Below are 144,179 nucleotides of genomic sequence, written 5' to 3'. Positions count from 1 at the left end.
AACGCTATCTGCACTCGTCTCGGAAGATCAAGGATTTGTTCCAGGAATTCGTCCAGAAGCTTACCACAAGTCCTGCTCCATCAGATTATCACCTCTTCTCCTCAAAGTGCACCTCGGCGGTAGTCACCGATTCGCATGTGATGATGAAACGCAAAACGAATACCTCGCTGCGTAAACCGGTACCGAAAAAATGGTATCACGGTACCAAAATGTTCGGGGAAAAAAGTAACTCTAATCCGTAAAAAATATCAATGTTATGCTAGGGTTCTTCTTTTTTTTTTCAAAGCAGGGAAACTTATTTGTTGGATAGCCATCATACATGACGGCGTTTTTTTTATTCTCTTGCTTTTCATCACACGCATGTGAAGCAGCGAATATAATATCTATGCAAATGACCATGCTGAGGTAACAGCAACAACTTTATTTTGAAGATGAGGAATGGTGAGTTTCATTGCCAGATGTGATACCCTACTCCATCGCTGGTTTTGATGTGGGGAATGAAACAACGAGCCCCTTCACAATAAGGATCGAAGCCCTATTGTGTCCAAAAATGTCAAAAGAGCTTTGAGGGCAGATATTTGGTGGGATGGATCAATGGAAAGCGCAATATTGATAGAGAGAGAGGGCTGAGGTATTGAAACTGAGCCCAATAAAAACTTTCAAAAATTATGCACGAATGCATCACATTGACCTCGTCCCATTACATTCTCACCACATGAATAACATGTAGTTTTTGAACAGTTGCATGCCCGTAATGTTCTACAAAAGGGGGGTTACGCTGATATCTTGAAAAATAAATCTCTTACAAATCGAAATTCTAAAATAAACTTTCAAAAATAGATCGTATATATGTATAGCGTCAAAAAAAAATCGGGAAAATACACTTTGCGAGATCAATCCTTTGAAATAAATCGTTCGAAATCCACGCTCTGTGAGTGATGGACAGCGGAAACGTTAGCGTCGGAAAATAGTGCGCTCTTTAAATGTTAGTACAGAGCTTTCATGTGGGAACGATGATTTCGCTATACCGGAAGTAGGTTGCTTGCACATCCTACATGACTGTGCTACATACATTTGTTTTTGTTTCTCTTTTCTTTTGTTTTTCTTTTTTGCACGGAATTACATTGTGTGGTGGCGTCGTCCGGTTCATGGTTATGCTTGTTCAATAATGTCTGTCGACTTCGTGCCTCGGTAAAATTCAACATGCTGCGTCTTTCTTCATGATGGAGCGTGTGTGCGTGCGTTTCGGTTACATGAACGGTTTATCCGCATGCGCTGTGACTCTGCAGATCTCTTGACCGCGTACATTCGTATATATGGGTTTTTCTTTGGCACAAAATCGCTGCAGCACTGAGTGAAAGGCACAATAACAAATCGTAGCGCAACCCATAAAACAAACGGATAGATGAGAACATACGATAGGCATAGCAAATATTGTTAGAAAGTCATAAATAATGGTGTGTAATGTATAAAGAGTTTAATCTAATGAAGTTCATTCACTCAATCGATATTTACGCTCAACACATCCCGAAACCTTTACTTTAAAAAGACGATGCCGTGTCAAAAAAAAAATTTAATTGCGAATCCATAGATAATAAGCTTGTTTTGACTTCACGTATAGATGTTAGGTTTAATAGATCTGTAGGAATGGCATTGAAGGTATAAGAAACGTAGTACTCTCGTTAGCCTCTCCCGTGGTTAGTGTAAATGCATGGTAATGCGTAGCATTACATTATTGCAGGGGGCAAATTCTGAGCTTCTTGAAGTTTTGGGACCAGTAATGTTTCAAAATTACAGTACGAAAGAAAAGTGAATGGAGCGGGATGGTTGGCAAATTATTTACATGGAAATTACAAACATCAATAATCGCTACATGGCCATCAGACAAGCTGCAGAGCATTTTTTAGAACACTATTGATTCTTTCCTTCCACTTGGACGCACACTTAAAAAACACAGTTTCACCATACCTCAAAACAGAATAACCTAAAGATTGCAACATAATTTTACGAATGGGATAAGGAGTGGATGTTCAGTTATTGTAAAGAAGACGGGCAACATTCCGAAACTTCTTATACAAACAGAGATATCTCATGGAGGACACATATTACAAAGAACTGCAATTGCAGCTAGAACTTTGAGAGGTATGCAGGTAAGACGGAAGATTACAAATAACATGCATTAGAGGACTCCGGAAACACAGTAATTTCGATTTTTTTCGGATTCACAGAAATGCAATTTTTACTAAACCAATCCACCATCAGACAGGTCACAGACACCATCATCCACGCTCATCTGCAAAGGCATTAGTGTGCCGTCTGCATACTGAAATATTTGTGCATCATTGATTGCTTTTCCAGGGTCATTGCCATCTATATTATAAGTAAGAGAGGAGTGAGACAGGAACCCTGAGGAACTTGAGCACAAACTGGCAGGGAATTACTGAGCGCGTCACCTGAGTTGAGTTGAGTTGATTAGAAAAGAAAAAAAATGGAGAAATCGGCACTCATTACGAGATCCGGCTACTCCAGATCACTTAGGAAAACACGAATGGCTATTTACAATAAAACAAATGAGTGACAAAGACTCTCAGTCAGTCACTCACACACACACTATCCACACACGCTGTCCACACACTCTGTCCACACACACTGTCAGTCACACCGTGTCCACCAACTTGAAGTCTGCGGAAAATCGCATAAACGCTTGCATGACGTGAACTGATGGTCCGGTGTCCAGGAGCCCAGAACCTTAACGACATCAAATGGTCTGCAATCCAGCCGAGCTAAGGAAGCTTGTAGAGATTTGTCTGTGCTACTGATACCGTGGACAGGATAATAAGATATGTTCAGTGTCCTCAACAGTCCCACAGGTGCCACAGTTGGGTGAATCCGCCTTTCCAAGCTTGTGAAGAAGACGTCGGCTGTAGGGCACGTTGAGGCGTAGCCGGTGGTAAAGTGACGCAAACGGCCTAGGGAACAATGTCGGGAAAGCAGAGGCAAGCTCCGGGTCAACGCGGTGTAGCAGCGAGGCGCGAGCCCCGCCAGAGAGGCACTGTGCCTCAGCCAGTTGGCTACACAAAGCAGTCAACATAGCCCTAGCGTCGGACTTGGTGAAATATATGAGTCGTGACCAGTCGTTTATTCAGAATCCCAAGCATGGATGGGAGTTGGAAGAAATGGAGGGGGGTCGTTACATTATTGCACCTTAACATATCATTACCGACTTGTGTCCAAAGCTGAAATGGCAAGGGCACCCCCTGTAGGGTGCACTCAGGTGAAAAAGTAAGAAGGGTGTCATCGAACATTTGAGGGGTTGTTAGGGGGTGTAGAGGGCCTGGATAAATCACTAGTCGTGACGCACTCTTTTGATGTGCTCTGCGTGCCGCAGCATCAGCCAGCGCGTCGCCTATTTTTACCATTTGTGATGTACTGTTCAGATATGAGTAAAACCATGTATGAAACGGACCTCTGAAACCCATAGCAGACAGGTTTTCCAGCAATAACAATAATAATAATTTTATACAATAATACCTTTATTACTGTGCCCGAGAACAGCCAATAATAATTGAGTATTCAGTTTTTATTGCAGCATATAGAAGTTTTACATAACACAGGCCCGCCTAAACCGATAGGTTTGTGGGCAGAGCCCCGCGGTCAAGTGACAAAACTCAAACTGAATAAAATACCAGACAAACAAAGTAGTTAAATGATCTAGACAGTAAAATTATCAGCTCAATTCAAAACATCATTATACATCAAAGAAGGTAGTGTTCGTTTAACATCTGTGATCGTTTTAAAGTTTAAAGCATCTTGAGGTAACAAGTTGAATATGGCCGGCACATAGTACCGACGGGAACCCTTTCCATAATTTGAGTAGATTCTAGGAACATAATATAAATCGGAACATCTAGTGGCGTAGCAACTTGAGCGATAATTCCTAAATTCCTGTGACCAATGACGCTTTAGTATAACTCTTCTGGCAAAAAGTTCCTTCAAATTTGGCATGCCATGTAGCTTGAAGAGGTCGACTGTTTCTAAACATGACCCGAGTAACCGTCCGTAAGGCAAACCTCTAAGCGATGCACGGAGAATACGGTCAATTCTGTCACTCCAAGATCTAGAACAGTTAAAATACAAGGTGATACCGTAACGTAGATGAATGATATTAATAGTAATAGTTAAAATAATAATAATGGTTTTATTTTTGTTTGTTTTTTTATTTATTTAGTACCCAAGAACGGCCCAGGGTCTTTGTGTTGGCGCATGTAATTCGTGTACAATCAAAGCAGCCTCAGCTCGCACACTATTTCTACATATGCCTTATCTCTGCACGATAACGTTTTCTATAGAGAACAGGATAGTAACCCGAGCGACCGTGTGCATTGTGCCAGTAATCGCGGGAAAAACCAGCCGGGACACTTTATATGGGTGGAACGTAAAAGCTTTGTTCTTTTTTATAGCTTCTGCCTTATTGCTGCTCAACCATACGGCGTATCCCCCAGTGCAAGAAATTACGGACATTTGCTTCTCACAGACTCAACAATAACCATGCTGCAAGTGCATTACACACTGACGGTCGCACTTGTCATAGTGTGTCACACTTCAGTAGCGAAGGAGTCTGCTGGCGCTGCTCACGTAAGTCACTCAACAGCTATTGGTCACAGCGCGGCAGGTGGGTGGAAAGGATACCACGTGTGTACCACTTCTCTGTAGACATACTTGAAATGTATAATTTACTCAGCTAAGAGATTGTGTGTTATGTGCTGCTGTAGTATGCCAGGCTGTCAACACGCCTCTCTGCCCCATGCAATATTTCCCGCATAACAAAACGCTAATACTATATCCGTTAAAAATGTCAATAACCACATGCTCCATTTGCGTAGACTATATTATGAACCAACATGAAATTATCCTAGGTTTTATTTCATCGCCTATGCTTTTTTGTTGTTTGGTTGGCGTTTAGGTGGCGTCTTATTAGTGAACGGCCTACCAGTCCAAATGGCGGCATGTCGTTCAGGAAGAACGCGGAGTCCCGGGCCCAATGAGGGAAATGCACCAACGTTAGCCTTACATTTTACCTTATTTACCTTGCAACCATTAAAATAGAGTGCTGCCGTTGCTGTGCACTAACGAGAGAATATTTCTTTCAGCCGCGGGCACGCTCCTCTCTCTTTTTGGGCCCCACTATAGTGAGCTAAGGTTCGGAATTCGGAGCCCTTTTTACAACCCCGGGATTTCGGGATTTTGAAATGTGGATCCCAGGACGGGATCGGGATTTTTACGCAACTATACCCAGAATGTCGTATAGGACTGTATTCACTTGCACAACCACGCTATCACAAATTGCGATGTAGTGCGCGTCTCCCGTCATCCCCCCCGAAAATTCCAGTGGGGAAAAAGCGAGAAACAAAATACTCACGGGCAAAACCCGCGTATTATATTGAGCATTTGCACCGATCCGGAATATCGACTTTGCAATGAAGTGCGTCTCTTCTTGTCGTCTGCAACGGAATAACTTCTGGCTGGGCCCCAGCACGAGAAGATAAATACTTATGACGTACAGCTCTTGTAGTTACGCTGCCGCTTGATTCAATGACATCTTCCTCATCATCCGCTGAAATATTCTGTGTGAATGTCACTTGTGTGAATAGTGAAATAATGGTGCATTTTGCTCTTCTTGTCTTTTATTCATCCACAGTGACTGTTGTGTTCTAGTCTGCAGCAGCCGAGACTATAGTTTTCTGAAAAGGCTGTCTTCATTTTCCCTTTTTACTTTCAAATATACGTGTATACAGATATTTAGACTACAAGTAATGAAGAGAGTTGGGAAGCCGTATAAGGAGTAAGGATAAGGGGCCGACGTTTCGGCAGTCAGTGCTGCCTTTAATTTTGGATCCTCACGAATACGTATATTAGAAACGTCAGTATATAAATTGACGTTTCAAATATATGTATTCGTGAGGATCAAAAGAAGAAAAAGCGATATTCTGCGGGGAGAGAGATGTTCTGCAATATTTCTTGTTGTAGGATTGGAAGACTCCTTCTGATTTCATGGGAGTTTTATGCTACTTGAGTGTTGTTCTCCGCTATGGCTTGCGTAGTTCACAAGAGTCAGCAGCTAACATCGTTGTAATGTGTCGTGGACGACTAGGTTGGTTCGGTTTCGGATTGCAAATTATATTTATCGGGGAGAGACGACTGAAACAGAAACTCTGTTGAACACCGTCCCTTCCCTTTCACTCCTACCATTGAATATTTGTTGTCAAAAAAGCCAAAATTTATAATCCCGAAATCCCGGGGTTTCGGGACATGAAATTATGCTGAAGTACCGGTATTTCGGGATCTCTGGATCCCGGGCTCTCCACCCTAATAGTGACGCCACATGCCCACAAAATAATGAATAGCTAAATGTTTGTATTACGTGTTGGTCAAAATTGGATGGCACTTCCTGCGTTGTGCATATGTGTAATCGCACTAGGTAGACAACCATATTCACCTCACGTCGAAATGTAAAAAAAGCGCACGTATCGACCAGGTTCATTACGTGGAACCATGTCCAGAAACAGACAGCTTTGAACTTGTAGTTCGCGCTAATAAAGGTAGCGGTGTGAGGTGCTCTTTCAAACGCTACGCCAGTGACCGATACAGACATGTTTCTGTCGTTGCGATAATTGTATCCAAACTAGAAATAACGTTTCGTTACACTTCCAGGTTCGTGCGGACACACTAAAGACTGAGGAAACAGGAGGCCTTCAGCACATCAACGTTAACGTCGTAAGTTCCGACGCACAAACCATGACATCGAAGCAGATGCAAAATATCGTGGCAGAAAAGCAGCCAGTATTGGACGCTAATCAAGCAGCTAGTGACAGTTCTTTGCCTGTCCAGCGTACGGGAACGGTTTCCGCTGATATGCTGGCCCAGGTAGTACTCGACCTTACGAACACCGTTAAAGTGTTGTCGCAAAGCATACAACGCCTGTCGGACGACGTCAAAGAACAGAGGACAGAAATTTTACAACGCATCGATACGTTTAAGACAGAGAACATGCGAGGTTTAAGCAAGATCGAGTCGGTTCCTGGGCATCTTCAAGATCTTTCGTTGCGCCTTATTAGATTGGAAAAGGAATCCACGGATAAACTAGTCGCAATAAAAGCAGCCGTAACAGCTCCCAGTAAACTGTTCAGGCAAGACATTCAGAATAGTGACCCCAGTTTGAAAATGTATGGTCGAGACCACAACCAAAGGAAAGCCAAACTGAGAGCAGAGCTGCAGCACTACACAGATTCTTCATTCCATATGAAGACGTCACAAAATATGTCGACCGAGGTAGCGAATAGCGTTTCTAGAGCGGTTGCTGGCTCACTTGAAGATCTTAGCCGAAAGCTTGAGCTGTCCGAAAAGCAAAACATTGGCAGGTTCACCAGAATGGAGGCAGTTGCTGAGCAGCTTCGTGATGACTCAAAGTTCATCAGGCATTCCAGCAACTTCGTAACTGAAACGTGTAAGAAAATAGAACCATTGGTGCACGAGCAAAGGGCACACATTGCAGAACTGAGAAGAGAAATGAATGGGACTCTGGAACACCTGCAAAGATCCAATTTAAATGAGACGTGCGCATCGTTTTCATCGTTTTCGTCTTCAGCGTTTTCACATATTCAAGAAAGTGTGTACCCGCTGGTCTTTTCGGCCATGGCCACTCTGACGAAAATTCAAAGCGAAATTCCAGAAGAAATTCGAAACCTGAAACGTGATATCGGTGCTGTTTCAACTACCATCAAGAACATTGCTGGGAACGCCTTAACTAGGCTGGAACAAGTAGAATCTCTCGTTGGGAAGGTAAAGACTACAATAGAAGGACCTACCGAGAGGCTGAGCACAGTGAGATCAGCCTACCCCACTGTGTTTTTCCACGTACAAAATATCACAGAACACATTGCGAAGTCAAAAGCGTCTAGAAAAGATTCGGGTCTGGATAGTAGCATCTGGAGCGAAAAGTTTGTCATCGGTGGTTACACAGCTGCACTCGAGCTCGGTGTCTCCGTTCGTAAACACAATGTATGGATAGGTGCTTACTTACATCTTTGCTCTGGCTCAAGGGACTCGCTTCTGCACTGGCCATTCAGATCTAATTATACCGTCTCCGTTATCCATTCGAGGGACCCAACGAAAGACATACACAGAGTAGTGTCAAGGAATAAGCTTAATCGGTGTCCGAACGCCGTGAAGAGGCCGGACGAAGAGTGCAACAAGGGTTGTGGCTACAACAGGATCGTCACGCACGAAGCTGCTAATACGGACGGCCATCTCTTTAACGACGCCATCACAATTGGAGTAACTCTTCACCCTGAAGCTACAGCAACTGCAAAAGCCGAGTCATAAACATTTTAGCGAAAATTTGGCCTGAAATTTTCCCGTTTATTTTACGATCTCCAGTCTTCACATACATTTAATTGAATAAAGTCGTTACATAATGGCGTACTCTTTCCTTAGTGTGACTTATAGCGTTTCACGGTTGCAGGTAGAGTTCGAGCTGTAGGTTAGCAGTTTTTTCCCTCTGTTTTTCTTTCGTTATATTGGGGATAGGCTTATTGTAAAGGAGCAAGGGAAAAGTTAGGAGCCGCCTTGATATAATCCTTAAAGAAAGGGTCTCATACGCAATCATAATTTACATAATTTACGCTGTTCTCTCACTGATTGGTAGCAGCTTGGAATGTGGGCTCCTGGATAACGTCATTGTGAGCACGCAAAAAGGAGAAGAAAAAAAAAAACAAGGCTACGAAGAGCTACAGGTAACTCTATCTGTAGAGTGGTCCTAGAGTTCCAGTGAATAATCAGTGTTGTATAGTTGGATGGTACTGAACTTCTCATAGGAGTTATGAGGAATGATTTCATGTGTTCGTGCAAAAAAATAGAGTCTATGGCTGTGCAGACTATCATAAAAAGCATAATTTATGTGAACAGCTATGAACAGGAACGGAAAGTGCCAAGACGTGAACATTGCCTGTGTAGTGATATGCAACAACCCCTTTCCAGTTGGTCGAAATACCACACAGGGTGAACACCAGGCACTGCGATGTAACTGCCCCGAATTGTTCCGCTGGAACAGGCAGGGCAGTGTACCCACCGGAACAGAAGTCGTAATTTGATTGGACACCTTGTTTTCTAGCAGGCTCAATACGTTATCGCGAATCCCATGAGACATGAGATGCTTACTATCCTCCTGTGCCATCTGCGTTCGCCAATTGCGTCGCCTGTGCATCTGAGGTCTGTGGGCTCTGCTTCTAACAAGCCGGGAAAGCTCGATTAGTAGTGCCTGGTGTTGTCCCGAATGGCACCTCAATGAGTGTTTTCCCATACGTTATTGCAGAGTCTCACTTCGCACAGTTCGGCGTTGGTTCCAGCCGCCGCCAGTTCACAGCACTGCCAGCAATGAGTATTTTTCTTTAACTCCACCGAATGTCGTTTAACTTCACCTAACCTCGTGTACACACGAGGATTTCACAAGAAATATGCCTTGGTGAAATCAACGAGATTTCTTAAGGATACGACATTCTCTCGTAAAGAGTTCCAATTCCGTATTCCTGCCCGCATTGAAAATAATCAGTCGTGCCAAAAGTAGTAGCTTAAAAGCATGATCTTGGCTTGGCTTGGTTTGGGGAAAGGTGAGCAGGTTGAATGCAAGTTGAACCTAGAGATGCGAAGCCCCGTAAAAACAACGGAAATTTTGGGGAAAAAACAGTTTCTTTCGGTTTTTTTCCTCGTCTCCGGAAAAACTGCCCAAAATTTCCAGGCGACAAAATTCAAAAATGTTAATTTTCGTGCCTTCGATGCGTTCCAACGTTCCAACCCGCCAACCGTGCCTTTAGGTGCCTCTAATCCGCCAACAACCACCAACTTAGAGCTCCGTCTGGCTGCTCCAAGCGATCGCCATCGCGTTCACATAATGTCGGATTTCTGGTCGGCTGGTCGGAGTGGTGTGACACAAACCCGCCATTGTTGTAACTACCCTCAAGCGGGTGCTTTTGGCAAAACTGCCATCTTGTCCTGGTCGTACGTCACAGAAAACGTCATTTTGAGGTCATGTGACTGTGTCTACGTGTCGTTTTACCGCTTACCGACATTTTTTCACCGTCATAACACCAAGAGATGACCATATTTTGCCAGCGTAGACTATGCGGTGCTTCTTCCGCAACATGGTAGCTCATGTCACCTCGGTTTACGTACATCGCATCGGCTCGGTAAGTCTTAACGCGCGGTCGTCATCACATCTTTGGAAGCTGTCAACAATACGAGGCTTTATGTGTAAAACTGCGCGTTTTACTGCGGGATTATCGGATAAAAATAATTACTGTGATTGAAAAACATCCAAAACGTCGTCCAGAAACAACAACCGCATTGTTTACAAACGGTTTGGCCGCCGATCACGGGCGCCGCCATCTTTAAGGTCACGTGTGCCTTGACGTTTGCTGTGACGTGCGACCAGGACCTGTCCAGGATGCATTGCGTTTGCCCAGCACGCTTTCGTCTACGGAGCACATTGGATGCCACCCCGGTGGGACCACTGGACCACTGATCTCGATTGTAAAAGGCTGGCGCTGGATCGCGGATAGGGAGCGCGAGCGTGAAGAAACCGGCCGCCATCTTACTGTACCCACAACAGTCGCTGCAGCGATCATGGCAACTTCTTGCAATTACGGTCGTACCAACCGTACTGGCAAGGTTACAGGGCCTAAATTTATACAGGTGAGTCACTCTTTATCGAGGAATAAATAGGCGTCCATTCTGTATATTTAGTTGACCATTATGAAGTGTGTTTTTTTTTTTTTTTTTTGCCCAAAACGAGCACTGGATGCAGGTTGCTTGATCGCTCTTCCGACGTTCAATCGAGCACACTTGCATTTTACCCGGCGTTACTCACTTGCATTTTACAATACAGTTTGAGTGCATAATATGCTTGAAAGAACACGTTACACTACACAGGTAGTGTTGTCATCAATATATGTGCGAGCACTCGAGCGCTTTTTTGCATGCATTGCTAGCATGGTACACGGTGTTCTCTGCGCAAGCAAGTGCCACATTCATTTCTTTGAATTACCTTCACGCACAAGTTCGGTATTACGTCATAATGAGACCACGATTGTCACCTTTTTTCATGTATTGGTATTGTTTTGTTCCTTGGTTTGATTTGTGACGAAGAATCCTACGTAACGGTGGTGTGGCGCGACTTGAATAACGCCTTTGTGTCTGAGCTGTATCGTCAGCTTGTTACGATAGTAATAATTTGTAGCGTGTCGTGCTATTTGAAGCAGTTTTTAAGGCAAAAGTGGTCTCTCAATACAGGTTTCGTCATGAGGGCTACCCAGTGAATAATCTGTGCAGTGTGATACGGCTGGGTGTACAGGTAAGTATCACATTCCTCATCCACTGGTTTCTACTTTACAGGAAGGAACAACCTCAGTGCACGCACTGTGGTTAGCCTCTCTCAGTTTTGCATATTTTCTTACATGTTCACATCAGAAACACACCTTACACTTTAGGCTCCTTCACCCAGCAATATAATAATTAGATATTATAATTCTTTTTAGAAGAGTTCCCCATATTCTTTTTAGAATAGTTTTTAATCTTTTTAATTTTTAGAAGATACAGGGATTGTAAACCATGTTTTAAACTGATGTTTTAACATTTGTCCAATGCATTTATTAAACAACATATTCATTTTTAACTGGTTGCACCCAAACCAATGTTCTGATGTATTATTTCCTTTGTTGTCGATGCAGCATAAAAATTGGAATAATCATCATCAATGCAGGTTACTTCACAGCTGCCTCGACATACTCAAGAAATGGGTGCAGAACCTGCGTAATGCCCACAAACTTTGACCACCACAGCACCTCTAGAAAGTAAAGGCATATGTGTCACATGGGATTTTTAAAGGCATTCACAGAATATAATACCTTGTATGAACTGTTGTAGATCTAAGCAGCCTCTACAGTACACTCTCAGAAATTAAAACTTGTCATGGAACAGTGATAATTGTTTCAGTTAAGAGGGGATATCACCGAGGAGCCATCTCCGATTCACGACTTTGTCGCATGTAGATGGCGCCACAGAAACATCCGGGTCTCATCAAGGTGAAAGCTCTAATGAATACCCCTGTTACGAGTTTCTCCTCCGCGGGATTGTGTAGTTCCATAAACACGTGTGACCTCCTTGACTATTGAGGTGCAGGGATCTCCCGTCTTGTGTGGGTTGCCAAGGTCAACTGAGCTGAAGGAAAAAAGGCAGATCCGACCAAGGCGAATTCTTCTTCATTGTCTCTTTGTGGACAGCATCTCCTGACTTGTGGGGTTGATGTTATCTTAGCTTTCCTAAGCTTTCCATGTCTGAGTTCTTCGACACCAGCACGCAAAGTCGAAGTGTTACGTTTCGTTCGCCGCGCTTATTTCTTTAAAATTATATTGACCTGCTGATGTTTCTTTGGCTGGGAGTTGCAAAACATTTCGCAGATAGAAGCTAGGCTTTCGTAAAGCCAAGTGCTGTGTATTCACAGAAAAAAATGTGGTGCATTGATTGATTGATTGATTACATTACCATATAGAATTTCTCCAATCTGCAAAACACACACGCAAGCGAACCTATGCTTGATTAACGATGAAAGGAGAAAGTCACTGAAAAGGTTAGCCAGCTGTAGGACTCGAACCCACATCTTAGTTCTTTCATGTCTATGCTTGATGTTTACGAGTCTCGGGATCCAGACAAAACGTCCCCGGACGAAATGGTCCCCGGACGAAATGTCCCCAGATGCCGTCCGGTTGCACAGCCGTTGGTACCTCAAATGTGACCAATGTTTTTCATGCTACCATGTGCAGGGTTGATTGATTTAAATCACCGATTTTAATCGCGATTTAAGTCATGAATATTAATCAAGATTTAAATCACCTCCCTTATGTTATGTTTGAATTCGAATAGTAACATAAAACTGGAGACGCTGGGGTAGATGAGACTGAGCCTGGAAATGAACCACAGCCTGAAATATATTATACTTCAGTGACTTTTAGCACAAACAGCGTCACGTGACCCCTTCAGTGGCTCTCTGGCACACTGGCAATCAATTTGGTTACACATGGCGGGTGGTCATTCTACGAGCGTAGAACTTTTCCAGTTATTTCTTTTTCCTATTACTATTCGGTGTAATTCATAATATATAGTTTTCAAATAGATCTCCATTTGCATTAGCTAGTAACTGTTAGCCGCACTGTTAGAAGTCTAGACGCCCTTCTTTGTATGTGCTCAAAAAGTGATTTCGCTACTACGAGGTGGCACACGGAAGCCATGAGGTGAAGCTCTGTCTTAGAAGACAAAAATCAACTCAGTGATTTAATCAATATTCATCATATTTAAATGAAAAAAATCTGAATAATTTGATTTTTTAATCCGCCGAACAAGAATGCAGTTGAGGACTGGCAGACGGCTGAGTGACGGCAGCTGGGGACATTTTGTCCAGGGACGTTTCGTCCGGGGACATTTCGTCCGGGGACATTTTGTCCGGGGACATTTGAACCCACAGAAGAAAAAGAAAAGGCCATGGCAGTAAAAGAGTCGCAGTCGGTAAATATGTGAGCGATATCGTTGGGTGAGCTCTTGTCCGATGAGCGATTGTCGGCGCCCTGGTGAACTTCATTCCGATAGAAGTTAATTCGCAGGGGCACTACATGCGAAACGAATTGTAAATAGCTGTATTCGAAACGAATATGCGAAATTTTTCTTCTTTTTTTGTTTGTTTGTTTGGTTTTTCAGCTGAAGAGGGGAGACCACTGGTTATTTTCATATCTTTGTCATTCACGAACAGCACAGCGGAATAGAACAGTGCGGAACAATCACGCATACCAGTAGGACACATATTGAAAAAAAAAAAAAAAAGACCCCAAGCTGGGAGCAACCTCTACATTTTCTGGGCACCTTTTTCATTGGTAGGGAAAGATCTGAAATGGGATAGCGATATGTGCGCGTAAGCTACCCGAAATCTGCGGGTGCTACGAAGATAATTTCGCCATGGTACAACGAAAAATAATGACTTTTTCGATTTTCGGTTTCGGTGAATCTGCGTTTGATGAAACGTTCATTCGACGTTCATTCAGCCTTAGTTGGGCCGTTCTTCTTTTTTAGTGACTCTAGTTCTACTAGCAAGCGGAGGTCATTGTAATAACGTTCTGGAATCTCAGGGTCGCTCTCCCAAATCCCTTCCTACACCAGAGGTGTGGTACATGAAGCTTTTGGGGTTTAGTGAGTCATGGGGAAGTTCCACGCAATGTTCTCCCACAATCGGGTCAATGGCTTCCGGGGCCATAAATACAGTAGCCGTACAGATCTACCTCTTCCACGCGTTTGCGTTTTTTGCTGTTCTTCAGCTGTTCCGCTGTTCAACAGCTTTTTCTTTTCTTTCTTTTCTTCTTTTTCTTTTTTTTTCTTGAGGCACACAAGGACGGGTATAATTTGCTTGAATGTAGAGTAACGACCGGAGTAACGCATTACTTTTCTACTCGTTACTCAATCACATTTGGAGTCGAGTAATTGGTAACGGTAATCAATTAGCTTTTGCGTAGAAGTAACGGTAACGGTAATCAATTACTTTTGTCGAGTAACGGGCACAAGACTGCTTGAGGGGCCATTTTTTGTCGACCATTTTTTTCTACACCCGTACGCATGGTATCCACCACATGCGAAATCATTATTCAGCATGAAACGGACGTAATCTTTAAATTTCCTTATCAACTTAGCTTATCTTGCTACAATTTACCTAGACGTTTCGTGTCCTCCGTTGCTTTCCATGCTGGAGCAGCGCTCACATTATTTTATGCCCTCTAGTCTAACGTGTGCAGCTTCGACATTATTGAAATGTTTCTCCCTGGTTTTCTTTTAAATAATCAATCAATCAATTATTGAAATGTGTTTGGAAGAAACATCGATGCGATTAGGAATTCGAACGTTGAATTGCATGTTTGATTCGGAATTCAAACAGAATATACGACTACTCGCTTCGGTTGACCTTTCCTTTTTTCCCTTTTATTTTAATTCATCTTCATATCCCCCCCCCCCCGTGTTTATTCACACTGTAGCAAAAAGCCGACGTCCAAAGTGAACAATCCCAGGCGCATCAATATTGGATGTCCCTCAGGGGACATTTTTTGTGTGCACATTTCTTCCAGCTGATAATTTTTTCAGTGGCATTTTGATTATTTGGGGGGTGGGGGCATTTTTTCCTAAAACCCTGCACCGGAGCAACTAATAACAAAAGCAGTGCCGATTTTCATACTCAGTGCAATTAAAAACCTGTATGCTTTCAAAGACAGCACCATATAAAAGTAGGATACATGGTCCTTTCACCGAAAAATTGGCGGCCACTGTGCACAGAAAACAAACAAGGGTGATCGACATAGCTGCAGACTTGCCTGCCGGAAAACTTGCATTGCCATACCGATCAGGTCGGAAAAACCCTAGGCAGGGAACAGACTGGGAGATTGCGACACACATACTATCTCCAACAATCCCAAACAGCAGACGCTTTTGTCATTCCCTTACCTAATCTCCCATAAAGAGCTGTTTCAAAGACTTCATAAGAGGGAATGGAACCTTTCAGGAAAGGGAATCTAGGATAGGGTGTTGGATTTACGCTGCTGTGTGGCGGAGGGATTCTTTGTACCCCTTTAGCCCGCGATATGGCGCCACAGGAAGGCACAAAATGCAGCGCGTTACCAACCTTCACATTTTATCATATATCGAGAGAACAGATAATCGGATGTGGATGATCCCCGTGTTAAAATGCTCTAGAAAGATTTTTGCTTTGCCGCTCCAGGAAAATTTCCGCATAGGTCTCTTAGTTTTTTTATCAGAGCGTGTCAAAGCTTGTGTATCCAATTTTGGTAATTTTTTGTACTTCAATAACGCGTTTAGAAAAATGTCTTGAGAAAAGCAATATTTTTTCCTGAAGTGACAAAGCACATTTCCGAATACTATCAAACAAGACCAGTCTCGTGAAAATCGGTTCAATATTTACCGAAAGATACTGCAAAGTTTGTCCCATAGAAAATACATGGGGCCGCCGGAGGTGGTATCCCCTCTTAATGGGCATGCACTTCTCTGGCTACTCATGTTGTTTACATCTACTGTTGATCACATTCATTTATCACATATTATATTCTTATATATTATTATTATATTATCACATATTCGATCACATTAAATTTAAAATTTAGCATATATGAGAAAATATCAGTGGGGAAGTTGCTATTCATTGCTCATTCCAACCTAAAATTGAGTGCTACAAATTTAGAGAGCGTACCTGACCATTGTCATTCCTAAAATATATATTGCCATTGTAGCAAGGTCACAAAACAATAAATGTAGCCTTTTGCGACCTCCCTGCACGTTCATTGTATCCTGAAACGCATAAGTGCAAGAAATAAATCTTGAACTTGAATAAACTTGATGTTGTATAAACTTGACATAAAATGTTGAATAATATAATGAGTGATATAAAATATTGAACAAACTTGAACTCGTATATTCTCTTTACTCATCATCAGTGATCTTCATTACAAAAGCATATCGTGTTAGACTTTTTTGTTTCCGTTTCACAGACTGGGTACACGAGGGCCAAAATGACAAAATCACAACTGTTTCAACCTCCAAATAGTCCTGTTGCAATTTGAAGACCATACGTGGAGCTGCATTGTTTGGAACATGCTCCACATAACAAGCATGACAAAGTCAGCACTGGATAGCAGGACCCCGTCCCCAAGCAGCTTTTCTCACGCTGCAGTTATATTCAACAAAAGCATGTGAGTGCTGGAGAAGGACATTCAGTTTCGCACAACCGCGCCTGCAAATAATCAGAACAAATAAAGGAAGAAGCAAACAAACATAGAAGGGCTGTACATCAAAAAGAGATAAGTCCTGTGTCTCAAGGAGGTGTTACCACTTTCTAAGTAACTTAATTGATTAAGCTTACATCACTACCTGATTAACTGTCCTAACGAGTGTGATCTAATTGCGTGAAGTAATTATTTGGGCTGCTTCGGTGTGTCCATATTTGCGAGGCAAAGCACCGCTGTCGTTTACTAAAAGACTTTCTAAGGCGATGCTTGATATAAATCATACTAAACGCATACACGGCTAAAACAACGGCTGTGATTCTACAGAATGGTCTCTTTCTGCCATGCGAGTATATCTTTTACCGGACCGTTCTTTGTGGAACAATTTTTCTCCAGAACACAGTACGGGATATTATATACATGGTTGTTGTTAACCTCACATCGTTTCTTATTGAAATACTGGCTGCGAAACGTGCTGTAATACAATCCCCAGCGCTGCACTGCAGTGACGGTCTAGTTTCGGAATGCAAAACATAACATAATTAAGAATCGAACGGCAGGACACCTGTGAAACACTGTTAGGATACATCAGTATGCTAGCACCTTACAAAACTGTGTGATGACAAACAACGATCAATGCTTGCAGCGCAATAAATACTCACAATCTCTGTTGCCTCCCATTGTTTTCTATGGGCACACACAGCACTTTAGGGCCCACCAACATGGCGGCCGGAATGCACGCCTCTCCCCCACGAGCCCCTCTCCCATGCGCGATCCAGCCTTTATACATAGAGATCAGTGGAGTGGGCGGGTTGTTCCAATTACCTGTCGCTGAGTAGACAGCAGTCTCATGGGATGCTCTTGCTCTGCTCTGCATTTATGCCTAGAGGGTGAACACTACTAAAGTTTCTAGCTCATTGAATGTGGCTTGGCTGGCAATGCTTCGACTCAGCGGTAACCGCGTTTGTTTCCATTTCTTTCCAATTTTTCTGAAAAAAATTCAAAAAGGGTTTTTTTCGAGTGATCCAAAATTTCCGGAAATTTTGCATCTCTAGTTGAACGACCATGAAAGATTGCATGCATATGCACAAAGCTATGAACTTTTCTTCGATATTCTAGACCTGGAATTTTTATCTTTTAAACTGTGAAGGTCACAGTAATTATAAATAAAGCGAACAGATTTATTTTGTGCAGCTTCGAATCGTTCGAATTATTTTGTGCAGCTTCGAATCATTCGAATTATTTTGTGCAGCTCAAGATCGCGAGTTCGATCCCGGTCGAGGGCGGTGGCAATGTTGGGAAGGTAAACATTGCTTCCAGCACCGTGGGCCGGAGATTTCCTTCGCACGTCAGAACAACGCCAGGCGGTCGAAATTATCCGCAGTCCTACACTGCGGCACGTGCAACATGTCGCCATACTGCGCAGACAAACCTTACGTGTAACATAACGGTACCATTATTATTCGAATTGATTAATAAGGCATTTCTGCGAAGGGTTCCATATGGTAGCCGCAAATTCCAATTTACTACGGACAATAGCATTATAAGCAAGTAATCTAACGTCAGCCGGCTTAGCTCACGCTTTGCAGTTACCTTCGTGGATGGAGGGTCCGGCCACCTGCTCGTGGTTGCTGCGCGAGCATTACCGACGTAATGAAATAGAGCTATGGGAACACTGAGACAAAAGCGAAGCGGAAGCTGCATTTAGCAGTGACCTTGAATTTTCTTCTTCGGTAAGACAGCTCAGCTAGCTGTCATTGGTGGAAAGCATAATGGGCAGATCTTTGTCATAACAAGGGAACAAGAGTATATAGTTGTCCTTCCAGCGGTTGTCCTTCCGTGGCTCAGTGGTTAGCGCGCTGGCGATGTCACTTCGAGGCTGGGAGATACCCGGGTTCGAATCCCGGTGCCGGCTCTGCTTCCTGGAGTTTTTCCTGGGTTTTCCTCACACTGGGGCTCTCAGACATATGTCGGCACAGTTCCCATAGAAGTCGGCCCAGGACGCACGTTCCCACCACAGCGTTAGTCGTGACGTTGATTACCTTTGTGAGGCCCACAACGGCGAGCCCTTTCAGCACCACTAGCACTATAGTGGTCCTTCCACATTGGTGTCGACACAGGGTCCTCTACGCGCGCAGCACTCTATACTCTCAATACATTTCGCGAAAACAAGAAGAACGATGAAGCTTTGTGTTTGTCATTTCTCATTACCTGTTATTTTTCTTGATTTTGTCTCTCTTTTTTTTTCGTCCAGCATGATATCTAGCATTTAGTATGTAGAATCGTGACTCGTTTTTCCTATATTATGTGCCCTAGTGCGTATGTATACAGGTTTCAGAGCACGTTATTTATTGAACAACGAGGCACAAGAAAAATTAGAAACTCGATGGAAAGGTATTTCACTGCTCCTTTAAGCGAAGGAACTAGCGCGCATTACGATCGCTTTCTGACTTTCGTGCTGAAATCGTGTTACCGGCAAACATTGCTTCGTAGGCCTGCGCGAAAATGTGGGACGAGCGAGGGCATCATTGATTTTCTTATCCGCTATGCAAAGTGATACCAAGGGACCGTGGTAATACGTTCGCCACTTCCTCAGGCATGGCTTCCTCCCTTGATTGCTTTGAAGTTGTTCTTTGAACTGGAGTATTCGCTCTGTCATTCTCGTAATCTCGTTCTCATTGTTTCTAAGTCTACGAATGAGTATGTAAATGCAGCCGTTCATAATGGCGAGGTCGCTTTGCCAACTTCTTTCTGGTGGGTATGGTTACTTTAGAAACAACCAATTGACATTAATGCATTGTACCATCGCGCGTCAGCAATCTTCTCGAAGCTGCGTCCTTACGAACAAAGGGTAAGGGCAGTATTGGCTCCGAAGTTTGGGAGTCGCCCACCGTTGTTCACCGAATGAACCATGTCGTGGGGATATTCCCGGGCAGTATTCGTACCTTACATTGCGTATCGAGGCATTGCACGTGTAAGAGGCTGTCCTGCGTTGATCTTTCCTCACAATGCATGACGAAAACGACACATGTTTTCCAATTAAGTCGTATTTTCATTCCAATATGACACTTTTTACTGTAGGTAAAAGAAACAAAACCGAAACTGGGAACCCCACCAAGAAGCGGCACAGTGGCGCCCCTAGTGAGGGTCTCGTCTCCAATAGTTCAGGAGAATTTTATTATTCGGTGCATATTCCAACTGATCATATTTCTTGATCGGATGATAAAGTTCATGGTGGGGATAATGCAGTAGCAACAGATACCTACCAACTGATGATAAAGCATCCGCTCTTCACTGATTCGCAAGGCTCCAACGAACTGTCGCACTCCTGATAGATGACAACGTGACAAAAATGGCATCGCCGAAAGAACGAGACTCGGCTTTATGAAGCCTCTACCTTATTTCCTCCGGGTGCATGGCAAGACGTGATGTGTCCATTCGTCTTCCGTGCTGTTGACGTGTGACTTTCAACTCCCCCGAAGCTAGAGCACCTCCGACAGCGTGATGAATATACCCTCGGATTATGTGCAAGTCCACGCTATGACTGCGAGCAGTCTCGTATCGGCAGGACGCGTCGAGCAAGCTACTGTTTCGCGACAGCCAACTTTGTCGATCAGTCTTTGCGTGTGCGCTGCTAGCACGCATGGCCTTAAAGGAGCACTCAGGTGAACCCGTCTTTCTTTTCTTCTTTTTTTTTTTGTTGTTGTTGTTGTGGCGTGCTCTGCAACGGACCAAAGGCTCTCCCGCGAAGGAGCGTGGGAGAGCGAAGGAGGTGACCTACAGAGCGACCGCGAGGCCTTTGTTCCGCACACCTTTCAAAAAATCCTCCACTCGTGAAAAACGCGTATGGGAAAACGAGGGAGCGTCGTGACGTAAAGTGGTCCCCTGAACGGGACTCGTGACGTACAGCGGCACAACTCAAGTGGCGCATGAGCTGAAAAGAAAGAAACAAAGAAAAAATTGGAGGACGATTAATGTAATTCATGAGGCGGAAATGCGTTAGCATTCAGTCGACCCGCACGCTTCCACTGTCCACCCCTAACTATCGCTGTCTGTTACTAACTACACAGCCACAAAACCGGCTGTGTAGAAACCGGCTGTGTCTTCCTCCGTCTCGTTCACTCGCTTTCAGCGCCGAGCAGCGGCATCCGCTGCCTGCTACGTTACCTGCGTTCTTCCTTGGTTTCGTCAGCTCGCTGCCTTCGCTCTAAATCCGTCTGCTTTTGTGGCCTGCTTTGGCTGCCATACGTACTCGGTTCACATTACTCGAATTCAGCGCATACGCGCCTGGCGCGCTGCCAAGACCATTTCTCTTCGCTTTTCCTTCCCTTTCCACGTCTTGACCACGGATCGACACCGACACTTTTGGCAAGTAATGTGTAGGGAACTTCGGGGACTTGTCCCCGGGAATCGCCGTCGCGGCATGTACGTGTGCCGGGACTGGAAGTGAATATCGTCTGATCCGCAAGCCTTCTGCGAATAAACCAGACTGTGCCGATCTGGAGCTCAGCAAGAATGTGTCCCTTTGACACCCAGCCTTTTGACTGGGTGTCACGCTGTCGTTATAACTCCCGGGCGACTCAATAAGAAAAGACGGATAAATGAAAACAGCGGGTAAATTTTGGACATTGGTACGATGGAAAGCGAGGAGCCACCAATCAGGTTAACAGTTAGAATATTCTACTATGACGGGTGAAGATATACACAATATATATGAGACAACAAACAAGCTGCGATACATATCTCTTTCCAGAGGTGTTGCCTTCTCCGATGTCTATGGCATTTAGTAATCCTGTAACGATGCTGCAGTCGAGGACTTGGTGGCGCTCCCTCGACGTTGCCACTGCCGACACATGAACACAACACCGGTGCGACTTTTAGTCTCAGTTCATCGCACTTGTACAGGTCTTACACGCCAGCTCGAAGGGGGTACCCTGTCCACAACCGACTGAAATCTGTGGCTGCGCCTCGCAAGCTGCCGTTATAACAACCCTCTGTCTTCAACCGGGCGGTTTCTTCGTATCCTGATTTCCCCCAGATGTCTGGTGTCTTGCGTTTTTTGCGATTCCCGTTTGCGCCTCTGTCCCCCACACCCCACCCCGTGAATTGAGTCTGGGAATGCTCGCACCCCCGTTACACACTTTCTGACTGATTTATTGCACTTCGTACCACAAACCTTGCCATGGTCAACTATAGAACTCTGTGAACCTGACACCATTGGCATGTAGCTCTTCTCAAACGGTCTCCGCACACAGTGACAGTGGTAGGATCTCTGTTTATTGTTCTCTAAATTTATGGCCGCCGAAAGAACACATGCACGCACAGGCCACTCCGTTAGACCGTAGAAGATTACGACGCTGGGCTGACACTGGGGGAGCCGTGCTCCCCCATTCGTAAATGAGGGGGAGCCGTCGCTCCCCCTGCTCCCCCTGTTCCGGCGCCCCTGATGCGCAGCTACCCAGAGCTGACGAGCCGCAAACACGGCGAAACACGTGTCCTCTGGTGCTGTCGTATCGTTCCATGAGTATCTCTTTCTCTACGTGCAGCCATAGAAGCCATCTTAATCTGTAAGTTCGAATTTCAAACACGCTTTAATGGCTTTTTCCCCTCTTTATATGTATGTGTGTGTGTGTGCAAAAAACAGTTTTGACCCAAGGCGTTCCTCAAGGAAGTGTATTAAGCCCCATCCTCTTCAATTTGGTTATGGCGGATATCAAGCGTTGCGTTCATCGCAAAGTTCAGCTCTCTGTATACGCAGACGATGTGTGCGTTTGGACCACAGGTAAATCAAGGCCAGCGATTCAACGCCGCCTTCAACACTCGTTGGATGCTGTTCAGCATTACTTCACCAAGACTGGCATGGACATCTCGGCTGAGAAGACAGTTGTGCTCCCGTTCACGCGGAAACGCATGCGCGCCTTCCCTCTTTCGCTAGGCAATAACACACTCAGCCAAGTGAAGTGCCACAAATTCCTGGGTGTTATCTTGGATGCCAATCTCTCGTGGAGCGCCCATATCAGGTACCTGGAAGCGAAAGTTCAACGCTGGACCAATGTCATTTCTCACTTCGCTGGCGCTGCATGGGGGATTGATCAGGAAGCGCTCATATCGATTCATGGGGCATTGGTTCGGGGAACCATTCTCTACAGCCTCCCGGTCTTACATGGCATCTCAAGAACATCTGAACAGAGACTTCGGTGTATGTTGGCCAGAAGCTTGAGGATCTGCCTCGGTGTACCCCGCGCCGCTGAAACGCGCATGGTGGTGGCAGAGGCCCGCGAGCTGCCAGTAGAGGTCTTACCTCTCAGAGAAACTGTGCGCCATTATCTACGTCTCGTCGCGGAACACCGTCGTCACCCCTTGGTTTCGAAGCTCAACAGACGGAGGCAGAGCAACATTTCTCACTGCATCGCTGCTGTAAAGCCCTTGCTACCGGCTTTTGTTGGAAGCGCAGTCGTCCCCAGGTCCCCTCCGTGGGTCTTTTCGATACCTTCGATCTCCATTACCATTCCTGGGCTCAAGAGCAAGAGGGATCACGTTGCAGCACCCGTGTTGAAACAACTTGCGGTAGACATGATGCAGTGCCGTTATCCTTCGCACACTGCAGTATTCACAGATGGGTCGACCAACTTACACGGCTCCACTGCTGCCTTTACAATCCCGACTATGTCGTCGTGCCACGCATACCGTCTCTCGCACCGCACCTCATCTACGTCTGCAGAGTTGCATGCCATTTTGTTCTTCCTCAAGCACATTGCATCAGCCGCTATCAGCAGCTGGGTGATATACTGCGACTCCAAGGCAGCTCTCCAGTGTATAGCGAACATGGGTATTCGTGGATCACTTGCGCCTGTGGTGGTGGACATACTGGAGGAACTAAGCCGTCTTGAGATCAGCGGACACTCTATCTACTTCCAGTGGGTTCCTGCCCACTCCGGCATCCGCGGCAATGAAGAGGCTGACGAGGCTGCAGCAGCTGCGTATCATTCCCGATCAAGCGTGCGGATTACCCTCCCCAAAGGCGACAGGCGAACCTTCCTAAATGATGTGGTGAGGCCTCTCGCACATGCGCAATGGTCTCGAGATGTTCCATCAAGAGTTCTGATGCGTGAAGTGGACCCTGACTTTGGCTTCACCATGCCTTCTCGTGTGCCTCGCCATTTTGCGTCGCTGATACATAGGCTTCGTCTTGGGGTTGCATTCACCCCCCATTTCAAGCATCTGATCGGCCGCTCTGACTCGATGCTCTGCTCTCGTTGTGCTGTTTTGGCGGACACCAAGCATGTACTCCTCGACTGCCATCTATACACCTCCCAAAGAGCAGCTTTACAGTGTCGCCTGCAGTCGATCACGGCCGCACCACTCACATTGGCAACCATTCTCGGCCCTGGGTCTAACCAGACTGACCATCGTCAAGTTCTTGAGTATTTCAAGATTTTTCTCCGGGACACTGGTCTCCTCTCTACCCTATGATCTGCCTGCGTACCTGTGTGCTGTGTGTGTATTTTTGTGTGCTGTGGTTTTGCCTACCGTTCTGATGTCATACTGACTCCACTGACTATTCCTATTTAGCATCGTTCATCACCTCATCATCAGGACACATCACATCCTGCCCCATTGTGCCTTGGGGTAGTGGGCCGCACCTTAAGTGGCGAATTTCCCCATTCATTATCATTAACTTATTTGTTGTTGTTGTTGTGTGTGTGTGTGTGAAATCAAACTATATATATAGTTTGATTGCATAGCTAAGGTACACCGCAGAGCGAAAATATTTTGCAAAGTGACTACAGCTGCAGCGATGGGAGTAGGGGAGACGAGAGGGGAGCCGCCCCGGGCGCACTCGCCAGGAAGGGCGCCCAACGGCAGGCCCTGGCAGGTTGATTAGACAGTACAAAGCGGGAATGAAGATAATTTGCATTTACGATCTCGGCTGTGCAACTAAGTGTTTTCTTTGTTTATAGAGCATCTGACGGCAGTGAAAGAGGGCTTCACGTTTACCCTTCCCTGGGCGCAAACTCGCCTCACGACGGCTCTGATGGTGACTCCTGATGGACAGCTTGACCAATGAGGCAGGGTTTAGAGTCACGTTAAATGTCACCTCATTGCTCCTTCAACGCATTGTCTCGAAAGGGCTGGGGCAATGGATGCACGTGGTAACCTGTCTTGACTCCGAGGGCCGAAATGGGTAACTTTGGAACCTGATGAATTGGCAAGGAAATTTATACGAAGTTCAGTGACAATTTGCAGCGTTTGGGAGCAAATCTCAGGGTCACGAAAATAAAATGGGGAATCATTCCCGATTTTGGAATGGGGTCGTTACTAGAGCCTGGAATTACCCCCAGACCTTTTTCACTTTTTTTTTTTTGTGCAAACATATATCTATTTACTTGATAATACTGTTTTGTCCCTGATGGAACTGGAGCAAGGGTGGGCGCAGAACATAAATTGTACGTATACATATTTAACAACGGAACTACAGTAGTCCCTATGGGGTGAGGAGACTACCCAGCTTGAGCAGGGGACTACACAGGGTGTCTTTTTTTAGGCGATACAGATTTTTCATCAAAAAACTATAAAGACTATAGACATGCCGTTTTCACTTCTATCATCTCTGGGCCGGCGAACGTTCTTAGCCATATGTTGCTCAACCGTCAAATCACTAATTACCTAAATGTCGTTAATTAACTTTTTAATTATAAAAGCTACGAAGTTGTCCCAATGAGAACATCTGTTCCTTTCGGTGACCTGATATCGGAGCCGTTTTCAGAACAAAAATCCGTTCGGTAGATCGTCCGCAAAAATTCGTGAAGGAGCACCCTTTCTTTTTTCTTTTTTTTTTCTTCATTGCGCATCTTCAGAAACGCGTCTTTCCTTCACCCCAAATGTGCGATGGTGAAGGAGCCTCATCCGTCAAAGATGCTGCCACAGTGCCGCCTCGTGCGTCGAAGATGAGCTTTAACTTGCGGAAACAAAACAAAAACACATGTATCTGGCGACGCTATCGGAACTGCCCTTATCTTGGGCTGCATTTTCTGTTAATCTTTTTGGAGGACGCAAGGGGCGACAGTGTGCTCTTTCCCTCTCTCACATTGGAGGTGAAGGAGAGACAGGTCTCCAAAGATGCGCAATAAACAAAATTAAACAAAAACAAAATTAACAATAACAAAACAGAAGCATTTGAGGTGCCAATGAAGGGGGGAAGCATGTTACTGAAGCATGTAAGAGTAACGTATTTTGTGAGAAATTGGATTTTGCCGAAATTGGAGGGAAGCTGGTTTGGGAGGGAGTTAGCAGTTGGAATCGGGCTCATCCTGAAAGAGGCGAACATTTTTTTGTTGTACTGTGTTGCACATCTGCCAACCTTCCACATTCAAAATGCGGGAGACCCTGGAACTAAGGAAGGCATGTACAGGCTTTGAAATCCAAGGTTGGGATAGTGTCTGTTCTGGCCATTGTCTTCCCAACACTGCGGGAGATTTGGCAGGTGTACAAATGCCCACAAGATATGATGCTAAACAAAAAGAAATGTCATGTGGAGTTGTCTTTTCCAGCTGCCTGAGGTTCACGGCATACTCGTCATTCACAAGATGGCCTGGATGCGTTGTCCAAGCAATCATAAGGGAGTTCCCGTCTACGTCTTATCAAGGCTATCAGCGTTAGGACCATCGAAACAAGGGTGTCTTGACAAGAGAGACAAGCTGGTGCATACTGAGGGCTGGAACTGGAGATATGTAGTGGCAAGATGAAAATTTTGCTGACATAGGCATATTTTGTGGAAGTGAGCCCTTGGTCATCCCCCTTGCCTCAAATCAGAGGTTTTCGAGAATACTATAGGTGTGTGGTGTTCTCGAAAACCTCTGATGGGAGGCAAGGGGGATGACCAAGGGCTCACTTGCACGAAGTGTGCCTATGTCAGCAAAATTTTCGTCTTGCAGCAATTTTCGTCTTTTCGTCATTGCAGTGTGGGGGATGTTTTGTCTTGTCACTCTGTATCTCTGGTTGCTGTCAACAGACTGTCTACCCGTCTGTACAGCAAAAACTACTACACGTGGCGGTATTAGCTCTGGCATCAAATCCAGACCGCACTGCACTAAGTTAGTGCCGACGTGTGAATATTTCGAACTCTGTGCAGATTGTCAGTGCGGTGTAGTGACGGGAATAAAGAATGACCCTATAATTGTATCAATTTATTGTACAGTGGAGTATGACGGAGTGGGAATAACAAAATAGCTTAGGTTTATTTGCATCCCATTATGTATGGCAGGCAAATAAACCTAAGCTATTTTATTATGTTGTGCTGTGATTCTAAATTAATGTGGTGTGAAGCCTAGATGGTTACAGGTATGCTGCCACAGGGATGTTAGGAGGGTTCATGTTGGCAGATCCATATCTGGGGTACTAATACGCTATGCAAGTGTGTGTCCTTTGTTTTCATCTTCCTGGAATCAGGGGATAACACAGGGGTGACATCCAATGTATTGCTCCGTAGACGAAAGCGTGCTGGGCGAACGCAATGCATCCTGGACAGGTCCTGGTCGCACGTCACAGCAAACGTCAAGGCACACGTGACCTTAAAGATGGCGGCGCCCGTGATCGGCGGCCAAACCGTTTGTAAACAATGCGGTTGTTGTTTCTGGGCGACGTTTTGGATGTTTTTCGATCACGGTAATTATTTTTATCCGATAATCTCGCAGTAAAACGCGCAGTTTTACACATAAAGCTTCGCATTGTTGACAACTTCCAAAGATGCGATGACGACCGCGCGTTAAGACTTACCGAGCCGATGCGATGTACTTAAACTGAGGTGAAATGGGCTACCATGTTGCGGAAGAAGCACTGCATAGTTTACGCTGGCAAAATACGGTCATCTCTTGGTGTTATGACGGTGAAAATATGTCGGTAAGCGGCAAAACGTCATGTACACAAAGTCACATGACCTCAAAATGGCGTTTTCTATGATGTGCGACCAGGACAAGATGGCAGTTTTGCCAAAAGCACACGCTTGAGGGTAGTTACAACAATGGCGGGTTTGTGTCACCCCTGTGGGGTATAACAACCCCCTTGTGAGGCGCCGTGAAGTGGGTCCCCAGCACTTGCTTCAGCCATGACCTCCGCATCTGAAATATGACCTTGAGTGTTAACACTGAAAAGAATACGTTGAGGGCCTAGCGGGTACAATAACAAACATAAAAATGACTATGCAAATAAATCTTCCCCTTTGCGGTCCCTGTTTCACTGGCACGGTAATTTTCCTGTCGACATTACGTTATAAACGCTGGCAGCCACATCACACAAGATTCCTTTCACAGGATTCGACAATTTTCAGGGCTCGTACATGTCCATTATGTTGTGGGACATGCAAAAAAAAATTGCAATACTTTCGTGGCTTGACAAAACATACCAAATCCAGTTGATTCCGTTGACGTGCTTGCTGCCGCCTGAAATAGGGCCAGAAATTAGCAACAAGGCTGCAGTAGAATACTGATGCAACGTGAAGTGTCTCGGACGTAGCCAAACACAGATTGTGATGTTCCCACATCCCTGAATTCTGCCATCAGGCTAACACTATGCACTGTAGAAACATCCACTAGCTACAGTAACATTAGAATAACGCTGTCATGTGGGAGTGTTACGTTACTCCTGCATAATACATGCGACAATTAGCACTGCAACAATACACCAATCTTTTTTCTCGAGAGTACGCGTACTATTGCGTCAGGATGCTGCAATCATTGTAATAATTTGTGTACATTAGTAGGCGGTGTGACTGTGACGTTACAATCGGCGGCGAGGCCAGGTGTCCGCGATGATGTTTACTCTGACAACTGATAGTTTTCATCGCAGCGTAGCTGTGACCACGCAGGATTGTCACTTACCTCCGTTACTGGTTCCTGCCCTTGTTCATGATCGAATATGGTAGGCACGGCGTCAATCTTCAGCAGGTTCCGTTTCTGCCGTAGCCCGAGCCGAACTTGCAATACATCTTCATCAAAATAGGCGTCGTCGGCGAAATGACAGGAACAGACGCGTGAAACATTCAATCCTTGGGCCACACCACAGTAGTGGCTGGCGATCGCTGCCTCTCACTTTCGTTTCGTCTCGCCATTGCGAGGTTGGTGAAATGTAAGCTCGGGATTCGCGTTATAAGTATTTGTGCACCCGGGCACGTAGCACCGGTTTCCTGGCTCTGAAATCGCACGTCAACTTCTTCGTCTTCACTCGGCTTTAAAACCTATCATGCGACTCCAACACTCGTCACTCGAGTTGAAAACCCGTCACGCGACATCGAAACCCGTCGCTCGACTTCAAAACCCATTACGACACCCGTCTCTCTGGGATTCCACTTCAGGCTGTTATACAAGCTCCTTGAACAGGCCCAAAACTTCCTATCCATCCTGGAAAAATGACTCCTCAAGAAACTCCGCAACCGGTTGTCAGAATGAGTCTGTGCACCGTCGCGCTGATAATGCAGGCAGTTGTCGAGCGGTAGGTCTTCTATGAAGGGAAGTACAGTTTGTTCAATTTTCCGGCTGGCGTAATTACTGGATGTCAAGCTTTGATTACAAATAAATTGCACCGGCATTATTCAATTGAAGATCCCTGCAAAAATATGTTCAGTGACTACTGGTACTGATTCTTCCCGGTCGTAAGTTAGCCCTCCGCGCACACCTCAGCTGTTCCCCTTCCCCTCGTGCGCGTAGAACCGTCTCATTGGATCGCTCTCGAATAAGGTACCACCAGGTGAGGCCCACGTTGCTTTATCTTTTTCACCATAAGATCTCTTCGATTTGGCTCCACTCGCTGCACTAGTTCTGAGAACGGGGCAAAGCAAAACAACAAAAATACAAGCCATAAAATATATTCATAAACACCGTTCGTATGGTAAACACGGAATAGAAATAGAGACATGTATACCTATGTGCCAACAGGCCAAACTCCACACCATTCTCGGCTGTATATCTTCGGTAGTTGTTTGCATGGCCTAACACTAACACCACTTTGATCAGTTTTTCACCGTCGAAATAAATTTTCTGAATTGATCTCTAATATTTGTTAATAATATAACGGTTGCCGTAAGTCACTTCCATGAAGAGGCTCATTATTTCATCCCTTATATCACGACCGGTAATGGGGTGGAACGTCGCCCCCTGCGATGAAATTCCCCATTCATCATCTTGAAATAAAGTTGTTGTTGTTGTTGTTTTTGACAGTACGCGAAAGCACGCCGAATGGATTTAGCCCGTTCCATCACAAACTCCTTCCGACTACTACAATGGCAAAGACTGAAAAAAATTGCAAAACTATCGTTTCGAGACACGCATAATGTTGACCGCGCTTAGTTCTCCGCAAAACTAATGCAAGACGATAGAGGAAAAGGGTGACCCTGCCCCCATTTCTTTCTGTACCTTGAAATAAGTGGGGCGTTCGAGCCTTCCTGTCGTTAGCAGCAGCAGCATGGAACATGCAGCATAACTGAAGTAGCCGGTCATCGTTTTATTCCGCAGCTTCTTTCATCAACTGTACGGAGAACTGAGCACAGTGGACAGTTTGGGCATCTCAAAACTGGAGTTTATCCAGGAACCACTGAGTAGTGAATAGATTAACTCTACAGCCAGGAAATGACGTCATCAAGGACGTATGACGTCACTCCAGGCCGCAGCCGCTCCGCCCTCATATCAGTGAGGTCAGTGGATAAGATAGTTAATCAGTGACGTCACATAGTTAATCTTAGTGATATGATATCAATGATAAGATTAAGTAACAATAATAACGTCAAGGTGAAACACACTAGGAATCGAACTTCGGTCCTTTAGGTTGTCAGACGAGCGTCTTAAGCCACTGGGCCACGGGCTCTACATGTTTACTTGCGTCGCTAATCAGGATAGAATTGTGTGGGGTGGAGAGGTTGTTTGATTTCTTTTACGCCAGGTCGCGTCATGGGGAGTTGAGTTCGTTCATCTAGAGATGGCAGCACTTCCAGCAAATTTACCGCCGTTCAACAGATGGCGCTACCTGCGCCCCCAAATTTTAAATTTCGCGCCCATTTGACTTCGCTCTTGGTTTAAAAGAACTCCTCACGATCATGTTGTTTTCATTTTAGAAAAAGAAAAACAATGGCGAGCCAGTTCTATGTCAACTTACTGTCAAACGCCTCGAGTGATGTATTTCCTAGTAACACAATGAGCAATTTCGTTCAAAAAAAAATTACGAAGCACTTCTACGTCAGTTTCCTGTCAAACGGCTCGAGTGATGTATTTCTACTAAACTAGCTCAGCCAGTGCAATTAGATGGAAAGTGGGAGGTTGCTCTGGCGGAGGTGAATATCCCATTTGCAATTAATAATGTCACAGATATCGTTAATGGTATATCGGAGACTAGCCTCTTCGGTGGCGTAACCACGACAGAGCAAGTTAAGTTTCTTGCGGGAGAAAACATTATTGTACCTTTTCGTCAACTTCTAACGAAACACTTCAAAAACCAAGCCAAAATAATACGAGTCAGTGGTCATTATGAAATACAACTTCCACTAAATACTGGTCTGGAATTAAGTTCAACTCTCTCTGCTAAGCTTGGCCTTCCTGAAAAGATTATCGGTTCTTCGGAATTGGATGAAGGCCAGCCAGTAAAAGTATTGAAATATCAGGTGGACACTGAAGAGAAAGTCACCCTAATCACGTATCGTTCACGTACAACCAAATACGAAGTTCCAGAAGGGTATTATGAGTCAGGGAAGGACCTCGCCGATGCGATAAATCACGCATATCGAGAAAACTTACACCTACCAGAAGATGCTCGTCTCATATTTTACAATCCCTATAATGGAGTTTGTCAACTGGAACGTCGCAATGACGGTTACGTTACATTTCACCCATATTTAGCTCTGATGCTTGGATTTGGAAAACGAACAACCTTCTCCAGTTTCACAGTTGCTCAGCGTGATGTCTGCCTCTTCCCAGCGCAAAATTACATTTTCGTTTACAGTGATATCATCGAAAGTGAAGCTGTAGGTGATATAACCGCACCCCTTCTTCGACTTCTCCCATTTAGACTGCAGAGTCGGAATGAGGTTATGTCCTACTCTTTCACAAATCTTTACTATAAATATGTGACTGTCAAGGAGCTGACTAGCATTCAAATCGAACTGGCAAACGAGATAGGTGATTTCATTCCCTTCATTGCTGGTTCTGGTCGTGTGGGAGTAACATTACATTTTCGAAAATGCATATAACTCAGACACCCTGTTGTATATCGCATTTCGGCAGCGGTAAACGAGATCAACCATTGCCACATTACTCAGCTCCTCTTTATCAAGTTGGATCTGGCTTTTTTTCTGAGTTGGTGCAGCGGTTTATACCTATACTGACTAAACAAGTAGCGCCCTATGTAGGTCGGAAACTTCTTGACACAGGACGTCACATAGCGGAGGAAGTGAAACAGGGAACAACGTTTGGAGAGGCACTAAGGAAAGGGGTTGGTCGCACCATCCATTCAACTCGTGACGAGTTGCTGCATAGACTCAGAGGGAAGGGTAGGAAACGTAATAAAAGCAAGGGCAACAGAATTGATCGATGAGTAAAACCAACGAAGAACGGTTGACTTTTTCACCTGAGGAAAAAAAAGATGTCTACCATCGCCTTAGTACATAAAAATTCTTGCTTCTGCACAACGAATCAGTTGGACCTGTTTTCTGTTCCACCGACAAACTTTTCTCTGGAGAAGTCAGAATATGTGGAGTTTTTCCCCATTTCTGCACCTACCTCGAGCGGTGTGATTGAATATAATGTTCCAGGTCTCGGTGGCGGCTTCTTTGATCTCCAGTCGAGTTTCTTACACATTCAATGTAGAGTTGTGCGTAAAAATGGAGACGCAGCATTGACTACAACTGGCAGTACAGTGACAAATGACAACGTTATTCCTGTACAAGCATTTGCATCCTCTCTCTTTCATCATGTCCACATTTATCTTAATTCGACTCTGGTATCTAATTTCGAACATTATGCCTATCGTTCTTACTTGGACATTGTTACAAATGCAAACAATGTTACTCAAACTCACACCTTGTCTGCAATGCTTTACGAACCAGATCCAGTGGGAGAATCTGAAAATTTTGCTATCCCCAACGAAGCAAAAGGACTTTTCGCACGCTATAAACGCACCAAAGGATCAACTCTCTGTGATCTTTATTCTCCTATCTTTAGCGACATCTGTCAGCAAGAAAAATTTGTCCTTAATAACACCGATATACGAGTTGTGCTAAGACAATGCACTGACGAATTTAGGCTCCTCTCTGGTCCCAGCGAGACTGAAAAGCATACAATAGAGTTTTCTCGAATTGTGCTCTACCTCCGACTTGTGCAGGTTTCTCCAAGCGTACTCGTTGGCATTGAAAGAAGACTTGAAACGACACCCGCCACATACCTTCTTCGAGGTTTAGAGATTAAGTATAGGACAATCGCTCCAAACCAATCTCAGGTGATATTTGATGATCTCTATAGTGAACGAGTTCCTTCTAAGTTGACCGTATTGATGGTCAAGAGTGAAGCATATCAGGGTCATAGAGAACGGAACCTTTTAAGCTTGAAAATTTTAAACTCAAAAGAGCAGTGCTCGACGTTGGCGGTCAACACCACACCGACGACTTCAACTTTCAACGAGACATCTATGCAAAGGGATACATGAATTTGCTTCACAAACTTAAGAGCAAGGATATACCTCTAGCTCCGGCTGCATATGCAAAAGAGACATTTATGCTTTATTATCACCTCACACCGGATGTGGAACTGCAGTCACTAAGTCCAGTGCTTCAAGCTAATGTTCGTCTCACATTGACATTTGCTGCTAACCTTACAGAAGCTGTCACGGACACCTCGTGTTCTGGAAATAAACAAAGACAGACGCGTTAAATTCTTATAAACGAATCAAAATGGAAGAATGGGAATTTTATGCAGCTTTTGCTCGGAACCATTGCACAAGGACATGCTTTCGTGGAACTTTCGCTCGCGATGGAATTGCATTGCAAAAAGCGGACCGGGTCTTTATGTGGTGAATACAGCTCCAAGATCTTCCCCGGGAGAACACTGGACTCTATTCCATATCTCTAACGATAGGAGCATTTCTTATTTCGATAGCTACGGAATGCGACCACTATACAAGGAGTTCTACAAATTCATACACCCAGCATCTTCATTTCACTACAACAGGAAACGACTTCAGGGATACAGCTCAGCCACATGTGGACTTTATTGTCTCTATGTAGGTAGTCTTCTCTGCTGTGGGTTTCTACTTGAAGAGTGTACTCGGAGGTTCTCACACACCACCTTTAAACTCAATGATAGGTTGATAGCAATACTTGTGCGTAAACAGATACCACAAAAAACAGATAACATGTCATGTTGTAGTGTACTCTAAAAGTGAATAAATTTGTTTTTGAAAAGAAAAGAGCCTCTATTTAGTCATCTTAGCAAGAAAAGTAGGATACATTGCATCAGACAGCTCACAAAAATACCGAAAAGTATTATACAGTCACAATTTCATCATCACTTTGAAAACAAGAGAACTGTAACAAGCTGTTTTGCAAAGTACATACTCCACTTTTTTTTGCAAACACTTTGAAAAAGTTTCATTATTTAAGGAAGTGACAACTCTCTCATTCACATAAAAAAACTTAGGAAAAAAGGTGCACTGAATAAGTCAAATGAAGATATGTACAATCAACACTCCTTTAGTGTTAAACACTTGTTAGAAAAAAACACAAGAATAAAGAAAGGGTAACATCTATATTGATGGTAATTGGCTTTTCCATCATTTACCATCCTGTTGCTTCCATCTTTGTTTACACTTGTCCGATGCATACATATGATTAGGTGTGAAAACCAAAAGGGAACGTTTCAATTCCATCTGCACAAATGTAACGCTTTGTATCAGTTCAGTTCAAATGTTTTATTTTACAGCTTGTACAGAGGTAATGCCATACAAAATGGTTGAAAGGTCCAAAGGGTTGAGAGCAATCTTTGTCACTGCGACACTTTTGTTTACATTGTCTTTGTGCACGATCAGGTTCTGTTTAATAGAGTGTATTCTGCCATACTCAAGAGCGTCGGTGTACAGGGAATAAAGAAGCTTCTGTGCTTCAGAATGTTTCACACCTTTCGCACGGTTGTACTGCTTTTTGCTACTCAGTTCGAGAGCGTACAGCTTTGGTTTTAGACAACAGAAACCGAGAATGTGATCACGAGGCATCTCGTTTTTAAACATTCCCAGTACCATCTTATTTTTCGCGGAATATAACGGATGATCGGGGTCATAGCTAGAGTTATCCAGATGCTTGTCAGCTAGTTCGAGAAGCGCTTTCTCTTCACTCAACTTTATGATGAAGGAATCTGTGTCCATATACAACAGTCTAGTATCTGGAGCTACACGAAGAAAGTGGTTGTGGTAAAAATCAAACATCTTCAGCTTGGACAGTTCCAGTATCGCGAATCCTAGGTACAGTGGCTGTCTCATGCGGAGCACAGATTGAGAGAATTGGAAGAGGATAACATGAGAGCTCAGCGGTCGGAACTCCTTTAGGTTTGGTTTGCGTAGGAGTCTGAGCACTTGTTCGTCAGTTACTGTGAGACGACAGTTTACAAACTTTCTAACCTGCATACACGAACGTCCGTACACGCTATTAATTGCAATCTTAGCTTGGGAGCTTTCGAAGGCATTCGTAGCTCGTTTTCGAAGATCGTGATTGAAGTCCACATAGGATCGGAGAAAGGGCTTTTGATTGGACTTTAGAACCCTGTGAACTTTGGTGAGACGCAAGCCCAAATGCATATACAACTGCAGATTGCGATAGTGTAGAAAATATCTCTCTTTGTCGAATAATGTCAACAGTAATTTTGCATCGGTAGCTTTCTCAGGAAGGTGAAACTTCTTCATCAATTCCTTTTGATACTCTGACAGCAGATCATAGGGAACTGACATTTTCTCGGGGGCAACTGGCAGATCTCTGTGACGTTGGTGGATTTCTTTGTCATATGCTAGATCTACCTCGAGGAAGTAACCCATAGGTGCGTCATCTGGGAGGTGTGTTATATCCAAGTTCGTGATTTCATCCTCTGTGAGCCACTCGAAACCTCCGTAAGGTAGTGGTTCTCTCATTACTGAACCGTAAAGCCCATTAACGTCTATGTAGTGGATCAAGCTACTTGGGCTTTTGGGGTCAAACTGCTCTGTTCCTGGTACATTTGCAGTCGCTTTCCTCAGCGAACACTGTGTAATACCTCCTCGTATGCCATTTTCAATCAGCAGGTACGCGTCAGGGTCGTGAATCAACTCTAGCTCTACCTTACTCATTTTTAGGGCGCAAGACATGCTTAATCCGGGCAGAGACACAAAGTGAAAAGGTTCGATCTTGTGAAAGTCAAGTGTCCACTTACGAAAGCCCTGAAACACGTCTGCTAAAAGCAGTGCGTCTGTGAGTAAATATAGGTCTGAATACTCTCCCAGATTACGGAGTTGAAATTTTTCAAAGACCCTCTGTGCATGACAATAATCTTCACTTACTTCTGTCCCATTCAAAGTGTTGAAGAATTGATCCCGAGGAGGTAGAGAAAGCTCATTGTAGGCTTCGAAAGTGGTAACAAAATTGTAACAAAACACTCCTTTGCGAACAACTAGTTGAAAGTGTTCTTCGTTTGGAAAAAATTGACGAAGACAACGAAAGTTGTATTCACCTTTCTCACGTAGATTTTTCGCTAATGTTTAGAGACTTGCATTCAAGAAGTTTAAACTATCTAGGAATCGATAAGAGCCAACGTCTATAGCCTTGAATTTTTGGGAGCTACTGGCAATCACCTTTATGTCTACTTTCTTAAGCAAATGCAAGTGAGACAAAAGAAAACTCAAGTCATAGTTGGCATTGTGTGCAATGATTGGAATCTTAGGAGGCACTCTCAGTTTCAAGTTACAGGTGTTACACAAAGTTTGTCGAAATTTTCCACTTACATGGTCATGGTCACGAACTTTTTGCTTCTTTGCAAAAGATTCCTGGCAAACGTTGCAGTGACTTGCTGTGGCATGCTGCTGTTCGTTTTCTGCGGTCATTTCTAGAGGGGCAATTGTACGTATCCATTCCAAAATGTCGTCATGGAGTCTGTGCAGTAGCTCCATAAAGACAGTGACACAATTAGGTCCACGATACAGATGCTTTTGGAGGACATATGAGTCGGATGCGCGTATCACTAACAGACAAAATGAAGAGGGGATGTGATCTTCATACACATTTCCTGAATCCAGACACGGTGACAGCACACTTTCAAAGTCATACACACAGTAGAAGGGAACTTCTGACATGAGATGTTCCCCTGCAAATGCTAATGTCTCTCCCTTCTTTGGGTAAATGGTCTTGGCTACTTTCTGTTGCTTACACATACTTAAATGACACTTCAGACTTCCCTCTGAGCAGAGGCCCATTGTACATCTTTTACAATGAAATTGTCCACGTGGAACAAACAATCCATTAAAATTTGCGATGAGCACAAAATGAGAGTCAACTAGTAACAAGTCCACATGTTTCTGACGCTCCTCATCAACAACTTTGATGGGGTAAATGTAGTTTTCTTCCTTTTCGTACGCGTACACATTAATGCTAATTTCATTACGTTTCTCAAATATCTCTACATCTTTTGGGAAAGCTACGGGAAATGTATCAGGAAATACATACTGTGTTATGTATGGTCTGTAGGAAGATGCCCTCCGCCTGTGATGCGAGGCAGGATGTAGTCCAGCAATCACGGAGAAGGCAAAACACATGTTCTCTTCATCTTCATGTAGTCCGTAATCCACATTCAACAGGGAACGATACTTTCGTTTCAATTCACTCGGTAACTCAAATTGGAAACATCCAATTAGTTGAGGAGCCAAACGTCCAATGTTTAGAATACAAGCAAGAATGCGAAAGAGAAAAAAACCGGAGCCTTGAATTTCTAAGTTTTCTAATGTTTGTGCTATCTCACTACTCGACTGCGCAATCGAAGGCAGTACATCTCCCTCTGACCAAACAGTTCTTACTTTAGAAGGTACAAAATGAATCTCAAGTCGTAACTCCTCATCGGGCGTATGTCGCCCAAGTTCTACTTTAAGAAATGTGAAGTAGCGCAGTGGGAATCCAAAGTGTCGCAATACATTAGCAAGATAGTGTTCATACTCATGAAAAAACGTTGTCACTTCATGCCCCGCCTCGTCTCTGTCATGTAGATGCAACTCGAAGCGTTTCGTGTAGTTCCGTAGTGTGCAGAGAGTCTCACAAAATGGTATGCAGGGTGTCTGGAGTTCGTGAACGTTTGCCAGATGAATTTGGAGTCCCTCTATTGATGCATAGTACTGACGTTCGTGTTGAGGACATAAGTGACAGGTCACCATGATGTGGAGAGAAGTGTCTCAGGATGGGAGCTGCCGATATGTCGATGTATCATCACTTTTTCTTCCCATGAGTGAATAGAATGTCAGGCGAAGCAACTCTCTTGCCATCTTTGAATCTCTCCTTTTTCTCAATTTTAAGATTTTGCAGTTGTCTCATCTCCTCTAGATCATCCTCTGTCAAACGCTTAAAGCGACTAGGAAGGTAGAACTTTACACGTTTGTCATTCTCCGTCAACACTTCTACATAGACCGCTTCGCTGTACACCGTGTCAATCCTTCGCAAATCCAAGACCTCCAGCTTTTCATTCTTCGGTAGGGTACTCATTTTCTGAATATCTCCATCTCCAGGTTTCTTGAGTTTATCGAGCTTATCCAAAATAGATGTCATACCTTTCTCTTGTGGTGACTTCTCACTCTGGCTCACTTATTCTTTTCTACACACAGAGTGAAGCTGAAAATAAGAATAAATATAAGCACACTTTCCCACATATCGGAGCGAAAGGAAAAAGTATGTTGAAAAAGGAAATTTGTATGAACCTTTGTGAAGGAAACGTCACAGTAACTCCGAGAGTAAGAAAGCAATTAAAACCTTACGCAGCATCAATTCGCATTTTGGCAAAACGAGACGCAACGGGGGTCAAGAAAGCTAAAAAGGTCTTGCAACAATCAGGTGGTTTTCTGCAGTTTCTATTACCACCTTTGTTGGGTCTCATCTCCTCATTGGGTGGAAGAGCGATTGCAAAAGCAATCGGAGTATAATCGATGCAGAAATACGAACTTGTACCTTACCGAGAAGATCACATCCCAAATATATTGAAGAAAGATGAACCGGATGACATCAAGGCAAAAGAGATAATTCAGTATCTTCACTCTTTGCTACATTCAAGTAGAGCTGCAAAACAACATACAAGCGAAACACTTCCTGGATCGCGAGAAGAAGGAACACAGACCGAGGAGGGGGAGAAAAGTGACACAATTGTTGGTTTTATGAGTAGTGGTTATAAGGTCAGAGCAAACCAACTTCTGCAACTTCTACAACCAACAATCTCCTGGAATGCGCAAACCTTCGAAGTAATCGTTGACGGTCAAACGTTGGAGAATAGTAATATAATCGATCTCGTTTATTATCTTGTCTCAAGAGCGAGAAATGTTCCAACTCCTCCTTACTTCGATCGCATCTTGCCGCTATTGGTCAAACTGAATCTACCAACACTCATTGTGCATCCAAATCGTTTAAAAAAACACAGAGTAACGGGAGCATCGAGCAGTCGAGCATCGCCTGTTACAAGTGAAGCAAGCACACCTGAAGGTGCCTCGCCAGCAATCACACATGCTGCAAAGCGTGCCCGCCGAAACCTAACATGGATCCCATATTGAAGCCTGTGCAGGAGGAACAGAAAGACTATTTTCAAGATGAAACCATATTGTCGCACTTCCCTCCAAGGCATCATAAAAAGGTATTAGCAATACTCAAACTGATAACAACTGTTCTAGCTTACGACGAGTACGGAAGAGTTATATGTCACGGGAAGGTAGTGCCACACTCGTCCATTGTCGAATTGCTGAAGTATAAACTTCACAACAGACAACCTTCCTGGATGAGAGGAGACGTGTCAGCTACAATAAATGCCTATCTATCCCTTGACGCTCTTCGAGTTCGCAGCAGGAGAAAGCACTAATGGCCGCCTATTACGACCCAGAACATGCCGGCAGTTTTGGTGGAGTGCAGAGACTCGCTCAAGCCATCGGTGAAAAGAAGGGCAGAGTTGCTAAATATCTGGAGACAAGTGATGTTTACAGCTTACATAAGGAGTACAAGCGACCCAAGACCTTCCGGAAAATAATTGCACTCGGAAAGCAGGAAATGTTCCAAATCGACCTAAAGGACATGCAGTCTCTAAAAGGGCAAAATGATGGTTTTCGCTATTTGTTCTTCTGTATAGATGCTTTTTCCCGGCTCCTCGCTGTTGTACCCATTCGCAATAAAAAATCTCCTGAGATTCTTCGAGCATTTAAAGTTGCATTTAAGAGGATCGGTACTCCACGGCTGATACATAGTGATCGAGGAACAGAGTTTACGAACAAGGTAGTGCGAGAGTTCTTGAAAAGAAAAGGCATAACGTTATATCATTCTATGTCTATTTATAAATGTGCGATCGTTGAGAGATGTCAGCGAAGTATTGTGTCTACACTTTACCGTATCTTTACCTATCAGGGTCATAAACGTTATGTGAAGATTCTACCTCATCAAAGTGTACAACAATCGAGTGCACAGGACTCTCTCTGCGAGACCTGTGGATGTAACCAAAGAAAACGAGCACATTTTCCGAGAAAGACTTTATCCCACCCCAACTGAAGCCCCAAAGAAGCCAGTTTACAATCTTGGTAATCTCGTTAGAATTGCCAAATATAGACACCAGTTAACAAAGAGATATTTACAGTCATTTACGAAAGAGATTTTTTCGGTGAGAGCAATCAAAATAGGTTATCCTAATACATACCTACTGCGTGACCTTAACAATGAAGATATCATTGGTAGTTTCTACGAGAGTGAAATGGTAAGAGTGAGAGAAGTACCGAAAGTAGAAAAGATTATAAAAAGACGAGTTAGAAATGGAACGCTCCAGTATTTAGTTAGATTCAGTGGAACTGCGGACAAGAAGTGGATAGCAGAAAATTACCTCGGTTGAAAAAAAAATGACCAGTACAGCATGGTCCGACGTTGAAACCCAGCCTGGCGATTCATGGTCCACAGACGACGAAACAGAGCAATCGGGAAAAGGAGAAGATGAATGCGGTAAATGGAATAGGAGGTCCCACATATTTCAACTCCATCTGCCATGTAATGAGAAACATACCTCTTGGAAGCAGCTATCAAATTGTGGGTTAACAACGGTCAAGAGGACGCCATTAGCGGAAGCTTTTCAAATTGTGACGAACATTGTGCTGTTTCGAGCTCTACCGAATAATCCTCCAAATCAAGTCATTTGGGAAACTGCAAAGGAAATGTATTCCATGCTTCATACAGACGATTCGTTTTTAACAAGTTCATCCTTCGTTTTACTAACCGAATGGTCACGGCAAATGAGTGAGCTATTTGACTATTCGACTCGTTTCGATGCCATGCAACTTGCTACAAAGAGTCTGTGTTTTATCGACACTGCCATAAAGCATGGATTCCATTCAACTGCCAAGTACATAACTTTATTTACTCTGGACCTTTTGAAAAATCGACTTGTTTGTGAATAAGAAAAATGTATCGTCAATAAGAAATAAATTCATCCTCAATACTAAGACTTTCTCACTTCATCATAAAAGAGCGAAATGGATAGGGTGTGTTTTCTATTTTGTCTTCTGTGTCACATATTCTTTCTCGTCATAGTAACTTTTGAGTTAACGAAGTCATCATCTTCACTTCGACAAGGTAACTGTAGCAAAGAAGTTGAGCTGGAAGAATACGTTTATGCCCATACGTGTCCTCCTAATGCATCACTGCTGGCGTTACGACTTTGGGACAAGACTGGTCTTCCAACACGCTATGGAGTTACTCTCACACACAATGAAACACAACAGCTACAGATGTGCTTGAGATTGGTGAATGTCAGTCATAGCTTTTACGATCAGGAATGTGTAGAAGTATGTTGTTTGTGTGAGGATCGGGAGCTAAAAGTTCACCGCTGCCCACAAAATGTATACACACTCGGTCGAACACATGGCCAACATCATTCTGGATATGGAATTACGCTGTCGAAGAGGGCTGTTATATTGTTGTTAAAGTATCTCAATAAAAATATTTAATCGGAGAATCACTAGTTTATTTTATTTAGTTTTTAAGTGAGTAGAAATATGTACATAATAATCAAGCACTCTTTGAAGACATTACTATTTCGTTTCAACTTCTTTTTTTTGTTTTAGTTCTTAACATGTGTCGCTATCATTCCATGCTCGCCTCTCTTCGGAAAAGTGATGAAAAGCAGACGACGCTGGATCTCTTCCTTTGCGAAAGCAGATTTCGAAAGTGCTACCCACGCTCTACTTTGCAAAGGAAAAAAGAAAAAGAAAGGTTAACGAAGAGTTTGCGGACCGTGAGTAACGAGGATGTTGACTGCAACGATGTAACACGAAGCCATATGCATGGAGCGATCACGTGGAAGGAAAAGATGTAACACGATGTCGAATGCGCAAAAGTTGTCAAGCGGAACGAAGTGAGATTAGGCTAGCGATGAGTTTGCGGAAAGAGGTGATTAGTGTCTATGACGTCTACAAGGCACGCTGTTGTCACGTGGAAGTTGTCAATAAAAGTATGGGAAAGAAAACCTTGACATAAAGATGGCTGAAACATTCAACAGAACTCCTAGCACAGCGTCGAATCCAGAGAGGGGGGGGCAGTCATGTGGTCTGCCTGTCAAATCCGTATGTTTTCGCCGTCACTGCGAGCCCCTCTCTGGTGAGACTGAGCTTTACTCAATGTTCATAGCATCCAGCCGTCTTCAACTCCATGCTACAGAAGCCAGGTCAGACAGTTGATGTACGAGTGGACTCTGTCGTCTTCGAGCGTAATCATCTGAGGCTGCTGTATGCGAGTTCATTGTAGCAATCACGGAAATGCAGTACGAACGTTTCATGATTGTCTCCGTCACTTCCCCATACCGTCTGGCTCACTGTAGAAACTTCAGCGGCTCGTCGGCATCATGTGTAGAGCGACTTTGCTCCTCATCGGAGCGAGACAGCCTTTCTAAGACTCTCTCATGCAACAGGAAAGTTGTCCTACATCTTCATCAGTCAAGACTTGAGTGTGATGACGTCCTTTTGTCGGAAAATCTCCGCAAAGAGACCAGTGATCTGTTGGACTTTCTGTTCGCTTTGGATATCACCAACACAAAATCAACATTGCCTCATCGTCGTCCTCACACGGTATGTGGATCGACTTAATTTAAATGGCGATTCGATGCTGTGTTAGGTTGACTGTGTCATGTAACGTCAATAGAAGGAATATTTATCCCTACAGCGAGACATGTGTGTAATTGTCTTACAATATGTCCGTTACTTACTTTGCATAACACAGTGAATTAGAGTATGAATAACCAAATGTCAACGAAGCTCAACTGTTTTGTAAACTAGAGTAGCACTATGCTTTGCTCATTCTTTGAAACGACTATAGACTTGAAAGATAACTGTGATCTAACTGTTATAATAAAAATAAGTCATGAAAAAGCGAATGAATTTGTTCTTTTTTTATACTCGTTATTTTTTACTGTTTCGTTAGGGATGGAGAAAAATTTACAATAATGTTTTCTCCCACATTTTGCTTGCTCTCTCATGCTTATATAAACGAGGAGGGGCTCTCCTCGTGTTATTGTTAATTGCAAATGGAATATTCATCTCAGTCAGAGCAACCTGCCACTTTCGATCTAATTGCACTGAGTGAGCGAGTTTCATTCTAAACTTGCTCCTTGTGTTACTAAGAAATACATCACTCGAGCCGTTTGACAGGAAACTGACGTAGAAGTGCTTCGTAATTTTTTTTTGAACGAAATCGCTCATTGTGTTACTAGGAAATACATCACTCGAGGCGTTTGACAGTAAGTTGACATAGAACTGGCTCGCCATTGTTTTTCTTTTTCTAAAATGAAAACAACATGATCGTGAGGAGTTCTTTTAAACCAAGAGCGAAGTCAAATGGGCGCGAAATTTAAAATTTGGGGGCGCAGGTAGCGCCATCTGTTGAACGGCGGTAAATTTGCTGGAAGTGCTGCCATCTCTAGATGAACGAACTCAACTCCCCATGACGCGACCTGGCGTAAAAGAAATCAAACAACCTCTCCACCCCACACAATTCTATCCTGATTAGCGACGCAAGTAAACATGTAGAGCCCGTGGCCCAGTGGCTTAAGACGCTCGTCTGACAACCTAAAGGACCCAAGTTCGATTCCTAGTGTGTTTCACCATGACGTCATTATTGTTACTTAATCTTATCATTGATATCATATCACTAAGATTAACTATGTGACGTCACTGATTAACTATCTTATCCACTGACCTCACTGATATGAGGGCGGAGCGGCTGCGGCCTGGAATGATGTCATACGTCCTTGATGACGTCATTTCCTGGCTGTAGAGTTAATCTATGCACTACTCCACTGAGTATGGAATCCATTTTGCGATGAGATATGAGATGCACAGCCTGTATCCAACAAAAAACCAACTCTCAATGACTTGGCAAGTTCGGCAGCTTAACTAAGATAATTCAATTATATTCACGAAATAAAAATGGCCAGCGTGCTAGCTCGCACGCCATAGTAAAACTTCGTCGAAGATAAACACCGTTGGCCCCTATCATTATCGGACAAGTGAATTTTAAATACAGTCGACCCGCGTTTATCCGGATCCTGCGCCCTCCGGACAAAAAGCATGGGGACGGATTTCTCCCCATGTATTTCGCCCTCGTTTATCCGGACTTCAGCTTCCAGACTCGGACGAGAATTCTGGGGAACAGAAGTGACTAATACCCAAAAATCGGCTTCAGTTATCCGGTCATTGTCCAGGAAGGACATTTGGCCCACACCTATTCAAGCGAGGTCGAGGACCCTGGTCGTGCCGTCCTTTTTACTGACACAAAGAGGGTGTTGCTAGGAAGAATTTTCTCCCTTTCCGACTTTGCACACTACACAAAAGTAATCCACTGAGCAGTGGTCATTTCAGACTGAGAAGGTCTGCAACGAGGACCCCTGCGCTGCAATCACAGATGACGACATCGTCAGTGTCGTCGCTTCCGATAGTGTTCAAGAAGAATCTGATGATGAAAGCGGGGATGCAAAAGCTGTGACGGTAGAAAATGCGCGGGCGCCACTGAGAACAGCGATAGTATTTTCCGAGCAACAAAACAATATTTCGCAAAGTTAATGCCATTAGCAAAGGTTTCCGAGAACTGGATGCGTGTATTAGAATGAAACAGATGACAATGAATAGTTTTCTGTGTAATGGTCAATAAAGACGTCCTTTTAGGATCACTCTGGATTTTCGTGTTTCGCTTATCCTGTTCCCCCGCTATGCGGGCATTTTCACAGGAAACGAGGCCGTCCGGATAAACGCGGGTCGACTGTATATTTTTGTGACCCCGTGCGACATCCTGCCGGCGAGCGGAAATGGGCTCGTTTATTCGTTCAGAGGGATGAGCCAGTCAGAGCTCTGGAGCCAGTGTGCTGGTAGCGACTCACCGTGGTCGTTTCGGTATCGCTTGAATGTCCTCGAAACGTGGTTTGAATTGGTGTCACTGTCGGAGCACTCCTCCACCTCTCTGAACGTGTGAAGAAATCCGCTTCCGCTTGCCGCTAGGGTGTCGCAGCGAGGGGAAAATACACTGCTCGCGTGTTCCGTAAACTTTTGTCGGGACCTCTACAATGAAAATACAATGAATTACGAAACCTGAACCTGAGTTTGATAAACATTAGATAATTCTGATACATTGACGGGGAGTTCGTACATCTGTGTCGCCATATCATGGTCTGTGGAGCGTGAGGGCCTGTTCACACTTAGCGACGCCCGACGCGACGTCGTGAACGGGTGGCGGAAGTAGAGGTGCATTTCCGCCGCCCCGTCAGCGCGCACGATTTTCATGTCCCCACCACATTGGCATTCCGTCGCCCAAAGCAGACGAAAACTAAGGAGGCGTGGCCGTTCTGTGTCGCCTTATTGGTCGCCAGCTATCGTTCTCGATCGACATGGCAATTTTTTTGGCTCGATGTCTCTCCTCTCCCAAAATCGGAAATGAACGTCTATTTCCGCCGCCAGCTCACGGCGTCGCGTCGGGCGTCGCCAAGTGAGAACTGACCCCGACGCACCGGCACGCGCACGTCTTTCTTTTCTCGCGGATCTGCGGTGGGTTGCTTCGTTTTCGCCCATCACGGGTGCTCCCACGAGATATTAGGTTCTCTTCGCACATGAGGTCACGTTGAGCTACGAAGGCACGAGAAGCGAAGCGAGCCGAGCCTCAGTAGTATCAGTCCTGTCGTATGAGCGGGGATGAGAATCAGAGACATGGACCCCTGCGCCCTGCCCTGGATCCTTCGCGTATTTTTCCCCGCGCGGCGCGTGTGCGGAGGGTTGTCCGCGCGCTTATAACATAGACATGCACAGAAGGGTCATACACAAAGGTCATTAGTGTCGGGAATTATGTTATGACTGTGTGAAGGAGAAAAACCCAGCCAAAAAACATGAAGCAGAAGAAACACAATGCAATACATGTGACAAAGATTATACTTATTACAGGTATGATGCAATAGCATTGAAGGGGTATCACATATCATACACAATATTTTTTTGTTAATGGTAATCACGCTTTTTCAACTAACCAGAACTAAAATGGTATAGCACATTTAATCAAAGAAGATAGTTTTAATCAATATGATTACAATCAAAATTGCAAGTTTTATTATAAAAAGTCTCACATTATTATACGTGAGTACCATAGTGGAGTTTTAATTACATAAGTTCTGATAGGATGTATGCAACTTCAAGAACAATAGCTGGGCCGACTTCTCTAGCGATTTTTTTTCCATCGCGCGGTAGGTGGCGCGCAGGTGCAGGGCTGTCCAGGTTCTTGTCCAGAGCTGCGAAATGATTCTATTATCACAGCATTTCATTACGTCCTAGACATGGTCGTATTCGGAGATATGGTGCAAATTATGGAATTCAAGGTGCAAGAACTTGTATGCCGAATCTACAATAGTTCTAAAAATATTTGCACGAAAACATCGGAAGGACCACTGGGATTGATGGTGGGGCTTTTGAGGTTTGCTAACGAAGAATTGAAATACACTAGACCAAATGTAATTGTAATCATCGTAATGGGCATTGCATTAATCAAGAAAGCAATCAGATCAAATTATCATATACAAGCAGTCTATATCGCGCGATTCATTACACCTAACGGTTCAAATGGAAAGTACATAAAAAATCTTATCACGTCATATGTTCCACTAGAGCCTCTACACATTTATTTTCTTCTACTAGCTCTTGCAATGATGTCGAATGAACAGAAGTTCAATATTGTTGTGCAAGGTCTGATGTATCATCGCCTATTGAAACTCAACAAACATACCAATTGTGGTGGACCACCGGACGATTTTCATCTAATACTCTCTTGTACGCCATTCAAGAATCTTCGTACAAAGAAAGGAAACATCAATAAGAGACTGTGCAAGTTCATCACGACAAAGTGCAAGTTAGTGAAGCAATACAAACACGGCGACAATCTGGAAAGCGCATACTTTAATTTTAGAAGTTTTTAGCTCATAATGAGACAAAACGCAAACTCCACACCAAAGACCATTTTCTTGTTTAAATTTTCAAACTCAAAACTGCACACTCTTTCTTACAATTTTTTAAGACATAGATTAAAAATCTGTCTATATAGTTACACATTGTATACAAGATATTTGTTTGTACATTAATAGCTAAAATTTATCAGATCACATTCCGGAGCAGTGGAGACTATCACACATCAGTAAGTGTTTAATTAAAATTTGAACGGGTGCAACAATTTACGAACTTAATTTAATTCAGTAAATAAGCTTTCGCAAAATATTAGTGATCCTCTTTTGTAAACAAAGAATGATGCAACATGCCTCTAAATTTCAATTAGCGATTCTTCTTCTACAATTCTATCCTTCAGATGTCGGGGTTGTATAGAGGGTGGTTGTGTAAAATCTCTTGTACGTAGTGTGGAATAAATGTCTCCTTATCAATCTTCAATCTAGCCATACGAATAAGCTGTTTTCGTTGCGATGTGTAGAATACATTACATTGATGACGAATATTACAATTATTATTTCAGTTATACACTTGTTTATTTCGATAAATTACAATTCTACTCCAATCACTGAAGTTTTCGTTTGTTGTCTTGATTGATGAACTCCGAAGACATCAAATAATTTATTCTGATTATTGGGCGCTTGAATCCGGCGTTGATTAACGCAGGCGATATGTTGTCGCCGTGTTTGTATTGCTTCAACGACTTGCACTTTGTCGCGATGAACTTGCACAGTCTCTTATTGATGTCTCCTTTCTTTGTACGAAGATTCTTGAATGGCGTACAAGAGAGTATTAGATGAAAATCGTCCGGTGGTCCACCACAATTGATATGTTTGTTGAGTTTGAGTAGGTGATGATACATCAGACCTTGCACGACAATATTGAACTTCTGTTCATTCGACATCATTGCAGAACTAGTAGAAGAAAATAAATGTGTAGAGGCTCTAGTGCGGAACATATCACGTGTTAAGATCTTTTATGTACTTTCCATTTCAACCGTTAGGTGTAATTTCAACAAATCCGTAATGAATCGCGCGATATAGACTGCTTGTATATGATAATTTGATCTGATTGCTTTCTTGATTAATGCAATGCCCATTGCGATGATTACAATTACATTTGGTCTAGCGTTACATAACATTACATTACATTACATCTACAATTACATTCTTCGTTAGCAAACCTCAAAAACTCCACCATAAATCCCAGTGGTTCTTCCGATGTTTTTGTGCAAATATTTTTATAACTATTGTAAATTCGGCATACAAGTTCTTGCACCTTGAATTCCATAATTTGCACCATATCTCCGAATACGACCATGTCTAGGACGTATTGAAATGCTGTGATAATAGAATCATTACGCAGCTCTTCTTTTTCGAATCAGCTTTTTATCACGTCCTCCCATGACCTATGGTAACGAATACAAAATCCGTGCATCTCTTCAATGTATAGCAAATGTCTGTTCTGTTTTGTAGTGTGCCTCTACACTTAATTAAATCATATCGGCGCTCGTTTTATTTATTAAAAATTTATTATCGTGTTTAGAATCTTATTAGTATCCACCTGTCGTGAGAATTATGAAACTCAATTTACAAAATGATGTGATGAGTAAGAAAAACAGGTGCTTTAAACGCGCTAGAACCCTCAATTCCCAGCTTGAGTTGTTGGAGTCAGTTTATGACTTTCACCTTTCACTTTCACGAAGACCATTGTAGGATCCCCCTACTCCCTGCGGGCGTAACTTTGGCGAAAGTGTATGGGAGCTCAGCGTCCTTCTCTCACTCTTTTTTTCAGTGGGTTCTGAATGAAAAAAACGTGTTCCTGTGATGTATCGCCCTGCTTGTTCAGAAAGTGCTTGCCTAAATTAATTACTGCTTTGAGTTTGCTTCAGATGATCGCTCGATTGATATTAATAAAAATATTCTACTAGTTGGGAAAGGATTTTTAAGTTGTGTACGTTGATTTTTGCTGTAGCAAACTTGTACATTAATTTGCATTTCAGGTGAGTTGTTCGTTTGTGGCTTCTGCGTGTAGAAATTACTATTGCAAAGTTATCATAAAATGATGTAATTAAATTTTATTCTCGTTTTTGAATGAGTATTGTTTCTATCATTGAATAAATTTGACTTTCTCTCTTTGCTTCAGATATTCACTTGATTGATATTTTGGGAGTTGAGAATAATGTGTGCATAATAGTTGTCAGACCTGAAATACATTAAATGCAACGTTTCTCGTTTTGGTTGAGTTTTTTTTGCGCCGATAATATTTCTCGTTTGCTTAGATAATGTTTCTCGAAAAACAAGTTTGCATTGACATAACAGTCTATTAGGTTTTTCTGTTTTGCGTGCTATTGTTTGTTTGTTGATAGAATTATTATTGTGTTCTTGAGAATCGAATCATTCCAATGTCTATTTGCGATAGTTGATCAATAAAAAATTTCGCCTCTGTACACCTGTCCTAAGAATATTTCCCTTTGGAGGAAAAAATGTGAAAAAGAGAGAGGGTTTCCACACCCCATAGATTGACAAAGCATGTGCGGTTTCTTTGCTTTTGGGGTGTATAGAGGGGGAGAGAGAGAGTGACCCCCACCGGGCTCAAGTAGCATAGATAGATTGCTTGCTTGACTTTATGGATACCTCTGTCAAGGTAATGTTTATAGTGCCTGAGTAGGATGAAAATTGTATATTGGTCGACTAGATTAGGTCGCAAAGATGATTTTATGATAGTTCAAAAGATAGATTACTTCCATTTCAATTTCTTAAATTTGTAATGTTTGTTGTTTGGTCGTTTGTTTCAATAGTATTTTCCTGCATGTGTCTGTTGTTTACACATTGGCAGATGCGCCGTTTTGAGTGTTTCTCTGCTATTCAGTGTTAAGTGCGTGCATGTTTCTCGTTTCAGATTGTTTTTCTATTATTTATCCTTTGTGTACCTCTTGTTTACGTGTTGGATTGCGCATTGTTTTGGCTCTCTATTACCTGTTGATCGTGTTTCTCATTATTTCCTTGCAGGTGTGCTATTCACATCATAATAAATTGCATAATTGTGTTGTGTTGGAATATTCAACTTAGCTTTTCATCTCTTTTATTACATGTATTGCGTTCCTTCTGTTTTCTTTTTTTGGATGAATTTTTCTCTCAACTTAGCTTTCCCAAAGATAGATTATTTCCATTCCAATTTATTAAATTTGTAATGTTTCTTGTTTGATAGTTTGTTTCGATATTATTTTCCTGCATGTGTCTGTTGTTTACATGTTGGCAGATGTGCCGTTTAGAGTGTTTCTTTGCTATTCAGTGTTAAGTGCGTGCATGTTCCTCGTTTTGATAGATTGTTTTTCAATTATTTATCCTTTGTGTGCCTCTTGTTTACGTGTTGGATGGTGCATTGTTTTGGTTCTCTATTAGCTGTTGATCGTGTTTCTCATTATTTCCTTGCGTGTGTGCTATTCACATCATCAGAAATTGATTAATTGTGTCGTGTTGGAATATTCAATTTAGCTTCCGATATTCTTTATTATGTGTATTGTGTTTCTTCCATTTCATGTTTTTGGCTGGGTTTTTCGCCTTCACGCAGAGTTACAATATAATTCCTGCCACTATTTGGCTCTACTATCTTTTACATGTAAACCGCCTACTGCACACCTGTTGTAGCGGGAAAAAAATTGCGATTCAATTCGGCACAAGCTGAAAAAATGACGAAAAAAAAGTCGACCCAGTAGTGACGGTATCATCGCCTGGCTGGGATGACAGTGTGCATGTCCTTACTTACAACTAAAACCACTCACGCGGCACCTGAAAAAATTGCGAACGAAGTCGGCCCAGGTGGAAAAATCGTTGAACAAGTCGGCCCAGGTGAAAAAATACAGAACGATAAGGGCTCGCGCAGCTCTCCGGCTCGCTGGTAGGCACTCGGACATTCCCTCACCCGCCTACTTGCATGTAAACCACTCATGCACCACCTGAAAAAAAATGCGAATGAAGTCGGCTCAGGGTGAAAAATCGCCAAAGAAGTCGGCCCGGTGTTGTCAGTGTGCATGCCCCTACTTGCATGTAAAGTGTCCATGCGCCACCTGAAAAAGAATGCGAACGAAGCCGGCCGAGGTTGAAAAATAGCCAAAGAAGTCGGCCCAGGGTGCACAACCATAAGTGTACGCTCAGCTCTTCGGCCTGCTGGTAAGCACACGGACAGCACCCACCTGCGCACCACCCACCGCGCGCTAAAAAAACTAAAAAAAGTGCTAGAGAAGTCGGCCCAGTCAGAAAAATCGCCAAAGATGTCGGCCCAGGATGAAAAATGCACAACGATAAGGGCGCACCGTGCCCGTCGGCCCGCTGGTGAGCACCCTGACAGCCCCTCACCTGCACGCCACCCACCGCGCAATGGAAAAAAAATAGTAAAAGAACCGCTAGAGAAGTTGGCCCAGCTATTGTTCTTGAAGTTACATACATCTATCAGAACTCTGTAATTAAAACTCCACTATGGTGCTCACGTATAATAATGTGAGACTTTTTATAATAAAACTTGTAATTTTGATTGTAATCATATTGATTAAAAATAACTTCTTTGATGAAGTGTGCTATACCATTTTAGTTCTGCTTAATTGAAAATGCGTGATTACCACTAATAAAAAAATATTGTGTATGATGTGTGATACCCCTTCAATGCTATTGCATCATACCTGTAATAAGAATAATATTTGTTATGTGTATTGTATTGTGTTTCTTCTGCTTCAGGTTTTTCGGCTCGGTTTTTCTCCTTCACACAGAGTCATAATATAATTCGCGACACTAATGACTTTAATATATATATTTTCACTTGTACTTTTTGTGTATGACCCTTCTTTGCATGTCTATGCATGTTATGCTAGTGCGCGGACAACCCTCCGCACACGCGCCGCGCGGGGAAAAATACGCGAAGGATTCAGGGCAGGGCCCAGGGTCCATGTCTCTGATTCTCATCCCGGCTCACACGACAGGACTGCATACTACTAGCCTCTCCTGGCCACCTATCGACAGGCCCGTCGGCTTCACCCGCTTGCAGCCACAGTTTAGCACAGTGGTGGTGGTGAAAGGGATCGCCGTTGTCGGCCTCACAGAGGTGGGCAGTGCCACGACTGACGCCCTGGGGGAATGTGCGTCCTGGGCCGACTTCTAAGGGAACTGTGCCGAAATAACAACAACAACTTCATTTGACTTTGGATTTGGACTGTGCCGACATATGTCTGAAAGTGTCTGAGGAAAACCTAGGGAAAACCCCAGGCAGCACAGAGATTCGAACCCGGGTATCTCCCTGTCTCGACGTAACATGGCCAGCACGCTAACCACTGAGCACACCAGTCCTTCTAGCTCACCATAATACTATCAGAGGAGTGGTGTGAACGAAAACGACGAAGACAGCAGGGAAAGATACCCCAGTTATGTTGTTTGTACAATTTTAGAGCGTGTACAATTTTAGTGGAGACTTTCCGGATATCGCGTCGTCGGCATTCGCATGTCTGCACAAAACTCTTATCGCATGGGCGCTCAGCGTTGGCTGGTAGTAAGGAGGAGAATCCCGCAAGTTTACAACCGCTGTCGATGGAAAGTGAGATAGCTGAGTGAGCTGGCGATGACTAGAGCTTCTATCACGGAAAGGCTAATATCGACAGAACTTTTCGGCGAGTTTCATCGACTGCAAAAGCACCGCCCTATGTACCATCATAACGCTGTGCGTGGAACAACTAGACAAGCCCCACTCGTTGACACTCGCAGCCCTAAATGTACGCTCCGTACAACTCCACGCAGAAGACGTTGCGCAAAGACGTCACTTCTGTATCTTTCTGAGACGTGGATGAAGACGCAGAGACCTACACAAATCGACGGCTTCAAGTTCTTCTGCGAAGCGCGTCGTAGTGGCAACGGCAACCGAGCGGCCGGAGTTGCCAGTTACCTCCATGCCGCAGTACTGGCTACACCACACTAAGTCACCCTTCCTGGAGACGACGTCGGAGAAATTTGTGCCATGCAGCTTCCCACAGAGATCGTGGTGGCTGCGTGCTACTTCTCGCCTCACGCCGCAACGCATCCGCGACTTTATCGTGTATATGTACTCACACTTTAGCGCACGCACAAGCTTCTCGTCGTCGGAGACTTTAACGTGGACGTTTCACTAGCCAGGAACACCACTTTCCTAAGAGATATGTCCGAACAACTAGACCTTCTGCTGTGCACCGACATCCGCCAACCCACAACTAGACACGGCTCATGCATAAATTTGGTGTTCCAGAACCGCCCCCTCGTTCAAGACACCACTCACCTTGCCAACCATTTCAGCGAACACAAATCAATACTCGTCACGCCTAGATAAGTTTGTCTACACACTTTCATCACATTTCACCACACGCGCAGCTGGCGCTGAATTTCATGCTACACGTGTCGTGACGTCTTTTTGTCCTGCTCTTGAGCTCTCATAACGATGTATGCCTTCATGTAAGTATCTTGCTTGTTCTTGTATCTGGTGCTTGCTATCCTCCTATCTCGGCAATGTACTAATAAATTTTGGCAAATACGTTCATCAGCAGTCAAGGCCACTGAAGTTGTCACTCATGCATGCCTAATTCTACGTACGTGCCTACACTGTGTATACGATACCAATGCGCTGCCAAATACAACTCGTTCGATATTCGCTTTTTCTTTTCTGCGAACTGCGCACCCTTTCTGGGGAGGTACTGTGTAAAGTCACAACGTGATGGTGTGACAATAAAAAAATGTGAGAATTAGAAATTATGGACCTGTATGTATTTTAAGAGTTCATTTATTTGTAACATTGAAAAAGATGACTTCGCCCCATTTGCAAAGGACACACTTTGTTCCTATTCAACTTCAGTGAGTGGGTTTCATCTCGAACCATCAGGAGCGGATATGGCTGAAAATGTCGCTTCAAACGCTGTTATTAATGATGACTTTTTTTTTTAAGGAAACATACTTAATAGGCAATGGGCACACATAATCTAGTATAATGCGGGCTCAATATTCGTCACCGTTTGGGAATCATGTTTTGGTTTCTTTATTTATGTTTTTTATTTGTCGCTTTGTAGTTTTAAGCAGCGCGAACGAACGCCGTTCAAATTACCGTGACAGAGGATTATTAGTAATTAAATGGCATATAGGCAGGCAAGCTGGTGGACGAAATCCATCGAAGAAAAAACCTGCTTGGGCGACACAGACGATTGGAAACACAAACACAAAGAGCTCATGAAACAAGGGAAAGGGTGCGATCTAGCTGGTGTAGAACCATGAAGAAGATCGAGAGACACGTAGACAGAGGACGCAGTTTAGAGAACAGAGAGCTGAAATGCTCTCTGTGTTTGTGTTTCTTACCTCCTGTATCGCCCAAACTCAGGTTTTTTATTTGGCACAGGAATAGTATTAGGTTCCCTGAAATAAAATGCGAGGTTTTAATGGAAAAGAGGCACATCTTTTGTTACTCTGCAGTTTCTTTATTGCTTCGTTACTAAGGCACGAAAGAGACCCGAAATATATTTCTATCAAAAGGGGTAAAGCTTGACATCAGCGCACATGTAGATTTCTTGAAGAACAAAAACGAGTCCCATGAAGTGCATTCCGCGGGCGACACCCTACACAGACCAGCTGGTGCGCTGAAATCCTTGCGCTGCAACAAAAACTCCAGTCGTAGTGTATTCCTGCACCATTGGCATTCCGCTTACCTATGCTGGACAGGACCATTTGGCACTAGGAAAAAAAAGCAGAACAAATGCATTAAAGGGAGTAAAGATATCGCGAACCTTTTTCGAACCTTGGGGTTCGTATAGTTCGACGAACCTTCGAACTTTTCGATAGATTTGCGGAGGTTCGCAAAGTTTAACTTCCTCTTCATCTTCTTTTTAAAGTCAGAGCGTTGGCTAAGGCATACCACAGTTAACGTTTGAATGCTCAATAACTGTGTGCTCGAATCAAACGCTCAAACGTATAACTAGCGGTGCACTGCGTTGACATTCAACAACGCACCGATTGCTCCTTGACCTTGCCTGTGTGCGGAAAATACGCCTAGGTTGTGATACCTACACACTACAGGGTAGAGAAATACAGAACGGGGTACGCTACTCAGGACTTGAGATAGCACACCAGCACTTGAGGTGAACGTAAATTTCGAACAGTATATACGTTGCGTATGTTATGTTTATGTATGCAGTGCATAATGTCTGAGACCAAAAACGTTGAAAACTTTTCTCTGAAATTTTCTAAAGGAAAAACTGGCTCAACAATTAACGAGGTTTCTTGAGGCATCAAAAATTCATGTTCAAAAGTCGCGCGTGCGCAAACCTGTCGAGTTCGTACGAACTGTTCGACGAGCTTTTCAAAAAAAAAAAAAAAACTTGTGCGAACACGAACCACGGCCGGTTCGCCACATCATTAAAAGAAAGTGCTGTGATACGGATTTCATATGATTTTAATGTGATTTCATTCATACAGATTATATTCCAAATAACACGAATTATTTGAAACACCGAATCGTTCCACATTGTGAGTTTTGGAGCCAAGATGATTTGCAATTGCCAAGCAAATGAGTTATGAATTTTTTCGGCAGTGGCGCTCGGAGGTCCGCTGTATGATGAAGTCGCGTCAGTAGGTTGCACCCAGTGGTTTACCCAGAGTTTCGTCCGTGTCAGGCTCCGCAGTGGGGTGTCACATCACAACATGAAGGACACTCCCATGTACTTTTGTGCTCTTCGTAATATTGCGTAATCTCGCAAAAGCTTAGGGGTTGTCTCCCAGATTTTGGGGGTGCTAGGGGTGGTTGGGGGCTAGATCAATCACGGGGCTGCACGACTACGGCAAAGGCTAGAGCCAATAAGATCCGATGCCATATCCGATCCGATGTGTCGAAAAAGCCATGCTTATACGCCAGAAATTGTTATTATTACTATTATACGCCTTATACCCCAGGACTACAGGTGCAAAAACGGAGAAGTAAGGAGCACGAACTCCGCCACGGCGCCCTCGAGAAAGCGAAGGCCTGAAGGGGGCACTAAATAGCTCCACGAATATTCTCCAATTATTACGCTCCATGAAAGAACGTAGTTCACGATATCCAATTGTGAAATTCACTTACTTCTAGCGAGCGTCTTTACCACGAAACAATGCCATTCAAAGAGCATACTCCGCGCGAGTCTCTCCTTCCTACTCGGAGAGTACCTACGTCACACGTCTCGCACGTGTAGCAAAGCTGCATTCCAGTAACTGAGGATGGGGGAGATTTCGGACTCCTAGCCAATGACGGGCCTCGTTGACATAAATAGCGGCGTACGGGGAAAACCGGTTGTGGGAACATCCCTGTAACATCGCTGGAGCAATATGGCGCTGAAAACATAGTGCATGCATGAAATGGAATATTGTGGGCTTTTGGTACCTTTTGATCTGGCTACCTTGGGATTCACAAGTGTAAATGTGTTAGAATTGACCTCACTTCCCGATGTTACAACAAAATCAATGTATGGGCGTCCCGCATTTTGAATGGTTGATGGTGCGCGACGTCAAAATGACGTGTGGCTATTTTCGCCAGGGCATCGCAGGGCGGGGCATGAGCGCGAAAGAGTGCAGTGAATATTCGGTCGGTTTGGAGCCATTATTTACTTTCTTGCGACGAAAATTGTTGCTAGACGTCACTGCAGGAAACGAATCACAGCATCACTGCATTAGAAAAAAAAATGCACCTTGCATACTTGTTTGTTGCCCCTTTAATTCCACGAATCCTTTGTAGCCGCAGCGCGGCGCTCGCGTTCCGTGGTAGACAGAGCCGTATATTAAAAGGGAGTCTGACCATTAATGGGTCATGCCTGTACCTGAAGCCCCACCCACATTTTCAGCTTTCTGACCAACGGAGTCTTGAAATATAAGGCGCTATCAATCAACCTATCCTCACTATTTGTCTCCCTATCCAACAAGGGCAGCGCCATTTTGGGTGGCAAGTGGATTGGATGGGACTGAAATGGATACCTCTCGCAATCTGCAAAACTAGTGGATTGTTGGTGCAAATCTGATGAATGCCACCTAGGGTGCGTGGGGCACGCCGGGAATTGTCGTCTGCTTCCGTCGTTGTACCACTGCCGACCGAACCACCTGCTGGGATACATTCTGTCGTTTGTGCGGTTTTAAAACAAATCTGCATGAATAGTAATAGTAGGAATATAAAAGGCAAGAATGATTATGTCCATGAAATCCCGCAATTAAATATAAGATTGCACAGCACAGTGCCGTTTTTGTTATCATTTCGTTGTGACCGCCGCGATCGCCGTGTTCACTAGGCCTAACACCGGCGACAAAACGTATTATTTTCGGTTAAATATCGATGGGCGAAACTGGTTTCAGGGAAATGCATATGAAGATGCACATTTGCAGCGTAAAACCAGAGTAGCCTGTGAAAATTTTTTGTCACGAAATCGCCGCTTGACTGTGTTTGTTTTCGTCGCCATTTTGGGTGGCACTGAGGTGTCATGGCGGCCCCATTGATAAAGAGCAAACCAACCAGTGGAGCGAAACTGTGATTGACAGGCCGAGCGTGTTTTTGTGACTCCTCCCAATGTCCAGACTCCCTTTTAATATATGGCTCTGGTGGTAGACCAGCTCCTCCGATCTAATGCTTTGTTTTTTTCATCTCCAATAATGCGCTCCGTACGCATATTAAAAATACTTTGACAAGTAAACGTTATGTTATGTTTGTCTGTCGGGGAAAATTCATTTTTCTCAGTTGTTTTCTCAAAGTTGTAATCGAGAAGAAAAGAAACAATTTCTTCTGGCACTGCCGAACCTGCATGTAATTGCAAAAGTCTCAGAAAGGTCCCCTAGAGCCATCACCTGGGAAGTGAGGGATGATCACGCCTTTCTGTGAACTGTTATGCCACCATTGACTGAGAATAGCAGTAGGCGATCCTTGACGAAGGTAGAGGACAAACGAGGACATTCTATCGCCGACTAACCTCGTCTGTCGTCAATATTAGTCTGTATTTCTTGCTGCATTGTCCAATCAATGATTACCTTCTACTAACTAGCCTAATCATTCGATCTTCCACGTTACTGAATGGTATTAGTCATGACAGGGAAAGAAGGTGACAGCTGAATAAAATATTTAAAACAACGCAGCGAGCTACAAAAGGAGTCATTTATTTCTGGGTGCCGCAAGTGCATGTTTACTTAACAAACTCCACATTTGCAAGGAGCAAAAAAACGCTGCAAAGTGTTACAAAAACGGACAGTGGACGACAAAACAGTAACGTGCGCCTTAACGTAACGTGGCGCACGTTACTGTTTTGTCGTCCACTGTCCGTTTTCGTAACACTTTGCAGCGTTTTTTTTTTTTTTTTTCTTTTGCTCCTTGCAATGGAATACCAACTAGCCCAACGGTCTGCGTTCTTTCTCCACATTTGCGCGCTTCAGCGTAGAGCATTAAAGCGTAAAAGATTGCACTGCCGCAACAGGATCTCCGGAGAGGTACAGGCTCCGAGGGAACGCGAGCGCCACGACACGGCTGCAATAGATTCGTGAAATTGAGACCCTCATTTGCAAGCAGAGTTCGGTCTCCTTACTTCTCCATCGTGATGTAAACAAACACCTAGCAAGAGAACATGGCGACCCCCGCGAGTTAGTCACGGCTTGCGGTAAATAATGTCCATTTCTGATACAATTTTGTGTCATCTTCCAGGACATCACACTGTGAAGTTCTAAGTTTGGAATACCGCCGGAGCTGCACATTATCTTATGGATGGAGAGACATGAAGCGTCTCACACGCACGGCGATCATATTCTTCGTGAGATTTTCTGCGGGGTGTCTAATTATGCAACGTGAAAGTACCACTGTCACTGGAAGGAGGCTCACACATTGGCATTCGACGTGTATTGGCTTAGAAACACTGGCAGGTCATGGAAGTAACGCGTTTAAGTAAGCGTCGATGTTGCAGGGTGAGCTCCGCCTTCTTCAGATTTAATATCATACCTTTGGTGAGCAATACTCCTAGCAGTGCTGTTCCGCACCCGTTACGATGGATATCAGGACACGGTTCAAAGCAGACCTGGTTAACAAGCGTGCTGTCGCCCCATAAAGAAGAGTTTCTTCAGTACCAAGCAGAATCAGATGGACCAGATCGACTGTTTCTCCGTCACGTAATATATGCACATACATAACAGCCAATATCTAGGGTCTCCCACCTAACTGCAACCGAGTCCTTGAAACAAAGCATAAAATCAACGAAATTTTGGATGGTAGTCGTCCCAAGCAAGTCAGGGTGTTTTTCTACTGGTCCCGATTAATTAAAAGAGATAGGTTACATAAGTTTAGATTGTTGATACCTCACAAATTTCGCGCGCCTCATTATTTTTTATATATTTACTCGAGGCCACGTAAAACGTACTTTATTTCCAACAACTGCATTCAAGGGCTTTGAAACGGGCTGTACAATTGAAACCCGGCATTAAAACCCGTATTTTAATAATCCGTAGTTAATCTCCATTAAGGAACTGATTAGAGGCAATATTAAAAAAACGCCTGACTTGTGCAAGAGGATTCCCGAACATGCAGGATGTCTTTCTTGTTTTTTTTTATACATATGTTTTATTAAAAAACTATAAAGTCTATAGACGTCCTGTTTTCACTTCTATCATCTTTGGGCCGGCCGACGTTCTTGGCCAACTGTTGCTCGACCGTCGAATGACTAATTACCTAAAAATCGTTAATTAACTTCTAAATTAGAAAATCTATATGATCGTCCCAATGACATCACGTCCCCTCGGTCACCTGATACTGTTGATGTTTGCAGAACAAAAATCCGTTCGATAGATCGTCCGAAAAAAATTCGTGTAGAAACACCTTTTTTTTTTCTTTTTTTTTTTCATTACGCATATTCCGAGACGCGTCTTTCCTTCACCCCTAATGTGAGAGGGTGAAAGAACACGCTATCGCCTCTTGCGTCTTGGAAAAAGATTAAAAGAAAACGGAAAATGCAACCCTATATAAGGGCAGCTCGGATAGCGTCACCGGACACATTTCTTTTTGTTTTGTTTCCGCAAGTTCGAGCTGATCTTCCACGCGGTATTGGTTTTTTACAGTACCTTCCAGAAGGCGGTCAGTTTAGGTTTCACAGCCCCCCCCCCCCCCCCCCCCCCCCCAGGCACGCACGAGGCGGTGCGGGCGTGAGACTGTGCCGCCCGTTAGGTCAGTAAAGCGGGCTCCCCTTCTGGAAGCTACTGCGAAAAACCTCTCCCCTTCCACGCGTGAAGCGGCAAGAGGTACGTTCGATTAGGCCTGCACTGCCTGAACCAGTTCCCGTGGTGCTGCATTCGCCCGTTCGTTTCGCCAATGCAGCCGAGCGTTCCCTGCACCGTCTCGTTCGTTTCAAACCAGTGCACGCCAAGTGTAGCCCTAGTGTAAGAAAACTCTGCACTCCCGCAGAGGTCAGTTCAACGGTAGTGCAGAGTACTGGCGGCAATCGCAGCAGACGACGCGAGGCAAATAATAGTTAATTTAAATGCCGGAAGAGACGTTTAAATTCCAAGTCGAAATAACGCTTTACTACAGTTTCGGTGTACATTGGTACACGGTTCCTGTCAGTTGGCAGAAGATTCAACGTTATCTCGGTTACCAGGTCGTCGAATTCTTCGTCCTCGCTGTCAGAATCCACAAGTTCCATGGCTGTTTGCACAATTGTTGAACAGTTCATTGTGTACGAAATTAAAAAGCAGCAATGCATATGTGATTGAAATGTCACACGCGTTATTACAATCTGTAGCGGCGTTAAGAGTCGCGGAGAGCAGAAGGCCTGCACTCGCGCTGCACTTCGATATTCGTTTCGCGACGGCATTAATGCTGCACCGTTGAACTGGAGCTGGCCGAGTGCTGCGCTAGTTCAGAACTGGCCCTGCACCGTTCAGAGATTGCAAGTCTTATCGAACGTACCTAAGGTACTCCTTTACCCTCTTACATTGGGGGTGAGGGAAAGACGCGTCTCCGAAGATGCGCAATCAACAAAATAAAGAAAAAACACGGTGCTCTTTCACGATTTTTTGCGGGCGATTTATCGAACGGATTTTTGTTCTGAAAACGATAACGGTATCAGGTGACCGATGGACGGCCTTGTAGCGTTTATAATGAAAAAGTTAAGTAACAATTTTTAGGTAACTAGTCATTCGACGGTTGAGCAAGAGATGACCAAGAACGTACGCCGGCCCAGAGATGACAGAAGTGAAAACAGGATGTCTATAGCCCCTTATAGTGTCTTTTTTTTTATGCAGTATCTGTATCGAAAAACAAGACAGCCTGTATATCGCTAGTTTGATTCGTGTTCGGTGTACTATGTGCTTTTCTATCTTTTTCAACTCGCATGGACGCCCTTTATTTGGCAGGATTTTCAGACATATTTTTGTGGCGTTAATATGTGAGTGAGACAAGTCTTATTCGGGGACCCTAAGAGAATCCTCTTTTGAAACTTCCGAGCCAAGGCTCTGAGAAAATATTAACAGTTCGGGGCAATACTCACAATATTTTCGTCTTGCACCTGGAAGACGTAGCAGATAAAATTCTCAGCAACTGTACACGTGGTCTCCCTGAAAGCAAGTTCCCAGTTGGTGTAAGTAACAACGGAAGTAACCAATGCATATACGCGCACGCTCTCGTATTCGCAAATGCCTCATTGGTTTTTGTTCTTAGAGGCAGGGGATTGTCCACACAACCGGACGTTATGGACGCACATATGTATACGAAACATAGACATGTGGTGTACTCTTGCTTCTGGTTCGGGAATGGTATTTATCCTGTCTCTTTACGATGCCACGATAATCCTTTCCAACTTTGTCATTCCTGACCCATTTAATGTTGACGGGAATTGTAAGGCTCTTATGTTAACAAGGCACTTGTGGTTGCCCTCTAGTGTTAAAGCGAATTGATTTCCTATTAAATTCCTACACGGTTCCAAACTCTCTGCTGGGGCCTGTGTAAGCAATTGTGGAGCACATATTGTTCGCCTGGGATACTTTATGAGATGCAAATATTTAATTGATAGTACCCGAGCATGTTGGTTTATGTCAATCGAATTGGACTGAATTATTGGCTGTTCCACAATAAAAAGCAAGCTAACTTAATATGCACGAACAAATATTGCGTTTACAAGCAATCTGCAATGTCAGTTTTGAGCTGTGTCTTATGTGCACCTGTTCAGGTTGTCTTAAAACTCTTAGAATAATTGTAATTGTACGACTACAAAAACGGCGAGTTGCGCACCATGTTAAATAAAAACCATGTAAAGAAGGGAAATCGCATTTGACTTTCATTAAAATTTGATCTTTTTTAATTCCATGGGCACCGCGAAGCAACTGTGGCTATGAGCGGCGTGCAGACGTGAACAAATGGAAAGAGGACAGCAGGAAGGAGTGGGGGTTTGTATGCGTCCTGGGCAGACGTCAGGGGAACTGTGTCGACATTCGTCTGGGAAATCTGCCAGAAAACCCACGGAAAACCTGACACAGAACACTTGGTGCGAGATTAAAACACGCCCACCTCCCAGTCCCGGCGTAGAAAGCGGTCCTGCTAATCATTATGCCACAGAAGCTGATTCGATCTGAGACGAAATGGGTAAATAATATATACTTGCATGAGGAATATAAGGTACAAAAATATTCTAATTGTGCGCCTGAGTGGTCCACCAAGACATAGAAGACGCACTGCTGGCAGATGATTTTTCTACATCAAGCACGATCAATGTACGAGAGATAAGCGTTGTGATTCATAATTTACGGCTTCCGTGATACCAGTCCACCGCTTCCGGTGCTCGTATGAGTTGTCACTAAGCGATTCACGCAGCATGAATAAATCATCGTCCACCGTGAAGCGCTTTCGTGAAATTCCAGGGGTTCCTGAAACAGTCGCACATGCGAAAACCGCCATCTTGCATTCACGAAGACGGACATTATAGCGTCTACGGCTGCGTACAGCGTCTTACGTGTACCTTCGTTCTATCCTGAAGGAGGTTCCGTTGCAATGATTCGCTGTCAGCTCAACGTCGCCTGCACGCACTCGCACGCACGCATTGAAACGCAATAGTCTGAACCGGGCATGGACCGATGTTCCATGCCCGGATCGTGTTCATGTTTGATAAATGGCGATTCACGGCTTCAGATAGAACAATTTCGCCTGATTCTTCTATTAAAATGCGTTTACGATACAAGACATCGTATCTAGTTTTAGTACCTCGGAAGAACTCCGCGAAGACGATGTGATGAGTAAAGCTGTCAAATCCAAGCTTAGCGACTGCCACCCATTATAAAGAAACCGGGCGATTGGCTTATAATATTTTCGGGTAACTCGCTATTGTGAAGAAACATCATGTATGTGTCTCGAAGCTGAATGTGTATCGAATTTGCGATTTATGACCGGTGTTTGCGTTGAATTCGGTTCGATTTTAGTTAATAACAGATCTGTGTGATTAATAGAGAGCGGATCTTATAGGCACTAAAAAAATGCTTTTTAGGCGCCTAAAAAAGAACTAAAAGAGGCACACAGAAGGACGAATTTTCTGGGAATAGACACGGTCAACATTGCACTACTAGCACTACGAGCGATGCCGTCAGCATTGGTTGCTTAATAGTAATGTATAGCAATCTATCGTGTGCACACCTGTGACGCTTGCTGCTCAGGAATAATACGCTTGTATTATATTCTGAAGTCATTCTTCCGTTGCAGTACAAAGATTCCGCACAGCCAGCGAGGGACAGAAACAGGAAGAAAAATAGTATGGAAGTTTTGGCCTCCACAAAACCGCTCCGACCGCAATGCAAGCTCTATTTTGGAATGGAAGTACAAGCACAGTGAACACAGCTAGTTATTGAAAGCATTAATACAGTAGAAAACACGCATCATTTCAATGTGTTCCGGCGTGAAATTCTGTCGCCTGTCATTACAAATTGTCCTACACGCCGAGAACGCGATGCCGACCGATTTGATGATGCCTGCCTGCACGAACGAGGGACATCGTCGGGAACAGTAGGAGCGTCACCACCACAGCTGTAAAGCAACTAATTACAAGTAATGGAGTTACTGTAAGTTATTACCGTAACCTAAATAACCAATGGAGTAAGAACAACGAATTTAGCTTTGAAAGGTTATGAAGAATCTAATTTCGAGATTATGCGAAAGCAAGTGGTCTCTAAAACGGCCGTCGTTTACAGCGACGAGGCAAGTTGTACTAGAGCGGAAAGTATACGCGATAAAGGCTCCCGAAACGACATAAAGCAATCACGCTATTCCTTTCCAAACCCTGTATACGTTTTCCTTCAGTATTCGCACTTTATCTCATAGTTTTTGTAGGGTGCAGTGACGATACTATCCTGAGCGCATGCATAGTGATTTCTGTCGCCTCTCAAATTTCTCGAGACCCTGTGCGCAAAGTGTAAATGCCGCCAGCGAGCAGTACTACGTGATTCCACGAATTTCTGATAGTTTTGGATTCGCCAAGTGTAGGTGCCGTCACGATGAGCTCTAGCAACGCCACCTAGATAGAGAAAGCCTGCTTACGCGTCAACAACTCCTAACAACTAAGAGACAGCCAATGAGGATCGTGTTTTCAGCGGTGGTAGCCAATCACGAACGTGTTTTCAGCGGTCGTAGTCATACAGACGAACCACCGTCGTCCGCGAGTAGCGAATGAATGTCTCCGCGTACTAAATTTACTAAATGGGACATCTAAAATAAAGCGCAGAAAGGTCCCGTATCTATATCAAGACTGATTTTCTTTATGCCTCGTTTTCTCTTCTCTGTGCATGCTTCACCAAAATCAGTACTTTCCTTTGTTGAAATGCCAAGCAGCCTTGTGAGAGTCCGCGAAAGTTTGCTCATGAGACAGTACCCGTTTGAGAATGCCATTCTTGCCCAACCTGTCCTGTCTTATCTTGTCTTGTGTGACCTGATGCCACGATGATGCCCCCTAAGTAAGCCATAGGATTTGTTGAGTCTTCTCGGTGCATGGTTTACTTTGTTGACACATCAAGCCCTTGCCCGCGATCATCAGTGTGTTTAGCAAGCCCGCGATGAGTAGTGCATGTTCACGATTTATCTTGTGATTAGCGTAGATCTTTAGCTTGTTATGATTAGCAGAGCGTGTTCGCACAGTGTATCCTTGTTGTCATTCCGTGCATTGACGTGTTCTCGTTTACCTTGTTGCGATTAGCAGTGGTATGTCTGCTTGTTGTGATTACCGATGAGCGGTATATTTACCTAGCCTACGATTACCAGTGCATAGTCCTTGTCTGTTTGGTTAGCTGTTGCGTTTCATGCTCATGCATGTTAGCGCTTAGAAGCATCCATGCCTTGTACACGATGAAAAGTCCTTATCACTGCTTATTAGATCTAGGCAGTAACATGACCTCCTTAAAGATGTGCCTCATTAATGAATCAATGCATCATTATTTGTATAGAGACGTCTTCAAATATGTAAAAATAAAAAAAATAAAAAATCATTTTTCAAGCTTTTTTAAATTTTAACAATCGAAAGTTTACCCTCCTCGCTCGCTCGCTCTCCCTCTTTCTCTCTACGGACCATGTTACTGCATAGATGTAAAACATACTACTCACGCGTAGCACCAAAAGACATAAATTAGCATCGTATGCACCATGTAAGTGAGATTGGATGCAGCGACTGCCGCTTCGAGTAGTCGGCTCTAGCGGATCTATTTCACTTGCGGTGAGTGCACCCACTGATGGCTAGAAAAGCAAAGCTTACCCGGCGATGATAGCCAGAACACAAGGCATGTCCATTCGTTTTCCGCAGGACGCCACCTCTGTGTAGTGCTTCCATAATATCTCCTAGTACCAGAAGAGCGAGCTTATAGTATTAAAGATCCAAAGAGGAATAAGATGATAACTGAGCTACACTGTCACTATAACACAGTACACTTTGTGTCATGTGGCAATACCCCTTCGTAGCGAAGAAATATATGGACCAAAGAAAATTTTGCTGAGAGAGTCCCGCCATGACGAATTACGTATTTCTATAACTATTACTTGCCGCGTACGTGGCACAGTGTTAATCTATGGCTGTGAAACTTGGACTTTAACCGAGGCAACGAAGGAGAAGCTGAGGACTGTCCTGGGTCAGATGGAAAGAAGCATTTTGAGAATATCAAGGACAGGATAACTAATGGGTGGGTACCTCCCAGGTACAAGGCAGAATGCAGTGGCAGGCCTCTGCGCAGAAACGGCGATGGTACCTACAAAGGCCAGGAGCAGGGGAACCGTCGCGGGTGTGACTTGGTGGGCGGGCAGTGGATCCGTTGCTGGGGGAACGGAAGCGCCTGGAACGTGCCCGTGGTTGTTGTAGGGCAGAGACGACCATGGCCGATAGGCGATTGAAATATTCCCTCAAGTGGGCAAGGGAATCGCCGCCAGAAGGAACCGGCACGGAGTGGGTATGGGCTGGCTGCACGTCAACTGCAGCGGGGATAGCGGCGATGTGGGGCGAAGAAACCTCCATGATTTTGTCCGCATGAGCAGCCAAGTCTGGAAGAGGCAAGCTGGTAGTTGCAGCTAGTATCATCTGGCAGGAAGACGTTGGAGGAATAGCTCCTTCGAAAGGGAAGGGTCGAAAGAAGGAGCCCTGTCTCCAAGGAGCGACTGCATGTGGCGAAGGAGCTGGCTGGGCCGGCGGTCGCCCAGCTCTTCGGTTGTCAAAAGCTGTTGCAATCTTTGCCGTTCTGAGGCTGTGGTCCGGTCAAGAATAGCAGTTCGCAGCGTGTCATAAGGGTTCTGCGTGGGGGGAGCGGCAAGCAGGTCGACCAGCTGGGCGGCGACATCCTGAGCGAGTACGCTCACGACGTGGCGGTACTTCATGGTTTGGTTGGTAATGCCAGCCAGCGCGAACTGGCACTCCACTTCCAAGAACCAGACTTGCGGGTTTTGCGGCCAGAAGGACGGGAGGCGCACGGCGAGATGCTGCACTGTCGAAGGGGTCGATGCATCAGTTGAACCCTCGGAGTGTGGGGCGATAGCGGAAGAGGTGGCAGGGGCGGAGGACGGGCTGCCCTGCGCCGGGTGCTACGTTGTAGTTCATGGACGTTGCGAACGTTCGGGTCACCAGTCTTCGCCATTGCCCACGGCCCGCCACACGAAGATTAAGGGGACGGTCGCATCCGTTCTAGTCGATTTCGAGATTATGGTGTCATTTTATTCCGCGTTGATCACCGACCAGGGCATCGAAGATACCACGCAAAATTGTGGCGTAGTTTGACTGCTATTCGATGGAATGTATGACAAGAGCAGACGCCAGATTTTGAGAGTATGTCGGAATTATCCTTCTGAAAAAGGCGTCATTCCCTACACAACCAATCACAGCAAAGCAACTTGAGAAAAGGAATGCCGCTAAGACGAGGGCGTTTGGACAGTGCCCTTCTCCTCTGAGCGAGACACTTTCACTGCTCCAGTTAGGGAACGGTGTCACAGTGATCTCGTTGTCGCTGAAGCCTCCGCAGCTTCAGAAGCAGAGCTGATCTTTAAAATTCGTGTATTTAACGCTTTTCGAACAAAAGAATTACCCAAGTAGATTGTTGGCCGATGCCGAACATATGGCATCTGGTTCACAAATGGATTTCTGTATGTGACCGTCCTTTTAAAGACATTAGAGAATGTCGTAACAGCAGAATGAAGATGGGTGGGATACATTGGGGGCGGTAGTAAGGACGGGAGATTGACAAATAAATTAATGAGGAAGGGCAAAAGGAGAAGATGACGAAGGACCAGATTGAATGATGAGGGATACCGAGAACTGTAAGAGTGGAATGCATAAGCGCTAGACAAACAGCATTGGGAAGAATCATGAAGGAACTGTGCCTAGCAGTGGAGTGACAGAGGTCGAAAGCGGTGTGGCTCAATGCTTGCAGTTCCAGTAAAGCGCCTCCTGCTCTGCACATAGTTGTACGCACTCCAGCACAGTGCTGTTCCAGCGTAACGATTCAGATTGCAAGGGAGGTCACGCAAGATGAGTTTTGGGGATTCCAGGGGCATATTTCAAAAACCAAAGGCAGTACAAGGATTTCCACATTGCACACTACTATAGATATATACTTCACTCGATCAACTGCAAGGAGAATCAAAGCAGCACTAATCAGCGCGTAAAATGTTCTTCTGTGACTCGGTACGGGTCCATTAAATGCACTCAGCACCACAAAAGATACTCGAATAGATATCTACGATCACCTGTTTGGTATTTTGATGAAAGGCTCGTACATAGCAGTCTTCAACTTCAAGAATAGCATTCCACTTGGTCGTCTTGCAAATGGGAAACGCAAGTTCACGTAACAACGAAAGAAAAACCCTGCATGCAACAAGAAAAACCATTCACCGACGCCAGTGAAGAAACCCAAAGCACCTCTTGCGTAGTTCGGCTGACAACGTCTCCAATGCCGCGTTCCACTTGCAGCACGCCACCTCGCTGAAAGGAATGACAGAGCAAAAGGTCAAAAACAAAAATTTTGGACGTTTTGATGTTCAGAGGTCATTTTGTCTGGCATGTAAAACACCAATTTATGACCACAGCTTCAATATTTTGTACAAATACTTACAATACTACAGGTATCACATGAGAGAATACATGGAGACTGCACAATATCACTTCATCACTTCACAGATGCGACTGAGAGCTACTGAATTTTAAAGATCACAGTACTGAAAGAAAAAATATTAATAGAATACAGGGTGCAGTTCATTTCTGTTGCTGACTCCTATCGCAAAGTACTAACTCTTCTGGTGTTGAAGCTAAGGTTCTGACTCCGGAAGAGCGTAATTTGCAAAAGCAGCTCCGTGGGAACAAGCAAAAGATGCAAAATCAAGGATTTTCAAGGACCGTAAAAAAAGTTTCCCAAACCTTAAAAAATTGCATTTTCAAACTCCAGGGGATTCAAGGGTTTCAAGGACCAGTGAGAACCACATTTATACCCCCCTCCCCGGAAGGCGGAGATACAGGATCAGCAAGACCAGGAGCTCGAAAAACAGCAGATATATGGGTATCATATACCACATACGGGACACAAACACTCCCTCCCCCCTCCCAAGATGATGACCCTGGGAAATTACATGGCGTTAGGATGCCTGAATACTAGCTCCGTCTGTATATAGTGAAGACACCCGTGTCGCCTGCTATGATACACGCCATCTTGAAGACCGACCGGGCTGCGTTGACCGGGCTGCGTTGACAACGCTGTACGTACGCCCTTAGGTATGTAGGTATACCCTTAGCTATGCACTACATTTTCGCGCTGAGTAAATGAGTGGGAGAGGACTATAGGAGGTTCGAAGAACTCGGTAAAAGTGTAGCACAGCATCCAGGCATGGTAACCGAAAGCTTCAAGCGACTTGGCGGCGTTCGCTCCAGCAAAGGGTGACTCCACCCTACAAAGAGGGAGCTTGGTACTTTGGGTTGGTGAGACCACGACCTACTAGATTATAACGACAGCATCATACGGGCCCCTTCCCAGCGCCGCATTTGGAAGCTAACGGTGGCGCTACTCATCGGCCCGGTTAGTGCTTCCCCAATTTCTACAATACTTGGTAATTCAGCTTACCTTAGTATTGTTGTACAAGTAGTGGATGTCGCACCGGAGATGCTTCTTTGATCTTGATGTTTATTTGATGTCTCTTAAAGTTCATTACTATTACCATTCTACGCGTTTTCATAGGAGCTGTTGCTGTCGTCTGCTACGGTAGTCGTACTCGCACGTCCGCTTTTGTGCGTTCAAAATTCAAATTTCCGTTGCCAAATCATGATGTAGCTCTCGCGGACCAATGAATAGCGCCCCTAGCGGGTCGTGCAGACGGGTTCATCATAGGGGTTGTCGATTATGACACTGTCGTTACAATGTAGTAGGTCGTGCGTGAGACGCATCAGGCCAGAGGCGTTACGACATCCTCTCCAGAGGGGCGCAAGGTCAAGCGCGTTGAGAGCTTTATGTAGACACATAACGGGCATAGAAGAACTGCACACGCACCACGGAGTGCAGATCCGCTCTAAGCATAAAGGTGTCAACTTATGGTATTCATATAATTCAGAGATATCTACTATTTCTGTACGTGGATAGCAGAACTAGATACCATTGGAACGTGCGATATGCCACAAGCATATCGAACAAAGGAACACGCTTATGTGGAGTAACAAATCTTCCTTGGTTAGTGTGAAACGCGTCATGTCCTGCAGTAAGCAAATGCGTACAAGCGAACATACAAGTACTGCAAAATTCTGCTATAGCCTGTCCGATCCCCATGGCCACGGAGCACCTAGCGTAACAATGGGCATTGCCATGAGTTTTTTTTTTTTTTTCGGGGCGGGGGTCGGGCAAAGTGCTTCACAAGGGGTGAACAAAGCTTGCAGCCCCCTCACCTCTTTTTCAGGAGGCGAATGCTGCGGACTCTGCGGGTGTTGAAGCTCATATTATTAGGACATCTTATAAAATTATGACGACCAAATAAAGACTGCTCAATTTCCACAAGTGGCGTTGAAGCTCCAAGAGGATGACATACCCCCCTTACCCCTCAGTTCGCCCACGCGCGTATGCCGAGTTCACGGAGGAGTTCAGGGAGGGCGTCGGAAAGGGGCCCCCTTGCCCCTTTCCGACGCATGTTTTCGTGACAACTTCGCCTCCTACAGCACCGCAGTTTCCTTTTGGCGGGTACGTGCACTTCTCATACTGCTAGTGCCTCAGCGCGCCTCTCCTCTACTCCTCTACTCACCTTGCCCATGCAAGTCTCACCCAGGTATATAGCCGAATATCCGCACCTAGAAACGATGAAAGGAAACCAATATATACTTCAACTTGCGCTAGTGCAGGAAATGGTAAGGGCGCCGACTTCTATGCAGCTAAACAGGCAGCGACTGCCATGCGGCACAATATTCAGGGGCAGTATGACAGCGCCACGGCAGGCGATGCTGCGTTTTATCAAACTTGTACATTTCAGAGAAGGTACAGGTCTCTTTGGCACGGTACTTAAGATCCTAGGTGTACACTTTATACGCTACAGATGTCGATGCTACTTACCCATTTTGTGGGGGATTGACGGGAATCCCCATGGGCTGCGACACTTCCGGGAAGAGGCTCGAAGTACGGGTAGTATGGGAAGTAGTGTCCAGGTTGACCTTGGGCAAAGTGGCTGCAAATAGTTCTTCGACAGGGGGGTAGGGAGCTCCATCCGAGTAACAGCGCTGACATATTCAGATCATAGGTTCCCATAAGGCTTCCTGTACCGCAGCTTTGCACCCACTCACCCGAATAACTGCGAGGTAAACGGGAAGTCCTTCGAAGTGATCCAGTAGGGAAGCGGCAAAGCGGCGAGACTTGTAGCGAAGACTCTCGCCAAATAATTCGTCGACGACGTCGCCCACCCGCACTTTATCCTGCAATTAAGCACACGGGGAACAGATACGTTCAAACACAATTCCGCTTGCCGAGGTTGTTGTTCTGTTAACGGGCTGCTTTACTCGCTATAGTTTACGGCAGATGAAAGTGAGAGGCACCCTGAAACTGAAAGTTGATTGTGGTGAGTGCGAGAGGAAAGGCTGAGTACACGTGAAAATCGAAGTTGAACTTGTTGGAAGGTGATTCTGGCGTTCCCTCTGTTAAGAGGGGCCTGGCATTTAGCGCCCAATAACTGTAAAAGACGGTTATAAGTACAGCGCAGATTTTCATGCAAATGCCTGCCCTTTGTTTGTTTGTTTTTACAGCAATAGCTGTAAAGTGGAGGTATAAAAAGGGGAAGATTCTCGAGTCGGCGGAAGAGTGTCTGAAGCACGGTGGTCCGTTGAAGCACCCGCGGGCTCTAAAGCGAAACGTACCGCCTCCAAAATACCGTCGCCACCGGCGCAGCTGATCTGGGGATCGCTGATTGGCTGCTCATTAGACGTGTAAATATCTGAATGCTCATTGGTCTCTGAGAACTGGCGTCCGTTTCCTTCGCGCTGATTGGGCGAGAGTCGTTTGATTGAGGGGCGAGTTTCCGAACGGTCGGTCGAACAGAGGAGAAAGCAGTGCTGCCACACCTACAGATTTATCATGAGATCTACCTAGTTTTTGGAAAACCTACAGATCTACGGAGATTTCTGAAAATCTCACGATTTTTTGCTCCAAAGAAGGAGTCACTCGGCCCAGTGTTTCGCATCATTGCACGAAATGACAACCACGAAAAACGTCACGAGAACTACCTTTAGGATAATTTCCGCAGTTAATTTTACGAAAACGAAGCAGAGAAACGGTCTCTCAACGACTACCATAAGTGGCCTCCTGGACACAAAACGCGCATGCTGTTGGGTCAAGCTGCTTCGCGCCTTCGCCGTTGACTAGGGTTTGATCCGTCAAACACGGATCTGGTGAGGTTCGCCGGAGGAGAAGGATGTCTACGGGAACTGAACCATTGGCGATCCTCAACGCTAAATCAGTTTTCTTGGGTGTTTGTGTGCGCGTTACCAGTTTGCCACACAGACTTGACATGACTGGTTTTGCGGTAAAACCACAAGGTTTATAATTCGCGTCACCCATGTACGCCTTCATTATGTCTGTGGAAATAACATATCGAGCTTTATTGTTTTTGTGGTCCATTGCGATCCTCGCTTACCACTGTGATGGTGGAGCGAGCGTGAGAAGTGTTCCTACCACACGAGATACGCGGCGCCCCCGCCCTATCCTTGCATTGGAACGCCACAGCTGATGTGAATACACATGTCAAAGTATTAAAATCTACATACAGTGACTCTTTTCTCTTTTGTGTGTGTGTGTGTGTGATTGTAGCGGACTTAAGTACGCGACATCGCAAACCGAAACCGAAAGTTCCAACGCGTAATACCAGTGCGCTGCAGCAATAAATTCCGGCTGTGGTCTTCAGCAGAAGAACGAAATAAGCCCTTGCTCTTCGACTAATTTAGAGACGCAGGTAGACAGATTTGAATCCAAAATGTTCATGAAACTTGAGTTTTGAGAGGTTACAGACTTTTAGCTCGATCTACCGATTCTTCGGTACCGGTTCTTCGGACTCGGATCTACAGCTTTTTTTTTTTTTTTTTACTTACGTGTGGCAGCACTGGGAAGTAATGCAGGTATATCACGTTAAGTGTATTACGTACAACATTTACGAGTCACTCGTTAGCGGAGTTTCATAGTGCAGTGTATTGCCGTAACTTGTGCGTTTCGGACATGCCGCTAATCAAATTATGTGTGGTTATGCTAGTTGCCCCTCATGCACTTCGCAGCCGTTCATTCACTGTGTTCTACGAACAATTGTGACACGTGTGCTTTTAGTGTTCGAATACGAAATCAACATCGACTGCCAATCATAACAGTATTTTCGTGCAGCGTTACGGATCATCAATAGATTTTTCCTTTCTTTTTTTTTTCTTTTTTTTATGCTCCCGCAGCCATCGGCAACAACGACGCACATGGTCCAGCTGTTTTCGAAAACTGCGATTGGTTTCCGAACTGCCCATCGATGTCGAAGCACTCAAGCCTGTTACAACTTTACAAGACGTGAGAAGATATGTACTGTAACTTTTTCAAAGGAGTTCCCGAGGACAAAAAACTTGCTTTGTCATACACCGTTGATTTTTATTGTCTGCTTTGGGACTTTGTCTGCGTTTTCGGCAGCATATACCGATGGCGCATCCCGAAACAACAAGTCCGCCTCAGCATTCGTCATACCATCCGAAGGTGTAGTGCACGGAAGACGCCTTTCACATCCAACCTTCTCCACAGATGCGGAACTCTATGCCATCCTTTTCTCTCTACAACACATCGTTGATTTTACACCACGGGAATGGGCAGTCTTCAAAGACTCCAAATCTGCACTTCAACAATCGAAAATTCCGGCATATGAGGCCCATCCGCACCCCTAGTCACAGATGTGTTAATAGCTTACCACACTATCTATGCAGCAGGCCACAGGCTAGTTCTCCAGTGGGTTCCAGCCCATTGTCGTGTCGTGGGGAACGAGCAGGCCGACAGCGCCGCGGAAGCAGCACTCTCGTATCGGAAACGGACCAGCATTGTTCTGCTGTGAGGAGACCGCCGTTCCATTCTGCGACGCCTCGTGACACCCATGGCTTCCCGCCAATGGACGACCGACATCCCCCCCCCCTCTATGTTGAGCAGAGTTGATCCAACGCTCGCTTTCCGCATGCCACGAAACACCTCTCGTCAAGATGCTGCATTAATCCACCGAATGCGCCTCGATGTGGCTTTTACAGCTCAGTGGCGTTACCGCATGAGACAAGTTCTCTCCCACCTGCTGCCACTGTGGTGCTCTTGAGGATCTGGAGCATATTCTTCTTGATTGCCCCCACTACCAACCTTCCCGAACCGCACTCTCCGAGTCTCTTCGACAGCTGGACTCTCGCCCCTTCTCCCTATCGAAATTGCTTGGTCCCTGGCCCAATCCCGCCCAGCAACGCTCTGCGCTCAAAGCTCTTTTGACATTTCTGGACACCATCGGACTTCGATCTTTATTGTGAAGGGGCTCGTTATCTTATTCCCCACATCCCCACCAGCAATGGGGTAGAGTATCGCCTCTCGCGACGAACCTCCCCACTTTCCAAAGTCAAAATAGAGTTCTTGTTGTTGATCGTTGCTCGAAGGCAAGCGCCGAAGAAAAACGGACAAGGCTGAGGGTAGGGGGGGCGAGATGAGAGACGAAAAACCCGAGGATAGAACGGGAAGGAGGTTAGAAAAAGAGGTCGGTCTGCGCATGCGCACTAGAACCGAGGTTTTTTCTCGCGATGCTGATCCGGGACGCTGTGAGTGGCACGTGGTTTGGGCACCCGCCATTTTCCCTGGACCATTGCGTCAATGGGAGCTTCCGGCGGATGGTTGAAGCATCCAGTAAAGTGCTTCCGCTCGCGCATCACAGAGGGCGCAACAGTCTCACGTTGTAATGTCTCCAAAGTAAATTAGGCCAGGTAGCGAAGGAGAGGGAAAAAAACAAATCTGACCCGGAAACACTGTCATCTCCGTGGCTCGAGCGATCCTGGGTGTTGGTAGCACAGGTACGGTCGTAAACAAAAAATATTTACGACGCGCGCATGGGTCTTGTATGAACTAACCGTTTATTCATAATCGAAGTATAGGAAAAGCTATCTGTTGCCCCACTAGTACACATATACGAAATCATCTACCACCTGAATACGTCTCCGTATCCTGCTCCACCGCGCAAGTGTGTAGCAGTACGCTGGTTTGTCCGTGCATTCTTGTATCTGTGCGGCGTGCCCGTGCATAGTAATGCGGAGTTCGTACACTTTTTCGATTAAACAGGAAGCGACGTTCACATTTCGAAGCTGTAGGCCATGATTAACACGTGTGAACAGATGAGTGCTATGCATCCCGTGTTGCTGGCCACGAGAAAAAAAACGAAAGAAAAGGTTTCATCATAGCAAGATCGGCCATGATAGCGTGAGTGTCAGCAAATCAGCTGCGCACCATCAATGCCATGTTTCTTTTCTTTCTTTGTTTTTTTTTTTTTTTTTTTTTTTTTGCAACGTACCCATTATGGTCACTCGTTGAAGAACAAACAGCTAATCACTAAGTGCACGTTTAGGTCTATGTTAGGAATGCACATTAAGTGAAACTTCCTGTTTATTTGTGGTTATCACGTACCGTTCGTCAAGATCTGTGATAACTCTATGTATTTTGAACTGATATGTGTCATTAAACTTGATGTGATTTATCTTCTCTGTTCTCGTCTGGTATTGCTGTCCTGGGTGATTAGTATGGCTCGGTCAGGAAAAGGGGAAGGGTATACAACGCAAACGAAGTACGCGAATGCAAACGTGCCATGGCTAATTATGCACTACTTATTATTCATACTGCTGACGTAATATGTGACGTCATTTATTTACAAAAGTAGTAGTCCGCACAACGGATGGATGGCGCTGACAGTCTCTATCAAGACGCCATCTGAAGACGCAGGGCCCTATGGGAATTTCGCTACCTGCTTATATATACCTTGATGTCTCAGTGCGTCGGCAAAGAACATTTGCATAACGAGCAGGACGCGAGGAAAAGCATGGAAACAATGGTCCATTCGAAATCCTCTTCGTCTGTGATACCACTGTCGCCACGAACGAAGGCGATCCGTGTGCCAATCGACGGGCCGACGAGGCCGATATTGCTGGTCAGATAGCCAAGGAACACGACCGGACTACCAGTGTCTGACCGGTCTGACGAGACCGTGATTGCCCGTCAGGTAGCAAACGTACACGAGCTGACTACCACAGTCGCGGTGCAACAACGGCGCCGCAAAGTCGTTCTCGACACCGCTGATTGCAATTTACAGTTGGAATAGACCTCTCCCTGTTTGTAAACAAATGACGCCATAGTGTTCGACAGCGCCACCAATTTGGTAGAGTTGAACTACGTTCGAAGCTAGGGGCGAGCAAGGTCGCGCCCGAAAGCCACGGTCTTGAGGGGATTACGATGGTCTGTGCGATCGGAAAGCGAGACTCTCCGAACTGTAGTGAGTGTGGCGTTGTAGAGGATGTAGAACACATTCTTCTCAGGTGTCAGAAGTACGTCGATGCTCGAAGGGCATTAGAGACAAGCCTCTCTCGTTTGGACTCCCGAGCCTTCGACATCACGAAACTATTAGGTCCTCCTTCGTCCGACAAGGCGCTGAAGGGCACTTGAAGACTTTTTGCATGCAACCGGGCTTATGGACATCCTATGACACGGTGAATGTGTGATGTGTCCTGTGTGTGCCCCCGGTGATTCCGCCACTTTACTCTAAGTTGGGCGCAGCTCTTGAACTTTTGACCTACATGTTGAACTCCATTATCATCTCTGTTCGTCTCTGGACATCATCCTTTTGCGTTTTCATCATCTCATCATCGGATTGAACTTTCTGTATTAAGTGTACTGGGGTAGCCAGTTTGACTTCGTCGAAACTCACATCCCCATTTTTTTCTTTATTCACATCACATCACATCACGATGGTCTGTGAAAGGGAGCGACCTTCGGTCCTACTTTTCTTTCAACAGGAGGCAGCGAACAAGTGCCGATTCGTGGAACCCAGCCCTCCCTTTCCGATTTGTTTCGGTTTCAGTCTGCCTACCAACGTCACGATGACGTTTCCCGGGTAGAGGTAAGCTGGACCCGACAGCTGTCGCTGTTGGTGAAATAGCTCGAAGGATTCGCGTTATTTCTGTTTTTTTTTCTCTCGGTATGGTTTCGTACCTGCACGATGAGAAAAACACTATTCGTCTTGGTTTGGGACCGATTAGAAAGGTTATATGATGCATATAAATGCAGCTTTTGCACGATGTGGCATATTTTGCACGAAAGTGCATGAAAATTGCATGTTTTGACATATTTTCAGGTGCGAGTGCTTACTTCTTTTTCATTTGTGGTATTTCTGGTTTCGGGGCGGCGTTGGGTCGTCTTTCGCGAACATTCTGGTCGACATCGAATATTTTCCCTGTTCCGGTGGGGTAAGGTGCGGTGTTCAGCCCGCACCCTGGCTGCCCCATACTCCACTGCGTGCATGGCCGATGGGCCGTGCTTCACCTTCGCCACATTACCGTTACGAAGACGGGCGGCATACGCATTTTAATTGGCATGCCGAATGCAAAGCCGTGACGAATGGCCAACTAGAAAAGCACGAATGCTCAGGCTTGTTTCGTCATGAGATCGGCCCACCAGCAAGCGTGCGTTTACGCTATTTTATTCATCACGAACGCAAAGCCTTCAGCTCCATGATTTATAATCTGTGGCGCAAGGATTCTTTGTTGTGTGGTGCAGAACGAGGGCGGCTTCATTTTATTTTTATGTTTTATCAGTTTTATCGGCAGTTTTTTTTTGTGAATATTTATCCGCGCTCTAGTCATAAGCATTGATGTTAACCTGCACTCCAAATGTTATACCAAAAGGGGTAAGTGGCTCCTAGAAATTCAATACCGCGACCATCGAAACGAAGCTCATCCTGAAATGACACCACGGCAGGCATCTTCACCAGTAAGGCGGTCAAGAGTGAGACCACGTGCTTTCGAGAACCAACGGAAATTGCCATGGCCTCCGCTTAAATGACGACAGAGCTTCAAGCGGAAGTTTCTGCGAGGACTTCTACCTCGCAACTACGACACGTGGAAGAATAATTCTGTTTTCCTTTGTACACTGGCATGTAGTAGTACAATGCCTACGTGGTGCAACGAACCACATCAATCAAAGTGTCACAACCTCTTTAATGATCTCTGACTACTTTGTTAATGTGCAATGGCGCGCAAGAGCTGATGTGCAGATAACCGTTAGATAGATAGATAACAGTTGCATTCACTTTTTCTGCAAATACACCACATTGCTGCGACCCGGACTTGTCGATGCTGCCCCCCCCCCCCCCCCCCGCGGGCCGACGTTGATATGCTTCAAGGGTAGGCCTGTCGCGAACGATCTTCGAACTGCGTAGTTCCAGGTGGCCGAACCATGATGTTCCAATGGTTCGTAAGAACCTTCACGATTTCGCGCCTTTGGTTCGCAAAATCCAACGTCAAATTTCAAAGCAAGACGTTGACGAAGGTATACGGAGACTATATATCGGTAGTCGGTGGTGGTCTTGCCATAATCATGGCGAAATTAAGAGGAAAACACGAACGACACATAAAACGCAATCGTCTGTGTCGTTTGTCCTTTTCCCCTTCTCAACACGAGTTTCTTAACTCCTAACCAACGTGCTCGCACCGGCGCTGTTCTGGTGTACTGCCCCCTATATGGCTGAAAAGCTAACGGGAATGCCATTACCTTCAACCCTAGTCAACTCCTATGGTTAAGTGATTAATTGAAAGGAATCTCCCTGCAGCGCCACTTTGGCTAAAAAAAAAAGCAGAACTCCCCCTGTGCTAAATCTCCATTGGAAATGGTCACGTATCACAGGTGAATGCCGTGAAGCCAAAGCCGTCCCGATGCGACTCTGCGCCAGGAGCAGGGTAAACGTGAAGCGCCCCCCTCCCCCCTCAATGCCGTCAGAGGCTCTGTAAACAACGAAAAGAAAACGATAATATGCACTGCCGACGTTGTGAATTCAAATTCTCTTTATTCCCGCTCTATGCTGTACAACCAACCTGACAGGGCCTGTCGTTCGGAGCCTCCTCTGGCGAGGACGCCCGGGGCGTCTGCCTCTCTCGCCCCCCCCCCCCCCTCCCCAATGGAACGGCTCTGTGTGCAAGTGTATACTTTCTTTATGCCGGTGTACAAATGTGACCGAATAGTATGGATGGTAATATGGGCAATACACGTGGAGTTATGAAAGGGCGTTGTCAGCTATGAGTCAAAGCGCTAGTCAATCGCCAATCGAGATGTCGGTATTTCGGAGGCTCTCAATAGATAACTGCTGGACCAAAACAGCTGGTAGATAACAGATATGGTGACCGAACCTGTCGGCTTGGTCGTTTCCGCTGCCATTTGAAACACGGTATGCCTTCAATGTACCGTCAGTCAGAGCCGCGTGCGCGAGGTCCACGCCGAGGCCAGCAGAGGCGAGGCCAGCGGAGACATGTAGATAGTGGAGCAGCTACGTTTATTCGGATCACCCAATAGCACCGCTTGATGCGTGCAACAGCCAACAACAACGTTTATTTGATGATGATGATTGGGGAGTTTCATCGCCAGGGGCGATACTCTACCCCATCGCGTGCAATAAGTGAGTTTTATAGCATGGGACGTTCCGGTATTTCCCCGTCGCTACTAAACCCTGTAGTATTTGGCCGCCAAAATACGAGAAAATGACACTGACGGCGTGATTCTCAATGTCGCATCGCGAACTATCTCACCGGCGCCAGTTTCCTTGTCGATACTGGGTGGTTCTCCACAGCGGCTGTTGGGACTTGATGGTTGGCGTTCGCTTGCTCGCTGGTGTTAGGAATTAGGTAACATAGGATACCAATTAGGAGCAATAGCTTCACCCAGAGCCGTTCCGATGCGGGGGAAGGACCAGTCGCCCCGTGCCCAATCACGAGATTGGGCGCCGAACGGCAAGCCCTGGCGAGTTGGTTGAACAGCACAAAACGGGAATGAAGAGAATATGAATTCTCGGCAGTGCAAATGAACGTTTTCTTTTCTTTGTGGAGGTGGGGGGGGGGGGAGAGACGTTTCAGGTTTCCTCTGCCCATACTCATTCCCCTGCCCATGGCGCAAACTCGCCTCTGGACGGCTCTGCTTGTACCACAGTAGGGAGAGTTACTAAAAATTCCATGCTGAGTCTACAGAGAGGCCAGTGGTATGAGAAAATAGTAAATATATCAAATATATAACGAAATAAAGATAACAAAATCCTCATACAGCAAAAGGATTAATTATTAATAATTGGGGGTTTACGTCGCGAGATATCTGAGATCATGAGCGACGCCACAGCGGTCGGTCTGTGGATTGTTTTCGCCCACCTGAGGGTTCTTTAACGTGCGATGAAAGCTAACCACACGGCACCCCGTATTTAACGTCCCTCGCTTAAGACTGCGTGTCTAAGCAACTTGTACCCTGCCACCAAGTTGCTGGCGTCCTCGGCCGGGTTCGAACCCGCGATCTCGGGATCGGAAGGCGAACATACAGCAAAAGGGGACAAGCAAAAACACGTGAATGTCCCGAACTGAACCGCTGACCTTCAGTCTGAAAGTGCGACACTTAACCTCACAGCAAACACGGAAGGGTGGTGTGAAGTCTTAAACTTGCGACCTCAATAGTGCACAACAGGAATTACTTGCGGAGTCGGAGGCGGACGGCGTGACAAGGCTGGATTGGATTGGATATAGCTGCACAGAAAACGGGTGGCTCCATCTAGTTGTTCAAAAATCGTGAATCGGAGACGTTCTTGGACTGGCCAGGACTGGATGACAGGAGCATGGAAAGGGTATTCAAGCCATATAAAAACAGCTCGTATTTCCTGAAATGGCCCATGAAAAACATACACGAAACGTATTTCGGCTCAATAAGGTCGCACTACAACGCAATTTAATTGTAAAAGACGCTGCCGCGGCGGGAGGTTTCCGGACACCATCTCCAGGCTACTCCTCCAGTCCTGCGACGTCACACCGGCGGTGCGCCTCATTCGCTGCGAAAAATTTGTCTGCAGAGCGACGTGCTATACTTGTTCACTGCTATATTCATTCTAAGGTATCAAACAGGAAAATAAACGTTTATAACGTTTTAAAAATGGTATCTGTTTACTGATGGCACGTTACGGTGGCTCTTTTATCATCATTACGTGCGTCTACGAGAAGAGAGTACGTACCGCATGTACGTCGACATCGGCGTTCGTATGTGGCGGTGTTCACTGTGGCTCTTTGCGTTTTTATGCGTCTTTCGTTTTCGTTCCATTTAGTCAAGGTAGAGCATAGAACCTGTATAATTGCCCGTACACGTGTGTTACAGAAGTGAGTGCTTCATTGAGGTGGCCTGCAGTGATGCCGTGAGGAATTCGAAGCTGCGCAAACGAAAACAAAAAGGACGCGCGGCTTTCAGATGCATCAGGTTCCGGCAAATAAGCCAGCAAGTAGCTGGCTTGCCTTGATTCAACTCGAGGATATTCAACCTGGCACTGAAATCCGAATATGCAGTCTACATTTCAATTGGACTGATTACGAATCACCACCGAGCGTCAGGAAACCCATTGGCGCCGACTTCTGAATCTATCTGAAGCGATGTCTAGCTCCGTCGCAAAATCAATCTGACGCACGCGTGCGAGCAATGCAAACGACAAAGCAAGCCATGAACATTTGCTGACCCAACTTGACCTGCAAGAAGAAAGAATAAACACCTGGCACTGCAAGCCCAGCTGCAGAAGCGTCTGTCAGAAGAAACTGCGAGAAACGTACGCAGCAGACGACGCTCCGACCTCAGCCACCGTGTAGATGACCGATCCCCGCTGACGTCACACCGCGATTCCCCCCTCTGAATGGATGCTGGTGCTTCGTCATATCGTGACGCGCGTTCTCTGGCTTGTCATGTGGCCTCCACCGAAAAGCGGAGAGTATCGCTCGAGCGAGGGATTTAAACATCTGCCGTGGGCGTAATATGTTCGCTAGGACAGTATTTATGGTGTAAAAACATATTACAGTGGTGACACATCTGAATGCGCTCAAAGAGAAAAAAAAATTTCCCCTCTTTCCATGTACCTTGAAGTCGAACAGGAGTTGGCACTTTGAGGTATACGTGTCGAGTCAGCAAAGTAGCATCCATACTTCATTTCAACTGTCAATGAAATGAACGCTCCGGGCCTATTTCGCCCTCAGCCAAAGCACCGTCATGCATTCTACTGAACCTCATGGCGCGCCTGCTTTTGTTTGGCAAAAACGTCGTCGTGTCATGCCCTAAAGCCTACCCCTCCGCCACAAACCAGGTTGATGGATGTGACTGCGTGGATTGTCTTTCTATTAGGCTAGCAACACCTATCCAAATGTCTGGTAACAGAGAAGATATACAAAATTATAGAACTATATCACTAACTAGTCAGTCGTGTCAGCTCCTTGAGCATGTTACTAGCAAATACATTGTAGGTTACATGACACTTATGCCTTTTTTGTCAACCAGAACGGTTTTCGGAAAGGTGTTTCGACGACTACAAGGCTTATTGAAGCAATACACAACTTTACGAATTACTTAAATCAGGGACCAGGTTGATGTCGTTTGTTTTGATTTTCATAAAGCTCTTGGTAAGATACCACAGTAACAACTTCAAAGAAAAGTGATTTGTGCTGGAAGAGATACTCGTGTTGTTCATTGGGTAGCACCATACTCATCGCAAAGAACGCAGCATGTTGCCTCAGCACCTCCTAGATAGCAGGAGGCTTGCGCCCTACGTCGTACAGGGAGGCCTGCTGTTACAACTATTGATGCTGCAATGACGTCAGTGAAAGAGCGAACAAGAGAAAAGCTCGAAGCAGCGCGAAAGCTCACGCAGGCCCCCAGTGGTGACATATGGCACAAGCCTTCTGCTATCTAGGAGATGTTTGTTGACCACGGAGGAGAAAGTAGTAATCATTCAACCCACGTTTTACACAGAAAATCCACGACACGTTTTGCACATTTTACTTTTAAATTGTTTTACTTTAAAATTACTCATTTTAAAATAGTGCATAATCTGAGTTAATGCAAAACTTGTCGTGCATTTTCTCTGCAAAACTTGGGTTGTAGAAAAAATAAATAGATAGAGAGCACACAGAGAGAAATAATTTATTTGAAAATCAACAACGCCATCTTGAAGGAAACAGTCTGATACGGGTGGCTGGGCATCATTGTGCATGATGGTTGCAGTTTTTTTTTTTTTTGCTTTCGTGTTAGCGCCGCGAAGCAACTGTGGCTATGAGTGGCATACAGATGTGAACAGATGGAGAGAGTACAGCAGGAAGGAGTAGGGTGACAGGGGGGTCAGTTGCGTCCTGGGCCGACTTCAGGGGGAACTGTGCCGACATTCGTCTGGAAAGTCTTCGGAAAACCCAGGGAAAACCTCCGACAGCACAGATATCGCCAACAGATGGGATTCTAGTTGGAAGGCATCACACCAGATGGCACCACCGTCATGGCAATATGCGTGAAAGACAGAGAACAACAAAATACCAGCAGCAGGTAAAGATGGCACCAAGAAAGGCATTGCTAAACAAGTCTAGACATGCGAGATCGCGTACAAAACATCGCTCATCAGGGGGGAAAGGCTTCACACGAGTGCAGAGCTAGGCAACAGGGAGTTTCGGCCTAACTGCAGTGTTTGTGCTCATGTCGGTTTACTTGGAACACAGAAAAAATACTAGCTGTGGGTAAAAATGCAACAAGACACTGGTAATCAACTCTAAACATGCCGCAGCGCGTACAAACTTCTGCTAATCAGGGAAAAGGCATAAGACAGCCGCTCAGACGTAATCCCAGCGCGAAGCGCGTAAACAACGTGTACAAAACAGCGCTGCTCGTCATCGTGGAAAACGACTATCACACACACACACAGCTATGAAACTCAACTACGGCAACAACTAACGCTAACGGCTAACGCTACGGCTAACAACTCGCGATCACGATCGTCGCGGCAACATTTGCATTTTCCGCCAGATATCCACCGGGGCAATGGAGCGACTGAGCGCATGACCGCTCCTGACGACAGCAAGCAAAGAACTGACGTGCGACGCCACCGTCAGCGGGTTTCCGTCTTGCTCATGCGCGCGCCGGACGCGCGCTCCTAGAGCCACTTGCAGCGAGCACCAGTGAGGAGTAACACATCCGTACCTGCGAGACGCTAAGAAAGAAGTGAATCCTTGTGCTCTCTGCGGGCCCTGCTCATTGGTTGTGACACCAACCCATTGTCTCAAGGCCACACTGTTTTGTTTTTTTTTCACTAACTGCTAAGCCGCAACTGCTTGGGACATGGTCTACATTTAATGGAGCCACGACATGACATCATCACTTCCTGTCCCAGGCATGCAGTTGCATGGTTCAAGGACGCGTACGGCTGCGGTCTGGACAGGAGACCTATTATTTATTGAATCACTATCCAAAGATTATTTCCTTCATCCTATGCAGTGATTGCATAAAAAACTGAAAAGCTATTGCAGAAATGCACAAAACATCATGCATGAAAGCTGATTGTAGATATTGAGTAATATACTAGTAATTAAGTAATATAATAATTAACTAATAACGAGGACTAGGTACACAACCAATCAACCCAGAGCATCGGTAATGAGGAGCTCATTGAGGCATGTCCGTTCCATCTGCGAGTCAGGCAGAGAACTGAATAATGATGCTTTTTTCCTGCTGAATAAAGCCACGCATCTATCCCCCATGCGGTTACTTTCTCAACTAATTTATTCGCGAAATTATTTCGCATTAGCATGATTAAGAATCATGCCAATGCTACTCCTGCCTATATCAAGGATGCGGCAGCACAATCGTCATCGTCAAGACAAGAATGATCAAAAGAATCTTTCCTGTTAAAAAGAAAAAACACAGAGCTAGATGCATCAACAAAAAGAAAGCATGCATCATAAGACAGAACAGGTCTACTGGGGACATCGCTCAATGAGCACTGTCACGAGGGAAAATTGCACTACTGCTAGAGAACAAAGGAAAGCGAGCACAGAGAAACACCTAAACAAAGTGGAGAACACACTCTCCAGCATTAAACTATTTCTAAACACACACACTCCAGTTATTCAAAAAAGTCCTCATCGTAAATCTGCTCATCATAAAATCCACGGAAAGGCACACCATCGACCAGTGAGAAGCAACACGTATGCCCAGTGAGAACAAAACCTCCCATTGTCTCAAGGCTACACAGTTTTTTTTCACTAACGGCCAACGCAACTGCTATAGACAAGGTCCACCTGAAACATGGCTGAAAGTTGTAACAAGAAAGGCACTGCTAAACAAGTCCAGACATGCGACAATGCATACAAAACACGGGAGAAAAGCCTTAAGACGGAGCTCTTAGTGTCACCGCACATCGCTACGAAACTCAACGGCTAACACAAGACGACCACAGCAAGATAGTAGTGGCAGGTAAAAATTGTGACAAGAAAGGCACTGCTAAACAAGTCCAGACATGCGGCATCGTATACAAAACACTGCTTATCAGGGAAAAGGCTTAAGCCTGCGACAGAAAATCATTGAGCATATACCAGTGCATTTTTTCTGCTTAAACTAAACACGGATCTCTATTTCCTGCTCGGAAAACGACGCACAAATTCTCTAAAGTGAGCAGGGAAAATAACTTCTATTCGAACCACATTCTGAATTTCTACCAAGAAACCAACAGGGCAGCGATCTTTGTGACTCCTCTACTCGCCTCGGGTACACCTCACAGACTCGATACCTTTCTGAATATATCCTGCGGGTACTGGAATAGAGTCAAAAAATCATCTGCTGTGTGCCGTATTTAGAATGAGAGATGCTATCACGTGGTAGTTATGATATCTCAGTGTTAAACGCTACGCAGGAAATAATAATAACAACGTCCGAGCAACTTTTTTCTTCCTTTCATTATTTCCAAGAGCTCTTCACTTTGTGCGCTCGAACCGCGACCCCACGCATATGTCATACTCTGAAATTTCACCAAGAAAACTGAGCTTGCGTGACCAACGCAAACACTGTCAAAAAGCAACAGCATAAATACACTCATTCACTTCTACTCATAGAATTTGCGCTGAGCGAGTCAATAAGAACAAAGCACACCGCGTCACAGGCTCATCAAATGGTTCTGAATGCGGGTGAATTAGCGTGCCGAGAACAATGACTACAACTGGTTCACAAGGCAATTCTATTAAAACGCGATAACCCTAATTTTTTTAACCAATATTTCATGCAATCGTAGATCACTTTATCACTCAGCCACACGATAGGCATACAAAGGACTTACTTTTCACGTGGGTTCCAAACTTCACAAACACATCCCTCACTGACGTTTTTCACATGCACATACAACAAGCGAAAAGCTAAAAGTATCATCACCACCACAGAAATTCATATTATTTCTCTAAGTCAATAATTATCCGCGCAGGGAAACGCGGCCTACATGTACTATATACGTATGCGCCCATGAAACAATAGAGCTTCGCTCCGGCTGTAATAGGATATCGCCAGCCGACATGACAAACCACAAAAAACAAACAAAGCGGCTCAGGAATGCATATTGGCTATACATCCAAGAAAAAATGGCGTGGTGTTTTTGCGCAGCAATTATAATACAGAAGGGGATTCATTGCATTTTACTTATATTCACTTGCACCCATATATATTTTGCAAGAATACTATAGATTGCAATGGGTAAATGAGAATATCATTCGCTACACACTGTAGCTCTAAACCACTGTACCAGTTTGCATATGTTCATAAGCATGCTACCCTTCACTAAGTAGAACAGATGACTGAACAGTGACTAATGAATCAAATACAAAAATGTCATTTCAACATCAATGACTGCAAGCTTCAGTTTCAGCTCTTTATTATTCAGTTCACTGCCTGACTCTCGGATGGAACGGCGTGCCTCACTGAGCTCCTCGTTATCAATGCTCTGGGTTGATTTGTTGTGCACCTAGTCCTCGTTATTAGTTATTGATGGTGTTCCTTGTTAGGATATTTTGTTCTTTCTTAACTTTGGTAGGTCTCATTTAGTAAGTCTTTGGGATAAAAATGCTTAATTGCTACGATCACCTTTCTGTGCTTTTCTGCAATTGTATTTCTCTTCTTTATGCAATCAGTATAGTAGGATAAAGGAAATAATCTTGGGATAATGATTCAATAAATAATCGGTCTCCTGTCTAAAGCACAGTCATACTCGTCCTTGAACCATGCCTGGGACAGGAAGTGATGACGTTATGCCGTGGCTGCATTACAGGTGGACCTTGTCCCTCGCAGCTGCGTTAGCCATTAGTGAAAAGAAACAGTGTAGAGACTGGGAGGTGACACGGGTTCGAATCCTGTCACCGGTTGTGCTGTCTGAGGTTTTCCCTGGGTTTTCCGAAGACTTTCCAGACGAATGTCGGCCCAGGACGCATACTAACCCCCTGTCCCCCACTCCTTCCTGCTGTCCTCTCTCCATCTGTCCACGTCTGTACGTCGCTCATAGCCACAGTTGCTTTGTGGCGCTAACATGAAATTTAAAAAAAAAGAAACAGTGTAACCTTGAGGCAATGTGATGACGTCATGACCAATGAGCAAGGCCCCCAGAGGGCGCAGGGATTCCCTTCTCTCTATGCCTCTCGCAGGTATGGTTGTGTTACTCCTCACTGGTGGTCGCTGCAAGTGGCGCTAAGAGCGGGCGTCGGGCGCGCACATGCGCAAGACGGATACCCACCGACGGTGGTGCCGCGCGTCAGTTCTTTGCTTGCTCTCGCCAGGAATGGTCATGCACTTCGTCGCTCTGTCGTCTCGGTGGATATCTGGCCAAAAGTTGACTGTCGCCATGACGGTTGTGATCGCGAGTGGTTAGTCAGTTGCTGTAGTTGAGTTTCGTAGTGATGTGTGTGTGCGTGATGAGGCCTTTCCCCCGATGACAGGCAGCGGTGTTTTGTACACGTTCTTGTTCACGTGCTTCCCACTGCGATTAGGTCTGAGCGGTTGTCATAAGCCTGAGCAGGGTTCTGTATGCGCTATCGCATGTTTACCCTTTATTAGCAGTGTCTTGTTGCATTTTTACCCCAGTTAGTATTTTTTCTGTGTTCCACATAAACCGACATGAGCCTTAACACAGCGGTTAGGCCGCGTAGCCACATGCGGATAATCTTCGCGGAAACGCGAACGCGGCGCGTTAAACTCTTGCCGCGAGGCGGGAAAAGCCACGTCCGCTTTCCGCTTTTTGGCGATCACGCAGTGCACGATTTTTAGCGGCATCCGCACACGCTCGGCCAATCAGGAAGCAAACGGAAGTTGCGTGCATTCTTGTTTTCTTCCGGCCTCCCGCACGGAGAGCATTGACGGCGTCATTGACTGGAAGGTATGTCGCCGTGATGCTCACGTTTTTCAGCCGGCGAATTTGTTACGGAAATAAAATGCACTTGCTGCCTAGATTATAGAGTGTTGTGTTAAAATTACTTTTTGGGGCGACACTGGAATAAAATTTGGAAGTGCAGGTAAGTAACATGTAAGACATAGTGTCAGAAAGTTGAAAGCTAAACATTGTTCACAAGAAAAGAATGCGCTATCGCCGCAGCGAGTAAATCCAAAGCCTGCGTTTCTTGCGTCTGCGATGTTGATTTCGCAAAAGCTCAGATGTAAGAAAGGAAACGTTCACTACAGTGAGTAGCTCGACTTCGCTGTCGTTCACCATCTTGTCAAGTTTTCGCGGTGAAGAGTCGCGGGCGGAGGCAGTAGCTGGGGCGGCATGCATACGCGTCCGCTTGCGGCAGGCGGTTGCGCACATCTCTACCGGATGTGGGTACGCGGTCTTAGGCCTAAGCGCCCCGATGCCTAGCTCTGGGCACGTTTTAAGCCTTCCCCTCCCCCAGATGCGCAGTGTTTTGTACTCGGTCTCGCATGTTTAGACTTGTTTAGCAGTGTCTTTCTTGTTGCCATTTTTACCTGCCGCTAGTATTTTGTTGTTTCTTTCACGCATATCGCCATGACGGTCGACATGCGCCATCTGGTGTGATGCTTTGCAACTAGATTGCCACCTGTCGTCCCTATCTGCAACCATCGTGCCCAACGATGCCCAGCCGCCCTTACCGGAGTGATTTCTTCAAGATGGTGTTGTTGATTTCAAATAAATTATTTCTCCCTGTCTGCTCTTTTCAGTTAGTTTTTTTTTCTACAACCCGAGTTTTGCATTGAAAATCGACGACAAGTTTTGCATTGACTCAGATTATACGTCATTTTAAAATGAGTAATTTTGAAGTAATTTAAAAATAAAATGTGCAAAATCTTGTGGATTTTTTGTGTAAAACTTGTGTTGAATGATTACTACTGGATAAGTCAGTCAGCATGCCCCAAGCAGCACAATGTACTGAAAGTCGAGTGCAATAGGGGTGGACGGGTAGGTGGAAGGCCATGAACAGACTCGTGAAACTAAAGAACATTGATAAGACACATATCGTCCACCCCTATTGCACTCGACTTTCAGTACATTGTGCTGCTTGGGGCTGCATTCTCTGTGATAAGTATGGTGCAACCCAATGAACAGTACGAGTGTCTGTTCCAGTAAAAATCAGGTTTTCTATCAGGTTTGTTATCAGTTTTGTTGTTCTATCAGTTCTATCCATGATGTTGACCTACAAACAGGCGTACCTCATTACGCTCCTGTCAGATCCGACGTCCCCCAGGGATCAATAATGGGGCCCTTGTTGCTCTTAATTTATATCAATGATATTACGTTCTGTATTGATAACCCTCTATAAGATCAGTTGCAGATGATTGTCTAATATACTCCACGGGAGATTATTCTGATCACCTAACATGCCTTGATAATTGCCTGGAAAGTATCTCTAGATGGTGTGATCATTATTGCACCTGCATAAATTCCAGTAAAACTGTTTATTCGCATATTACAAACAAGAAAACTATAGCACAGTTCGAGTACCACGTACAAGAGCAGAAATTAAAGAGGGCTGATTTATCTAAATATCTGCGTATCACTGTAACATCTACCTTGAGGTGGGGCAATCACATTAATGAAATATGTTCCAAAGCAAGAAATAGTTTTTGGTCCTCAAAACGAAAGCTAAAACTCGGTACTAAACACGTTTGGTTAAAGTGCAGCTCCGCTGCTGTTCCGAAAGTATGAAGACGTTGTGATATTCAGAACCGTGGTCCTAACTTCATTCATAAACGCACATTGCTTTCCAAATTGCGATACTCCTTCGTGAGAAATTTCAGAAAAACTACCGGGCGGCGGTTCCACTTGTGACGTCATACTTGGAACTGCGCGGATTGGATAGTCACACCTAGCCAGCTCTGCCTGGCAACCAGTTTGTGTTTACACTCCGTCATGGCCGCTGTATCGTGCTGAAATAGCTGTCACGAGATATCGGGGACCACCGCACCGTTTTATCATGTTTCTTATAAGGAATACTTCGTCTTCGAGCACGTTCTCGTTCTCAATAGCTTTGGTGGTGCTTTCTGCACGCGCAGCAAGTCCGCGCATAGTGCGCTGCCAAAGCTATTGAGAATGCGTACGAGTACGTCACACGTTAGGTGTTAGGTCTTGTTGGTAGCATGAAGCACAGTGCGGGCACAGAATGTCTGCTCCCGACGGCCGTCGTTGCACAACGAGGCCATCCTGTAAGGCTTGTTAAAGAAGACCGGCAAAACTATCTTTGAGGATATTAACGACAGCAATTATCACGGAACACACTCAAAATATTCACCTTCGCCCATAGATCTCCGGCATCGCATCGACGATTTGGCGTTAGCCAAGCCACGAGCGCGGCTAAGCCAGGGCGAAGCAGGGATTGGTCAGGGTTTGCCGACCACAGGACCGCCGTGCCAGGGAAATTTAAAAAATTGTTTTCTTAAAAACTACAAACAAATGGGTGAAAATTTTTCACATGTATGCTCCCTGTGCGGAAACGAACGCACAGCCCAAACATGGCTCCATTCTGTCGCAGTCGAAAATCGGCGGAGCTGAGCTTTAACAGCGTATATAAAACTATGGCGCACCCAATACTGGGATATGGGAGTATCCTCGTGCGGGACCCGTTCACAGACAAAAGAAAGAAAGCAAATAGTACAGGGTCCTCTGAAGCAGGGCTGGGTCTGTAATAGAAATCCACCGATTTACCACATCAGATCTGTCATGTCGTGCCAAGAAGGTGAGGTAACGGTTCAAGAAGAGGATACACCCATAACCAAAACCAAGATTAGACTTTACTCCAAAAAACACCCAAAGGAATTATAAAAGCACAAGCGTGCACAACTTTACAACGTTCGAAGAAGAAAAAAAATATAAAAAACGGTCAAAATCCGGTGATGAAATCTTTCTCGTCGTCATATCCTTTCCTTTTGTCGTCGTCGTCGTTTCTAGTGAAATTTCCAAAGGAACCTTAGAGCGTCTCTGTCTTCACCTCTAACGGCGACTTGCAGAAAGGCCTTTTCAATATCGGCAACTAAGGCCACGTTGCTCAGGCGGAAGCGCAGTAGCGTCGATAGAAGGTCACAGTTTATCTTCGGTCCGGTTTCGAGACAGTCATTTAACGAACAGCACCCTGCTGCATGGGAAGACGCATCAAAAACAACTCTCACTCTTGTTGATGTTGATCCCTCTCGAACTACGGCACGGTGAGGCATGTAGTACAACCGGTCACCCGTTTTTTTCCCTCTTACTTGTTCAGCAATACCGTCGCTCATGTATTTTTGAATAGCACGGTCGTATTCTTCAAGTTTCTTCTCTTTGTGCAGTCGTTTTACTAAGCTCCTCAGGCGACGTTCAGCAATGTCACGGTTGTCAGGTAAGTCGGACGCAGACGTTTTCCATGGGAGCGCAACAATATACCTGCCGTTTTCTTTCGATACCGTGCTGAAGAACTGTTGGAGCACTCTGTCGTCATCTTGAACGGTGGTTTCATCTTTTATGCCGATGCCGTCAAGCTGCCACATTTGGCGTAGCGATCTGGAGATTTCGCAATCACAGGCAGCATCGGTTCTTTGCACGCAAGTCATAAGACTCGACGTAACGCAATCCACGTCTTGTGAGTTTGTGGGGCCTTGAAAAGTCCACCCTAGTGTAGTCTCGATTCCCACGAAGTTCTCGTTGTTGTAGCACCGCTCGATTCTGCCGGTGACGAAGTTCCATAACTGGTCCGCACCCAGAAGTAAATTAATCCCTCTTAAATTAGTTGCGTTCTGAAACATGAGGTCGTCGGCTATGACGCCGCCGCTTTCCTGAATTCTGGTTACCAGATCAATATTCAAAGGTGTGGTGATGATGTCCCTGCAGACAACGGGTACGATGACTGCCTTTAGTAGATACTCTGAAGGCGAGAACTGACTGCGTAGACTGAGTTCCACGATGTTACATTGTTTTCGTTCTGAACTTGCAGAAGTGTCGCCGAACATATTGAGCGTGAACGTAACAGTGTCGATCACCTTGAGTTTTAGGTGATCAGCCAATTGCTTGCTTATGAAGGTTTGTTGACTGCCTCCGTCCACGACTCCTCTAACGTAGATGCACTTTCCTCTTCCGACGGCCCAGCATCTGAAAGTCTGTAGGACCACTGTGCCGTTCCCGCAAGCTCCTCCGGGTACTAGGACATTTGTGACATCCTTAGCATCAGTTATGGCCCGTTCTTTCTTATCGGGCTTCCACGAAGGATCGCACATGGATGTTACGTGACGACCGCTGCAATTCCTGCATCTCATCCTCCCTCGGCAATCTCTGGCGCTGTGGCCCTTCTTGGTACACCGAAAACATCTTTTATCGTTAGCGAGCTTCGCCTTCTTGTCGCTCAATGGCACTGATCGAACACACTCTTCAGTACTGTGCTCAGTGTTGCTGCAGAAGAAGCAAGGTGCTGGGTTTGTAGATGCGTTGTGTAGAACTGCAGCAGATGGATTTGTTCGACCTAGGGTAGCTAGTTTGCTGACAGGCTGAATTTTTTCTTGAGGTTACGTTCTGCGACTTCGCTTTTCTCTCGACTCTCAACCTCCACGTGAAGGAACTTCAGCACTGCTTGTAGTTCGTCGGAAGCTGTCGTTGACGTGGACGCCGCTGCGGTGTCTCCTGCATCTGTTGGGCTTGTAGTGCAAGTGGTGGTCGGGCGACGAACCGAGCGGTAAAAGTCTATTACGATTTCCGATGGCAGGGAAGATAATAGTATTTCTGTTAGCACTGCTGCGCAAGAACTGTCTTGAACTCCGAGTGAACGCAATCCACGTATGTGACTCTGCACATGGTCGTAGAATCGTCGTAAACCTAAGACGTCTGAGGAGGACTTGACTGCCGGGAGGCTACGAAGCTTTGCCAGTAGCTGCCTTTCTATTCTTCCTCGATCACCGAAACGCTCCTTCAGAATTTCTGTAGCATCGTCGTACGAGGCCTCTGTGATTGGAAGTCCAGCTATCGCTGCGGCAGCAGATCCAGCCAGTAGGGAACGAAGGTACTGGAATTTTTCTATCTTCACTAGGTTCTTGTTCTCATGTACGGTTGCGTTAAATTGTTCCCAGAAACTGTGCCATTCGCTTAACTTGCCGCTGAACGTTGGAAGCCTCAATTTGGGAAGTTTGATCCCAATATGACGTTGTTGCGACGACGCTTGCGGTGAACTCGGTTCGTTCGAGGGTCCCATTGACGACGCAGCCGCTGCCTGTAGCTGTGTCAGTTTCCAGTTCAAGTTGGCGACTGTATCTGTTACTCTGTCCTCATACTCCAAAACACCGGCGCACTCACTTTCGTAGTCCTCATCGGTCACAAGCGGCTCGATGGCGGTATTCAGTACGACGAGCTCCGCATTGCTTGTAGTGAGACGTTGGAGTAATGCATTCAGCGCTTCAGCTGAGGCAGTTCCATCTTTTACGGCAGTTGAAGCTTCGTTGAGAATTCTCGTAGTTTGAGCTCGTCGAGTTCCACGCTTGGACTTGAGGCGTTCCATGGATGGCGACGAATTGATGGCTTGGCTCTTCGATCTGGCCACGACAGACGCGTTCCCGGGTTTCGGCACCAAAGTGATGTAACAGAAATCCACCGATTTACCACATCAGATCTGTCATGTCGTGCCAAGAAGGTGAGGTAACGGTTCAAGAAGAGGATACACCCATAGCCAAAACCAAGATTAGACTTTACTCAAAAAAACCCAAAGGAATTACAAAAGCACAAGCGTGCACAACGTTACAACGTTCGAAGAAGAAAAAAATATTAAAAATGGTCAAAATCCGGTGATGAAATCTTTCTCGTCGTCGTCGTTTTTAGTGAAATTTCCGCAACAGGGTCCATCCTGGACGGGCAGCGTCACCTCACCAGTGTCGTTGGAAGTTCGAACCTTCGGAAGCGATGGTACTCGAGGACGATGTCAGACGGTATTGCTTCTAGCAGAATTTGACACATCATCGCAGAGTATGTTCTGGTAGCCACTCCCAATGACCGCAGCCCGCAAATGTTCGTCTGAATGTAGTCATACAGTTTGCGTAGCCCCACTGTGCCCATAGACGTCTTTACTACCGGCAAGTGGCTAAGCTTCTGAAGGTACTGTTTCTCAAGCTTTCACCGGTCGCCAAAACATTGCATGAGAAGGGCGATTGCAGAGTCATAATTCGCCTCACTTGTCTGCAATCCCAATATGGCAGCGGCAGCAGTCCCGACCAGCAAGCAACGAAGATAGTGAAACTTGTCCGACATACTAAGCTTCTGGCTATCCTGCACGTTTACCTGTACTGTTCGCAGAATGGCTGCCATTCTGTAAAGTCCCCACGAAACATTACTAGCTAGAGCTGTTGCAACTTGACCCCAGTATTCTGAGCGGTTAGTGGTGATCCTGGCGAAGGTGCAGCAGGTGCGAAGGTGGAGGATGGCGTAGCTCACAGTCATTCAACGCCAACACGCAAGTTTGCTACAGCCTCCGTTATCTTCCCCTCATACTGCAGCACTGAAGTATACTCATTTTCAAATTGGATTATGACCTTCAACTTCGCGGTCCAGTGCTTGAAGTTCCTTGCTGTAGGTGTTCAGCTTTTCCAAAAAAACGTTCAAAGTCTCTGCCGTAGAGTTTTTGTCTAGCGTTGCAGCAGTTGCCTCGTTAACAATCTTCGTGGCCTGCATTCTTCTAGCTGCACGCTTGACCTTGAGGTGATCCAGGACGTTAGTGTCGTTAGGCGTTAGACGTTGTGCATGACGAAGGATTTTGCCAGGTCAGTCGCAATCAACCCCTTCCCGGTTACGGCACCAACAAGATGTAGAATAATACAGGACCCCAGAAGACGACTCAATTCAGAGTTAAGAGACCATAGGCATATTGCCAGGAGAACGGTTCACGCGTGCATCACGCTACAACATCAAAACGGAAGAAGAACCCAGAAAAAAACGTCCCTGATGAAAGGTCACAAGGAAAAGTTCCGGCATCAACTTCGGTCACTTCCATTTTCTCTTTGCTGTCTTCAGTAAGTCATATTTGCAACAACAGAAACCTTAGCAACTTTGAACTTATACTTGCAGTTCAAAATTATGAGCCATTGCTCGCAGGAAGTCCTCAGTGTTGCGGTTGTGATAGTCTTCAACAGTGGTTTTGATGCGCTGAGCCATGTACCTGTATACCTGTGTACCTGTATGCTGAGCAGAGGGTTACTACCGGCTAAGCGGGCCTCAATTTTAGCCTCGGTAAGGGTCTGTTCATCTTTCAGGCAGTTTATGACTGTCCATATGCTAGGGTGGCTACATCTGACGAGGTTGCTGAACCGGAATGCTACCCTTCCACAGCACTGTTCGTGCGAGGTAGATCACGTAAAACGGCGTGGTAGCAATTCCAATGCTCGATCGGAAACAGGCCAGAGCGTCTTGCGGCCCCTTGAGTGACACATCATATCCATGTGTCCTCCACATAGTTGATTAGGGCAGTAAGGTGAGGCTCCGTTGTCTTGGAAGAACTGGAAGTCCAGGAGGGTATCGAACGTGGTTACGACGTCGTGCACAGATACGTACGCCAGTGCACCAAGCTGGCGAATGTGAAGTGCAAAATTCGTGTCCCGGGAGTACCTCCTTTGGAGTCTACTTTTCTGTATACATCTCCAAAGGCACTGTGTGAAGTGAAAGAAGCATCCTCGCAGCTCAGTATCTGAAAACTTGGTCCTCAACGGACGAAGTGTGGCTTGCTCAAAGTCTCAGGATGCTAGTTGGGATGACGCCCGACCTCAGCCGTATGAGACTGTCGAACAGCTCATTGTAGGCATCAATGTTCCGCTTTTCCATCAGTGCATACACTGTGGGAATAACTGTGTCGTACATAATAGCGTGGCTCAAACAGCTAGTCTTAAAAGTTCCGTCGCAGTACCAATGCGGGTTCTCTCACATCAACTGCAGTGTGCGGGCTGTGGAGAATAGAAGCACTCTGTTAACCAGGGTGTTGTTATCTGACAGAAGGAATGGTGCTCCCAAACGAGTGCTCGAGAACGGTTCAGGAATCACCAAACCGTCAAGACTTGCAGGGTTCAGTGGGAGAGATGCGTGAGTGGCTCGCTGCAGCCTAGCTGTTTTCTTCAATAACGGCAGAGACGGCAACTGGCCCAGTGCCGCTTGGCTCGCACTTTGTATGGCCTCGGCTACGACTCGTTGCGTTACCGCGTCTGAAGTTCAGGCTACATGCTTCAAGTTGTTAAGAGTCCACCTCCAAAGAAAGAAGGAACTGTGATGTGGAACATAGTGTGTATGATTGACTTCCATGCTTATTTCGCTCCAGTAGGTCAATGACCGTAATTCGTACATAGCGACACCTAAAAGGAATTCTGGAGTAAGTATGGCTTACCGTTTCTCTATTTCCGCCGCGTTAGGCACATGGTTGTGCTAAGTCTCCTCGACAACGATGCTGCCACATGTCTTTGCTCTTCCGGTGCATTTCTGCTTTTCGTAGAGCGTACATCGCCAGCGTTGCAAGGTCACCAAAACACTTTTCCTTTGTGTATGTGAAGCCAGGTGAGGCAAGTATAGGCTTCCCCTTGTTGCTGACGATAAACTCAGCCCAGTGATGGAAGTGCGTTCGGGCACAACCATTGTCGCAGAAAAAAAAATAGTTTTGGCGCAGCATGGCGCAGCTCCGTGATCCGCCATCGGATGGCCTCGGGCATTATAGTTACTAATTTATGATGTGGAATGAGCGCTTTTCACGTTAATTTCAGTTTGATTGTGTCTTGGGCAATTTTCTACTCAATTTTGAGGCGCGAGAGCCCATGGAGGAAGGAAAGAGAGGAGGAGCCCTACTGCTCTGAGTTTGAGATTGCTACTGAGCCGAGATTGGGGCCAGTCCAGTGACATCACCGCTCGCTTTCCGGTTTCAGTTACATACATCTCTATGCGGGCCCCCAACGCATAGTTTCGGAATACATGGAGAGGTGTGCTGGTAGACCCCCAAAGTGGCATGTGAAAAGCGACTTCATTGGGCTACTCAGGTAACGTGACATACGCGTGGCTCCAAAGAAGCTACCGCTCATCTCCTATCCTCACGTCACTTGCCCCACGCTTCTTTCTTCTGTCGAAGAGCCGTTGGGGCGCCTCCTTTTCTTCTTTCCTCCATGCCCCAGCCTAATCTGTCGCAGCGTAGCCACTTCCGGGGAGTCAGTGCATAGCGAGCGTTAACTGCGTGTCCACATACGCAGTGGTACATACGATCCTCAAAGGTAGAAAGTTAGTGGCAATAGGGTAAACGATATATTTCGAGACATAGTCGCGTACTCCGCGCTTTGGCGCAAACGCAGCAAAAACGCCCTCTACAGTGCAGGATGGTGCAACACACCGTAATTCGCGCAGTTTGGCACAAATGGAGCAGCACTTCCATCACTGATTCAGCAATCACCCGTGTAGCAAACTGATTGACCTGACTGACACGACCGTTCAGCAGTCCCCAGAAGGAAGAGACTCAACTGGTTATCTTTACCTTACTCACTCTCCTTTAGAAGGGAGGATTAAAAGAGGCCAGGAGGATGGGAAAAGTAGGGTAGCTTCCATTCCGGGAATGAAACCTTAAACTGCAGCTTTCGAAGTGGTCAATTCACTTCGATCCACCTCGGGAGGCTTCTTGGGTCAGTTCCTAGGGGGAACATGATAGCTGACGCGGGCAAGGTATGCCGTTCGCTAACTCTTCCGCGTCCGTATTTGAACGAGTAATTTCGGCGTCCGGTGGAAACCAACACATTTCAAGTCTTGTCCAATCTCTGAAACACCGCCACACAGCACCGGCGTGCTCAAAAAGATCTTCAATTCTGTGCAGGTTTGCTCGCGGATTTTGCCCATTGCGGTTTTGCCTTTCGCTATCATTGGACGTCGCATTTTTCGCCTATCGCTATTTTTGCCTCTCGCTGTTGCTACCTGTTGCGGTTTTTGGCGGCACCCAGCCATTAGGGCCCACGAGACCCCAACCCCTGGGCTGCCGTCCTGCCAGTTGTCCTGCTCGGCGTACGTGCCACGCTTAATCCCGACATCACGTGCAGTCCTGCACGCTTTGTTGGTGTACGGCACAACTGTGAGGCTCCGAGTAGATTTCGTTGAGCCGTCCACCGCTCCCGCCACCGACCCGAGAAGTTTCCTGCACAAGCTCCATCACACATTCGCTGAGTTACGGCCTACTCCAACACGGGCTAGCTCCTCCCAAATGCTCTGCGTCCGGCAGCAATTGCCTACCACCATGCACGTTTTCCTCCGCCGCGGCGTAGTCCGAAAGTCGCTGCAGCGGACTCACTATGGCCCTCATCCTGTGTTGCGCCGCGGTGACAAGTTTTACAGTGTAGAGGAGGTGGTGTTCCCCTATATGTGTCCTGACCGGCGATGATGGAATGTCCCAGCGGGCAGATGTGCGTGGCCTCACGCTAGGACGGTGCCCGTAGAACTGGCTGCCAGGTGCAGTAGCGCGCAACAGCAACAGTCGTCGTCTTCCACGGGCCGCCACATCACTCCTCCCCTCAGAAGCGGAGTGGTGCATGCGGTTGAGGTCCGCGTCGATACCATGAAGAGGAGAATGAGGACGGCTCGTGGAGGTGGGAGACTGGACACACTGCTTGTGACTGTGGCTGTTGATGCAGCAGCAGCGGGATGGCGGGAACAAGAGCGCTCGATCCGAGCGGGTTCCAGTGATGAGATGTGAATGCGGAGTGCTTGACTGCTTGGATGCTTGAGTGGTTGCTGATTGTGTTGAGTGTCTGCTGAGTGCGTTGAGCCATTGTTGAGTGCGCTGAGTGCTTGTTGAGAGCGTTGAGTGATCGCTGCCGAGCGTTGATTGTTGCTGAGTGTGGGCGTTGCTGAGTGGGCGACAGTACCGCTACCGGTACGAGAGCGTGAATATTGGTTGTCGCCAGGGAAGTGCCGGGGATGACCATCATGAAGCAGGTGTGATCTCCCTGCGGGTCCCCGGTGGAACTGGGGTCCCGGGGCGACTTGCCTGCCAGAAGGTGGTTCGCTGCTCGTTTGCCGCCGAAAAATTTAGGATGGTGAATGGACGAATTACGCCGAACATGGTGTTTGTTGTTCGATTCACCAAATGTAGAGGAGGTGCCGTTCCCCTACATGAGCCCTGACCGGCGATGATGTAATGTCCCAGCGGGCAGATGTGCGTGGCCTCACGACGGTGCCGGTAGAACTGGCTGCCAGGCGCAGTAGCGCGCGGCAGCAGAGGCGCGTCGTCGTCGTCTTCCACGGGCCGCCACAACAGCATCTCTGTCAACGTCGGCATTGAGAGGCTGAAGACCGCCTTTACCGAGCCCTCGCGTCTTGAAGCTGCGTTGCTCTTCACCCCACTTCCAGCGCCACTCCTTCAGCCTACCGAAGACGGACCCGCCGGCGCTGCCAAGTCTGTCTCATGGCCCGATCGATCCTCCCGGAGTCTGGCAGGGGGCTCTGTGGCCCGGCAGGGACGACGAGGAAGTAGGATGCCTCCTCGAGGCACGCTCGTAATAGTTTCTTTCAAATGATGTTTTAACTCGCTGGTTTTGCACTATCGTCTGTGTTAATCGCGCTCAAATTGTTCAGCAGAAATGCCTTTGGTGTTGCGTACCACGGTGTACACACCTCTGAGGGCATACGTATGTTCCGCTTCTCAACTAGCCCGATAGAATGCGAAGCGCGCTTCAAGACCTTTGGAGAATGCAATATGCTATACTGATTACTGAGACTGAAAACCCTGTTTGCAGGCATCCTCAACACCCTTCAAAATTCTGTTAAAGGAGCATGAAAGGCACCAGAACAAATGTGTCAGGAGTACAAGCCCTGGGAGACACATTCGGACAAAAAAACATCGAGTGTAGAGCGTAATCTGGGAGCATAAAAGAGCTTTCAATCTCACGCATCAGAAAACCTGCTCCCCTCGGTTGCTAGTCTGCAACATCACTCGCCTCGCCAATACTGAGGCGAGCGCCTTCTTTTTGCTTTCTTTCTTTTTGCATGGTCGCTCTCGCTAGCAGATGATTCGCGGTGGCCAATGAAAAACGCTCTGCCACCAGACGTCACGAGACCCGAGAAGCCGCTGGGCGCTCTCTTGCAAAGAAATTTTCTCGGTAGATTCGCACTTTGATAATGAAATATTTTGCGTGATAGTTCCCCGACGTAGTTACAGTTAGTCATCAGAGTTAGTAAGAACCTTCTCGAGAGTTGACGAGAAAGTAGACAATGCTGGTTTTCTGGCCGGGCTTGTCTAACGACATAGCGGCCTTCATTCGGCGTTGTCATATTTGTCAAAAGTTCACCTACCAACAGTCACAGGAGCCATTAATGATGCAGGAGACACCCAGTCTGCCCTGGACGAGGATTGGGGTAGACCTGTTTGAGTATGCTGGCAACTCCTACATCACAGCCTATGATGCGTTCTCAAATTACCCAGAAGTGGAGAGGCTTATAGAGAAGCGACAGCGGAAGCGGTCATCAAAGCACTGTGCACTATGTTTGCGAGACATGGTATATCTTTAGAACTTTGTAGCGATAACGGACCACAGTTTACGTCCAAGCAGTTTCAAGCATTCGCTGAGTAATGTGATTTTAAACATATTACATCGAGTCCGCACATTCCTTGATCTAATGGCCTTGCAGAAAAAGGGGTACAGGTGGTGAAATGCATCCTTAAAAAGACATCGAAAGCAAACGAGGACTTCTGGCTCGGACTGCTCGGTTACAGATGGGCACCTTTGGATGATGGTTGCAGCCCTAGCGAGTTGTTAATGGGACGTCGAATTAGGTCCCGGCTTCCGGACTTTTCACCACATATTCCAGTGGCTCCCACGAAGCGTCAACAAGCACGCGATAGCGGAGTACCCTTGCGGCCACTTCAAGAAGGGGATCTGGTGCGGATCAGGGAGCACAGTCGCTAGGGTTCGCTGGCTCAAGTAAGGCAGATTGTGGCTCCAAGGTCACACCTGGTAATGGTAGAAGACGGAAGGGAACTTCGGCAAAATGGAACACAACTCCTTCCTGTCAAAGTACAGTTTGTCAGAAGTGCGGATGCTGATGATGATATAGGGGAGCAAGATGTTCCTGAAGTTGAAAATGTTACAGATACTCATGGTCAGCATGCAGGTCAGCAACCCGCAGTGCAGGATGCCGTGCAACCTGAAGTCCCAGCCACAACCTTCCAGGATCTGCCTGCAGTACTGCCCACGGAAACCCAGTCTGACAGGAGCAGTACAACGGGAGGAACTGCCGTCAGGCGGTCGATAAGAAACGTACGGCCACTGCAGAAGTTGACTTATGATGAATATTTTCGTCAGTTGACATCGTGTTTGACTTGTGTGTGTTAACTTTTAAAAGTGTGTTGAAAGTGTTTAAATTTTAAGGAAGGAAAGGTGTATCAGATGTGTACTTGCTGTTGGCAACCTCCGCCACAGGAGCGCCCCCTTGTACTATTTAACCAGCCCGCCTGGAATAAACAGACGGTCTCTTTGTCATGCATGGGATGCGTCGTGTCCTGAACTGATAACCGATACAGATCTCTCGACGGAAAAACGGCCAACTTTCCCACCGGCACGACAACTCGACTGAAAAACGGCGGGACGAACCGCATGCACAGATTTCCACTGCGGCGGACGGTGGCGCCCTAGCCGGCGTTTCGTTAATCCGTCTGTCGAGTCTGTGCACGAGGCACGCAGCGAAGGACCGCGCGCTGTTCAAATCAGGTTAGTCGTTCCAATTCTACCTGATCCTTACCGACACGATGGGGAAGCCCAAAGTCAGAGCGAAGTTGAAATCAGAAAACATGATCCAGTGCGATAAATGCGTAAGGTGGATGTATGTTGAAGAAACATGCTTCAAAGACTATGGCGAAGCAGAAGAATCAGAAGAGCTTTACACGTGTCAGATATGCACTAAATTCGAAAAACTCGTGTCAGCCATCGACAACAACCTGGCACACGCGGAGAAATCGGAAGCAGCCATCAAAGGCCTAGAAGAAAAAAAATCGAACAGTTGACGAACATAAACATGCAACAAGTGGAGATGACCAACCACCTCACGCCCCGAGTACAAGAACTAGAAAAAGAAAGTGAACATCTACGCGAGTCAGTAAAAGCGGCGGAAGAAATAGTACACATCACGCTAGAGACGAGCATAGAAGCACAGGCAAGTGAAACGCAGAAGCAAGGAAACGCGGTAGAAAATGGCGAACGAAGAACCACCTACGCGCACAAGGCAAATCTGGGTCGGGATGCCGGAAAAGGAAGCAAACTCCAGAACGAAGTGGGTCGCAAACCACCGCCTAACGACCTCCGTCAGCCAGAAGACACAAAGAGGGACAGTCTACAAGCAGAGCAAATTCAGGGACATCCTCCCCAAAACGGGGTCACCATTTGAAACACGGCGAAAGAGAGCTCTTTCAAAGACCAGCCGCAGGGAAATGATGGGACAACCCCCCACGCGTTGAAGAAGATAACAGTCATCGGCGATTCAAACCTAAATCGCGTAAAAAGACCGCTCTTAAGGAAGATAGCGAATGACAGGCGGGTAACCATAACCGCGCTGCCCGGGGCCACAGTGGAAGACATATTACAAGAACTGGAAAAGGACATTCATCGTGAACAAGAAGAGAGGCTCGTGATATTGATGGCAGGTCTAAACGACACGCTAAACGAGACAGAACCAAAAGAAATCTCAACAAGCCTGCTCAGTAAAGCGACAGACTGGCTCTTCAATCACCCGAACCACACAATGGGAATCTGTTCCATACCGTACACAAGAGAGAGAGGCCCAGAAACCTAAAACAGGATAAGGACGGTGAACAGGGACATCCAGGCAGCATGCCAACAAAATCCTCGCATGCAATTCCTAAACAGCTACCATAGGCTTAGAAGAACACCAGCATCAGGTATCGTGGATATCCACTTTTCACCCGAAGGCACTGTAGTTGTCGCCCACCAAATTGCCGAAAAGGTCGACATTTTTTTAGAGGAACAAAGATATGCATTGAGAAGGAACCAAGAGCCCAGCAAACCCTACTCTGTCCCACCCAACGAGTATTTCCACGACTGGATGCCAGAGCCCCCTCGACGGACAGCCAGATGGCAACGACCCCCATGGATGCCCAGCCCTCAACGAGGACCGTACACAAGTCGGTACTGACACGACAGGAAAAGAAACCGGCACCGCAGTAGCACAAAGTACTTAAAAATCGCTACGTTAAACCTACAAGGAGGGAACAGAGTGAAGTGGATAGAATTGGAATGGAACGCCGAAAAAGAAGACATCCACATGTACGCGGTGTCGGAGACGCGCCTACTAAACCAAGAAAAGCCTTTGTTTGAGCAGAAGTGGGGCTGGATCGGAACAAATAGGGAAAAATCAGAGAAGAAAGGAGGAGGAGTTGGTTTCATGTACCACAAAGAAAGCGTAGAGCTGATACCACAAAGAAAATGCAAGGAACACATGTGGGCAGAATTCAAAGTATTCCAGCAATACGTTGTTAATGTCGGGGTAGTGTACATGGCAACAGCAGGGGAGAAGCCCGAGTGGAACCAAAGCATAACCCAGTGCATCCTCGAAGACATGACAGAAATTAGACAAGCAAGACCGGACGCTCCACTGATGGATGGTGGTGGGAGACTTCAACTGTCACATCACCGAATTAGACGGCAAGGAAAACAGGTCGGAACACCTGCGGAAAATAGCCAAAACACACGACTTAGATATCCTAAATTTACACAACAAGTGCACGGGACGCGTTACCTGGACTAGAGGAGCTCAACAGGCGAGCATAGATTATGCGCTATGCTGCCAGCGATGGCTGCGAGCCCCATTCACTATCCAAGAAGTCCACATTGACGAGGACCAGGAATCGAGTTGTGGGAGCGACCACAACAGGATCAAAATAACAACTACGATTAGGAACAGAACGGCCCAGCGGAACTACCACGGCCGCAAACGGGAACCAAGATGGAAGACAAGGAACGAAGAGGACATCCGCGGCTTCGCCGCAAATTTAAAAAGTAAAGGAAACAGAGAGTCCAGACTACGGGAACTTCATATATCAAATGGAAGCCGCGGCAACACAAACACTAGAAAAAACACGGGGAGGTCAACCCAGAAACGGTCAGAAGCCATGGTTCGATGAGGAGGTAGCGGACGCGATAGCCGACAGGAAAAGGCTATGCAAAATATGGCGACGAGCAGCAAAGAAAAATGCAGACAGCCAAGTGGAAAAACAAGCCTACGAAGACCAACAGAGTCGAACTAAGCAACTAATAGCCACAAAAGTACGACAATACCACGCCAATATAGAGGAGGATATAATGACAGCAGGGAGAAAACATGGGAAGAAATTCTGGAAATACATAGAAAATATGACACACCAGGAGGAGCAGGCAATAACAAAGATCGAACTTTATAACCCTGAGAGACGAGAAATGATCAGATCACGAAGCGGCATCGAAAAATTCATGACTAACTTCTATGAGCAGCAGCAGAAAGATCTCCTGAGAAGAACAAGCCTGAGCAACCAAGGAAATGATTAACAGCCACCCGATCCACCCCAAACGGGACAGGTCGAGATACTCTACCCAATAACAGATGTGGAACTAACGAGACATATAAAGAAACTAGCAAAGGGAAAGGCAACTGGCCCAGACGGGATACCAAATGAATTTCTGAAGGCCTTAGAACCACAATCGAGGGAAGTCCTGCGAGAAGTCTTTAACACCATCCTAGAGACGCAAGTAATTCCCGAAGAATGGAAGCGCAGCACAGTCAAGCTCCTATACAAAGGGCTAGGCAAGCCTAAAGAACAACTAAACTCATATCGCCCAATCACTCTACACAGCAACATAGCCAAACTATTCTCAGCAATCATCAACGACAGAATAGCGAGAACATATGACGGCGCACTAAACGAAAGCCGAAATGGGTTCAGGAAAGACAGACGAGGAAGCGATAATTTATTCATAATCACCCAACTCATCGAAGTGACGCTAAAGACAGGAGAGGACATGTACCTAGCTTTCCTAGACTTGGAGAAGGCATATGACGCGGTTCCACACCGCACATTATGGGCGACCAGAGGTGGGCGTTTGTCCTCACTAGCCTCGCCCTCACCTCAATTTTATGGGAGAAAAATTTTTCTCACCTCACCTCAATTTTTTATTTAAAAAATTTCCTCACCTCACCTCAAAAATGTTTTTCGAAATTTTCTTCACCTCACCTCATTTTTTTATTGAAAAATTTTCCTCGCCTCACCTCACCTCAAAGGAATTTGAGACTTTACCTCACCTCACCTCAAAAATTTGTTTCGAAATTTTCCTCACATCACCTCACCTCAATTTTTTAAAGCTATTTGTGTATTCGATGTGAAGATTGTGTATTCGATGCGCGTTTGCTTTGAGTGACTGCCAATGTAAATGCATATACCTCAAGCGTGAGTGCATACAGGGTGCGGCACGAAACGTGTCATTTGACCATTATAAGAAAATGGGGTAAACAACTTTCTCCTGGACATTTAGTTTGTCACCAAATACAAATAGTTTCATCAATTTGCCATTGAAATACATTTTCGAAATTGAACTCATGAAATTGCTTAGTTAATGTAACGTTATTCTTTTTTTTTTTTTTTTTCTTGCTGGAGGATTTGGCCTAGTCAATCATAGAAAACGCTTCGTGGAACGATTGTTATACCGGTAAAAGTTGCGCGGAAATTGAGGTTCAGTTGCGGGTATGCGAATGACGCACAAAGTCTGCGTCAGATCAGCGGCGAGAGAGGAGGGCAGTCCTCGCCCAGATGAGAGACAGAAGCTGCGGAAAGATATCCCGTGTACGCGCGGGAAAAGTTTTCATAAAGTGCGCGTTCATAAATTTTTCCTCGCCTCACCTCAAAAAAATGTCCCATAGTTTTCCTCACCTGACCTCAAAATGTTTTTGAAATCTTTCCTCACCTCACCTCAAAAATTTTTTTGAAGATTCTCTTCACCTCACCTCAATTTTTTTGAAAATTTTCCTCACCTCACCTCAAACATCAAACCTCAAACCCTCACCCTCGCACGTCCTCGTGAGGGTGCCCACCTCTGTGGGCGGCACTACAAAAAATGGGCCTACCCACGGAGGTGCTCAAACTGGTGTGAAACATGTACACGGACTGCACCGCCACATACCACCTAGAAGACTTCAAATCGAAGGAAATCAACCAACGGATCGGTCTGAAACAAGGATGCCCAATCTCACCCACCCTGTTCAACTTGTTCCTGAACGAGCTACTCGAAAAGTTAGAAGCCAGCAACAGAGGAATAGAGATAACAACAGTGGACACAAGAGGCAACCAAGAGACAACAAGCATCTCTGTCATCGCTTTCGCGGATGACGTCCTGCTCCTTGCAAAATCGCCGAATGACCTCCAGGACCTGCTGAATGGCACAGAAGAAGCGACATTGAAAGGGATGAAATTTTGTAGGGAAAAAACAAAATGGATGAAGATCGGGAAGGGCAACACCAACAACACAAGCGAACTGACCTTCTCAATACAAAATTTCGAGATCACTAAAACTGACCAGTACAAATACCTCGGCGTACTCCTCGAAAACAACACAGACTACCTGGAAAGCCACAAAAAGAATTTGATCACAGCTGCAAACAAAAAGGTCACACATGGCACTTGGCCCGGCACTCCTACAATACATACGTCCTAGGGAGAATTCTTTGGAAAACCGTAGCAGTTCCACAGGCAACATACGCAAACGAGGCCCTATGCTACGACTCTGTAACTATGGCAGCATTGGAACGCCAACAGAGAGAAACAGGGGAGTGGATATTGGGTGGAAATCTGGCCACAGCGAATGCAGCAATAGACGGAGAGATCGGCTGGTCTACTTTCGAGTACCGAGAGGCAAGGTCCAAAACACGATATCTGGGAAGACTTATTCATCTGCCTCCAAACAGAATAGCAAAGAAAATATTCCACCCTATTCGGTACAAAGGCGTGAAAACGGAATGGACAAAACGAATGGGATGTATCGACTCCAAATACAGTAAGGGAACAAGCCGACACAAAGCAAAAACCGCAACAGAATGGAACAAGACGATACACAAGGAAATGAGCCAAATCGAAAAGGACTACTGGATACAACGAACAAGCAAAAAACAAAGCATGAAATTATACCATCAACACAAGGAAGAACCATCGCCCTCAGCCTACCACAACGGTGACCACCAAAGCGGTCTGGTATTTCAAGCAAGGACTGCGCCCTCCTGACACGTAAACGGCTGGCAGAGCTGTTCGGACCCCAGAACGACCAAAAATGCATCCTATGCGGCGAGGAACAAGAAGATCTAGAGCACGTCATGTTTCGATGCGCAGCTACCAAAAACACCCGCCCAGAGTGCGAAGATGTCGCCACCGCACTTGGACTCAACACTCACACAAACCGAACGAACGAGAGCGACATCGGCAACATCATCGAAGGAACGAAGCGCCACCTCACCAACTGGGAGAAACAGACAAGAAGCCTCCTGCGTCAAGCCCATCGACGACCACCATACCAAAACTGACCAGTGCCCTATTTTATTGTTTTTATTTTTTTAGTACCAGTGGATCCATTGAGGAGACCTGCCCCGATTTAAAGGGGAAAGGCACGACCTGAACCTGAATCCGTGTTAAATTTTGACTTCAACTTAACTGATAAATATTCTGCTACACATAGAAAAGTTATAATCGCACACAGAAGAAGTTATTGCGGTCAAAGCATATTCGCGAACCAAGCGCTACAAAGCGCCCTCAGACAGCGGCGGGCGGGCGACAGCATGCTTTTGAGCACGGTCCTTTTGAGTTCCCAGCTTGGTCATACGGGCATCCGAAATGCAGGCCACGTCCGCTCGTGGAACGATAGCGGTTGGAGCTGCTGGCGTCGAGCGGCCGCTTCCCCTGTTCGCCAGATTTTTCTGTCCGCCGCTGTCGTCGAGAAGTCGGTGAAGTTCCCATTGCTCGCGTCGGCTCACCGGAAAAACGGTGACAGTGGCCGGTTTTCCGTCGAGAATTCGTCGTATGCGGTTACCGCTTTAGCGCTTGATTCCGCTGAAAAATTCGTCGCGCGCTATCCTCTGCGAGCTCCGTAGAGCAAGATTTTCGGCTATTTTTTCCGATATAAGAGCTCCTCAATATTCCTGTCAATTACCATAAATTTGAGTAAATTCCGCACGCTCTTCGCACTGGTGGGGTAAAAAAGTGACCTTTACTTGGCAAATTTCCGAGTTCCGTTCGCAAATATTTACATAATTAAACTTATGTTACATGACATGCACATCAGGAGACGGCAAAAACCTAGTAAGAACAAATGCCGTTGACCGCATGATTCTAAGTGGCGTAGTTTGGTTATTAGACACCCTGTAGGTAGGGTCTGACTTTTTCAGTTTAAATACTTTTACCGGATTCGAAAGGGGAAAATACGGTGCTGTTTTTTAAGTATGTAGTTCAGGGTGAAATCTGGTGCTACATACATTCGGGTGTTATCAGATTGTTTTTGTTCTTGTTTTGTATTTTTTGCTTTGTATTAATAATAAATAATAAACTATTTTTTATCTCAATGAATGAAGGAGCCTCGGCTAAAAAATGAAGACAGCTTCGCTTGAGGAAGCTCGAGTACCTTTTACAAGGGATGCAGTGGGCAAGATTCAATCACATGTTATTCAATGCAGCAGTTAATTAAATACAACACAAACATACGTATGACACTTCAAGTAAGTATTTTGGTATTTGCAGACGTAAAATAAACTTAAGTCAACTTCCGTACAGGTGAAAAAACTATTTGAATACAATGCGCACGTGACGAAACATTAAAAGAGAGAAACTTTTTAACGCATTTTTTTATGTTTGCTGGAAATGTATGCTGTGATGACGTAACGAATTTAATAATAAAGGTAGAGCACGCCGCAGCATTTGTTGTCCAAATGAGGTTATAGGGAACGGTATTCTCCAATTTATGGTGGTTCTTGTAGAGTATAGGCACGTGAGCTTGCACTTGGACCACTGCGTGTGTACAATAGAATCTCGATGATACCCCAGGCAGCACAATGTACTGAAAGTCGAGTGCAATAGGGGTGGACGGGTAGGTGAAAGGCCTTGAACAGACTCGTGAATCAACAGAACATTGATAAGACGCATACCGTCCACCCCTATTGCACTCGACTTTCAGTACATTGTGCTGCTTGGGACGACTCACGGGGTAGCGGGAAAAAATTTCTATCATCCTAAATTCGTATCAAACGAAAAATTTAGGCAAGAAAATAGGCAGTGACTGTTCATTTTCCATTGCTGTCAGTGAAAGAGGTCGTTCGTAACGCACTTGTGTCTTCGTTTTTGGTCAAGGCTGCGGAAATTCGCGAGATGATTCAAAAGGCCCAGCACGTGCTTTCCACCCGCAAGTCGCGCGACAGTCTTCTAAAGCGAGCTTCTCCTATAGCACGCAGGCGTTAGGTGAAACCGACTTGCGGAACGGCGACGCCTAATGTTGTCAGAAGTTATCCCGATATGTTTCCTCCACGTATCGCTGTTTATTGTTTTTTGGGGGAAGGGGGGTAAAAAGGTCAAAACAGAGATAAGGTTCCGAGCCGTGTAATCCCTTCGATCTTATCTCCTCCACCACAACCAAAGGGAGAGTCATTGCTTGCAGTGCGCAATACGATGTAAGAGATGGGAATTGATGTTCTGAGGCTGATATACATAGAAAGGACAAATACTTACAAAGCATACATCATCATGATGTAAGGGCGTTCGTGGTGAGGAGGGTGAGGATCTCCTTCCCTTTTCGAAAGGAGGTGCAACATGACTCGAGCGCTCTCGCGTCACGGGTGAACGACGTCTGTCGCATCCTCGGCTCGTTCATCATTATCATCCGAGCTCTAATACATGGGAAGAATAGGCATTCCGGCAGGCACGGGAAAAGAATACGTATTATCCCGAAATTCGTATCATCCGTGATCATATATCATTGAGATTCTACTAGTTCTCTGGTGCATTTAGTTGCTTGGTATCAGATTTCTAGAATATACGCATAAAGATTATGTACCGTTATGAACTCAGACTGTCGAAACAAAGGCCCAGTATGTGCATTATCGACAAAAGACAGAGGGCGCAGACAAGCTGGTGCATGCTGAAGGCTGAAGGCTGGGGGGGGGTCGAGCGGCACCTCTCGATCACTTGGCGTGGAATGGCCCTACTAAATCGGTAAATATCGGCGTTTTCGGGTATTACCTAAAAAAGTCAGGCTCTACATATACAATATGTAAATTAGGTGCTGCAGGGAAAATGCATGAGCAAGGACTTCGGTTTATTCCTCACTCACAAGTTCAAAATCGATTCCACTGGAACATCATGTTTGATCTCCAATCATGAATCGCATTACCTGAGTAGCAATGTAAATCATACGAACCAAGAAAAGAATACATTGATGCTACAGGAAAACTCAGGAGGTAAGAAAATAATGCCCTATAATGTAGGATATGTTGTTAACGAGATTTCACTATACAGTGGAATCTCTTTAAACTGAACCTCAAGGGACCTGGAAAATCTGTTCCGTTTATCAGGAGTTCCATTTACAGAGCTGTGTGTGAGATGTTAAATGGTGTGATTTCCAGGAGTGCAGAAGCTGTAAGCAGTCTTTATGCACATTAGTGCATCAAACACAACAAATACATACACAATTTTCAACTTTATTCTAGTCCACATTGAGATGTTCCACCTTCACACCAACAATTGGCGCACTCATTCAGATATTCATACTTTGGGCACACTTTATCCACAGTAGCAAGCATTTTTAAGCTCTTCGGAGTCACAGAGTAGAGCCCTGCACAGGCCCGGGCCCGATCTGGCCCGCGAGCCGGGCTGGGCTTGTTATTGGCTGTGTGCTCTGGGCCGGGCCGAGCCCGGGCCGACAAAATACGCCGGCACCGCGGGCCGGGCCGACAAACATGTTTCCAAGAGTCAGGCTTGGCCGGGTCACACAGCTAATTCCACACAATGGAGGACTATTAGATCATATCATCACATGCTTGCGTCATTCCTGTGCATATATTTGCAAAGACAAACAAAGGACCCTCCATTATGTGTATGATTCGACCCTCTAGAACATTCTCAAAGCCACTTCACACTGCTCCTCACTCCTCACGTATTTCACAATCACGTTCGCAAAGCTTGGTGAGAGGGGTACCGACCGGGAGAAAAAGTTTGTCGCCAGCATCCTCTACCTCCGCAAAAATTTGACAGTGTAACGATAACGACCATGCCCGTGCGTTCTGGATTTAATTTGGTCTCATGCTGTTATGGTGTTAAACCGCCAGCACTTGTGTGTTTGTGGCCTTGTCTTCTCTTTTTATAAATTTACTTATAAATTTGTTTGGTAAGCGCCAGAAACGCGTACGTCACGGCTGGAAATACTAGGCCGGGATCTACTCGCCGAGTCACCGGGGACGGGATGGGCCCGGGTTCTATTCACTTAGACGCCGGGCCAGGCTGGGCCGCATAAAAATATGAAGAGGGCCATTTTTCGATGTGCCCGGGCCTGGTCTGGCCGGGAAAAGTCGGCCCGTGCAGGGCTCTATCACAGAGTCAAAGTCTTTTTCTTTGCAGCCAAAACCATGGAGCACTAAAGGCATCACGCAGGTTCTCCTTTCGGCTAAGAGTTCTTGTTAGCGTACTTTTTGGCATCCCTTACTTCATCGTAAGCGCCGTTTTTGTGTAGCAACCACTCCCAAAATTGTTGATAACTTTGATCTTGCTTTGATCAAGAGCATGAGGCGCACGCTTCTGCGATGCCGTTGGAAATGGCATTTACTACTGTTAACGTACTAATCCTAATCATGGCCGTTCAGGAAGCGGAGAGTTCAAGCTGCCATGTGCATAGCGATGATGCTTTGAAATGTTTAGTATCAATCTTCTTGGCCAGCGGTAAGGCGTGGTGCGCGCTTTTAGGCGTAGCCATCAGGAATGGATGGAGGCTTGAAACTGAAACCACTGGAACAACTGTCGATGGGGGTGTCATGCCACCACGTCACCACGTGCAAGGCGGCGCTGCGGCGCAGTATGCAACAGGAAACCAAAGCCGGAAACTGATTATGCACGTGGCGATCGCGATGGGGAAGTTGGAGACTACTCTGAAAACTGTCCTGTTGGTTCTAGTGTTGGTCCCCTAGTCTCAGGTTTTTAAGTTACGGATCTATACCACCAGCTCGCTTGCTACTGCTCTATCCTCTGTTGGTTCAGTTCTTGGTTCCGTTTACGCGGAGGTTCAGAAATTTTTGTTCCGATTAATGGAAGAAAAATTACATTGGAAAGATACAAAGCCAACAAAATCCGTGACTTTTGTTCCATTTAAACGGAAATTCCGTTTAAGCAATTTCCATTTAGCGAGATTCCACTGTATCTGTTCCTGGCACAAAACATTGCTGGGTTGCTCAACTCAACATGAAACGGTGGCGTAACTACAGGCAGCGGGGGTCAGTGACTGCTGACGGGGCCCAGCCCACAGAGAGGGCCATGCCAATCATTGACAATCAGACTTTGGCACCAACCAACTGAGAACCTGTTTTCAATCACTGCACGAGACAGACACACTGTTCATGTGTGTGAAACCAAAAAGTATATAAATACATTATAAAAAGGAATTTTGAAGAATTGTGGGTAGCCAGTTACAACTTGCCTCTGAATGTGCAAAAAATTGCACACTGCGCCTGCAGAGGGGGTTCCGTGGGACCTATTTACATCTCACTGACCAGGCACTGCAGATGAAGTTACGCCACTGACATGCAACAATGTTCTTTTTCTGGAGCAGTGTTTGTTTCTGTCTGCTTTGTATAATTCGTTATATATATATATATATATATATATATATATTTGGCTGTGGTGGAAGCTGTAACAGGGGAAAAAAATGGTACCTACATCTTCAGCTGCCACACTGCCCTCGGCTACACGCACAACAACTGCATGCCCTGCTACAAACCTGCACTTGAAATAGTGACATCAATCAGATAACATTGTGGAAATGTGCTCAATTCACTATATGGTATAGAGATGCGAGACAAAACGCAGGGTGACAACCCCATTATAAATCATCCTTACCGAATGCTGATGCCAAGGCTAGTGCATGGAACCAGCTCGTGTTGTTTGTAAACCTTGTGAAGAAAGTTTTAAAAAACAGATTAGTCAATCAAAGAAGGTTATAAGTAATAGTTGACTTCATCAGTATAGAGATACAGCTTGGGACAAAAGTTTATGGAACACGGCATTGGCGTGTTTCATCAGAGCGGCTCCCTGCTAGCTTACTGGAAGAGATCGAATAAAAACGGGTGACCGGTTATTCTATCCATCTCTCAGTATGTGTGTCCATTCCTGTTTGCTGGTAGGGCATTGCTCCAATGTAGAAATGAGACACCCCGGTGTTCCGTAAAGTTTTGTCCCAAGCTGTACCTCGTTTCAGATTTCAGGTTTCGTACAGATTTCCACGTTTTAGATAAAACACTTACTCCGAGTTGCCAGGTAGCATCGAGGAAGCTGGCATTCTGAAACCAAACCGAGCACGAGTGAAATTTAAGCCTGCATCTGAAACTTCAAAGGTGACTTCTCCGATGGCCACAAGAGCATGTGTAATGCGTAAACACAGCATATGGTGCTTAGAAATTGAATGCGGGAATTAAAAAAACACCAAAGGAACTCAGCTATCCTCATGGTCAAATTGTGAGCAAATAAATCTATTTCCTTAATTGCGTAAATCAATAGAATATCATAACACAAGCCTCATTGAAATTGGCACATTTAGCACTTTTGTAGCACTTCAAACTTGGAAGATATAAGACTTCATGGTTTGGAGGGCTACAGAATACCAGTGCCTGGGCAAATTTCCAAACCAACTTCTTCATATACACTGTATACAATCATACAAGATGAATCATATGATGAAGTTATTTGGAAATAAAATATTTGACCATACAAGGGTCAAATGCACCATGCACAGAGTTTCACACATACTACCTTGGTTTTCCTGTCACTTAGAGCAAAATAGGTACATTTTTTTCTGACCCACGGTATGTCGAAACAAGCCTACATATTAACATTGTAATGGAAGAGGCAATTAAATGTAACATTTAATTGAAGCCTATTACATGTCTTGTTGTTTGAAACAGACACACAGCAATACGAGAGACAAAAGGCATGCGTACCCTCAGGACTGGGCAAAACCTCACTTGGTCAACGGCATGCAAGAGCGACAGGAAGATTTCTAGCAATGACAGGAGCACACATTTTACACATGCTGCATATATAAAGATACCACAGACTACACAAAAGAGATGGACAGAAAATTAATTACCTGCTAGAATTTCATTGCCAAGGATTGAGAACAGTGGATCATATGCTGCCTGAAATAGAAGCACAGGTAAATGTGACACATTGTTATTCGCTCAGAAATATAGGTACACTTGCCTCTAGAAGCTTCTTGGCTGAGAGACACGAAGCCACTGCGACAGACATCACCTGCCTCTTCAGCAAAACACGGATGAGGAGTCGGCCTCTACCTACAGATGTCTGTACCTGCGGCAAGAGGTTGCATAATGTTGATTCACAGAGGCAAGCGAAACACTTCATAATACATGTTACATATCTGCCGCTAAATTCCTTCAGAGACAACCATGGTGCGTGAGTTAACATCCATGCTACTGTGGATGGCATCGCAGCAAAGCAGGCAGTTCACTTTAGCCACTATTCTGCATGCATGCTCTTAACTAAAATTATTCAAAGTGGTCGAGAAACTATCTGTAACTGCATTTACGTCGGGCTTCTTCTGTTGTGTTTTTGTAACTAATTTGCCTTTACTTTTGAAATGCGCCTCATACATCTGTTATCAGAGGCCACTAGTTGCTTCCTCAGCTCCCTCAATCAGGAGCTGCCGCTTCCACCCGTGATGTCGTACCGTACATCCACAGAGTGTCTCACAACCTGTTGGCTATATTTCACATCAGTCTCAAGTTCAGAAATGATTTTAGTCTTGATCCTCTCACTCCTTTTGAAAAAAAAAAAATGTAGCTGTTTCCAAGAATCACAAAAACAGATTTATCGCCTGGCAATCATACGTCATCTATGAGATTCCCCTTGGTTGTGGTTTTTGTTATATTGGACTAACTAAACGTTGCACAAATGACAGATTAAAGGAACGTAATACAAAAGTAAAAATGAGGATTCTAACTCAGAAATCGCGAAGCATATCAAGTGATGTAAAGGGTGCTTCACTGTATGGGATGAAACAATTGTAAACGCTGCTGAGCCTGACCCTCACAGAAGGCTCCTGAGGAAGACACTTCCTATTCTCTCCAGGTGAAAATCTGAACTGGAATCCAAAGTGGATCCATTTGCATGCCAAAGTGGTTTAAAATGGAACAAACTGATTTTGGTTCTGAGTGAAGTGGTTCCACTTGATTGCCAAGTGGTTTCCAACTGGTTTTACCCAGGCTCCAGTTGAACTGGATGTGCTTTCATCTGGTTCCACTTGACCGCCAAGTGGTTTCCAACTGGTTCAACCCATGCTCCAGTTGAACTGGATGTGCCTACCATCCAGTTCTAGAATGCAAAGTGGATGTGGTAGTTCCACTTCGCTGGCAAGTGGGCTTATCCCAGGTCCACTGTAATTTTGACACCTGCCCTTGAAATATACGAATCTTCACCGGGGTGAATTGAAAACGCTCTGCACTCCTTGCAGGTGCATACAGCAGAGACGTACACCAGGCATTTTTGCAAGATAAATGATAATCTTAATTTACATTCCATAATACACCAATCATTTATGGTCCTACCACAATTCGCCCAAGTTACTTGTTGTCGGTAAATATACCAGAAACATTCGCGCAGAGTACTGAAATCGAACTTTGCGTAATTTTCACTTGAGTCTGAAACCGAAACTTTTAAGGCCTCGTCCTCGACAAGAGGAGTAGGTTGAGGTTGAGCGCCATCTGCATCAGTACGTGTTTTGAAATGTCGTTTGCGGTAGGCGGTTGGTTGTCGGTAGCAGTTCCCGTCTTTCAGCTCTTCAAAACGGGCAAAAAACGTGAATGTATTTGGATCTCTATTGTCAAGCACTGTATTATGTATAGTTTCTTTGCCTTACAACTTCTGCACCAGCTAAATCGCAAGAAACTACGAGCAACGCATATAGGACTGCAATTATGCTGGTGAGTAGTATAGTGATTTGATATTCATGCACATGTATCTGAATGTGTACATCTGCTCCCTGTTGTTAGTTATTTAAAATAGCGTAAGTGCGGGCTAGATAGTGGGTGAACTCCAAGAACTCCTGCTCAGGCTTGTAATGGACTTTGTTATGTGTCTTGTCTATTAGCCGGCAGTTTGTCATACAAATGGAGGATACTTGCAAGATACTTATGAATCGTGCGGAATAAGGGCCAGCAACTGAAGTGAGGTATGTTGTGTTATACGTTGCATTACGTGTACTTTTGCAACATGTTTTTCTACAGGTTTTCTCAATGAAACTGAATTCGCAGTTCATTCACAATGAGGTATGGTCAGCCGCACTTTTTACTGTCTATCAGGCTGGTATAATGACGTGAAGTGTACTTTTTGCACAAAACAGGATTGCAGATACTAAAGTAGCAATGTGGGGTGCTTGGCGTTGACTATTCATTTCAAAGCAGCAACATAGGACACGTACGACAAGTGAGAAAGCAGCAGTCCTATTCACTCGTCATTTGTGTCATGTTTCAGCTTTGAGATAGACAGGATTGCTTGGTGAGCCCAAGTCATCTTCAGGTGAAGTAGCATTGATGTCTACTGGTACCAATTCGTGCCTTAAAATGTTATACGACATTATGTGACAGGTATTTTTCTGAGATGCCGAAAAAGTATGTCCAGTGCAATGTGTCGGTAGTAGGCATTCCCAGTAATCCAGTTCTTGAAGTGTGAGTTACTTCTAAAATCTTCTTAGAGTGAGGAGACACCATCGACAGACCACTACCAGCCACTGGACTCTATTGCCCTGTAGCAGTATGTACTGTGTTTGGAATATGGTGGATTATATGTACCCATTTTTGTGGTGTGTAGTAAAGTGAGATATTCATATTCTCTAGATTTTGTGCTTTCACTGAGATTGTAGTGGTGTTAGTAGTCGAAGGTGTAGCTTCTGCTTCAGGGTGGCTACGGAAGCTGATTCTTAGCCAGCTGGAAGTTATTCTGGCTCTACAATCCAGTTGCAAGTGGATTATAGAACCAGAAATGGATTTCCAGCTATAGGAATCAATTTCCACTTTGAAAGTGAATCCACTTGCATGTGGATTCCAAAGTGGAAATTCATTCCTAGCTGGAAACCAATTACTGGTCCCACAATCCACTTGTAAGTGGATCCACTTGAACAATTTTTCCACCTGGCTCATGTGGGAACTGTGTCAGCAAACCGTCCGTGACCTTTGGTCCGTCGTTGGGAGACTGGCAACTTTCCCTTCTTGACTCTTTCATCCCTCCTTTCCCCTTGTCTTACCTCCACGTGTGACAAACCTTCAGCTGCGTTTGAGACCCTGTGTGCATTGTCCTTTTTTGTTTTAATCTCAGGTACATCATTATGCACCAGTATCACCAGCTCCCTTGCTTCTTAACCATCCTTTCATTTACGGGTACTAGTTTCATCCCCAAGACCACAGTCTCTCCTGCAATTTTTTTACTGCATTTTGCCTATTTCCCAATGGATTATGCCACTCTTTTCCTGTATAATAAAGTGCTTTGTCTTTGTCGACAAAGCACCACATTTATGCTAACCATTCAATTTCTGTAATCCGTTCCATGGGATCTATCATGTAAAGGAGAGAACAATGTCAAACTGAACACGAACATGAAAAGCTCACCTTCTTGAACTCGCTTACACTCTGTATTGCTGTTGCCACTTTAAAAGGCAGCCTGCATGTGAATGGTAATGAAATTAGCATATTTAACAACTTCAGTTGGTAGGACCTATCAATAGGACAAGCATTATGCATATTTTAGTTACACCAACTACAGAGTCTTGTATTTCTTGCTACTAAAGGATAGCATGTAGAACAACCTTGTAGGCACGTCTCACTCAGGGCTGTCATCACACTTGCGGCTTGTAATGAAAAAAATTATTTATATTAATTATTATAAAATAATAATTGTTTGCCTGCATTGTTGACCGATCACACGGCTGCATATCGTATCACACGTGTGAGGGATATGCATCGCAACTGAATATGTCATCTGCTCAGTGATCAAATATATAAACTCTGCAGTGCTAAGAGATATACAGGGATATACAGGGTATAATGGGCAAATAAAAAACCATTATAAAAAAACGGCTTAACTGAAAAATATGGGGTAAGCAGCTTTCTTCTGGACATTGTTTGCCACCTAATAAAAATAGTTTCATCAATTTGCCATTGAAATAAATTGAATTTTCCAGATTGAACTCGTGAAATTGCTTAATCTATGCAACTTTTTTTGTCTCAATTAGATTGCTCGTGGTGGATTTGGCCTAATCAATCAGAAAAAACGCTTCGTGGAACGATTGTTATACCCGTAAAAGTTGCGCACAAATTGAGGGCCAGTTGCGGGTATGTGAACAACGCACAAAGTCTGGTGCAAAATCAGCGATGAGAGAGGAAGACAGTCCTCGCCCAGGTGAGAGATAGAAGCTGCGAAAAGAAGGAAAGATATCCCATGTACGTGCGGAAGAGGGCTTCAGTAGAGTCACTAAATAAGCTTCGCTTCAGAGTATTCACACTGAGGTCCAAGGGAGAGCAGGAGCGCCATCTTGTTTCCGCATCACACCGGTATCATCCCCATTTGAGGATCAAAGACGGCTAACATAATGCTCCCTGTGGGATAGAGAAGCGTGTATGATTGTTGCGCGATAATCCATGTATTGTCAACCAGAGCGTCCCGAAGATGTCAAGGTGAGCTCAAGGCCGTCAACTGCTGCTTGCAAACGAAAGGAACGTTTCACCCGCGCACGATAGATGGCATCGTGCACTAAAGTGCGCATTGTGCGTGCAGGTCGGTAGCGTGGCGCGGAAACAGGATGGCGCATGCTCGCTCTTGGAACTCAGCATCGATACTCTGAAGCGTAGCTTATTTAGTGACTCTAGGCTTGAGCATGCTAGAAGTGGCGGTGCATCTGTGATATCGGTTAACAGCAACAAGCCACACTGTCGCTACCCTTTTATTCTATTTCCCAGCTGCTCTGTCTATCGTCTGGGTGTTGACTGTCCTCCTCTCTTGCCGCTTTCTTTTTCCTCTTTTCCGCGCCGCTCAAATACGTGCAAGTAGACCTCAATTTTCGCACAACTTTTACGCGTGTAGCAATCGTTCTACGAAGCGTTTTTTTCAGATTGATTAGGCCAAATCTGCCACGAGCAATCTAATTCAGAACAAAAAAATTTTACATTGGCTAAGCAATTTCACAAGTTCAATTTGGAAAATTCAATTTATTTCAATGGCAAATTGATGAAATTATTTTTATTAGGTGGAAAACTGAATGTCCAGAAGAAAGCTGCTTATCCCATATTTTTCCGTCAAGCTGTTTTTTTTTTAATGGTCAAATGACACGTTTCGTGCCACACCCTGTAGAGTGTGTTGGTTAGGGCTGAACATTGTGGGAGAAAATGAAGGGAGATGCAGGAAAACACACAACACACACGGACGGCGTTCGACTAGCAACTGGTTTTAGAGGTGGTGTCTGGACAAAAAACACAGTTGAACTGAATGTGCGATCGGAACAGTGGGTGCCCGAAATGCACGTAACCAGAATATTTCATTTTGGAACAGTCGAAAACATTAGAAAATGAATTTAATCGGACTTTGCAGCCGGCTGCGCACTCCCAGCAGTACTCAGGCAACGGTGTACAGACCAACATCACTGGAGTTGGTTATGAAAGCAGGCTGTCCATCACACAATGTGGCCTTCCGACTCACAATCTGCTACAGAACAGTCACTAAAAACATCTGCCATGCTTTCGGTCGTATTTCATTGCAAACAGCCTGGAGACGCCATCAGCTGAGTGATAGGGAATCTCGCCGGCAATGCCAATTACGTCACCAATAGAGAAGGGCCATTTTAAGGAAGGGCCGTTTTAACCAGAACCTTGGAGTTGGTTTCGAATTCCATGTTTTTGATGTGTTACAAAAAAACACGAACGAATTTTGTGAAACTTTTTTGCGCTTTCTCCTTGGAAGGAATCTCCAAGGAGATATCACATTAACTATATAATTACAGATTCCTCATGTACGCCACCTCTAATGATAAAAACGTAACAACTCCCAGGGGTGCCCTTGGCAATAAAGGCGACCTCTTCCGGTGAAACGGTCACGGATCTCTTGCCTACGTTGTTAGAGGAGTGTCTGATAATGGTGGCTTCCATGATATCACGTGGACACTAAGAAGGACGGTTCCACCAAACCACACTGTCTTGGTACAAGGGGGGAAGGATTATGGCAGGACAAGTGGTCCCTCAACGTTAGGGGGATATTTTCCGAGCCGAAGCCTGTCACTGAGGCATTGGAACGTTTGGCTGTGTCTGCTATGCGTTTTCCCGTGTCTCCCTTCACGTTCTTCCTCAATAAACTCTGCAGTCAAATTTAAATGGAATATATGCAACCTGCAACGTAGAGCCCTGTGCGGATGAGATTTTTGGCATCCGCATCCGACCCGCATCCGCGCACACTTTAGCCGCATCCGATCCGCACCGCAGCATACATAACAGTTTACATCCGCATCCAATCCGCTGAGCAAAACGCGCCATCCGCATCCAATCCTCACGTTTGGAAGGACGCGTAAAGACCGCCGGAAGCATATGTTGGTATAATTTCGGATGCCTCCATTCTGTCACGGAAGGACTCACAAAGACAAGCGAAGGTAAACATTTCAACAAACGCGATATGGAAAGACTTCTGGAACGCGTGGAACGCTACCTCGTCGGTGCTCGCATGGTTCGAGACGCCAGAATGCCTTCTCTTCCATCTTGGCTGTGCATGGCCGAAGGTGAACCCGACCATGCGCTCGCTGTCGGCACGCAATACAAATAAATTGCTCGTAGAAAAATCACAGCGCGCGGTATATCCGCATACGACCGCTACCGATCCGCCGCCTTCGTATCCGCATCCGACCTCGCGCCATCCGCATGCGATCCGCACACCACCAGAAAGTTCTAAATTTTCATTCGAATCCGCAAGTATCTTGCAGATATCCGCTTCCATCTGCGGATAGTGCAGGGCTCTACTGCAACGTATATCTGAGCTCCTTGCATTACTAAAGTGTGTTTACGATTGTCAGGAAATGGGACTGATATGTAGGAATTAAAATGGAGTATTCCGTAATCCCCATAACAAGTTATATAGGTCTGTTTTTCATGGTGTTTTAACATAGCCAGTCACTTAGAAAGAAAAGTAGGCTACACTCATATTGGTGAGGCCTTCAGAACAGCTTCAGTTGAGGGATCATGCTTACAATTGAACCTCTGTATGCAATAAGGGGATAAGTCGAAAAATCCCAAACCGAGAAAAGAGGCCTGATCTGATTGTCGGTCCCATTGACACACATGCATTTCCAGTTTCCTACCCTCCTGTAGCAGGCCATTAGATTGCAATACGGTTCTAAATTTTCTTTGGCAGGTACATACTGGTATGTAGATGTCATTGCAGCAAAACTTGCAAAAAGGGGATAAATCGACTTATCCCCTTATTGCATACAGAGGTTCAATTAATGGACCAGACTTGATTACCTTTACAAAGTTAATGCAAAGGAACTGCAGCCTAATTTTATTCCTAGATCTAATTTGAGCATGTCAATTTGAGTGCAGCCTTACATCTCTGACATTTGCAGCAGTTTTTAGAAAATAATATGTGTCACACCTCAACCTGTCCTTCTGGAGAAGCAGACAATGAAAGACGTTCCAATAGTCCTTCTTGATGCAGCCTAAAGCAGTTGGCACTTGTGCTGCAAGAGACATCATTAAGGAACTATTTGAGCATATGTAAAAATATATAGATTACATACTTTTCAAGCCCTTTCTGAAGATACCCTCCAGAGTGACACAGAAAGGAAGGAGAAGCTGGTTGCTGTCATCAATTTCCACAGCCAGGTTGTGCCGCCGAAGCTCTATAATGTGATCTGGAAGAAAGACAGCGTACGTTGCACAATCCACAAACCTTCCACACTCTTCCCCCAGGAATGTCAAAGCTTCGAATGCAGGGTGTAGCACCAATGTCATTCTGTACGCCCTCCACTACCACCTTTACCTTCGCAATACTGTTTTGAGGACACCGAGCTTCCTAAACCATTTGTGCAAATAGCTACTGTATATGCACAGGACTTTCAATTGCAGAGGGAATGGGGAATTCTAGGCTGACACCCACCTCACATGGCTATTGCCGTGAGTATTCATATTGCAAAGTTGGTTGCATTCGGTCAGGCTCAGATCTGGTTAGGTGGTTCAGGAGCCGGGTTTGATGTGCTCGAAGCGAGCGGGTAGGCAGAGGGTCAAGTTTTTTTCTGACAATATCATACCATTTTTTCAGATGAAAAATGTCGGCAATTCGAAATAGTTTATGAAACAATTTCCACTCTAAACCATTTATGTACGAAAAAATTCACTGGCGATTTAGCGGTAAATGCGAAAGAAATGCTTTCGCATTAACCGTCTTTTCCGGTTTTCGCATTAACCGTCTTTTCCGGTCCTTACTTGACTTCCGATTTACACTCAACTTCCAGTCTAAACCCAACTTCCGGTTGTCCACTTCCCGTCTATCCTGACTTCTGGATGTCCACCTCCAGCCAATGCTTGACTTCAAGTTTGACACTTTCAATTACTATATGTATGCCCATTTAATTAACCTTTCATTACCCTCAATTACCCTGTAATTAGCTTAGGTAACTGCAGTAATTACATGCGGTGTAATCTTGAATTCCCTTAATTACCTTTAATTAAGCTTACCTGCCTTAATTCCACTTTAATTGAAGTCAATTACATTTAATTGCCTCCGGTATAACCTGTGGTTAACTTCGGAACTCTTTCATTTCATTTAATCTTTCTCTTAATTACATATATCTTACATTCATTACCTTTAAACTAAACTTTCTTGTTTTAATTACCTCTAATTACCTTCAATTACTCTTACCTCTTACTCTAAATTACCTTCGACTACTTCAATTTCAAATCATTTGCCTCCATTTACATTTACCCTCTTATATCCCCTTTGCATGTCCACTGCAAGAAACTGTTTAATAAATCCCCTTTTGTTTTGCCCCTCCCCACAGCCCTTAGGTATAGTACATGAAATGAAACTTGCAACTGCAAGCATATTTTTCACCTGAGAGGGGAGGGAGGGGGTTCAGACGGAGTGCCGAGAAAATCGCTTCCTGTGTCACAGTTCAGCTTGAGAAAAAGCAACGGCCACATGCCCGGCCTGAAAGATACTGCTTATATCTTTAAACGTTGTCCGTGCGCAGATTTCTTACCTCTGAGCTCCTTGAGTAGTGGGTCGCTTACAGACATTCTCACATTGACACAGACTGATCCGCAACCGAGAATTCCCTGCGAAGTGATTTCTGTAAACACCTGTTGTTCGGGCGCAGCTGTCGCTATATCATCGCCCTGCGTGACTACACCCACTGAATCGAATAATACAAGCAACAGGTTCTACCGTAGTGTTACTGCTGTAGTCCTGATGCCTCAATGGGCTGCACACGTCGCATGACAAGGAAGAATTTCATCGCATTGGGAGGATATAACTCGTGGTACTACGATAGATGGTGCACGTCGTCTGCATTTGCGCATCCGCGGCCGTGGAAGGCAAAATCACGTGACCGCAAGTGGCGGGAGCTCCGAGTGCTACTAATTCGCGGTAAATTAAAGTAGACGGGATAATTTTATTTTGCTAAATGACCACACTTCGCTGCTTGCTAAGCACTACCAATCAGAAATTGTAGTCACGCCGGCACATGTTTTGCTGCGAGACTGCAGAAGCAGTAGGAAAAGACAAAAAGTACTCGGCCACTGCGCTTGGGTGTTGCGGGGAACGGGACGGAACTTGATAACCATTGATAACGTTTCAATAGAATGTTGGAAGTGCAGCGTTGCCCTCCATTAGAGGAACTTGTGTCTTCCGCTAGCGATATATTCCGTTCTAATTTTAAAATCGAGCCTACACATTGCGCTTTCGCACCGGGTCGCGTGAATCTAATCGGCGAGCATGTTGACTACTGCGATGGATTTGTGCTCCCCATGGTAATACCAGTTTCCTTTTGGAGCTCATGTAGCCGTATATACCACATCTCCAGCACGATGCCACGTGCTGTGTCTGCAATTGAAGTGTCATTCACACGACTTTTCTTTTTTTTAATTAGATTATTGTACGAGTATAGCTCAGTGGTAAACGTTGCTGTCTGAAAATTACACGTACTTGCCCCCACCACAAAGGGGCCCCCACCAGTAAAGGTCTTGTCGAAGGGAAATGTGTTTCGCATGCTTGAAACGCATCCCTGAAACGGAAACTTGGTAAAAATATGTCCTCCGTCCACGCATATCGACCCCGAATAACACATTGGATAGACATACAATACACAAGGGAGCCCCCACAGCACAGTGCCCTGGGGCCCCCACCACTGTAAATCCGGCACTGATACCTGAACAGTGCTTATTAATATAGACTTCAGTGTGGCTCCTGTTTCATGTGGTAAAAAAAAAGAAAAACAATCTGAAGTAATAAAGTGTCTACAACAATTTTGCAGCATAAAATTCTCAGTTGGGATCAGGTTATCTGCAGCATTCCATTTCACGTTCTGTTGTCGTGTTGACTTCCCTATCGTAGGTGATCGTGAGGCGGGACGTGAAATTACGACCAATCACATTGTAGCTCACTGGTAATCACAGGTGGCTTACAACTTACACGACTGACTGTAATTAAATTTTTTAGCAAGATTATACACGCATTATTTTCTCAGTTTGATATATCATGCTGCATGAGAGCCACGCCTTTATGCAGGCCCTACCCATGTACACGGTCGTGGTGGCTAGCCAAAGCGGTAATTCTTCCTGCACTGTGGTCGCAGCCAGCCTACCCAAAGAGGAAACTGCACATTTCAGTCTGCCAACCAGCCAGGAGCCACTGGTGCCTGGAGATCCCTTCTGGAGCAACTATGTGAAGGGAGTTGTGGCAAATTTTCCTGGTAAAGCACTTCCTGTCTCAACATTGTAGGCAGCTGCACACGCAGTCACAAAACCTTGTTCCTACAAGAGCTCTGCATTTCAGAGAAATTCAGTAAATGTCCAGTACTTGTAAGTTTCACAGCTGGATAACAAAAAAAAATTACATGTACATAAATGAAATGAATCGATAAGTGACCAAGTGAGCACCATCACAGCTGACCACTTTTTCGTCTGTCTACTGTAATGGTACAACTGAGGCTCGATTAATTTTGTCATTAACTATATCAGACTAACTGCATCACAGTTTGCACACAGGGTGTTTCAAATAACGTGTCACAAAAGTCCATTAGAATATTTAGTTGTCTGAAAATTACGACGACGTCAACGGTATCTCCAGCAAACTGTTGCAGTTCGATCAATTTTCACTCCTCATAAATTGTTCTGAATTGCATTCCAAAATGTACCAAGCTAACATAAAGGTGGGCAACCAGAGACGGGGACGGTGAAACGACAAACCCGAGATGTTCTCACATATTCGTTCTCGCAACACGATCTCTCTGATTAGGAATGTGTCATGCCCTTCCGTCTCGAGTTGCCCCATGTACCAGCCCACCAGCATCTTAGCCAATAAGTCAACGCAACATTATTTAACTCTTTTTTTTTTTTATTGCCAGAAACAAAGTGCATTGCAGATGTGCCAAATCTGTCAGAAAATATGCTACCTGAATGGCAGCATCTGGAAAAAAGTGTGCAAAAATAAGTATTCTGAGAAGAGCAGTTGCTGAGCTACACTTGGTTGTCCATTAAGAAGCGACATGTCAAGTGACAAGAAGTGACTTGTCAAGCTAGAATCTAGCATTTCGTCCTAGGCTTAACCACTGTTTGTGGAAACAAAACGCAAGGACATGCCCCTTCAGCTTCCTTTTTTTCTATGCTTCTGCTAAGGTTAGAATGCCACAGTTACCTGTAATAACAGTGAGAAAGGAACAGCTGGGCCACTGTTTTTCTTCTGCTGCTTCTTACATTACATTGATGGACAACCTCACACAGGCCTGTAGTCATTTTGGCACATTTTCTTGCAGCTGTTACCATCGCGCTAGATAGCATATTTTGTGGTAGTTTTGGGTAAATCTGCAGTGACATTCCCGATTCTGGCAACAAAAAAAAAAGGCAAACATCAACTTGGCAAATTTCCCAGTTCAATCCAAGAGGTTACATTTCTTTCAATTTAAACTTGATAAAATTACTCGAGTATGCGGCAAAAGTTTCCCATAGATAGATACCGCTGGCCACATAATTTTCATAAAACCAAATTGTTTTCATAAACCTTTGTGACACATTAGGTGAAAAACCACATAGTACATGTTCTTGTGGCATCATGCCAGTGATGAAATACGAAGCACAGTTTCCGAAGCCCTGTGACTGGTGCACATGGTGAATGAAAAGCCACTATGAACGCAATCTCCTTTCGTGAGAAACATGCAGACAGTTACCTTACATGTTCTGTAGGTAATACTATACAACTCTCTCCTCTCTCAATACTGCTCTCCACCATGAACAGCTATCAATGTTTACACATGTATGTGTAAAACATACAGCCAACTTTCGATTTACAAATTCCTTCGCATTATGAATGGTGCCATCTGGAACAAGACCCTTGACATCTGAACAGTGAATGCGTGTTTCAGGCTTTGTGATTTTGAGTTATGAATGGTGAACGGTATGATGGTGTCGTACAGGTCAATAGAAGCCAATAAAAGTGTAAACCAGGGTTGTGGAATGGGATCACCCATTCCATTCCAATTCCATTCCGAGGAATGAAGATTTGTGATAATTCCATTCCTTTCAATTCCTCAGAATGAAAAGGTATGGTCAATTCCCACTCCTGGAATGGCTTGGCAACCCCATTCCATTCCTTTAATTCCACCAATAAAAGAATTAGGACCGGTAACCATACTAGGCCAAATACATACAAGCTAGCCCAGCAGTGCTATAGAGGAGATTGACATTACCCAGCACAGAAAAAGCACAAAGACAAGGTTATTTTGCCCTCCTCTTCATTGGCATCATCATTACAGGAGTTTTCCACTAAAGTAACTGGTGCAAGTGATGTGGGGTTGCAGACCTCACACTAGTGTAGCCAAAATCTCCATTTTATTTTTTCTTAAAACCAAACCAAACCATCGCCCGTGACTGTGTGGCACCCAGATCATTACATTCCAGTTCCATTCCACCTGTGAAAAAAAAAATACCTAATTCCATTCCCATTCCATTCCCAGGACAGTTTCCGCCATTCCATTCCAATTCCATTCCGGGCTCTTATAAATCTGGAATGATTCCGGAATCATTCCAACCCCGGAGTGGCAACTCCACAACCCTGGTGTAAACGTCCCACTGTCACAGGGTAAATTAAGGAAGGTTGATTCACCAACTGTGTGGTTCATCTTCCTGAGACATAAATAGGCAGCTAGCTGCCATCCTAGATTCAAGCTTTGAAATGGGCATATATTGAGGGTGTAATCCAGTAGGGAATGATGAGCGAAGTGTCAGATTGGTAACGTCTCTCCTGAGCAAGATTGACACAACAGCAACGATGGTACAGAGCCCTATTACAAGGTATTTTCAAGGAGTAAATGTAACCCCACATCACACAATGTGTTCCCTACTGTTCTACGCTTCATCTGCGCTTTTCAATCTTCGATTTGTTAAAGGCTTTTCGAAAAGCAAAAATAGATTCAGTGTTGATAAATACAGTTTTGAGATCCATTCTCTCTCTCTCTCTACTTGTTGCATATGGCTGTACATCTGATTTTAAATAAGTACTGAGACAGCACATGTTAGCTATTTCAAAAAAATCATAGAAAGTAGTATGTACTATGCATCCACCTGTGACATTTTGGCAGGGAGCAGCGGACAATGAAAGGGAAACCCTCTGACTTCTATGTTGTTGAGCTTAAATAGTTCCCCTCTTGTACTGAGCTCTGGTCCCGTATTTTTACCATAAATCTGCAGGACCTCACATCCCAAAATAAGCAGACACCATGTCTTGCAATACCGTGCTTCTGCATTCTCCGTTGAAACAGGTAGCCTCTGCGGATTTAATGCGGTCGTCGTCAGTTCTGTTCCAATTGGTGCTGGACTCTCCAGCTCTGCAGCACTTGAGGTGGCAACGTTCTGCATGCTCGAATCGCTCATGGAATCGCCCCTTCAAGTCAGGTAACGACACATCATGACCACACAGCATTTTGCTTAACTTCGTTTCTTGTGCAGCACTGTGGAGAAAGCGCTGTGTTGTCAGAGGGCAGAACATCACTTCGCAAAGGTCCCGTGTGGAATTATGGACCAGTTCATCGCATTCATGGGCCAACAAGACAATGCTCTGCTTTTGGATTGTCGGTGCGATACATTGCTTTTGGCGTAGAACCGCAAGTACTGGAATACTTGTTTGCTTATTAAGTAGTCATTACTTTTCCGGTTAGGTCTGAACTGTTGTAACTAACTTATCCAGTTACAATACTTGACAGCCAGCTCTACCACATTCAAGTCTTACTACTCTTACTCATCCGGCACAGCAGTACTGGTACAGTTGGAGCATTTAATGTGGCACATCTTTCAATGTAGAAGCTACCTTTACGCCATCATTGGCATCATTTTTCTGTGCCACAACTTCTGCAAAGATAGGTAGGCATCTATAACATATCAATTTGCAAGCCTAGTTGTGTTTAGCCTGAGAACGTCACCTTCTGCTGAGAAGACTACGACCTGGCTATTGGCGGCACTGACCAAAATAAAACTGATCAATAGTTCAGTGCTATGGAACCTTATGACGTCTTCGTATTCTTCGTATTACTGTTAAATGCAAAAATAAGTGCTGTCTTATGTATGCGAACCTGAAAAAATTACTTGTACCATGTTTCAAATAATGTTTGCCCTCCAGTATGTAAATATTGGGAAGAAAAAATGTGCAGTGCCAATGCCGTTTTTAGGTTGAACATGGCTGTAGTTACTGCACTATTGAATTTGCTTTTTTGTGTGCATGTGCAATCTGGCAACATGAATCTCAAAAGTAACGAAAAAGCAACCCAAATGCTTTTGAGACAAAATAACTAAATATGTTTTGGAACCATCGTACAACTCTGGCGTACGGCACGTTGAACGTTATGCAAACACCAATTAGAGTGTCCCACGCAGGTCCCTGGAGGCGAGACAGGTCCCCCTGATCGATCCCTCCGTGAGCGTCCTCATCATCGACTCAAACGTCAAGCACAAATTGTGCCAGGGTGAATATGCGAAACGACGCTCAGACTGTGAAGGAGCCATCTCACTTCTTGGGAAAAGCCTTCGCGATGCAACTGAGAAAGAAGTGCAAGGTCACTTTTCATTTTATTCTCAATGTCACACATTCCCACGGTAAAATCATGCCTATCATACCCTTGTACTTATAAAACGACACCATTCTGCAGTGCTGCCAACAAATTTATTTTAACTACTACACCTTTATTTTATTTATTCTTTGTCTTTGTGTGTGTGTGTGTTCAAACTGGCATGGTAAAGACAATTCTGCGTGAGCAAGTTCACCTGATAAAATTCTTCCTGAGGATAGCATAACTAAATTCTGGCTAGGCAAAAAAATCATGCTTTGTCATCTCTTTCGTGTGGTCTGCTATAGTTTTTTGTCAATGTCTGTGCAAGGACATGAAATGGATGCATGTAGTTTCATGTAGATGCAACAGGTTGAACCTTGAAGAATGGCTTAAAGGGCTTGAAAAAGAAAAAATGTCAGGGGAACTAGAAATTAGGATTGCAACCTCTGGGATACATATTCACACAATGTGTGAGTGCTGCAGTGCACGATCCTGATACAAAACGGAGCTTTCAATATTGCAGGTCAGAAAAGCTGCTTCCCTCAGCCGCCCAATAGTATTCTTTCTTTCTTCTTTGTACCTCACACTGCCTGTCCTGCATCTAAAGCAGTGCACTCAAAGGGCTGCTCTGCTCTCGTGCCGTAGCAGATGATTCTCGGCAAGCAATAAAAGTGCTCGGCTGATCTAATGTCACAACATGCCAGGAGGAGCTGGGGGGACCATTGCAGCTGCACACACTCTTGTAAACTAATTTTGTCAGAAAATGCACCGTTCCCAAAGGAAATATTTTGCATGATGGCTCCTTAATGTGGTATGTCCTTATCATGCGATAAAAATATACAGGGTGTCCCACCGAAAAAGGATCAGGGGCTAAAGAAAAAATGGAGTGCTCTAAACATATGGAACCAACTGTACGTGCTTGGCAGTTGTGTGGTCTATCCAAAAATATTTTTTTCATCACCCCTTGTCAATTAATTAGCGGTAATTAATTTTCTAACTTTTTAATTATCGGTTTGAGCTCTCAGATGTAAATAAGGAAGTTGTAGTACATGTCGGAAAAGACACAACTGAAGTGGTTCGAGTGCGCTATGGCTTGTGGTTTCGTTTTTTCCCGGGTTTAAAAGTTGGTTTCAGATGCCGGGCGGGCCACAGATCACTGCCCAGAATAACAGCAAATGTTATGAACAGTGCCTGCAACTGAACAGTTGCAGCTCGATAGAAACAGGCAGTGTTCCTGCAGATATTTGCTTACAGATGTAATTTACTGCCACGTCAATGGAGCCATACCAGTCTTTGGTGCATTGTTTACGAATTTGTGGTCATCCTTAAATATTGTTGCAGATCATAAGGAACAGATGACAGCAGAACAGTTTGCTGCTGCCCATCACGTTGTCACTGAGATCCACCGAACGACAACTGCAGCTCAAGCTTTGGAGTCTGGAAACCTCGTAGAATTTGGCAGACTCATGGCTGAGAGCCACACATCACTGCGGTACGGGTCCTCCCACATTGCTGGGCACAAAACATGGGCCTCAAATAATCCACTAATTTTTTTTGTGCGCAACTCACAATCCATATGTGTACAGAAATACTGTGATGGGCATTACGGGAAACATCATTGTTACTGACCTGTTGAGTAATTAATTACAGCTGACCCAATTAATGTGATTATTTATATTCTCAGCAATTAATTGCTTCAGTCTAGTTTTGACATCATGTAATTGTAATTGTAACTAAATTACTTTTCCAGCAATATGTAATTCAGTTAGAGCTACTTTTGGAATTACCTTGCATGCGATTTGGGGTTCAACTTCACTGTTAATCTTAATAATTTTGATGTCGTCCATGATTTTCACTCATTCACAAAAGATAATGTTATTGTGACCCTTGAGACAGATAAGAACTTTGAGGATTATCCGCTTTTGAAAGCTATCAGACATTACAAACTGTATACGTGAGCAGCTGTGTTTCTTCAAAAGGTGCCCCTTTTCACCATTTTACTGTAGCATTGCGTTTACCAAATTTTTGTGATGCTTTTGCAGCCTCAGTTCAGATATATTGTTGTGTTTCTGCTAAAGATAGATGCTGGCCATCGTATTCCTCTAGTAATGCCGTATTTGTACTGCTTTCCTCAGGGAAGGACAAAGTTATATACACTAAAATTGCATAATGAAATGTAACCCATCTGATTGCGTTACTTTACAGAGCAACTGTAATTGCAATTCAGTTGCTATTAGGCTGATGTAACTATAATTTCATCACTTTTATGAGCATTTTGTTGCAACTGCATTTCAATTTCCTACTACTGAAAAGTAATTTTTGAAGGTCGAAATGCCATACACTGAGGAAAAAGACACTCAGGGGCATCGGAAGTCCCTCGCCACAGGGGGCCAGCTGAAGTTCAAAAGAATAGTACGACATTAAGAACATTCCACATACAAAAACAAAAAATAATTAACAAAATAAAAGTGAAAATAGAAAAAAACGTAGCAAAGTGGCACGTACTACATGCAGTGCAAAATTACATGACATACGCCGCTATGAAAAATAGCTTCACCTTACTGTATCCACCTACTTAAACAATGGCCAGATTTTCTGTATCTGATTCACATGATATGAATGAGACACAGCCATATTAGGTTTAGAATGTGTTCCCTGTCAGCGGGGGTAACGATGCAGGTGGTAAATATATTCACACTCAATAACAAATTCTTTTCACTTAAAAAAATGTTACCTGGATTGATAAATAGTCATGCTGATGAGCATGCAAATCCCTGTATAAATATGTCTATATATATATATATACAAAGAGAATATCAGTTATTCTGTCGAATCTCTATGCATGAAAATAGGGGTGGTTACCCCCCTTGCCCTACATTGTCGCACCCCTGAAGACACCCACTATGTGGTGCAATCAACCTAGCCAAACGAAAAGAGCAAGACAGTGAGCACTGATGGCAGATCTCAAACTCGCCCCTCTTTATCGCTGATCAGGAATGCTGCCAATAAAAGTATCATATTCATGAACTCTTTCATTATGGGACTCGCACATTATGGGACTCTCACAAAAATGTATCGGAAAAAGTACCGACATTTGAACGCTCAAGTTGGGGTATATTAACTGCGTCAATTAAGCGAGACAATGCGGTACGGTGCATTTTAGAACAGCTTGAAACAGTAATGTAGCCAGAAAAATATTTAGGGAACGGCTCTACAGGAAGTTTACATGGGGGAGGGGATTTTACCCTCATTTTCTCTCTCCCAAGTGTACTACCAAAGGTAAAATTTTGGGTGGGGTTTGAAACATCCCCTCTGGCTATGCCACTGACTTGGAATACCTATTGCTGATGGCCAAGTTCTTATGCTGAAGCAGGTTTGAGCTATGATTGGGAGCCAGCAACAACACAGCTCTCATGAAGTCACGTAACTTTCTTCCATAGCGACGACTTTCGAGTGTCATGCAACGAAGTGGACACGCTGGTAGAGCTCTGCCTCTCAATCAAAGGCGTGTATGGCTCACGTATGACGGGTGCAGGCTTCGGAGGTTGCACCGTCACGCTACTCAATACGGAGGTGCTTCAGCGGGTCATAGATCATATCGAGGTAAGATCGGTTTTTAATAGCTTGTGTGCACGATTTCTTAGCATAGCTGGGTAGCTTGGTTTTCCCAAATTTGGTTTGGTTTTCAAAAACTACTGAGCACAACGTAGATTTCTAATATTATCCTCAATCATTTCTTACACTGTGTCTAGGGCCCAGAAATGTAGCCACTAAAAACGACGGAAACGGGCAGGCATTAGACCCTCAGAAATACCAAAATAGGCGATAAAATGCAAAAATAGGCACGTTAATCTGGTGCGCTCTTTGTCGGTGTGTCAGAATACCCCATCAAGGAACACTTGCTCGTTTAAAGGCTACGGTACCATACAAGCTTTGACGTCTGGTACACGAATGCTGACGCGACCTGGAACCACGCTATATCGAATAATCCTTTTAGTTCTCCGCCGTGGAAGATCATGAAAGGCTCCGAGAAGTCACATTTTTTGATCAAATGTACATGAACCCCCTTCTATCAAACCAAGGTACTGAAGGAAACCAAACGCAAAAAAAGGAACAAAACGGCTAAACACACAGAAACAAAAGGCAAAATGCAGCACTCACCACGAGCCTGAAAGGCACACTTGCACTTACACTTCTAAAAAAAGGCTCCTACGGTGTCTAAACATGTTAAAAAATGGTACCATTCAACAAAGTCGATGAAAAGGCAGGCAACCCCGAAGATGTCGCATTTTGTGCATTTATAGGCAAATGCCTAAAAATCTGAACCCTAGTTATGACTGCATGGCAAATGATTAGCCACATTATGACTATGCCTTTATTGTTTGTTAATAATAATCTGAATTACTTTTTTTTCCCCACAGAACAACTACAAAGGTAGTCCAACATTCTATGTCTGCAAGCCGTCCCATGGAGCCGCATTCCACCATTTGACACCCAAATAGCTTTCTTGTTTTATTTAGCGGGTCAGCTGTTGTAGACAAGGAAGAGAAGTAGTCAAGTAGAGCAATTTACTCCAGTTAATGCAAAGAGAAATGAACATATGTATGGATGTTACATATATGGCATGAGTACATCATGCATGCAGTATCATGAAGAGATGAGAAAGTGGAGGAAAATACAAAAAGTCATGAAGATAAGTGGTTCTTCGCTGTGTATTGTTTGCAGCTAGTAAATCCAGAATAAAATAGTCGTTCCCAATGTTAATCGACATAATGGCTAATGACTACCCTTCCTCCATGTACTTACCTCAACCACTCCTACATCTCCTCAACCTCACTGAAAAGCTTACCATATGTAACAGGTATTGGTATACATACATGCAACCGTTTAGTACATGCCATCAAACTGAATATCCTGCAAGAATCCTTGGTGATCAGAGGTGTCGAGGGCAAGAAATGATCTGGGATGACCAGAACTATTGTTTCTGCCCTTGCAGCGGAATGTTGCAAATTGAAAGTTAAGACAGAACAGGTGCATTCACAGTGAGCCATATGGGAGCTATATGAAGTGAGGTACAACACAATGTAGAGACTTTCAGTACTCTGACCACGTTGCCCTTTTTAATGCTGAATATGCTAATAACACGAGGTGCCATAGACTCAAGAATTCAACATGTTAAGTAACACTTAAGTATGGCTGGCAAAACATACCAATTTAGATGTTTCTGTGGCGCTGAATTTGCACATGGATATACTTGACCATTCGGTGCACAAGGTTTTCACTGAGGTTCTCTTTTCCATTCTCCTGTGTAAACATTATTTGCCCTACTTCGCAGAAACTAAAACATGACCTGAGTACAGTATTCAGGCTCTCACACTTTTCAGTTTCTACATCCATTTTTTTTTACAGATTTGGAGGCCATTTTTTCGCAGTTTATTATTTTCCGAGAATTCCAGCTTGTCATTTATTTTTCACAATCGAGTTAATAAATGAAAGTCAGAGAAAAAAGCAATGACTGTGAGCGGACGTACTCACAAAAAGGGCCAGAAGCTGCCTTTTCTATAAACGCTTACCATTACGTGGCAGAACTTGCAGACAGCGACGTCTGCATCACAATCACCTGGCGACGTGAACATCTCCAAATCCGCACTGCTTTACGTAGTCGCAAGACAGCTTTTGCCTGCATCGCACATTACAGTCTAGCTGCCAGCAACTAGCTGCCCTTTCAAGAAAGCAATCTGCACGTCATCTGTGCTGTGTTATCCAATTTGCAGAGGAGGAGAAGCATGATTCACAGAAAAAGGAAAAGCAAAGCCATATACATGCCCAATGTTTTCCCAAGTATACCTGGGCATGGCTGAAATTGCCTCAAAACACACTCATGTTAGGCAGAGCCTATAAATATGGGGCCCTATTCATTGACTCCAAATTCGAGGTGCCTCTAGGCAAGCATGGCGTTCACCCACGTTATACAGTCAAGCCTCGATTTATGAACACCCTCGGTTCCCCCGAAAAATCGTTCATAAATCGAGAGATTGAGAAATCGAAAATTCCGTGAAGTGAGTACTATCGAGCAAATGGAACAGTATTTCCGAGTTGGGATTGTGTTTATAATGCAATATATTGTGTAATTTTGCTTTCGACCACGCCTTTTACTGTATCAATCTCACAAAGAACAGACATTAGCACATCCACACTCTGTTTATTATGCAATACTAAATTGTTTAATTTTGCTTTGGACCATGCCTTCTGCTGTGTCAATCTTGGAAAGAAGAGATGTCAGCACATTCGCACTCGACTGGGCTCAGATTTCCTCCATTTATTAACCTCCGGGTGACAGCGGCCACCTTATTCATCAATTGAGGTCAGGAACACTTGGTCGCCCCTTGTGCGACCCCGGGAAAACCAGTTTGTTGTTGGGATTTCGAGGGGTTAAGAACCGAGGGTGCAATACCTGGAAAACGTTTTGTCCATTCAGGCGTCATTCATAAGACCACGGAATAATCCATTTGAAGGTTTCTGTTGACCCGGAACGATCTGTTCATAAATTGAGGGCAAAAACTCCTAGTTGGTTCCGAGAAATTCCATTCATAATTCGAATATCGAGGTTCATAAAACGAGGGAATTCATAAATTGAAGGTTCATAAATCGAGGGTTGACTGTATACGGATTCTGCACGGTGGATTTGGGTCAAGAAAGCCACCCTCCCATTGGGCTGGTAACTCGAGATGCAAAGCACTCTCAAGAAGAACAAACCTCATCAGAGAGCCACCAGGGTATTGGCGTTGCAGAGCTCTCAGGTACTGCAGCTTCCAAAACCGGAGTTTTCGATTAATCCGAGTTTCTTTAAATTGTACCCGAATGCGGTTTTCAGTTAAATCCAAAAACATGGAACCCTCATTATACCTATACTTGCAAGATCAACTTTGATTCATAGGTTGCAGGTTAGAACCCAGACGAGGACGTCGGAAAATTGCTGGCAGGGTACAAGTTGCGTCTGTGAATAAACGTTAAATATGATTCACTGAGATTTTGGCACATGATAAACTGTGGCATAGCTCATTCATGATAGTTGCCATCTTGCAGCATAGATTTATCGTATTCTATAAATTATCACAAATTATTGTGTATAGTGTGATATTTCATTTCAATGCGATGCTTTCTGGTTTTCTGGGCAGAAGCACTTACTGGCTGCCTTTGCACACACATTATACGTGGTACTTTCATTTAAAAAATTACTTTTTGGTTGGCGCGAGTCATCTGCGGTGCGTGTTACCAGTCGGAAATTATGGTACCCTTTTGTAATTTGCCCCCAAGGTAGGCATAATTCCTACCCCTTCCGTGTTTGCAGCAGAGCTGAAGCGCTAGATCGTGAGGCTTTTGCTCGCTCGACATAAAAATTTAAGTGCAAGGTTCTAAACAGAGACAACCACACCATGTCTCACCTAATTATCACTCTCTCTAGAGATTTCAGAATTAAGGCAGAAGTACGACAAACGCACGCGTTTGTTGCATACATGAAAAGGAAAACAAGCTCACGTTTGGTCACATGCAGACTTTATTCTTCCTTCATCATTTTTCAATGCGTCAAAATTCAAGCACCATTGATGGTGAGAATTTCAATTTCAAACTGGAGCTCAGCATTTGGTGGAATCTTAAATCTCGAGTTAAGGTTGCTGAGCAAGTTGGCACGTCAACGAACTGATGTTCTGAGGCTAGAACAACATAGAAGGGACAAATACATACAAAGCCTCAAATTGCCTAAGAAATTAACGATGAAACTCATGTTGATGATGAAACACATGAAACTCTCATGTTCAACATTTGCCGCTTGCGTGGATCCCTGTCGTATGAATGTATGTATGAGTGTGCAAAAATGTAAGAGTGAAAGGAGGATGAGTGAGAGAGAGTGACTGGCTTGTCCCTTCAGATGACGCACCCTGGAAGTCGCTGAGAAGGCGTGTTAGCTTAGCTCAATTGGTAGAGCCCTGGACCGGCAATCCAGAAGATGTGGGTTCGAGTCCTACAGCTGGCTAACCTTTTCAGTGACTTTCATCTTTCATGTGAAAGTTGTCGTAAGAACTTATATTTTTCAGCTAAATCCGAAGTACGGTGTAAATCTGCAGTTGCCTGTTTGACTCAGGAATTTCCGTCATGCCTGTATTTAATGTGTAGAATTAGTCTAATGGTCCATTAGACTAATTCTTTCTGTTTCAAGATCTGTCTGCCTAGAACGTGAGTCCACTTTGAGGCTTGCCAGCACGTACAGATTCAAGTTTGAAATCGAAACATTGCATTCCTTCTGCGCACTTAAAAAACATTTTTTATAAAAAAAGCTGTGAGAGCAGCATAGATGTCGTTTTTGCAGTTGAGCTACACAGTCAGGTGGACATCCTCCCACAGAGAGTACATAACTACAAGATGACTAATTACCTAAAACTTGTTAATTAACTATTTAATTAGGGGATTTCGGGCAAAAGCGAGATAGCAGAATGGGAGACAATCCTCGTTGAAAGCCATTACATTTTTTTTTTAAATCCTATAACTCGCCCGTGTGTTGAAATATCCATAGCAGGCTTTTTCTATGCCGATGAGCTGAAACCGCAGCGACCAGGAGTGCAGAGAACGCAACACTTATTCCACGTGAGAGGGTCACATGCTTTGGAGCTATGGAGATGGTTAGAGTAGGTGCTGATCTGCCAGTCAGATCAACCGCTTTCCGGCCCAGATAAGCCTCGGTCGGCAAAGGTGATGTGCTCACGAGGCGCGCAGTTTTGGCTCATTTGCATAGGGAAACTCAGCAATGGATATTCGATGGCACGCACTCGTTTCAAGATTTTTAAAAGATCGAATGGCTTTCAACGAGGATTGTCTCCGATTCTGCTGGCTCAATTTTGTCTGAAACTCCCTAATTAAAGAGTTAATTAATGAATTTTAGATAACCAGTCATCTCGTAGCTACATATTGGCTTGGAGGGTGTGTCCGCCTGGCCGTATAACTCAACTGCAAAAGCAGCATCTGTGATGCTCTCATTGCATTTTTTTTTTATAACAATTTTGTAAAGGATAAAAAAAAAAAAGCCCTGCATGTCATATCAGTGGGCTCAAAGTAAGGACAGCTGCATCAAGTCCAATAGTGTCCCGCAGATAATTTATGCATGCAATTGAAGGATCATGGGCTTCATATACTTCGCTTATGTCCCAAAGCTCATGTCTGGTGCACGGTCAACCCGTTAGACCATTCCAGGAAGAAAATAAAGGTTCTAATTAGTTTACTCAATGCAATAGTCCCTACAAGGATTGAGAGGATTCCTTGATTACCATGTATGTGCTTGTTTCCACATGAAGATGCCTGCCTCGTTTCCTTGTTATCTGTTTAAATTACATCTCCCCTTGTATAAGAGTGTATAAGTTGTAAGCAACCCATGGTCTGTATGCCTAGTTCTGCAGACAGGATTCCTGGTATGTTGCTTAGTAATATTCCCACATAAACAACACTTTCACTGAACGAGAATTGCATCAATTCCTATGTGTCTGTTTCATTATTTCTGATTCATTATGTTCTTAGTTTCTAAAGTAAGAAGGTGCGAAGTCATTCTTAGGCAGACAGGAATGACTACAGTTATCACTGCACAGGCACAGAGAAAGGATATCCCCACGCTGGAAAGCCTCTAGCCCCATAGGCCTTTTCACCGCACACCGTTATTTTTGATACTTCGCTCTTCTGCATTGCAAGACATCCCTCGTCCCAACCTGTTACGGAAGCAACGTATTAGTAATGCATCATCAAGGAATCAGAGCAGGTTTACCTTTGATAACTTGCCCAACGCCAACCTTAAATGTGAATGGTGTCTGGCCCGGATCCTTTGTGCTACAGACACAAAAGGCGACGAATATGTAACAAAAAATGCACCTGTATTCTACATTACTTTATTAACGAGCCTATGGAATGCTAACCGGTGTCCATACCTCCAAAACTTCTTGGGAGGGTTGGTCAAACTTCCTGTACAGTGTACAGTGATGGTATCACCTGCCTTAGGTCTGGGGCCATTTCCAGGGCGAATGAGTTCTTTTCGAACTCCCGGAGATAGCTGAATACTCTGTGCCATTCCTTTGGTTTTCCTCGACCCACTGACTGCCCCAAACTCCAAACTTTCCAGCGTATTCAAAGATTGTTATGGATTGGATTGGATTGTACGTTTAGTTGTGGATTGTCCCTATGTTGCCAACACATCTTTTCGTAACTGGCACGGAACAAGGTACTCCACCCGTGACCCGTATAGCTTCTCATTCGCTGCAGTCGAATATGTCTGAGAGAATGACGCGAACTGCGGTTTCCAACAGAGAATACGCTAGAAGTAGGATGTCAGATTTTCGATTTGGTTCACACGTAGTGTACATTGCGGTCGCTGTGACGCTGTGACAGCATGTGCTGCCTATGGTGCTGCTCACATGCTTCTGCGCATGTTTCGTTTGTCACGTGGGCCTTGCGAACCTTATTTCAAAAATGTTTACAGTTCTTCTGTAAAAATTATTGTATTTAATACGAAGTCACACGGTTGCCGCGGTTCCAGGACAAAAGCTCACCGCACCAATGTGTGAAATACGTAAAAGGCTCTCCTGACCTAACCAACCTAACCTTGGTCAGTCTCTCTGGTGAGCTTTTGTCCGCGCCCCACGTAGAAAACCAGGAATTTTCCCAGCACTCCTCCTCTAATGCCACCCAAAACATATCTCTCAACAACTTCTTCTCCTTTCTACGGGACACAACCCCCCCACCCCACACACACACACCAGTGGCGTAGCCACCCCCCCCCCCCCTACCTGCCACTGACCGACCCACGCAAATCGTGCAAATCTGAGGAGAAAATAATATATTGGGGGGAGGGGGGCACCAGTGTGACGATCGCGGAAGTTCTTATACAGTTCATGGCGTCTATCTAAGCGGCACACTTAAATGGTTTCCAAAGTATGCTTTTGAAAATCCTTCCAATCTCGTGACACCACCTCATTGGACATCGCAGTATAATCGTATTGTGGATGTCCAAATCAATTATACTTTTTTTTTTCTTTTCAACTGCATGCTGCGGTGTGCACAAGTATTGTGTGTTGTCGCACCCAGAATCAGCGGGGAGGAGAGAGTGGGGCGGGTTTTCGTATCGAGCCCCCCCTACCTCGGAGGTCTGGCTACGCCACTGCCACACACACACACACCACCCCACAAACAGATTAAAGTCCTGCGAATATCCATGCAGACAACTTGACCGTATGTTGTGCCACAGATTTTACGAGTGATGAAAGAATCTACAAATTAAGATTTCGTGGTAAACATGTGGTATGCACAAGAGGTGGAAAACCTCTGCGTTGTTCGCATTTAAGATGCGTTAATAACCTTCTGATTTTACGACCCCAATTTTCCCTGAATCGGACATATGCCACATGCAGTGGTTTATCTGGAATCGCAAGCATTGCCAGAAAGGCTAAAAATTTGGGGGGAGTGGGTGGGTCATTATTGCAGTTACATCATACCAGCTTGATGTATCATTATCAACAGGTGTTTAAAGCTGAAATAACAAAGAACTGTAAGGTCTGCACAGGGAAAGAAAAGAAACAGTCAGTCAGGCAACAGGACAAGAGGCCCTCGGGTATCATTTCAAAGGTAGCAAAATTATGTATGAGGTTTACAGTTTGAGATTGTAACAAACAACTAATCTTTGTTGGCACTGTTCGGTACAGAATTAAAGGTAGTCGGAAAGACTGTCTTTGGTGCTTATTCTGTGCAAGCCCATGCAGATTTGGAAACACACATCTCTCTGCATCTTGCATTGACGCTGCAGAGCACCAGCCGCAGCACTGAATAGTATTAGAAGCATTGCACTGTAGCATACTTGATAGCTCAAATAAAAAAAAAACATATACAGAGAGTAAAATTTTGACATTGGTGATTGTTGGAATTACATAATAGAAAGCCACCTTTATTGACAAGTCAATAAAACTGTATGTACAGCCCTGGTCAAAGTTAATAATAGCACTGGAAAAAAATCTCATTTCCGAGCACGATCAGAGCCACCCTGGGGACACTGGGGGAATGTTAAGTGAACAAAATCCTTGCGTTTAAACTAACAGAATAATGTTGTTCAGTCAAGATTTCCTCAGGGCCCCAAGGATTACTGTAATCGCGCTCGGGAATGAGACCACATTTTTTCCAGTGTTATTATAAATTTGGACTGGAGCTGTACATCAATACAATGACCACAAGGGACAATTTTTAACAATAAATATTAGCCTATTGTAGACGCGGGCCGCATGCGGCCAGCATGGCCTCAGAGCCAAAAAAAGAAAAAAATATTCTACCCAAGCTTCATGAACGGCCGTGGCGTTATCTGTACTCGTGGCTCGGTGCTCGTAAAATTTATCTTGTGTTAATTGGTGATAGAGAACTGTTACCACTGACCTGTATCAGCCGATGGCTAACTAAGAGACTAGGGAAGCCTGTTTGCACATGATAACAGCGAAGACGACAAAAGTAACACAACGACAGCCAGGGAACGTCGAACTTTCAACCTTTAATCATAATCAAGCTTTCATCGTACGATTTCGATGTTCAACATTCCCTGTCTGTCTATGTGTTGCTTTCATCATCTTCGCTGATGAGTCTCTAAACATGTCACTGCTTCGTATCTTTCCTTGATTAATGTTATGTACTAGAACGTTCGTACGAAACTCTCTGGGCGAACCATACATGGCCGATTTGTAACATTGGTACCTTCAGTTCCACCAGAAGCGGACCGGTTCAGAATACACAGGCTTGGTGATCTCCCGAGTGAATTCGAGCGATAAAAAGAGCGAAGATTCTTCGAGTGCAGGAGATTTGAGATACAGCCTTTTGACTCGCAGTTTTCCACAGTTGTTGCAAGGTTCCAGATGATTAATAAATGGAACTGATTGACCTGCAGTGTGATGCACCGATAAGAACAAGTTCGCTGAAGTTGGTCCAGCTTCGTTTTATTCCGACGTTGGGCGAAAGTATCTGAAGATACGTATGTTTTCGTGGACAAACCTGTCCATGTTCGGTACAATAATTTTGTGGCTTTACGTCGCGAGACAAGTGCGTCAACATGCGTCTGCGAGCAGGCGTTTCCTGTGATGAACCTGAGTAAGTCAAAGTTACGCTCACAACTAACAAACGAACGCCTCAATGCAGTCCTTACGCAATCATTTTCACACGATGTTGATGCAATAGTTGTGCAAAAGATGTGCCAAGTTTCCTCATGACGCAGCAAATGAAACGGATTGCTGACCCTGTGATTGAACAACGCTAATTAACCCAGATATATATGTTTTATGTCACATTAAGTTCTGGGTTGTGCCATCCATATCGGAAACTGGCTACCCAAAAGCCGTGGTATGCGGCCCAGGTAGTTCCTCCACGGCTCAAAGCGGCCAGCGGGCACGAATGAGTTCGGCACCCCTCGTCTGCACGCTGCAACAATAAG

General features: G+C 45.0%; 4 protein-coding genes across 6 annotated transcripts; 2 read left to right on the top strand and 2 right to left on the bottom strand.

Annotated features, from left to right (window-relative positions):
• Window positions 1-4,384: 4,384 nt before the first annotated feature.
• Window positions 4,385-8,481, top strand: LOC135393221 (uncharacterized). The gene is made up of 2 exons (XM_064623710.1): window positions 4,385-4,635; window positions 6,712-8,481. Exons 1-2 carry the CDS (start codon window positions 4,549-4,551, stop codon window positions 8,380-8,382), a joined length of 1,758 nt encoding a protein of 585 aa, XP_064479780.1. The 5' UTR covers window positions 4,385-4,548; the 3' UTR covers window positions 8,383-8,481.
• Window positions 8,482-55,048: 46,567 nt separating this feature from the next.
• Window positions 55,049-125,051, bottom strand: LOC135391611 (uncharacterized). 3 transcript variants are annotated; one of them, XM_064621928.1, is made up of 20 exons: window positions 124,785-125,051; window positions 124,631-124,706; window positions 123,170-123,283; window positions 123,025-123,109; window positions 119,007-119,058; window positions 115,584-115,695; window positions 115,475-115,519; window positions 115,326-115,384; window positions 114,633-114,668; window positions 114,229-114,281; window positions 114,049-114,109; window positions 71,878-72,006; window positions 71,651-71,814; window positions 71,346-71,391; window positions 68,965-69,054; window positions 68,820-68,891; window positions 66,352-66,434; window positions 62,119-62,185; window positions 55,300-55,324; window positions 55,049-55,244 (listed from the first exon to the last, which is right to left on the bottom strand). In XM_064621928.1, exons 2-20 carry the CDS (start codon window positions 124,665-124,667, stop codon window positions 55,210-55,212), a joined length of 1,365 nt encoding a protein of 454 aa, XP_064477998.1. In that variant the 5' UTR covers window positions 124,668-124,706; window positions 124,785-125,051; the 3' UTR covers window positions 55,049-55,209. The 3 variants fall into 3 exon arrangements, with proteins under 3 accessions (XP_064477998.1, XP_064477997.1, XP_064477999.1); XM_064621927.1 differs by having other exon boundaries at window positions 124,816-125,050; XM_064621929.1 differs by having other exon boundaries at window positions 68,992-69,054; window positions 124,816-125,050.
• An 85-nt stretch (window positions 125,052-125,136) lies between these two features.
• Window positions 125,137-135,442, top strand: LOC135391612 (galactokinase-like). Its single transcript, XM_064621930.1, has 8 exons — window positions 125,137-125,399; window positions 126,157-126,340; window positions 129,404-129,536; window positions 129,591-129,716; window positions 130,512-130,690; window positions 132,026-132,176; window positions 134,125-134,287; window positions 135,106-135,442. The coding sequence occupies exons 1-8, from the start codon at window positions 125,232-125,234 to the stop codon at window positions 135,184-135,186; spliced, it is 1,185 nt and encodes a 394-aa protein (XP_064478000.1). The 5' UTR covers window positions 125,137-125,231; the 3' UTR covers window positions 135,187-135,442.
• Window positions 135,443-138,219: 2,777 nt separating this feature from the next.
• LOC135393220 (uncharacterized) lies at window positions 138,220-140,889 on the bottom strand. The gene is made up of 4 exons (XM_064623709.1): window positions 140,653-140,889; window positions 140,493-140,554; window positions 140,337-140,436; window positions 138,220-138,339 (listed from the first exon to the last, which is right to left on the bottom strand). The coding sequence occupies exons 1-4, from the start codon at window positions 140,790-140,792 to the stop codon at window positions 138,279-138,281; spliced, it is 363 nt and encodes a 120-aa protein (XP_064479779.1). The 5' UTR covers window positions 140,793-140,889; the 3' UTR covers window positions 138,220-138,278.
• Between the last annotated feature and the right edge of the window lie 3,290 nt (window positions 140,890-144,179).

Source organism: Ornithodoros turicata, chromosome 4 (assembly GCF_037126465.1).
Source record: "Ornithodoros turicata isolate Travis chromosome 4, ASM3712646v1, whole genome shotgun sequence".
Lineage (NCBI taxonomy): Eukaryota > Metazoa > Arthropoda > Arachnida > Ixodida > Argasidae > Ornithodoros > Ornithodoros turicata.
The sequence above is the reverse complement of the archived record's forward strand: the minus strand, read 5'-3'. Positions and strand labels throughout refer to the sequence as shown.

What these genes read in the sequence shown, in the direction of transcription:
- LOC135391611 (XM_064621928.1), bottom strand. Translation starts at nt 124,667, where the DNA reads ATGTCTGTAAGCGACCCACTACTCAAGGAGCTCAGAG. An exon ending in GTCAATCCCCCACAAAATGG is followed by an intron (nt 71,392 to 71,650) that starts GTAAGTAGCATC and finishes CATCGTTTCTAG; the next exon opens with GTGCGGATATTCGGCTATAT. An exon ending in TTCATCAAAATACCAAACAG is followed by an intron (nt 66,435 to 68,819) that starts GTGATCGTAGAT and finishes TTCTGGTACTAG; the next exon opens with GAGATATTATGGAAGCACTA.
- LOC135393220 (XM_064623709.1), bottom strand. Translation starts at nt 140,792, where the DNA reads ATGGCACAGAGTATTCAGCTATCTCCGGGAGTTCGAAAAGAACTCATT. An exon ending in CCTCCCAAGAAGTTTTGGAG is followed by an intron (nt 140,555 to 140,652) that starts GTATGGACACCG and finishes TTGTGTCTGTAG; the next exon opens with CACAAAGGATCCGGGCCAGA. An exon ending in AGAGGCTTTCCAGCGTGGGG is followed by an intron (nt 138,340 to 140,336) that starts ATATCCTTTCTC and finishes CTCGAGATTTAA; the next exon opens with GATTCCACCAAATGCTGAGC.
- LOC135393221 (XM_064623710.1), top strand. Translation starts at nt 4,549, where the DNA reads ATGCTGCAAGTGCATTACACACTGACGGTCGCACTTGTCATAGTGTGT. An exon ending in AGTCTGCTGGCGCTGCTCAC is followed by an intron (nt 4,636 to 6,711) that starts GTAAGTCACTCA and finishes TTACACTTCCAG; the next exon opens with GTTCGTGCGGACACACTAAA.
- LOC135391612 (XM_064621930.1), top strand. Translation starts at nt 125,232, where the DNA reads ATGTTGGAAGTGCAGCGTTGCCCTCCATTAGAGGAACTTGTGTCTTCC. An exon ending in GAATCGCCCCTTCAAGTCAG is followed by an intron (nt 129,537 to 129,590) that starts GTAACGACACAT and finishes TTTCTTGTGCAG; the next exon opens with CACTGTGGAGAAAGCGCTGT. An exon ending in AACTGAGAAAGAAGTGCAAG is followed by an intron (nt 130,691 to 132,025) that starts GTCACTTTTCAT and finishes ATATTGTTGCAG; the next exon opens with ATCATAAGGAACAGATGACA.